Source organism: Pipistrellus kuhlii, unplaced genomic scaffold (genome assembly GCF_014108245.1).
Source record: "Pipistrellus kuhlii isolate mPipKuh1 unplaced genomic scaffold, mPipKuh1.p scaffold_m20_p_49, whole genome shotgun sequence".
Lineage (NCBI taxonomy): Eukaryota > Metazoa > Chordata > Mammalia > Chiroptera > Vespertilionidae > Pipistrellus > Pipistrellus kuhlii.
In genome coordinates, this window is record NW_023425550.1 from 448,311 (window position 1) to 567,587 (window position 119,277).

The 119,277-nt window shown below is 38.7% G+C and overlaps 1 protein-coding gene and 1 pseudogene across 7 annotated transcripts; both read left to right on the forward strand.

Annotated features, from left to right (window-relative positions):
- Positions 1-300: 300 nt before the first annotated feature.
- On the forward strand, positions 301-112,013 carry MTM1 (myotubularin 1). Of its 7 annotated transcripts, none has more exons than XM_036413101.2 (15): positions 307-379; positions 31,144-31,215; positions 34,649-34,721; positions 36,411-36,505; positions 54,249-54,356; positions 58,699-58,800; positions 79,876-79,959; positions 82,118-82,267; positions 87,772-87,960; positions 94,871-95,056; positions 96,870-97,076; positions 98,373-98,465; positions 99,065-99,178; positions 103,365-103,541; positions 110,287-112,013. In XM_036413101.2, exons 2-15 carry the CDS (start codon positions 31,153-31,155, stop codon positions 110,452-110,454), a joined length of 1,809 nt encoding a protein of 602 aa, XP_036268994.1. In that variant the 5' UTR covers positions 307-379; positions 31,144-31,152; the 3' UTR covers positions 110,455-112,013. The 7 variants fall into 7 exon arrangements, with proteins under 7 accessions (XP_036268997.1, XP_036268994.1, XP_036268996.1 ...); XM_036413103.2 differs by having other exon boundaries at positions 110,290-112,013; XM_036413098.1 differs by lacking the exon at positions 307-379 and adding an exon at positions 1,990-2,060.
- LOC118705024 lies at positions 71,889-72,915 on the forward strand (annotated as a pseudogene).
- Positions 112,014-119,277: the final 7,264 nt, after the last annotated feature.

The window sequence follows — 119,277 nt, forward strand, 5'->3', positions numbered from 1 at the left end:
CCTGGGACTACGCTTCCCAGGAGCCTCTGCTTGGAGACTACTCCAAGGGTGGCCCCCAGCATCTTGGCCTGCCCATTCTCAGCACCCTATTTTAAACTACAACTCCCAGTGGCCTCCTCTCGCCAAACCCGTCAAAGAGGGTTTCCCAGCAGCCTCCTGGACGTAGAGCCCCGCCCCTGGGAGAGGCTCCTTAGGCTTCCTGGAGCCCTCCGCCCACCCCGCCCCCATCACGTGACGAATCCTCACCAACCGGCGCGCAGCAAATGACGGAGGGCGGTGGCCAAGGGCGGAGAGGCCACAGGGGGAGGACCCCGAAGGGGGCGGAGCGGGGCCCGGGAGCCTAGCAGCCTGGCAACAGCGGTGGCGCCCGGATCCCAAGGTGGGTGAGCGCTTGCTGCTGGCCTGTCTCCCAGCTGGCTGTTGCGGGGACCCGTGGTGTGATGGGGATGGGAGATTCAGAAGAGGGAAGTTGAGACTCCCCAGGTCGGCAGATCCCTAGGTGCCTCGCAGTGCCCGGGGGGTGGGTGGATTTGCCCTAATGCCTTGGCTGTTCCTACCGGCCAGGGCTGAGGCCAGAGAGTAGCAGGCAGGTGCCACAGGCTTCCAGGTTCTCCTCGTCCAAGGTCCCCGGCCCACCGCAGGCGAAGGTCGGGTCTGGAATCCGGGCCAGAGGACCGGGGGATGGGGGTTGGGGCGTCGTGGCCACTGCCTGGACTTTACTTCCCGGTCCTGAGGCGGCGAGTGGGCCGGGCGGCCGCCCTGTCTCCCTGGCGACGCGCCTCCGCTGGTCCTCACGGAGGTTCTGTGCGTGGGGTGGGTGCCTGCCGCATCCCCCGTGTGTTCTGCGGAATGGCCGCAGCCGGTCATTTGCCGTGAATCCTGGATCTGCGCTCTTTGCCAGCGTTTGTTACTGTCACAAATGGGAGGTTTGTCTTTTTTCAACAGTTAAAGGAAGATCTGAAAGGGAAAGGTTAGTTCCCTGGTAGGCAGTCGGAAGTATGCACAGGCACCGGCAAGCACCCTTTGCCGGGTTGCCTCCCTTAACTGTCTTTTGCTGCGCTCAGGAAGTGAAAACTAATTTTAGTTTTTGCCTAAGCAAAGATGAAATGATCTGCTGCAAAAATATACTATACGCCTTTTATACGCATACGAAGTGTGAGGCGAAGTGGATTGTAACTGGTGTTGAAACAGACGTACTAAACTCTCATAAGAGTGGAATCATGGCATATTAGAATTGACTGGGACCTTGAAGTTCATTTATTTCCTGGATGGGGAAACCTAAGCTCAGAGAGGATAACTAATGTGATACAGACTGCCAGACAACTTAATGGCAAAGCTAATATAAGGCCTCAGGGGGATATCTTGGCTGCTGTCTAGCCTGGGTACTTTTCTTTTTTCTTTTTCTTTTTTTTTAAATCATGGCTCAGTTTTTGTTCCTTGTAAACTATCCACCTTAGAGTTTGAGACTGAGCCAGCGATTTTGCTGTAGCTCAAACTGTTTCGAATTTCCTTCCAAACCAGATTACCAGCCAAATAAGACAAGCTTGTTAATTTACAGACACATATTGTTTTCATCCTACATATATTTGGGGCCTAACTAACTTATTTACCATACTTGATTCTGAATGACTTTTGGCTAGTTCACAAACCAACTCTATCCTTGAGAGATTCCACACCATGGATTAGGTTCAAACCATTGGTGCTGCCAGGGTGTAGCAACCTCCTGACATGTTTGAAAGTGGAGACCATTCATTGGAGGCTCCCAATTCTAGTATAGTTGGTTATTAAATAATTGGTCTCCTTACCTTAATGTTCTAACACATTTATCAAGTTGTCAGTTGTTTCATTCATTCAATCCAGAAGGCCTGTTCACAATGTCCTATACATTGGGAAGAGAGCAGACAGTACCATTTATGAAGTCCCTGCCGTACAAAAGTAATGTGTAGGGAAGTAGACAATAAAAAGAATAAACAATGCTGTATTTTCCAGTGGAGATGAACAATATGAAGAAAAGTAGAACTTTAGAACTCTATGATGTCAACAGGCTGGCATGAATGAGAGTGAGTTGGACATTACTTTGAGTCGGTAGTTTTAGACTAACTACAATAAATGCATTACTGTAAATAAATCAACTAAGTCCAGTACATAAATTTTGAAACAGACATACTATTCCATTACAGTAAATAAATCGAAAAGTAAATCTGTCTGACTCAGATTCTTTGGAGTCCATCATTTCTCCAGACACTCCCTTTTGGATGATAAGTGCACCACAGCCTCATTTTTAATTGAATTTTCCCCCTTCCATGCAAACAGTAAGTGGTTTCAAATACACCAGAGGTAGTTTTCAAGTCCCTTGCTGTATCAGTGGTTACCTCACTCTCGCTTACAGAAGACTCTGTTGAGGTCAGTGTTGGTTGTTGATTTCTTTGCCTGCACCCTGATTTGTACTGGGAACCTACTATCAGAAATGCTTGTCAATCTTCGTATCATGTGGTTTGTAAAGAAACAAGTTCATTTTGAAATTACAAGCATACCTTGGAGAAATTGCAGGTTCTAGACCATCACAGTAAAGTGACTATCACAGTAAAACGAGTGGTCATCTTTTTGCTTGTGGAGGGTTTTGGTTTTGCCTTCAATTTGTTAAAAACACATCTGTGAGGTGCTATAAAGAACAGCATAAGGTATGCCTGTAGCTCTAGTGTGAAGAAGTACTCAGCTTCTTAAGGACAAGAGTGCCAATAAACTGGCATTAGTGATGGCTTACTCTAAAAGTTCGTCTCACAAAAAAAAAAAAAAATTCATCTGTTTAGTTAGTACCTTTTCAGTTCTCTCATGTTCTGTATGTTCAGCGGCTTCAAAACAAGTGTTTTCATTTGTTCAGGTTCTGAAAAATGATAAAAGTCACATAAACTGCTCTAGTAAACTTTGTTCCAAGATAAAAGGAGGATTAACAAAATATAGTTACTTTCAAAATCACCAAAAGAACATGTGGTTCTTGCTCTTATTGAAGGCTCCAAAATGAGAAAAGCAGAGCCTCTTTAAGGCTTACTAGGCGACATTTTGAACTGGTGGCCAAAGGATTTCAAAGGCTAGTGTTTCTTGTTATTTTTAAAGTTGTTTTTTTTTTAATTTTATAAAAGAATAAGTGGTTGTTTTCATTATTCTTTAGTAATCCCCGTCCCTGCTTCTGGCCTCTTTGAAGTTCTGCTTTCTTTATTTTCTAGTTTCTCAGTTCATTTTTCCTTTCTGGCGGATGGGGTGACAGGAGCTGTCATTTGCCTATAAGCTGTTGACTCTGGATTTAAATCCAGGCTCTGGCATTATCTGTGTGAACTTAGGGGATTTACTTACCTCTGTACCTCAGTTTTCTTATCTGTAAAATGAAAATAAAAATTGTAACTTCCTCTAAGGGAAGCTGGGCAGGACTAAGTGATACTCTATGTTAAGTGTTTAGAATAGGCTCTCAAGAAAGTTGAACTACATGGAGCTCCCTTCTTTTCTTTTAAAGAAACAAAGGATTCCAGACATGTTTTAATAAACTTTTGGAAATCTAGTAAACTTGATTTTCTAGACATTTGTCTTCATTTCATTATTGAGTAGAGCATTTAGTTTCATGTGATGTTGGCAGCAGTGATCACAGTTCTTGGCAGTGTAAGTTCCCTTTACTGTTTAGACTCAAATAACTTGAGTCCATATTTTGTTTGTTATTACAAACAAGAATAGAACAAGAGAACCCATTAAATCCCTCTGCTTTGAAAGCGAGAAGGTACCAGGAATCCCAGTTGGAGTTAGTCAACTGGAGATCCAGTTGCCATCATGTAATTGGAGGATGGTTTTTTCATGTTAAATGTTTACAATGTATTTTTTTTTCACAAGAGCACCAGGACAATCTCATCTTTTTGGTTTTAAGAATGTGGGAAGCATGTCTTTAGAAAATTGGCATCCTGCACTACTGCTTTCATTCTGTTTCTAGCTGAGGAACAAGTAGTGGGAAAGAGCCTTGTGTCTGTGTGAGGTGGTAGAAATCTTGAGTTTGAGTTCCATAAACAGGTTCAAGTTCCAGTTTTGCACCACTTAACTCTATGACACGGGACAAGTCATTTCACCTCACTGCTGGTGGCTCTTCTGTTTGTAAGACAGATCTAAGAAAACCTGCCCTACCAAATTTCCAGAGCTATTCAGAGAGTCAAACGTGCAACAGCACCCTTTGAAGACACTGTGGCATTATTGTTATTGCAGTCCTGTGTTATATAAGCCTTCATTATTGGGAGAACTTGTGTTAGAGAGCAGCGTCCTTCCTGTTCTTAGCTCATCTCCCCCATAGCTATAGGTGTGGTCTCTGCCTCACTCTCCCTCTTCTGTCAGCATTGAGATATGCAAGTGTTTTATTGCCTCTCTCAAATGGATCTGAAGCCTTTGGTACACCTCCCAAGTTCCCATTTTCTTTATTACTAAAACGATAGTATTGTAAAGCCTACAATCTCAGGGTGATAGATAGCAAGGCAATCTCTCCATCACAGAATAGTGCCTGCCTTTTTCTGCAGTGTCTCAAAATGGAAGTCTTTCCTTGTTCAAATCACCACCTTATCTTAGATCCTCAATGCAGCTTGAGTCACTGCCAAGTTCCTCTACCCATACTAAACTGGCTGATGGCCTCTTGGTGTTGGGACAAGAAGAAATCCAATAACTCAATCGCTCTCCAGGTCCTCACTGCCTTATTCAAACAGGACTAGGTGCTGAGTACTCCTTTTTTTGGTTACTTGAATTTGTTTCTCAGTATCTTGAAATTACTTCATAAGTAGCTCTTGAAAATTTCATGTACTTACATAAGTTTAGTATTGTGTTCCTCAACTCTTCGTCTTAATATGTAACACCTGTGTAGTTCAGTATTAGCTTTTTTTCAATTTCCAAACTTGTAATTAAGGCGGCTGAGGTTGGAGACTCTGTTCTGGGCAGGTTAAACCTAATATAGCCTTCTTCATGTAGTAGACATTTACCAAACATTCTTTGACTTCCACTGGGCAAGGGGGGCATAGTTTAGAATTGTTTGGATAAGTTCATTTCAAGAAATTCTGTTGTCTAAGGATTATATTCCCTGACTGCAAGATGAAACAACAGAGCTCATGCTTAGCTTTTCTCTCCATGGTCAATTAGCAAATGAACAAGAAAGTTCTTTAAGTCCAGTGCTGAGAGAGGTCTCACACATTGCTTTCCCACCATTTTCTTCCCAGCTTCTGAATGTTTGGACTATTGTCATGAACAGTTTTCAATTAGGTTCGTTTTGGGGGGGTTTGCTTGCTAATATGTTGGGGCTGTGCAGGGGTAAGGGAAGTTAAAGGGTAATAATTTTAAGTAAAGAGAAAGCAACTTGTTTGTAACTCCTCCAGCTTCGATTCCCTTGCTTGCAGACCTTGACAGCACAGCGATGCCCTTTCTTTAGTTTGCAGTCATTGTTACATGTTGTTATCATATCCTTGAGAGTTTTTTGAGAAGGAAACACAGTTTGTTTCCCAGAGCCTTTTGCAATGGAATGGATCACGGTGTCCTGCTTTACCCTTCGTGGGAGCTCTGGAGGCAGAGGTGGGTCCTGAAGGGGGTTCTTAGCATCAGGTAGTGGTGCTTGGAATGTCCTTGCCTGAATTTAATTTCCTTTATGTCCCTAAGATGATTTACGTAAGGACTGAAAAGAACTGGGCCTGTTCTCAGGGTTCATTCCAGGAGGGTTGCAATTGACCTGAGTAGTTTTACTGAAATAAGAAATAATCCTGCACAGCAGTGACCTCTGGCCATGACATGTCAGTATTATTTGTGGGTCATAGTAAGAAGGAAGACTTACACTTGGTTTCAATGAGACCCCAGAAGGGTGTTGCTCTTGACACTGGTTATGTGGAAAGCAGGATATAAGAAACCCCAGTCAAGGGTCCATTTCAAGTTTCTTAGTCCAGAATTGTTCCTTGTACATATCATTGGTTCCCCTCTGAGAGCAAGTTCCTATACCTACCACCCCCACAGGTAGACGGCAATTGGAGTTGGCCCTCACCTCTTTATAATCCTCAATGCAAGGCATAATAACTGATTTTTGAGAGTTGAGGCTAAGTATAACACTGCTGGCCATTTCCTTTCTTCGATGTTATCAACTCTGAATTGGTGTGATCATTCTTCTAGAAGTTCTCATCATTTCATGACACCAAACAGTTTTTCCTTGTTGATAAATAGTACCCGGATGCCCCTGCTCTCCTCAGCTCCTATGAGTTTAGGGTTCATGCAGAATCTTAGCTCCCTGCCAGACCTGCACTACTAGAATCTGCCTTTTAATAAGACCCCACCCAAGTAATCTGTATGCAAATGAAAGTTTGAGAAGCTGGACTAAGTAGCATTTCAAATCCTGGCTTCCCCATTGACCCTCAGCCGCACTGTCCACTAGAAGGATAATTCATGTCACATGTGTAATCAATTTTCCTAGTAGCCACATTAAAAAAGTAAAGAAACAGATGAAATAAATTTTTATAATAGATTTTGTCTTGACCCAGTATATCCAACATATCATTTCATCATGTAATCTATAACAATAAAAGCATAATAAGCTAATTCAACCGGACATCCTTCCGGACCAAGCCAGGGCTGCAGCAGCAGAGGCTGCAGCTGCCTTAGCTATTAGCTGGCCTGCGGCTGTGAGGGAGGGATCAAGGCAGCCGCTGCGGCTGCAAAGGCCTAAACTTGCATAAATTTCATGCATCAGGACTCTAGTGAGATGTCTTCTCCTTCTTCTGTACTAAGTTGTTGAATTCTGGTATGTACTTTCCATTTACTGTACACTTCAATTTGGACTAGCCATATTTCACGTTTTCAGAGCCACATGGCCTAGTGGCTCCAGTGTTGAACTGTACAGTTTGTAGAGATACATTTTTAAAAATATTTTTTATTGATTTCAGAGAGGAAGGGAGAGGGAGAGGGGGAGAGAGATAGAAACATCAACGATGAGAGAGAATCATTGATTGTCTATCTCCTGCATGCCCCACACTGGGGATCAAGCCAACAACCCAGGCATGTGCCCTGATCAGGATTTGAACTGTGACCTTCTGGTTCATAGGTCGACGTTCAACCGCTGAGCCACACTGGCCGGGTGAGAGATAATTTTGACCTTAATGTGCTGGTGTTGTTCGCATATTCGCTGTTAAGGCCACTGAAACCTCTATGAAACCTTGTGTTGATTGGTGTAATCTGGGCCAAGCCCTTTGCGCAGTGCTATGACATATATCTAATTTGACTCTTCACAGCATCCCCACTAAGTACAAGAGAATTCTTTTCTCCATTTCAGTTTGGTAAGCCAGTTTAAGAAGTCACCATTGATATACACGTGAAATGCAAGCATCTTTCTTGGGGGCATCTTCAAAGAACTTGAAGAATTCCTTCTCGGGCTTTTTAGAGAGGGCCAGGATAGAAAACCTAGTGGTTTGTCATGCTGACTGTTTTTTTTATTTTTTATTTTTAAAATGCATTTTATTGATTTTTTTTTTTTAACAGAGAGGGAGAGGGATAGAGAGTTAGAAACAAGGACCAGCTGCCTCCTGCACACCCCCTTGACCGGAATCAAACCTAGGATCTTTCAGTCTGCAGGTCAATGCTCTATCCACTGAGCCAAACCAGCTTTGGCATGCTGACTGTTCTTTAGCATCACCTAGAGCAGTGGTAGGCAACAGTACGATTGAAATTTCTTTTTTTTTTTTTAATATATTTTATTGATTTTTTTTTTGCCCCCTCCCTTCCTCCCACACATCCCCTCCCTCCCCAGAGTTTTGTGTCCATTGGTTGTACTTATATGCATGTATAAAAGTCCTTCGGTTGATCTATTATCTCTCCCAGATCTTCCTCCCCTCCCTGCTGTAATTTGACAGTCTACTTGTTGATATACTGTCTCTATATCTATCTTTTGGTTCATCAGTTTATAATGCTCTTTATTATCCACAAATGAGTGAGGTCATGTGGTGTTTCTCTTTCATTGATTGGCTTATTTCACTCAGCATGATGTTCTCCAATTCCATCCAGGTTGCTGCAAATGATGAGAATTCCTTCTTTTTTATGGCAGCATAGTATTCCATTGTGTAGGTGTACCATAGTTTTTGGATCCAATCATCTGCTGACAGACACTTAGGCTGTTTCCAAATTCTGGCTATTGTAGATTGTGCTGCTATGAACATAGGGGTGCATATATCCTTTCTGATTGGTGTTTCTAGTTTCTTGGGATATATTCCTAGAAGTGGGATTACTGGGTCAAATGGGAGTTCCATTTTCAGTTTTTTGAGGAAACTCCACACTGTTCTCCACAGTGGTTGCACCAGTCTGCATTCCCACCAGCAGTGCACGAGGGTTCCTTTTTCTCCGCAACCTCGCCAACACTTGTCGTTTGTTGATTTGTTGATGTTGGCCATTCTGACAGGTGTGAGATGGTACCGCATTGTTGTTTTGATTTGCATCTCTCGGACAATTAGTGACTTTGAGCATGTTTTCATGTGCCTTTTGGCCTTCCTTCTGTCTTCTTTTGAAAATGTTCTATTTAGGTCCATTGCCCATTTTTTAATTGGATTATTTATCTTCCTTTTATTTAGTTGTATAAGCTGTTTGTAGATGTTGGAGATTAAACCTTTATCAGTGGTATCATTTGCAAATATGTTCTCCCACACTGTGGGCTTCCTTGTTGTTTTGTTGATGGTTTCTTTTGCTGTAAAAAAGCTTTTTATTTTGATGTAGTCCCATTTGTTTATTTTCTCTTTAGCTTCCATTGCCCTAGGGGTAGTATCAGTGAAGAAGTTCTTTTGGCATACGTCTGAGATTTTGCTGCCTGTGGATGCTTCTAGTATTTTTATGGTTTCCCGTCTGATGTTTAAGTCCTGTATCCATTTTGAGTTTATTTTTGTGTACGGTGTAAGTTGGTGATCTAGTTTCATTCTTTTTCATGTGTCTGTCCAATTTTCCCAACACCATTTATTGAAGAAACTGTCTTGACTCCATTGTATATTCATGCCTCCTTTGTCAAATATTAATTGAGCATAGTGATTTGGGTTGATATCTGGGTTCTCGATTCGATTCCATTGATCTATATGTCTGTTCTTGTGCCAGTACCAGGCTGTTTTGATAACAGTGGCTTTGTAATATAGTTTGAAGTCTGGTATTGAGATCCCTCCTACTTTACTCTTCTTTCTCAGGATTGCTGTGGCTATTCGGGGTCTTTTATTGTTCCAAATGAACTTTTGGAGAGTTCTTTCTAGGTCGGTGAAATATGTCGTTGGTATTTTAATGGGGAGTGCATTGAACCTATAGATTGCTTTAGGAAGTATGGACATTTTGATGATGTTGATCCTACCAATCCATGAACATGGTATGTTCTTCCATCTCCTTACATCTTCCTCTATCTCTTTTTTCAGTGTCGTGTAGTTTTCCGCATATAGGTCCTTTACTTCCTTAGTTAAATTTATTCCTAGGTAGCTTAATTTTTTTGGTGCGATGGTAAATGGAATTGCTTTTTTAGTCTCTGTTTCTGCAGTTTCTCTGTTGGTGTATAGAAAAGCCATGGATTTCTTGGCATTAATTTTGTATCCTGCTACATTGCCAAATTCATTTATTAAGTCAATTAGTTTTTTAATGGAGTCTTTTGGGTTTTTTATGTACAATATCATGTCATCTGCAAATAAGGATAACTTTACTTCTTCTTTTCCAATTTGGATGCCTTTTATTTCCTCCTCTTGTCTAATTGCAATGGCTAGTACTTCCAGTACTATGTCAAACAGGAGTGGCAAGAGTGGGCATCCCTGTCTTGTTCCTGTTCTTAGAGGGAATGGTTTTAGTTTTTGCCCATTGAGTATAATGTTGGCTGTGGGTTTATCATATATAGCTTTTATTATGTTGAGGTATGATCCTTGTACTCCCACCTTGTTAAGAGTTTTTATCAGAAAAGGGTGTTGGATTTTATCAAATGCTTTTTCTGCATCAATTGATATGACTATATGATTTTTATCTTTCAATTTGTTTATGTGATGTATCACGTTTATTGATTTGCAGATATTGTACCATCCTTGCATTCCTGGAATAAATCCTACTTGGTCGTGGTGTATGATCTTTGTGATGTTCTTCTGGAGTCGATTTGCTAGAATTTTGTTGAGGATTTTGGCATCTATGTTCATGAGGGATATTGGCCTGTAATTCTCTTTCATTGAGTTGTCTTTATCTGGTTTTGGTATTAGGGTGATGCTGGTTTCATAGAAGGAATTTGGAAGTGTTCCTTCCTCTTGGATTTTTTGGAATAGTCTGAGGAGGATAGTTTTTAGTTCTTCCTTGAATGTTTGGTAAAACTCTCCTGTGAAGCCATCTGGCCCTGGGCTTTTGTTTGCTGGAAGCTTTTTGATGACTGTTTCAATTTCTTCCCAAGTCACTGGTTTATTGAGATTTTTAGATTCTTCCTGATTGAGTTTTGGAAGATTATATTTTTCTAGGAATATGTCCATTTCCTCCAGGTTGTTCAGTTTGTTGGAGTAGAGTTGTTCATAGTATTTTGTAACAATCCGTTGTATTTCGGTGGGGTCTGTTGTTATTTCACCTCTTTCATTTCTGATTTTGTTTATTTGGGTCCTCTCTCTTTGTTTCTTGGTTAGTCTGGCTAGAGGTCCATCTATCTTGTTTATCCTTTCAAAGAACCAGCTCTTGGTTTTGTTGATCTTATGTATTGTTTCTTTGGTCTCTATGTCATTTATCTGTGCTCTGATTTTTGTTATTTCCTTCCTTCTACTTACACTGGGCTTTTCTTGTTGCTCTTTTTCTAACTCTTTGAGTTGTAGAGTTAGATCATTTGTTACACTTTTTTCTAGTTTTTTGCAATAGGCTTGTAAGGATATGCACTTCCCTCTCAAAACTGCTTTTGCTGTGTCCCATAGATTTTGGATTGTTGTGTTTTCATTGTCATTTGTTTCCAGGATGTTTTTAATTTCTTCCTTGATTTCTCTGGTAACCCAGTCCTTGTTTAATAGCATGCTGTTTAGTCTCCATGTGTTTGATTTCTTTGGATTATTTTTATTGTAGTTAATTTCCAGTTTTATGCCATTATGGTCTGAGAAGATGCTTGATATGATTTCTATCTTCTTGAATTTGAAGAGACTTTGCCTATGTCCCAAAATGTGGTCTATCTTTGAGAATGTCCCATGTGCATTTGAGAAGAATGTATATTCTGTGGCTTTGGGGTGGAATGTTCTGAAGATGTCAATTAATTCCATCTGGTCTAGTGAGTCATTTAGGATTGATATTTCTTTGCTGATTTTTTGTTTAGATGATTTGTCGAAGGGTGACAGTGGGGTATTAAAATCTCCTACTATGATTGTATTGCTGTTAATCTCTCCCTTAATGTCCTCTAGCAGTTTTTTTTTTTTTTTTTTATGTATTTGGGTGCTCCCGTATTGGGTGCAAATATATTTACCAGGGTTATTTCTTCTTGTTTGATTGCTCCCTTTAGTATTATGAAGTGGCCTTCATTGTCTCTTGTTATGTCCTTCACTCTGAGATCTAATTTGTCAGATATAAGTATTGCTACACCAGCTTTCTTTTCATTTCCATTTGCCTGGAAAACCTTTTTCCATCCCTTCACCCTCAGTCTGTGTGCATCTCTTTTTCTGAGGTGGGTTTCTTGTAGACAACAGATGTATGGGTCTTGTTTTCTTATCCAATCTGTTACCCTATGTCTTTTGATTGGAGCATTTAAACCATTTACATTTAATGTTATTAATGATAGGTACTCATTTGATGCCATTTTTATTCTATACCCCTGTGTTCCTTCTTCGCTTCCTATTTCTTTATTTTTACAGTAGACCCTTTAGCATTTCTTGCATTGCTGGTTTGGTGGAGATAAATTCCTTTAGTCTTTTTTTGTCTGTGAAGCTCCTGATTTCCCCTTCAATTTTGATTGATAGTCTTGCTGGGTACACTATTCTTGGATTCAGACCCTTTCTTTGCATGACTTTGTATATTTCATCCCATTCCCTTCTGGCCTGATAAGTTTCTGTTGAGAAATCAGTTGTTAGTCTGATGGGGGTTCCTTTATATGTAACTTTCTGTCTGTCTCTGGCTGCTTTTAAGATTCTAACTTTGGCATTGGTGTTTGCCAATTTAATTATAATATGTCTTGGCATCGGTCTTCTGGGATCCATTTTGCTTGGGACTCTGCAAGCATCTTGGATTTGTGTGGGTTTTTTCTTCTCTATCTCAGGAAAATTTTCTGTCATTATTTCTTGAAATACGTTTTCCATATCTACCTCGGTTTTCTTTCCTTCCGGAACCCCTATTATTCGAATATTGTTTTGTTTTGCATTGTCCCAAAGCTCCCGTAGGCTCCCCTCCTGCTTTTTAATTTTTTTTGTAGAAGCTGCTCTAATTGGGTATTTTTTTCCATCTTGTCTTCTAGCTCACTGATGCGATCCTCTGCTTCTTCTAGTTTGCTCTTGATGCTTTCTATTGAGTTCTTCATAGTAGCGATGTCATTTTTCATTTCATCTTGAGTCATCTTCATTTCCTCTTGGGTTTTTCTCATTTCCTCTTGGGTCTTACTCATATTGTCAAATTTGTCTTCCATTCTTTTTAGCCATTTTAAGATCATTACTCTGAATTCTTGCTCTGGTAGGTTGCTTGCCTCTATATCGTTTACTTCCTTTTCTGGTGAAGCCTGCTTTTCTTTCATATGCGGGCTGTTTTTTGGTCTCCCCATGATCTAGGATGTCTGGTTGTGTAGTTCTCTCTCTCCTTTTCGCTGAGGAGTGGGGCAATCCTGTGAGGGCAGGTGTTTGCGCTGCCTGGGATCCGCGTTCTGGGGGTCACAGCTGTTTGGTGGTCGCTGCGGCTGTGGATATTCAGGCCTCTGACACAATCCTATCTTCCTCTCAAGATGGCGAGGTTTCCCCGTCCAAGCCGGTAGGTAGCTCCGGGCAGGTACACAGCCCTCGTGTGTGCTTCCCTGTGAGGGGCACCTCTGTCAGCAGCCCCCCAGCAGTTTCTTCTGGTGTTCACTGTCTCCCAGCTTGCTGATAAACACTCACAGCACAAGACCCTCAGTTGCTCTCTCTTTCTGCTTCGGGAGAGGGCTCAGAATCCACCCATCTATTCTTCCGCCATCTTACCTCCTTAGGATAATCTTTTAAATGACTGAAATTTCTTTTCAGAGTCAAACTTTTTAAACTTAAACTTCTTCTAACTCCACTTCTTCAAAATAGACTTGCCCAGGCCATGGTATTTTGTGGAAGAGCCACACTCAAGGGGCCAAAGAGCTGCATGTGGTTCACAAGCTGCAGTTTGCCGACCATGGACCTAGAGAGCTTTAACAACCTGCTGACCAGGCTCCCCCGACAGACCTTCTGATTTATTTGATGTGGGCGAGATCAGACATCTGCATTTTAAATTGCTTGGATGATTCTGCGTGCTGCTCTGGAGCAGCTATGGTAGGAGCATTCGTGTCTCCAACCTGACCTGCTAATCACCTGGACTTCAGGTTGAAATGCAGATTCACTGTCAGTGGGTCTTCAGCTGTTGGAGAACCCTTCCCTTGGGCTGCTTTGACTCCCACTTTGACTTTGAGCAGCCAGCTCATCAACATCACCTGAGTGTGTAGCCCAAATGACAAGTTCACTGTCAGCCAGGGGGGAGTGTCTGATTCTGTAGGTTTGGTGGTGGGGCCCAAGATCTGTATTTGAGAGGGTGCAATGTTTTCCATATTTCACCAGAAAGTATTATATTTACTTTAGGTTTTGTGTAGGCAAACTTCTGGTGCACACTTTTTTTTTTTTTTTCATAGATGTTGAGTTTTATCAGCCTTCTTTTTCTGCCTTTATGGAGATATGTTTCCCTCCCTGATTTAAACCTGTTAGCATGTGAATTAAAAGGGGTTTTCTAATATAACTTTGCTGAATTAGTCAAATTTGTATTGCGCACATGAACCCAATGTGTTTCTTACTGTTGTATTTGGTTGGTAGCATTTTCTTCAGGATTTCTGTATCTGTCTCTATGAGTGAGAATTTCGCTTTAATTTTCCTTTTTGGTGCTGTCTCTGTCTAGTTTAGTATCATTTTGCTAATCCTGTAAAGTGGGTTGAGAGTACTGGATTCCCTTTTTCCGTTCTCTAGAAGTTTGTATAAGATTGGAGTTATCTGTTACTTGAGTGGTAACACTAGAGCCAGCTGGGCTTAGTACTTTGGTATAGGAAGATTTTAAACTACCAGTTAATATCTGCCATATCTGTAGTTACATTTGGTTTTTCATTCTTAAATATTAATATTATTTATTTATGCTTTCTCTTTTTTTCTTGATTACTCTTTTTTTAAAAAAATATATATTTTATTGATTTTTTACAGAGAGGAAGGGAGAGAGGGATAGAGAGCTAGAAACATCGATGAGAGAGAAACATCGACTAGCCACCTCCTGCATACCCCCCACTGGGGACATGCCTGCAACCAATGTACATGCCCTTGATCCATATCGAACCTGGGACCTTTCAGTCCACAGACCAATGCTCTATCCACTGAACCAAACCAGTTTTGGCTTCTTGATTATCTTAACAATGGCTTTTTTCATTCTTAAATATTAATATTATTTATTTATGCTTTCTCTTTTTTTAATTACTCTTTTAAATATATATATATTATTGATTTTTTAAAGAGAGGAAGGCAGAGAGGGATAGAAAGCTAGAAACATTGGTGAGAGAGAAACATTGACCAGCTGCCGCCTGCATACTCCCCACTGGGGACGTGCCCGCAACCAATGTATATGCCCTTGACCCAAATCGAACCTGGGACCTTTTAGTCCGCAGACCAATGCTCTATCCACTGAGCTAAACCAGTTTTGGCTTCTTGATTACTCTTAACAATGGCTTTTTTCAGTTTTGGTTATGTAGTATGAGGTTTGTCAGCAAGCAAAAATGAATGAACATAATTTTATTCTCATTATTTTGATTAATTTTAGTCATTAAAAACTAAATATGATTTAAAAGTCAAATTTATATCAATGTATATTCTGGGAAGTTTTACTTTCATACCCGTCTCCTGCCAAGCATGCTGTCTACCCCCACCCTACTCAATCAATATCATTAGTTTTTTGTGGTTTTAAAAATACTTTTTTTTATTGATTTCAGAGAAAGGGAGAGAAAAAGAGAGATAGAAACATCAGTGATGAGAGAAAGTCATTGATGGGCTGCCTCCTGCATGCCCCTGATTGGAGATCAAGCCCGACTGGGGATAGAACTGTGATCTCCTGGTTTTATAGGTCTATGCTCAATCACGGAGTCACACTTGCCAGACACTATATCATTAATTTTTAATTCATTCTTCTATGTTTCTTCTTTTGCTAGTTTGAGTAAGCATGTACACATTCACATACACACAACACACACTTATATTTCCTCCTTTTCTTACACTGAAAAAGCATACTACATACACTGATCAGCTTCTTGCTTTTTTTCACTTAAAATACATTCTGGAAATCACTATTTTCTTATTCCTTTTGTCTGGATTTATTCTGCTGTTTTGGATATTTTAAAACATAGTATGTTTATTATTATTTATTTATAGTATACATATTCTAATTTCCATTGTGATTATTTCATTCACCTGTATGTTGCTTAGAAGTCTATTTTTAAATTTACAAATACATTTTCTAGGTATTTTTATTTTTACTTATTATTAGAATTTTTTTAATCCTCACCCGAGGATGAGGATATATTTTTTTCTTGGTTCTAGAGAGAAGGGAGAGGGAGTGGAAGAAAGGGAGGGAGGGAAAGTAATAGAGAAGGAGACATCAATGTGATAGAAATATCAGTTGGTTGCCTCCCCTTTGTACCCTGACTAGGGATCGAAGATACAACCTGGGTATGTGCCTTTACCGGCAATCGAACCTGAGACCCTTCAGTGTGTGGGACAGTGTTCTAACCAACTGAGCCACACCAGCTAGAGCCAAAGGTATTTTTAAAACTGATTTCTAATTTAACTGTAGTAAGGTGAAAGAATGTGGTTTGAATACTAGTAGTCATTTGAGATGTATTGAGGGTAGATTTATATAGTATCTTGTGGTTATTTTTTATTTAGCAGAGTGCTTTTTGTACTTTCCACATTGTCTCATGTATAAGCAGTTGGTGACTCTGTTGCTGAGTAGTATTCCGAAGTGTGGCTGTAACATAATTTGTCCATGTTGATGAACATTTGAGTTTATTCTGGGCTGGGTGTTTTTTTGTGGTGTGTGTGTGTGTGTGTGTGTGTGTGTGTGTGTGTGTATGTGTGTGTGTGTGTGTGTGTGTGTGTGTGTGTGTGTGTGTTTTGCCATTATGAAGAGAGTGCTATAAACATTTGCTTACAGGTCTTTTGTGTGGACTTGAGTGTTTCATTGCTGGGCCATATACTTAGTATATATTTAACTTTACAAGAAACTGTCAACCTATTTCCCAAAGTGCCATTTTGCATTTCACTGCATGGGCCATATCCTCACCAAAACTTTTTATTATCTGTCTTGTTAAATTGCAGCCATTCCAGTGGGTGTGTAATGGTAGTACATTGTGGTTTTAATGTGCCTATTCCTGTGACTAATGATGATGAGTATACCTTCATATATATCTTATTGGCCATTCATATATCTTTGGTAAAGTTTGTGCCTCAATATTTTGCCTGTTTCTTATTGGATTGTTTTGTTATTAAGTTATGAGGTCTTCATACATTTTAGATATAGGCCTTTATCAGATATGTGATTTGCAAGTACTTTTCCCCAAACTGTGCTTTATCCTTTCATTTTCTTAACTGTGCCATTGAAAGAACAAAGGTTTTTTTATTTTGATAAAAATCCAGTTTAGCCCTGGCTAGTGTGGCTCAGTTTGTTGGGCATTGTCCCATGTACCAAAGGGTTGCCGGTTTAGTTCCGGGTCGTAGTACATGTCTAGGTTGCAGGCTTGTTTCCCAGTGGGGGTCGTGCAGGAGGCGGCCAATGAATGTTGCTCTCTCACATGAATGTTTCTCTCTTTCTTTCTTTCTAAAATTCAGTAATCTATTCTTTTTTTAAAAAAAATCCAGTTTATCATTTTTTCCTTTTATGGTTTGTGCTTTTTGTGCTCTCAGAAATCTTTGCCTAACCTAAGTTCCAAAAGATTTTATCCTATGTCTCCCTCTAGGACTTTGCAGTTTTAGCTCATATGTTTAGCTATATAGTGGCAGACAAACCCCATTTAATGCTTTCACTAGAGGCCCAGCACGCAAAATCGTGCGAGTCCCTAGACCTGCTGTGCCGCCACGGGGACAGGAACCCAGACCTGCCGCGCCGTGAGACCCATCAATGCACCTTCTGGTGACCAGTCATTACGGTGTTACGGCCACAGACCTTTTATAATATAGATGCCCATTTGTTTATTGCTAACAATACAATTACAATTTTTATGTTAACCTTGGGTATCATGCAGCCTTACTAATTTTACTAGTTCTAATAGTTTTCTGTAATATTTTTAGGATTTTTTTGACATACATAATCATGTCATTTACAAATACAATTTTACTTCTTCCTTCCAATATGTTATGCCTTTTATTTATTTCTCTTGCTTTATTAAAATTGCTAAGATCTCTGAAAGATATTGAATGCAATGTTGCCACACTTAGTGGGGAAGTATTCCATCTTTCACCATTAATAATGATGTTAGCTATAGGTTTGACATAGGTACCCTTGACTATTCCTAGTCTGCTGAGAGTTTATTTTTTATTATGATTAGATGTTGAATTATGTTTGTAGAATTATGTATGTCTCAGATATCATCTTCAGGAAGATAATATACCTCATGAATAGCCCTGTAGGGTATTTTTTTTTTTCAATCCTCGCCTGAGGATACTTTTTCCTTTTTTTTCTAATGAAAGGGAGGGAGGGGAGGAGAGAGAAAGAGAAACATTGATATGAGAGAGACACATCAATTGGTTGCCTCCCACACCACCTCTGATCAGGACCCAGGATCCAAACTGCAACCCAAGTACGTGCCCTTGACCTGAAATCAAACCTGTGATCCTTAAGTGCACAGGCTAACACTCCAATGCTGTGCCACAATGGCCTGTGTGGGAATTCTTTTAATTCTTCTGTGGAGCACTATATATTGCTCCTTCAAAAGCCATGGAAATTATCAGTGTTAGATTTATATGTGTCACAGTTAGTACTGGAATTTCTTCATCTTCTCTTTCTGTGCCATTCTTTTGACACTGGTTTTGGTTCCTCTTTATCTCCTTGCTTTTTTATTTCTGACTTTTAGATTATTTCTTCCACATCTATGAAAACTTCCTCCCTGTGAACAGTGGCAAGTTCTCTCTGTGTGTGTGTGTGTGTGTGTGTGTGTGTGTGTGTGTGTGTATTTGTTCGTTTCTTTCACCTTCTTCTATAGCAGGGGTGGGTGGCCACTTGTATGTATGGCTGGAATAATAGTTAACTGCCCCAAGCAGGAAGATAAACATTGTCCATACTCTGGGTCACTGCAAGTCTTTCTCTTTCTGAATCTCCAAGGCTTCTAATGAAGCAGTCTCAGAGATTGCTTTTGGACACTCCTCTAACTATGTGGCAAACTGCCTCTTGGGCAGGCTTTTAGTCCTGGTGCTGATCTCTGTGAACCTTCAAGGTCAATCTGCTCTTGTAAATTGTGACTAACTAAGATATATCAAGCTTAGCATTTTCAATAAATGGGAGATCCTATGTAATATTTTTTTTTTAAATATCACTTTCTGCTTTTTACTTCTAGCCCATGCAGAGAAGAAACAGGAAGCTCCAAATCAAAATTATCCAGCCCATTTTTTGAACTCTTCTTTAGAATTGCCTTAGGAGATCATGGTACTTTTAAAAAAATATCCTCAATGGTGTCAAATCTTTGAGTGAGGGCTTGTCTTTTGACTCTAGGCTGAAATAATTTTGAGGCCCATCTATTAAATAAGGAGAGTGAGCATTCATGTTGTTGGAAGCATTTTGTTTAATTTAAAAATTGAGATATGGTAAAATTCACAAGAAGATGTTTTATGTGGCTTTAAAATGTAAAGGCAGCCCTTGCTGGTGTGTCTCAGTTGGTTGAGCATTGTCCTGTTTAATCCTTTAAAAAATATTTTTAAAACATAAAAAACCAAAAGGTTCTTGGTTTGATTCCTTGTCAGAGCACATGTCCAGGTTGTGGGTTAGATCCTGTCCATGGTGTCTACGGGACACAACCAAATGATATCTTTTTCTCACATATATGTTTCTCTCTCTCTCTCTCTCTCTCTCTCTCTCTCTCTCTCTCTCTCTCTCTTTCTCTCTCTCTCCCTCCCTCCCTCCCTCCCTCCCTCCCTCCCTCCCTCCCTCCCTTCCTCCCTCTCTAAAATCAATAAAAGCATATTTTAAAAATATTTTCAAAACTCTAAAGGTAGTTTCAAAAAAAAAAAAAAGAACTGGAAGAATACTGGGAATAGTTGACAGTGTTGCTGGAATACATGCACACCATCTAAAGGGACTACTTTGAAGAATAACTCATCTATTATAGCTACATATATGCTGATGGACATTTTAACAAAGGCCTCATTATATCATAGTTGTGCTTCATGTGTTATTTAGTCTATTTTTGTCTATTAGTAATAAAAATTTTCCTCCTTTAAAAATATAGTTTGAAAAAAACTGTTCTATGATACAAAGTAATATTGCAGTGCACAAACAAAAAGGAATATACTGGTTTAGTGCATGTTTTGTTTTGTTTTTTTGAAAAGTAAACTATTTGTTTACTTATCTTTAAAATTAAGGCTGATGTTCTTTGTGACCATCTGATTTTGTTACATAAAGATAGAATTCAAAAAAATTTTTTTATTCAGTTGTGTAAGCAGAAGGTATAATATCCCCATTTTTATTTTTTATTTAATAAATCTTAATTGTTCAGGTTATTACAATAGTTTCTCCTTTTCCCCTCCATAGCTCCCCTCACTCCCTGCCCTTGCGAGTGGGCCTCCACATCTCTCCCTTCCTCACTTCCCTGAGTTTTCACCTGACAGTCCAGATTCCCCCACAGTTGCCCGGAATTTGGGTTCAGTGCAGTAGGAACTGGGGTTCAGTGCAGTCAGGAGCTTATGACTCCCTTTTGCTAGGGAGAGCTAGCGACAACCTCAGCAGTCAGTCTTTTCTGCACGTACTTACATGTGCATGTGCGAGCTTCCAGACCCCTGCCAGCTGCAGCTTCCCCAAGTCTCCAAGTCTCCTTGTGCCTTTCTCTCTACCTGACAGTCCAGAGTCCCCCTGTATGAGCCTAGGTCCAGGGGTTTTGCCCGGAACTGGGGTTCAGTGCAAATGATGGGGTTCAGTGCAGTTGGGGGCTTCCTTCCCTCTCCTGCCAGAGAGAGCCAGCCAGGCACTCAGCTGCCCTTTTTCTCTGTACACGTGTCTCAGTACTTCACTCCTTTGTAGCTCCTCTGATTCTCCATGTGCTTTCCTCTTTTCCTTAGTTGTAGAATTCCACTCAGCCAGTTTTCCTGTGGTTCTGGATGATGTCCATTCTGTCTTTTAGTTGTAGTTTTGAAATTGTTGTGTGAGGCAGTAGTTTAGGTGTTTACCTATGGTGTCATCTTGGTTTCTCACCTCTAATTTCTACCGTGTTTCCCTGAAAATAAGACATCCTCCGAAAATAAGACCTAGTGCATGGAAAGATAAGACATCCCCTGAAAATAAGACCTAGCACAACTTTGGGAGAAAAAAATTAATATAAGACACTATCTTATTTTCGGGGAAACAGGGTATTTAATATCCCCATTTTTAACTTGATATCTATTAGAGAATTAACGGGTAAGAGTACCAGACTGATTGTGTTTGAATTCTAACATTGACAGTTCTTAGTGGACATGCTTTTTAACCTTAATGTTCCTTGGGGTTGTGTGTTTTCATATGAAGGTAATAATAGTAGTTGCCTTATGAGGTTGTTGGGGGCATTGGATGAGTTCATCTGTGCTTAAAAAACTACCTGGCATATCATAAAGGATTAATAATAAATGGAGCCATGATCATTGATGACCAGGTATTCTATTTTGCCTTAATTGTATAGTATTATTTATATTATTGTATTTATTATTATTTAATTTATACCTATTCATTGTTTTTTATGACTATTTAATTTGACTTACATTTATTAATCCCCCCAACTCAGTTGCTAGCTCCTTGAAGATCTGACTCATTTTTTTAAGAATTTCTCATTGTGGTCCAGAATAGTTGCCCAATATGTATAGTTACTAGCTGATAATTTTTACCTCTTTGGGAACAAAATTAAACAATTATTCATGCTGAGTAAGGAGTGTCTCAGTAGTGATTGGCCTTGTGTCATTTCATTATTTCTTCTAAGAAGTGGTATTAATATTTCAGTGCTGACTTAGTGAATGCTTATAAATGGATTGACAAACTAAATTGTTCTGAATGTAACCACATGATCATTTTGTAGTTTGTTAATTTCTGTAGCTAACCTCTTATCTCTGTTATGAATTGGATTTGTGTTCCCCAGAAAGATATGATGATAGACCCATGCCCCGGTACCTTGGAATGTGACCTTATTTGGAAATAGAGTCATTGTAGATATAACTACTTAAGGTCATACTGGAGGGGATGGGCTCTTAATCTAATATGACCGGTGTCCTTAGAGGAGAACAATATGCAGAGATAAACAGAGAAGAAGGTCATGTGATGACAAATAGAGAGAGAGAAATGCTGCGGTTGCAACCACCAAAAGATGGAAGAGACAGGAAGGACCCTGCCCTTAAGCCTAGGGGAACATGGCCCTACTGACACCCTGATTTCAGGCTTGTAGCCTTTAGAATAGGGAGAGAATGAATTTATTTTGTAAGCCATCAGTTTGTGACACTTTATTACAGCAGTTCCAAGAAACTCAGACAGTGCCCATCCATTCTTTTGCCTTTCCCCCACTTTTCTGTTTGAATTGAGTGTTGACAACCCTGGGTTTTATTTTGCATTTCTTTTCAATGGTTGATGTGCCTACATTTTCATCCATTAGCCATCTCATTATATTGAGAAGATGGCTAATAGATGAAAATGTGCGCAAGTGCGCAAGCACGCACACGAGCACACACGCGCGCGCGCACACACACACACACACACAGACACTCTTATGCCAAGATCAGACAAAGCAATTGGAAAATCTAGCACAAAAACCCATTGCAGTTTTTAAATGTGTGCTGGAAGTAGGAGACATTTACAAGATTGTTCATAACAGCACTGTTTGTAACAGCAAAACCTGGAACCAGTTCAAATAACCACAGAGAAGAGCATGGAAAACAAAGTGTGGAACAATGGACTACTATGCAGCAGTGAAAACGAGTGGAGCACAACTCTACACATTCATATTTATGGCTCTCACAACAAGGCGAAGGGCAGAAAAATGTGTAACAATTCCAGTTATATATAAAAGTTCAAACTCAACATACTATTTAGGGTTATATACTACACATGTGGAAAAGTTATACAGATATGCAAAGGAGTTGTAAACACACACTAATCAGCCCTAGAGAGGGAGGCTGGAGTACCTTTAATGGCTGAAGATTGATGTCTGAAAGTTTATGAGGGTGATACTGTATTCATTTATTCATTGACTAAGTGTTCAAGCTGCTCTGTGCTGCTACCACAGCGTGAAAGAACCCTTGCCCTTAGGAAGCTCAGATATAACAAACCCAAAATGCCAATGGATACACAGAGAATAGCATGACAAGTGAAATATTGGAAATTTGTACAATGTACAGAGAATGAGGGGTGTGTGTGTGTGTGTGTGTGTGTGTGTGTGTGTGTGTGTAAAATCTTCCTTTGTCTTAAGGACCCTATGCCAACAAAACGCTGCTTCTCCTGGAGGAATTGGTCCGAATGGCAGGTTGTCAATCTCCATCCTTTTCTCTTCTCTTTATTTTTCTAAAAACTGCATATCTGCTCTTTAGTTCCTTTCTGTTCCCCCCCTCTAATTCCAGTTGGAGGAATCTTTGTCAGTAATGCTTAGTCTGAGAAGGTCCTTAGTAAGGAGGTGTTTTGAAATGGCACCTTCATTACTATTACAGCTATGACTGTTTGCATATGTTTACTCTTACCATCACCATTTACAGTTAACTTTTGTTTAAGGTACTTTTTTTACTGATAAATGTAAATTGTACTTGTTGGGAAAAGTGTCTAACCGGGGGAAATAGTTAAACAAAATACAGTTTTGTCATGGAGCAGATCAGCTGGTTCATAAATTTGGGAATTGGCAGGCGGGTGGGGAACTTGATCTTGTTTCTATTTTAAAACTTTGTTTACTGGCAGGTATCTGGTGGTTACAAAATCCATTGGCAAATTTAAAGGCCTGTTTAAATGCATATAATATCACTACTTGGTGGCCTTTTTATTTTAAAAAGTTAACCTGATGGTGGTTGCATTTTCTAATCGTTTATTTAGCATACCAACTTCAATTTATGAAGCATTCTAAAGTTACTCTGTTCTGTGCCACAACTTATGCCTCTAAAGCCATTCAGCTGTCTTGAAGATATGCAATTTGTTCTGAGGGGACCAAGTATTAGAGTGAATGGATCAGCTCAAATCCATCACCAACCATGGGAAAAAATGATTCAAAATGCATTCTCCACTGGGTCTGAATTATGTTGTTTTTAGCCAGTGATCTTTAAAACATATAAATAAGTAAAATTAAGTGTATTGCTATCTTGAAAATGAATAATAAATCTTAAAAATGATTCAGAGAGAGTTTCTAAATAGCAAACTATTTAATATTTTATAATTTCCAAATAAGAATAATTAAAACAAACCCCTTTTAGCCCTGAGGTTTGATGTCACTAAGACAAATGAGAAGCTCTGTTGTATATGTTTGGGATGATTATCTACTCGGATAATAAGCAGTTTACTTTGACCGGGGTTTACTGTTTTAGAATAAATACAGTTAGATTTACTCTAAGAAGCCTCTACTGTATTTCTAGATTCCTGGGTTAGAATAGAAGGTAATGAGGCAAGGTCTCCATGTTAAGGATCCCATGGGAAAGTTTCCCTGGGCTAGGACTCGCGTATCTACTTTTTTTGTTGTTGTTGTTGTTTTTTTTAATGGAAGTAGGCATGCTTTGAGGATAAACTGCCTTAAGGCTGTTCAGAGCTTTGACAAGATTATACAGATCATTTTAGAAAATGTGTATGAAGAATTGTTAGGCAGTGTTAGGCATCATATATTTTATGAAGAATCCAGCCAAGTATATTAGTGCCAGTTTGTGGAATGTCTTAGAGTTTATCTAAACATCTATAAGAGGAAGAGACTCTGTGCCTCTGTTTTGCCATCTGCTGTGCCATCATTTTACATGTTCCTCATCACAGCTTCATGCAGTAGATAGTATCATGTCCATTTCACAGATAGGGAACTGCGGTTTACCCAGGGTTACATGACTATTATTATTAATCAGATGACAAAGTTAATATTTGAAACACAAACTGGTCTAAATACAGAATCACCTTCTTTTGTCAACTACATGGCACAGTTTTGCAGCTGATCATAGTGCATTTTTACAAAGTATAAGCTGTGAGTGGTGAGGTTAATAACAATTATTATTTGCTTTGGCTGAGGGAAGTTCACTTTAAAATAATTTATTTTAATAGTTTAAGGCAGAGGGTGACAGCTTGTTTTTGTAAATAAAATCTTACTCTGGAGTATAGCCACATTCTGTCATTTCCGCATTACCTATGGCCACTTCCATGCTATAACAGCATTCATTAGCTACAATAGAGTCTATTATATATGACTCACAAAGCCTAATATATTTACTATGTGCCCTTTTACAGAAAAAGTTTACCAACCCCTGTTTTAAGGAAAATATATAGAAATGAAATAAATTTCTAGTTCTGCAAACCATCATTTGTTTTCATGTGGATTGGGAAAATGTAGAAGTTGAATTGATAGTGTACTAGTCTCAAAATGGTTGGGATGTAAACATTTCTCTTTTTTAAAATATATTTTACTGATTTTTTCAGAGAGAGCGATAGAGAGTTAGAAACATTGATGAGAGAGAATCATCAATCAGCTGCCTCTTGCACACCCCCACTGGGGATGTGCCCACAACCAAGGTACATGCCCTTGACGGGAATCAAACCTGGGACCTTTCAGTCCGCAGGCCGGCACTCTATCCACTGAGCCAAACAAGTTTTGGCAACATTTCTCTTTTGTGCTGAGAGTGGTTTGGTTGAAGACATATCAAAGCATCCGTTTCATTTTCTTGCCTTCTAGATGTCCTACAGTCAGAGCAACTTGAATGCGAAAGTCAGAATAAGTTGATTTAGTAAATTCTGTGTTTCCTGGCACTCTAGGTACAGAACAGAACTTCCTGCTATTAGTTCTCGTAGGGGAGAGGTGATACTCCCCTTAGAGGCCACATTGGAAATGGGGGATGGTGTTTTTGTTTTTAGTGCAATGTATTGTGAAATAAATTATTTCATTATAATTCAGTATCCTTTTTTTTTCCTTTATACTGGTGTTAAGACATTATATCAATTATTTTTTGAAATTGTGTTTAGGTTGATAATATCCATGGTTTTCATTTCAGGCTAGCAAAAACTGGGATTTACAGAAATCTGTTTTATAAGAAAGGGAGCATTGGGGCTTCCGTATGTATTTGGCCTTTGTTTTCAAAACAGACTTCCAAGTAAAGAGAGCTCCTTAGAAGACCTGGAATTCTGGAACCAGAGGTTGCTTATGCATAACTTCTCACTCGCTGGTAGGCTTTAGAAATTTGTTTTCAGACTGGATAGAGTTTCTCTAGCTTTCAGGGGACCCTCCAGAGCAGCAGTCGCCAACCTTTCGGGCCTCACGGACCACCAGTGGTCTGAGGACCACCAGTTGGCCACTGCAGCTCCAGAGAAAGACCATTCTTAAATTTCAGGTTTGGTTCAGTGGATAGAGCATCAGCCTGCAGACTGTAAGGTCCCAAGTTCGATTCCGATCCAGGGCATGTACTTTGGTTGCGGGCACATCCCCAGTAGGATGTGTGCAGGAAGCAGCTGATCGATATTTCTAACTCTCTATCCTTCTCCCTTCCTCTCTGTAAAAAATAAATAAAAAATATATTTTTTAAAAATGTGAACATAGGGTAAGAAAGCACACTGATTAAAAAAATAAAGAGAAGGACTGCATGCCTTTTGTCTCTGTTGTTACATGGAAAGTTCAGTAAAACCACTAATTTAGGCCCATTGATCTCAAATCAGGTGACCATGGAAACTAGAGCTCCCATTGGAGTTTAGATTTTGCTTGCAAAGGCCCTGTGAAGTGGAGGTCACACTTATCTTCTGGTTCTACTGCTTTTAGATTTTTACAAGAGGTTAAAAATGGCCCTCATTTGTTTGAAAGTGTTTATAGTTATGTCTGCTTGCAGGTGTCTTGTGGAGTCTTGTTTTTCATATTCAATGGAGAGTAGAAGAGTTTCTTAATCTGGAAGAAGGGCATGATGCAAGAGGTTTGGGGGCCTTCATTTGAAATGTCTATTTCTTGGGAAGTAGGATGGTAGTGTTCAAGTTCTTTTTCAGTGCCATTGCCTCAAGGAGGCATAAGTCATTGCTGGCATTCTGCTGCCCAGAGCCATCATGCCTTGATTAGGCAAAGATTTGTTCTACCATTTTTTTTAAGCTTGCATGAATTTCTGCCTTAAATAAAACATTGGGCAAGCAGCAGTTATTGCCCAGTTCATGCATTCATTTAGCAAATGCCTATTTGGTACCTACTGGGTGCCAGCTAGTCACTGTTGTAGGCGTTAAAAATAGAGCAGTAAATAAAACAGACCAGAATCCCTATCTAGTGGAGACTTGTCTTCTGGTGGGGGCTTGTATTCTAGTGGGGGTCTGAATTCTGATGGGTGGAGGTAGAGGGTAACAACAGATATCTGAAAGTTGGTAAGTGGTAGGAAGAAGGGATAGAGAGGGGCAGAGAGAAAACAAAGACAGAGGGAGAGGTGGAAGAGAAGAGGGTGGGAAACTAGGGGAGATCACTGAGGTTATTTGTCTTGAATTTAAGGAGAAACACAAGTAAGGCCATGTTGTGACTTAAAGTTTTGACTTATTAAGTAACGCCACCTTTATTTGAAGGAGGTTGGCAGCCCCAAAGATTTCTTGCTTAAATGAATTGTTTTCTTAACTATGATTCTTAGTCTAAAACTCCTTTTCTGCTGAACTCGGGACCAGTCACATCTAACATGTTGTTGTTTTCTTTTGAAAAATAGAGACCATTTGGAAGCTCTTTTCTCTGGGTGGAAAGGACATTGCAGTGTTGGTCAAGAAGCCTAGGCTAGAGCTGGCCCTGCCACTAACTCATGCCAGGGCCTTGCCACACACCCTCTAGGCCAGTGTTTCCCAAAGTGCGGTACGTGTACCCCCAGGGTACGGGAAGAGTTTGGCGTTGCACCGGAGTTTGGTGGGGATATGCACTACACCATGCTTAGCTGCGCCTAATTCTACATTCTCATGAGTATGAGGGGTACTCAGCATTATGAAAATTATAGAAGGGGTACACATATGTCAAAAGTTTGGGAAACACTGCCTAGGCTATCTGCTCATCTCCACAATAGGGAGGTTTGGGCTTAAATCATAACAAAAGTTGTCTTTCAGGATCAAAAATGATAGAAGTCTACCTTTGGTTAGAATCTTGTAATTAGCATATATATAGGGAATTAAGTTTCAATTTCACTTTAAAGTCGCGGTAGCCTCACTTCAATGTTTTTTAAACAAAAAGGATTAAAACTTGAGCTTTAGAGGCTTTGGGCACAATACTCTGTAACCAATAGGGTAGCTGACTTTTGTAAACTTCACTCTAGTTTCTAATTATTATTGAACTGTGTTTAGACCAATGGAGATATTATGAAAGTACAGATGAACTTTCCATGCTTGATAAATTCAAGAAAGCCTAGGGCCTGTGCTCATCCATTTAGTACATTTTCCACAGCCATGTACTGCTCCCCCTGGTGCTAATGAGACATTATTTTCATGTACTTTTTAAAGAGAAACTTTATAGCTGGGACCGGTTTGGCTCAGTGGATAGAGCGTAGGCCTGCGGACTGAAAGGTCCCAGGTTCGATTCCAGGCAAGGGCATGTACCTTGGTTGTGGGCACATCCCCAGTGGGGGAGGGGGGGTTGTGCAAGAGGCAGCTGATCGATGATTCTCTCTCATTAATGTTTCTAACTCTCTATCCCTCTCTCTTCCTCTCTGTGAAAAATCAATAAAATATATTTTAAAAAAGTTTTAATTAAAAAAAAAGAGAGAAGCTTTATAGCTAATTACTACCAGCAATGTATTATCCCAGTAGTCATTAACTTTCTTCCTAGTATTTATATGGTCAGGACTAATTTGTAGAATAAGTTATGGTGTCAGCATTCAATAATTATCCTTTCATAATTGAAAAAGTGATAATAATTTGTTTAACAAATATATCGGGGCACTGTTCTAAGACCTAAGGCCAGACAAGTTAAATAACCTTCCCAAGGTCAAATACTGAGATGCAGCATCAGAATTTGAATGGAGTCAGCTCCAACATCTACGCTTTGCAGCATCACACTGTTCCATCTTCTGTGTGTTTCAGAAATAATTGGAACCTTCAACAAAAAGAGGTTCACTGATGAGCATTTACAGCGAACCTCATCTCAAAACTGACCCATCTTACTTGGGCCCTCGGATTTCTCAGATTTGTACTTGATCTAACTTTTAGTAGCAGTTAATGTAACTCTAAAATGAGCGCTTTACACATAAAGACTTCATATTATATTAATTCACTTATATAAAATGTCCAGGATGGGCAAATCTGTAGAGATAGCAAATTCGTGATAGCCTCGGGGCTGAGAGAATGGGGAGTGATGAGTGACTAATAATAGTACAGGGTTTCTCTTTTGGGGTGATGACAATGTTATAAGGTTTATTGCAGTTATAGTTGCATAACTCTGTGGATATACTAAAAGCCATTAAATTGTACACTTGAAGAGGGTGAGTTGTATAATATTTGAATTATGTCTCAAATATAAGGTAGTTAAAAATAAGGGGAAAATGTGGACTTTCCTCTGTTATATTTAGTTTATTTTAAATTGAAAAATTAAAATGAGTGTTGAAAATAGGAAGATTAATCTTTTATGGTTGATAAACAGGAACAGGAAGGTGAAGACTGAATTGACTATATCACCCAACATTTTCAATTTCTTCTGTTGACTTGACAGTAATAATTTAACTTTTGTTTGAAAACACTGACTTTTTAAATGATTTAAATATTTGATTCCTAAAAAGTGATTTTATATGTTACTGAAGAAAAGTCCCCAAATATATAATCTTGTTTAGTCAATAGAATAATTTTAGAGCATAAACATCTTACTTGCTCTATCTAGTCCATCTCATCCATTCTCCTATCTCAGAATAAAGTATTATTTTGCTAGGATTTGAATTTAAGGTTAGAGAAGCTTTTCAAGGATATTCTGTCAGCATGTAATTCGTTTTAGAGTTATCACTCATTAATCTTTTTAAAAAGTTATTTCTAACTTTATGTTGTGCCACATCTTAGTACGAGTTTTAGATTTTTGAAATTTAGTATCCATTTTTATAAAGAAGTATTGTGCTTTGCCCTAATTGTTTATTTTTATGCCTCAGCAGTAGTTCCCTAGTTTCAGTGCTCAGGGATTTGGTGAACCAATATACCATCTAACCCCATCATGATGTTTCACAATATTGTGTGTTTTGCATATGATCACTCATTCACTAAATAGTTATGAGTGTCAACTGTGTGCCAGGATACAACCATGACCCAGATAGACCCTCAGCCTTGCCTTGGAGAGCTCAATTCTGAGGATGGGGGCTGATATTCCTAATCTTATAAGATTGTCCTCACCTGACCATTTCTCTGCCTCTTCATTCCCGTGGTTTTGCTTATCTGCATCTTGTCATCTCTCTTGGGCCTTCCTTAATGACAGTGATCGACACTGAAAAGCTATCAAATCACTAGTTTTTATGCTAAGGTGTGTTGATATTCTCAATGCTGCATTTTCTTAGCAAGTAGTTACTCATTTAATGAGCCTGGGAAAAAGATTCCACAAATATCAACAGTCACTTTGTTGAATTGAATTCTGTGTACCTCCCTGTGACTTCAGTGTACTTCTGTCACTAACTTTGATTAATAAAATAACTGAAACATTACTTAGATTCCTGTTATAATCTTCACAAGTGTAAATCTTGCATTATAACATTGTATATATTCTGACATGATTCTTTCATTTATGTCTGTCTTGTGATGAATATGCATTATTTAGATTAAGTGAATGAATGCTTTCCTTAGAAAAATACTGATTAAATCAAATCTTACTAATTTGATTTCCATCAAATTCATGCCACTTTAAATTGCCTTAATTTGAATAAAATACAACTCTTTTGTTGTTGTTGTTAATCCTCACCTGAGGATATTTTTTCCCATTGATTTTTAAAGAAAGTGGAAGGGATGGGGAGAGACAGAGAGAAAAATATTGATATGAGAGAGACACGATTGGTTGACTCCCGTACTTGCCCCAACTGGTGCTGGGGATCGAACCTGCTACCAAGGTATATGCCTTTGACCAGAATCGAACCCACAACCCTTCAATCCTTAGGCTAATACTCTAACCATTGAGAAACCTGGCTAGGACAAAAATAGAATTCTTAAAGGGAAAACTACCGTGAGTTCAATTTCTACCCTTTTTATTACTCCACTGCCTCTAAATAATCTTTAAAAATTAAGAAATGTGGAAGTTCGAGGCCTGCTGCACAGTTGCTAAATATTAAATTCTTTTAGGTGACTATTTGAATGCAGTGAATAAAAAGTTCAGAAATCTGTGTGCTATCTTCCTCTGGGCTCCTTCATGCATACATAGCTAGCTACCCTTTCCTGTTCCTCCAAAGTGCCCTGCACCTTTCACAGAGCTTTGTCCTTGACTGGTGCTGTGCTTAGTCCTTTGTGTGTGTCATTCCCACTGGAAACTACAGTGGAAATAGGGCCTGTAAAGTGTAGTACTGTTAGTTCTCAATTACAATATTTAAAAAGCAGGTGTACATATGTCTGAAATTGCATACAATTCCGTTAATATTGAATGTTGTCTTTTTTTGGTAGAGTTCCAGTATGGCTTCTGCATCAACTTCTAAATATAATTCACACTCCTTGGAAAATGAGTCTATTAAGAGGGTAAGTCGTGTTTTCAAATTTATCCGATCTCTTTCTCTGCATTTCTCTTTTCATATTAGGCAGTCATTTTGGATTTATTGAATTATTAATTACATTATTCGTTCACATAATATAAATACTTCAATACACGTGGCTTTATTTATTATCCCACCTTGTTCTAGGAAAAACAGGCTACCTTATATGTTTTACTTGAGTTTGGTTTGTAAATCCTTTCATGCAACTTCATTTTTGAGAATCTCTGTATTGTGAATATTACATTTGAGGTATAGGCAGTCCTTCTCCCTGAAAGGTTTCTGAAAGATATATTGGAAAACCCCCTTGAATATTGGCATTATTTTCTAATTATGATGATAAAATAGTTGCATGACTAAGGCAAATACAATATTAACAGAAAATGATTCAAAGTATTGAGGAGAAAATTATGTAACTAGAGGGAGATTTTGGAACATAAATTGGAAGTAAGGGATCAATTTAAATTAAGCTTTATTCATGGCCCTTTAAGGCTTTTGATACATTTTCTTGATTATCCACCACAAAGGTTATTGACACTCCCAATGGCCATGTAGGGGGATGCAATCAGAAGGGAGAAAACTGATGTCTTTTAATTTGTATTTCCCTGATTACTAATGAGGTTGGTCTTTTAAAAAAGAAGAAAATGTGCTTTTGTTTATTTGAATTTCTTTTGTGAAGTGACTATTCATGTGCTTTGCCTAATTGCCTTTGCAATGTTTGGAGGACTTTTTCTTTTGATTTATAAGTGTTCTTTATATATATTTAACCAACTCTTTATAATATACATTACAAATATTTGCCCTAATTTTGTTTTTGTTTTTTATTGACTATATTTCCTGAACTGTACACTATGTCTCTGTGGCTGGCTTATTTTATAACTGGAAGTTTGTACATCTTATTCCCCTTCACCCTTTTCACCTAATTTATTGTCAACCTTTTAATTATATTTACAGGATTTTGTCTAAAGATAATTATAATATTTTGTTCTTATTTTGAAAGTCACAGGTTTAAAGTTTTTATGTAATCACATCTACCACTCTTTTCCTTTATATTTTCTGCTTTTGGTATCATGTTTATAAGGACCCTTTACTCACTAAGATTACATACATTTTTATTGTATTTTAGTAATGTTATGGTACAAAAATCAGTTCTAAAAACAAAAGTAGCCCTAGCTGGTTTGCCTCAGTGGATAGAACGTCAGCCTGCAGACTAAAGGGTTTCAGGTTCAATTCAGGTCAATGGCACATGCCCTTTTATGGGCTTGATCCCCAGTAGGGGGCATGCAGGAGGCAGCTGAACAATGATTCTCTCTCATCATTGATGTTTCTGTCTCTCCCTGTCCCTTCCTTTCTGAAATCAATAAAAATATATTTTTTAAAAAGTAACTCCAAGAAGGTATAACATTAAAATAAAGTATATCCTATGCTAATTTCATGTTATCCTGTGTTAATCAAACATTTGTTTTCCTTATTTTGTGGTTGAATTATGCTTTTTGTGATATTTCAAAGGCATACTGAATATTAAATTTGCTCATTATACTTGTTTTTAGTTAGTGCGAGGTGGTGTTAAAGGATGATGGTAATTTATTTCCTGTCTTATTATATAAAGTGTGAGGTTTTGCTCTTTATTGAGGAAGGCATTCCTGGCTGGGGACAACTTGTCCTCCTAGTTAAAAATGCTTAGCTTGCAAGCACTAAAACATACTGAAAATTGGCTAAGAATTTTCATTTTGTGCCTGAATAAAAAGATATAACCGCCGAAACCGCTTTGGCTCAGTGGATAGAGTGTCGGCCTGCGGACTGAAAGGTCCTGGGTTTGATTCCGGTCAAGGGCATGTACCTTGGTTGAAAGCACATCTCCAGTAGGGGGTGTGCAAGAGGCAGCTGATCGATGTTTCCCTCGCATCGACGTTTCTAACTCTCTATCTCTCTCTCTTCCTCTCTGTAAAAATCAATAAAATATATATTTTAAAAAAAGATATAACCATTAAAAACCCAGGAAAGCACCCCTCTTTGTTAGCTTGTATATTACCTAAATACACAATCCCCATTTCTCTCAGTTGGTAATACTTTACATAGCCCTTGATAATTCACAAAAGTGTGCTTGTGCATTTTGTTTCACTTAATACATTCATAAAACCTCTTTGAGGTAAGTATTAACTAACTTCACACATGAAATGATTGCAGTGTGACATTTTGGAAAACAACTAGAAAAAAATGAATGAAAAGTAATGCTGAGAAAAACATTTTGCCGAAACAAATTTTAATGATGTGCCTCATATGCCCTAAAGTGGACACAGCCAACCCGTCATTGCTGTGAATACACTAGGGCAGTTGAATAGATTGAGACAGTGTTTCCCAATCTTCTCTCATGATGAGAATCACCTGGTGGAGTTGTTAAAACACAGATTCCTGAATCCCAACTAAGAAGTGCTAAACTAGAATTTTTGAGAACATATAGGTAAAATTGCGTACCTAACTTAGTGCTCTGTATATAAAATCTGTCTTAGAGCACTAGTTAAGTATACAATTTTACCTATATGTTCCCAAAAATTCTAGTTTAGCACTTCTTAGTTGGGATTCAGGAATCTGTGTTTTAACAACTCCACCAGGTGATTCTCATCATGAGAGAAGGTTGGGAAACACTGGATTGAGCGACACCTTACCAGGCATCCGGGTCACAATGGCCAATGATGTCAAATTACACTTAGAACTTTCCTATGGGTTTCAGTGGTTGCTACTTGCCTCCCTGAAGGAGCTGCTGTGGCCTTTGAATAAGGCACAGGCCTGGATATACAGCTGAAGCCAGGACGCCTAGAAACATGGCAAGTATTTGTGTAGATGGGTACCTAAGCCTCTTGTCAGCTCCAAAGTTCAATAACAGCTTTCCTCTTATCAAGTTACCTAAGTGAGGAAGGATCTTAGTAAAATAAGAAACCCAATATGTAATAAAGGTTATTTTCTGGCATTGTAAGAAGAGTCTGTGATTACTATGGCTCAGGTAAGGCCCTATTGAAAGAAGTTTTCATTTCTACTCTTAACAAAAAAGATAAATGACTAAATATTTAATATTTAAAAAAATTGTCACAGTATACATGTATCTATAGAAGACATTCAATATTTACTTTTTCTCATTTTTCTGAATGCTGTTAATAGAGTAGTGCTTGGAAGGGGTGTTTAAAATTACTATTTGTTAAAAGCAAATGCTAATATTATTTGCAGACTAAAAGTTACCACTACTAATGAATTTTGAGGGTATGTTTTAGTTTAAATTTTCTGTGCCAATGTTCTATAATGATAAGTATTTCTCTGATTTTTTTTTCCTTTATAAAAGTGTATTTCTGGTCAGTTGTGTTACAGGTTGCTTGAAAACCTGTGCAAATGTAATGTCATTACTTCTGATGCCACTGTTTCATTTACAGACTTCTAGAGATGGAGTCAATCGGGATCTCAGTGAGGCTGTTCCTCGACTTCCAGGAGAAACTCGCATTACTGGTAAGGATCCTGTAAAGTTGGGATTTGCATAAATTGGTGAGATGTCCAGTAGGATCAGATGGCTTCTATTCTTTATGTTCTTAGAAGTCAAATTTAGACAAATAAGCTAGCTTTGTTTAAGTGTTAATATGGAGAGAACTCTGTGCATTAGTTTCTTGATCAAAGAGTTCTTTCAAGAGCTTTGTGCTCTCCAGGATAATGATATACTTTTCTCTGTATCAAAGACATAATTATTTTGGGGGGGAAATGTGGGTTATCTGTTGAAAGTTACTTATTGGAGTGATAAGCTCTCATGGCTTGAGGTTATAAGGACAAAATGATATTAAGGTTTTCTAGTCTATGATGTATGCTTTAAAATGATCAAGTTAAAGCCTTAAAAATCTCAGTATTCTCTTCTCTGAAATGTAGGAAACCATAATGGTTTAAAATAGCTTTCATTTGCCAGATAACTGAAGTTAGTAATATTGATGTCATAATTTTATTGTTGACTTATTTTTTCTTGACAAATTTATATTAAGAGGAAAGTATCTACTTTGGAAGAACCAGATTATTCTGGTTTAAGAATACAGACACATCTGACAGCTTCTGAGCCAAGGGCTGATTACATTAGGGTCGACTCCCTCTCAGATTCCCATATATTTGGTGATAATATAGTTACCATTGTTTCAGGGAACCTTTGGTGTATTGACTAAGATCTTGATTGTTTAGCTTAAATGGATGGTGCTAATTAGATTAAGGTCATAGATATGGTGCCTTTGTGAATTAGTTAACCATGCAGCAGGAGAAACTATTTCATGTCCACCGACTTGCAAGCATTCCAATTTCTGGATAAAGAGCAAAGCTTACTTTTGGTGATTTCCACATATGAAGTTTTGATGCTCTGTATCAGTGCCAAAACTGGTGTGTAGTAACTGAATTAGCATGAGGTAGCCTTCCTGGGTATTTTTCATTGAGCACCTGAGGAGAAAGGGATTTCAAGCTTGTTTTAAAAAAATAAAAGCCAATAACACATTCAAAGATATCCTTGAAAGATAAGAGAAAGATACATTTTTATAATAAATTAACTCTCCTAATTTAGTTTCTCCTTATGTTTGATCCTACCAAAATTGTACTATTCTCTTGGCCATCTGTTTTATATCACTTAAATGTTTGAGATGTATCTAGCTAAACTCTCATCTGGACTGTTAAAAGAGACCGAGTAGACTATCAAAACCTCTCTACTGCTGACATTCATTTATTAAAAATAGCACAATGTTTGTATGATTAGGGGTTGGCAAACCTCAAACCCCGTCTTATGGTTAGTCCATGAGACGGTCCTACAGAATTGCAATACTCTGGTTGAACTAGCTCAGCAGTTACCTTTATAACCTCTTGAGAGTAGCAGCATCAGTATCCTCATTCACTTCTGCTCTCCAGCCGTTATCCCCTTGCTCCAGGTAGTGATAACATGATGAGCAAGCTCAGAGAAGCACCACTAGTGCCTACAGGTGACGTGTGGCCCCACTCGTTCCCTAACAGCCTCACTGGATGGAGCATGGTAATGTAGAAACATTGCCAATGCTTGCTTTCAAACTTTTCAGTGACTTTTATTGTAGTTATAGCCAAATAGTTTATATTAAATTAGTGCCATTTGTTGTATATCTTGGTATATATTTCCATTATTTTAGGGTCCTTTTTTTATCTTAATAGACAAAGAAGTTATTTACATATGTCCTTTCAATGGCCCCATTAAGGGAAGAGTTTACATCACAAATTATCGTCTTTATTTAAGAAGTTTGGAAACGGTAAGTAGAATCTAAGACCATAAAGATGACCCTAACTGTTAAAGATAATGCTAAACTGTTTCTCTTCTACTTTGCAAGATTGACTGTGGCTCGGATTAACATGGGGGATACATTGCTTCTCAACTCTTAATTTTTGGCTTACGCAAAGCTTATTTTACACTAATACCTATATATGTAGGAATAGAGTGAATTTAAAAAAATAAGTTTTGTCTCTCATAATAATGGGGAGGGATTGGTAACTGTACCCACTTGCTAGTTTGGAGAAGTTACGGTAGGTGGGTGTAGAACAGTGGTTTTTTCGAAGAAGCACAGAGAAAATTCACCTGTGGAGCTTAAAAACACCACAATATCCTAGATTTATTACATCAGAACATCTATTAATAGCTCTTTGGTCCAGGCACAGTTGTAATTTTTTCTAATATATTTTATTGATTTTTTGCAGAGAGGAAGGGAGAGGGAGAGTTAGAAACATCGATGAGAGAGAAACATCGACCAGCTGCCTCTTGCACACCCCCTACCGGGGATGTGCCTGCAACCAATGTACATGCCCTTGACCGGAATCGAACCTGGGACCTTTCAGTCCGCAGACTGACGCTCTACCACTGAGCCAAACTGGTTTCGGCCACAGTTGTAATTTTTAAAACATCATAGAAGATACTGGTATGAGTCCCTTGTTCAGGCCCACCTCTCTAGAACTTTTTAAGTGTTCGATTACAAAGCATCAGGTAGCAGTTTAGAACTAGGCTGACTATGGTGTGGCTTAATGCCACTCTACCTTTTCATTCCAGAGCCACGTAATGTTTACCACAATGTTTTAAGTAATGTTCCATTGGTGGAAAGATGAGATGGAGACAGTGTGCTCCAGAAGGGAAAGAAGGAGTGAATGGCCTCTGTGATGGGTCGCCATTGCTCAGACTGGCCTGAAGGGACAGCTTTACTTTGATGAGATGGACCAAGGGGAAGCGAATAGGTCCAGGGTACATCGAAGAGAGCCCAACAGCAGCTTTTACACAGGAGACAGTGAGACTGTTAGGGGAATCTCACTTTTGTTTTATTGCTTTTACCCTGCAATTTCTTCAGGACAGTTCTAATCTAGATTAGATTGCATCTTTTGATTATTTTTATGTTCAGTATTGTGTCCAAAGTCTGAAAAATTCTGTTTATTACTCCTGCTGCCTTAGTTGTAGGAGTTTACTTCTATAATATTCATAGGGTTCTGAGACTGGATATTTATTTATGTGAATCTATTCAGGCTTCTAAGTAAGACTGGAGCTGAACAAATGTTCCTCATTTTACAAAATGCAAAAGAAGAGTCTGGAAATTAACGGAGCAGTGAGCTAGATGTCAACTCTTGGTAACAATTGGCAGCAATTCTAGAATTAATCATTTAAATATATGACTTTTAAGTAGCAAGAAAAGAAAGAAACCATTGGGAGTATTATTCACATTGTCTTAATTGAATCACGGCCGAATAGTGGCAGTACATTTAGATGGAGTTATAGACTGTATTGAAAGCTTGCTACCAACCAGGAAGGGTGGTCACTCACATCTTGTAGTGTGGGCCCTTTGCCTCCAGTGTTTCTAATGCAGTGCAAATGAGCACATAGAAAGCATGCGTGTCCAATATATAAAAAACACAAAACCAGCCAATGTGCTAGATGGCAGAATTGGAATTGGGAACTATCTTAATCAGCTAGGATTTTGTAGTGAAACTAATAACATGAAGTTTAACATAAATAACATTTACAGTTGTATTAATAAAGATGGAAGAGGGGCCCATTCTTATTTGACCCAGTAATTATACACGATTGATTAAAAAGTTAATAGACCTAAATTATGAACAACAAATACATATCTAAAAGTCAACTGAATTAAAGATCTGAGGAACAGAATAAACTGGTAAATATAATATAATCAGGGGCATAGAATGGGAGGGGATTGATAATTCTCAGGGGGAAAGGGGTGTCTGTGTGGGGGGTACAGGAAGAGACTGAACAAAAATCATATACCTGTGAATGAGGACAGCTGGGATGGGGGGAGGTAAGGGCAGAGTGTGGAGTGGGGATCAGGTAGAGGGGAGCTATGGGGGGGAGGATAAACAATTGTAATAATATGAACAATAAAGATTTATTTAAAAATAAATAAAATAAAACACGAAAATTTTTTTAAAAAAAACTTAATAGACCTATTGGGTGAATTAAGAAAAGTATAATAACGGCGAGACAAAATGAGATGGTAGTCCCATCAGAAGTGCCGTGTTCAAATCCTGATGCCATATTTTAAGAGGAACAGTGACAAACTAGAGATGGTTCAGACAAAGGGAACCAGGCTAGTAACGGTGCTGCAATATGAGCAATGATCAAAATAAATATTAATCTTTCATGTGAAGAGAAGAAGACAAAGGGAGAAATGATAGAGCTACCTTAGAATGAATGAAGTGGCTTCTGTGAAGCACGGATTAAACTGATTCAGTACAGCTCCCAAGGGTCACACTGGGACAGAGTAAAATATTTTATGTTAATACTGTGTAGGGGAGATTCATAAAAAATTTAGAATTAATGCAAGTGTTATAATGCGTTCACCTCTGAGACTTTTGTCTTGAGTCACACATATGCCTGATTCCAGTTTATGCTGTCATTAACGATGAACTGGAAAAATTATTGAAACTGGTGCTATGACAAGATTGTGTTTTCTAAATGATGTAAAGCAAAAACTACCTGTAGAAAAGAGGCCAGAGGAAATACACCAAAAGTTTTAGTACTTGGGGTATTTGGAGAGCAGATGGAATTAGGCATGCTTTGTTTTTTCCCCTTCCACTTGGAAGGAGCATATAGTCCTTCTATAATTGGGAGGACACTTAGCAAGCTTTCTTTTGTTTTCATATGATACTCTAGAATAGGGGTGTCGAACTCAATCAGAGAAGGGGCCAAAATCTAAAATCCAGCCTAAATCGCGGGCCGAATGGTTTACTGAACAGTCATAAACTGTCATTGTGATGGAAACGCAGCGGAGTGCAGTGATGACAGTGCGGTGCGGGCCACATTGCAAGGCCTGGCGGGACGGATTTGGCCCGCGGGCCTTGTGTTTGACACATGTGCTCTAGAAGGTGGGAATTAGTGCTGAATGGGTGAATAAAATGCCCATTTGACACTGACTTCTAATTTTTTTCTTCTTCCACTAAGTTTTACATTAACATTTTGACTGATTGGACACAACATTTAGTCCAGGTATAAAAACAAGCAGCTAGTAGCAGAAAGCATCGTATAAAGAAAGCCACTTACGTGGTTATATAGAAGCCCCAAAAGAGTCATCATAATGTTTCTTAAAGTTATAAAAAACAGCATTAATTGTGGATTCTCTTGCAAAATATGAATTTTTTGTTTGACAAAGAGCTGTCATCTCACTGGCATTTGGAAGTGGACACCTGTTTGTTTCAGGTATGTAAACACTGCTGTGGAAGTGCAGTCTAACTCCGTCAGCTGTCCAAGCACAGTAGTCACTTCCTGAGATTGTCGTGGTGGCCCTCCTTCATGGTCTTCCCCCATCACTCTGGCCTGCACGATGCCTCCAGAGCAACCCTCCTTACACCTAGGCTGATCAGCTTACTTTTCAGCTCCAGAACCTTTGTTGGCACCCTACTGCCCATAGAATAAAATCCACTCTCATTTATATGGCATAAAAATTCCTCCTAGCTTCTCTTGTCTTGGCTCTTACCACATCTCCCATACTGTTCTCAGACTACACAAAGCCTCTTTCTTCCCTTTTCTCAGCCTGAGAAGCCCTCCCATGCCTCTTTACCCTTACATGTGCTGTTCCCACTGTACCTGAATGCCCTTTCAGAAGCCACTATCCATCCTTCAGAACTCACCTCAAAATCATGCCTCTCTTAAGTCTTCTCTAGCTTCCCGTAAAGATATCACTCCCTCTTTGTGTCCCCAGAGCCCTTTTTCTCATATGTTAACACTTATGAAACCTTCCCTGGCCATTTGTCTAAACTTGTAATTCCCCTCCCAAAACTTTCTCTCTCCCTTCCATGTTTATTTGTTTCTCCTGAGCACCTGCCACTATCTCCTATTTTATATATTCCACTGCTTTACCTTGTTCTTTGTCTGAGGACAGGAATGCTTGTCTATCCTCAGCACATAGGACAGAGACTGGCACACAAAGGTACTCAGTCAGGCTGTACTAAATAAAGGAATTCTGTCTTACTTATATTCTGCTTTGTCTGTGGTCCTTTTGGCCCTTTGTGCCTAGCTAGTAGAGTCCAGTGGACAGTAGGTGCTCAGTAAAAGTGGATCCGATGAGTGAATTTGGGAGGGAACAGGCCTCATCACTGTGATTTGACTTCATCTCAAAGATCATAGCCACCTTTTGATCTTGAGGGTGCTCAGGAATTTTTCTTGGTGTTGACCTTGTGAGTCCAGTAGAGGCCACTTTAGGCATGTAATACGTTGTAATCTGGTAGACTACCATGGGAGAGATGCTTCCAGATTTCCTTCTAGGAACACTTTAAGTTCAGGTGCTATAGAGGATGAGAAAGACAAATTGACACTGTGCTTATTCATGTGTTCATATCTTTATTCCAGAAACTTTCATTGAGCCCTGTGGTGAATCTAACATCATGCCAGGTGAATGATGTGGAGATGAGTAATTGTGGTATAACATGGCGAAGTCTGCAGTGGTTGCGTAATGCTATGAGGTTACAAGGGAGAGGATGATTAACTGTGTGATGAGTCATAGAATGCTTTACAGAGGAGGTAATATTTGAACCAAGTCTTGAAGAATGGTATCAATTTCCTGGACAGGAGAGAAAGTGGGGGGAGCATATCAGGTAGAGAGTTTGCATATTACATGTATAGCAATATGAAAAAATACCATATATGGTGAAAATGGCTTGGTGGTCTATTGGAGCTGGAATATAGGGGGTAGAGGGAGGAGTGGAGAATAGAAGGCAATGAAGCTATATGCGTGTTACATGGAGAATGACATATCAGACGTGTATTTCTGGAAGATGAGTCAGGTTGCAGCATGTATGATACAATAGGGAGAGAGAGACTGGAGGCAGGAAGTTATTTTTATTTTTCAGGTTAGCAATAAGAGCCTAATACAGCCATAGTTGCAATAGAAAGGAGGGGACAGTATTGAGAGATTCAGAATTTGCATGGTCGTTAGAGGCGTGAGTTGAAGAAAATATTCGAGTTAAGAATGATTCCTGTGATTTTTTGGCTTGAATGATTGGGACTGCTCCCAGTCATCAAAATAGACATTATAGGAGAATGAATGTGTTGGAGATAAACCCCAGGGAAAATAAGTCTGAATGTGTGGTATAACAGCAGTATAACAACCAGGTGGCAATTGCTCAGAAGCAGTAGGAAACATGACTAAGGTTTCTGAAGTTATTCGCATATCAGTATTGGGAAAAATCATGTACATCCACAAGAGTACTCTCAAAGAGATGTAGGCCGAGGAAAGAACCCTAAGGGACATGAACATTTTTCCATGATGGGAAGAGAAGAACCACTGGAGAAGAGAAAGAAGAGGCAGTAGAAAATCTGAGAGAAGACTTTGGTAGAAGTCAGTAGAAGAGAAAAATCTCAAGAAATAAGGAGTAGAGCATGGTGTGAAATGTTAGAGTTTAGTAAGATAAAGAATGAATAGAGCCCAACCAGTGTGGCTCAGTGGTTGAGCAGGGGTGTGCAGGAGGCAGCTGATCAATGATTCTCTGTCATCATTGATGTTTCTATCTTTCTCCCTCTCTAAAATCAATAAAGAATATTTTTTTAAAATGAACAGTCTGTGGAGGGTGGTCTTTAGGAGGCACTGGGAGCCCAGGTAGAACAGATTTCGTGATTATGTGAATCTGATTAATCTCTCTTGATCCTCTTTCTACCTCCCCATGGAAGATTTGCCAACTCCCTACCCTTCTTTCTATTCATTCTTTGCCCCCTGGCTCCAGTCACTTCTCTATAGATAACACCATATGTTATTAACAAAGCTCTTGAATTTACCAAGACTTTTTCCACACACTCTCATCCCATCTAATAACAGCTGATAGGTAAAGCTTCCCTAGGCACTCCCTCCCCCTTGGCTTTGTTTTCTAGTGCTGACTTTTCTTCTGACCCCAGTTTCTCATTTCTTACTGCTTGCTGGAGTTTCCTTGACTTTCCACCTGGCAGCCCAGATATATGGCCAAACCAAAATTCCTCAGCTCTTTCTCCCTTCCCAGTTCCTTCTTTTGGCATTATGTTTCTCTTGATGGTGTTACTTTTCTTCTAGTCACCCTAGAATCATGTCTCTAATCCTCTCCTCCCTTCTCTGCAGTCTTTGTTACATTTTCCCAGTTCTTTCTAGTCCTGTGTTCCCACCCTAGTCCAAGGTCTTATCACCAGCACCTATCTCCCAGGCTATTGCAATGATTTCTCCTACTCTGTTCTTGTTAGCTCCCTAAGACATTCTCACAACAACCTTATCATTCCTTTGCTCAGAAACTCTCATTGGCTTCTTTCCTTCCTCATTTATGATTCTTTAGGCCAGGTACTTACAGTCCTGCAACCCCTCTCCCCAACTCATCTCTCTAATCCATCGTACATGCTGTAATCTGACTTCGCTTCTTGAAATACACATCTGATGTCATTCTCCATGTAATGTGGATGCAGCCTCATTGTCACCCCTTCTCCACTCCTTCCTCTACCCTCTCTATTCCAGCTCTAGCTGTCATTCAGCCCCAACACACACTCTGGATCAAGCTTGTTCCTTAAACAAGCCCTATACTTTCTCCCCTCTGGATTTTCCTTCAGGATATATTCTCCACCTAGAACATCATTCACCACCACCCCCCCCACGCATTTTGAAAAATGTAACAAAATTTATAAAGGATAACATAACCATCTGAGGATCCAACACCTAGATGAAGAATTCCCATCTTCCCCTCACTTCAGAGATAATCACCATCTGAAGATTGATATTTCTCACTCCTGGTCATTCTACACACTTCTTTTAAAAATAGAATGGAATAGCCCTAGCTGGTTTGGCTCAGTGGATAGAATGTGGATAGGCTGCGGGCTGAAGGGTCTCAGGTTCGATTCTGGTCAAGGGCATGTACCTTGGTTGTGGGCACATCCCCAGTAGGGGGTGTGCAGTAGGCAGCTGATTGATGTTTCTCTCTCATCGATGTTTCTAACACTCTGTCCTTCTCTCTTCCTCTGTGTAAAAAATCAATAAAATATATTTTTCAAAACTAGAATGGAATATAGGGGATGTGAAGAAAGCTAAAGGATTGGAAGCTTTTAAGCCTTCCAAACAAGTAGTTGCCAACCGTTGGCAGTATAATTTGGTTCGAGAATTAGGACTGCTGATGAGATGGGAAAAGTGACATATATATATATATATATATATATATATAGTTTTCATTTTCGGTTGATAACTCAGAAATAATACCTCTTCCTGGATCAAATTCAAGGAAAATTTGTTGTTAGGATTTCCTCTAAAAGATAGGAGCATAATGATTTAATTCATCAGGCAGAGTATCACTCAAAGATTCTTAGATACAAGACCCTCTATAAAGACAGAACACACATTAACTTTTATTTGGTAAAAGCATTTCTGTGTGGGACCAGCAGCATAGCTCTGTTTACTTTGCTTTTTGATGGTTTACCAGTACAGAGGCAGGACTTGGAGAATTGAGATGCTGGATACCTTGTATGCCCATCAGACTCTCTAAAAATTATCAAGTTTTGAAATGAGCTTTGGACAGGCGCTAGGTATCATGCCACCTAAAAGCTGGGCATCTAACAATGTGGCCGCACCTAGGTTCCATGATCTCTAATTGGCTGCAATTTCAGCTGCAAGTCTTGGATACCACCCAGAAGGGAGGCAAAATTTACCTTCCATTGTGGACATTTCAAAGCCAAACCTGTATGTTCTCCAGAGGGAAGACCCAATCAATTCATTAAAGGATGAACAAAGAGGATTCCTGTAGTATTTATCTTTTCAGGAAAATACATTGGAAACTTTTCAAGATTGTTCTTTTTTAAGGTCCTTCTGGTACCTCTTTTCTTTAAAGGAGGTGAAATAATGTTAAAAAAGACTAGAATAATAAAACATCCTAGTATGTCTGTAGGTAATAACATCAGTGGGAACATAGTATCCACACTCTAGGTATTCTTTTAAACTTCAATCTTAAATCATCTTATATTGCTGTTGCAAAATTAATGCTGTTTTCAGTTTATAACAATTCCTGGCAATAACTTATGTCCCTTGTCCCTTGTCACCATACCATCCCAATTTGCCATTCTCCAAACTTGAGACTCTGGGGGCTATTGAGCCCTGCTGTTGAAGGTTATATTTGGATTTAATTATTTCCACTACCAGTTGAGGCATTTTAGGCCACAGAAAGGGTCTCATTGCTGCTTTGGCAATTCTTTTCATCTGGAATTGAATTCTCGTTGCATCCCCCATCATATCAGTGTCTAACCTTCTCCATGTTCCTTAGCTGACCTCATCTCTTGCTGTGTTGAAAAGTTAAAAGCCATCCTCACAAATCTCCTATAAATTTCCCTCTCATCACCTGATGATGTGTGTCTCCACACATCCTTTCCTCCTCTCTTATCTGAGAGAAAGGACCTAGATCTTGTCCAAAGCAAATCCCTCTACTTGAGCCTTAGTGCCCCATTATTCTTTACCTCTTATGTTTGTGGTTTTCATTGGCTCCTCCCCTTCCCCTCATCCCACAGACCTACTCCAGTCTCATTATTTTAAAACACCTTCTTGCATCCCTGCTACTCCCTGATACTGCTATCCTCTTTCTTCCCCTTCTTTGCCAGACTTCTTTTAAAAAATTAGTGCACACGGCTTCCACTTCTGGTCTATTAACTCCTTCTTGTGTTCTGGCTTCTGTTCTTTATTGAAACTATTATTTCACTGCTCAGTTCCAGTGGCCTTGGTTGAGTCCTCAGCTTTTTAACTTCTCTGAAGCTATAGGTATTGTTGATTACTCCTTCCTTACTTTCTATATACATTCTTGGCTCTTCTGCTTCTTTCTGTCTCCTGCCTTTATTGCAATTCATTTATTTTCCTAGAGTTCTGTATATTTCTCTAAAGTTCTGTACTCAGCTTCTTCTTTCTTAGCTGTCATTTGCTTTCCAGTTCTATAGCTCTAGTCCTGATCTTTTATTTTTTTATTCATTGGCTGTTTCAGAGCCTGTTGTGTGCCAAGCACTGTGCCAGGTGGTAGGAAATAGTGGTGTACACAGCAGACATAGTCTCTCTCTCACGAAGCTTTAGTTCTGATGGCATTGACAGACATTAATTACATAATCACACCAATATGTAACAACAAGCTGTAGTAGGTTGCATGGGAATAGTACAGGGTTACAACAGTTTAAGGAGTCTGCAAAATTGTTCTGAGAAAATGATACTTGACCCGTAGTCTGAAGAATGAATAGGAGTTATCTAGATGCTGGGCAGCAGCTGGGTTGGAGAAAATAAGTTGAGAGAACAGCATATGAGCGGCCCTGAGACCAAAGGGATCATGAAAAGATGACAGTGTGGATAGGTGGGGGTCAGAAGAGCAGTGAGAGATGAGCAAGAGAGGTTGATGATGGCCAGATGACCTAGACCTTGTAGACTCTGCTAAGGGTTTGGATGTTTAGAGTTAAGCAATGTGAAGCTTCAGACGTGGTTTAAACAGAGGAATGATAGCATCAAATTTACTTTTTGTAAAAGATCACCCAGGCTGCTGGGTGGAGGGCAGATTATCAGCTGAGTCATAGTAGCTACAAAGAGACCACTGTGCCTTTTCCAGTGGTCCAGAGAAGTTTCTGGTAGAGTTGGAGAGAGGTTAATAGATTGGATATTTATTTAAGAGGGAAACATAAGAGATTGGATTGCGGATAATGGAGAAGGGCGATGACACGGATAATTTTTAGGTTTCCAGCTTTGGTAACTGGAATGCCAGCCATGGAGACAGGAAGATGGAGTTTGGAGAGAGAAATATCACTTGTTTAGTTCTGGACATTTTTAGTTTGAGCGGCCTTTGGGATCTCTTCCAGTTCTGTATTTCCAGTTGCCTCCTAGATATCTGTTCTTGAATAATTTATCATAACCTCAAACCCAGTGTGTCTAGAATTGACAAACATAAGAACATAAGAACCTCCTCTTATGTTATTCACATCTCTTGGTATGATCATCATTGTCCCAGGCACTTGAGTCTAAATCTGAGTCATCTTTGATTCTTCCCCAGACACTCATCTCCTTTTGCTTTCCACTTCAGTCACTCTCCACTTTCAGATCCTCATAGCCTCTCACTTGCACTAAAACATTAGCCTCCAGGATTCCAAGGAATGGATATAGTGCTTTATACCCATTGAGAGACTTAGAGGTACAGAATTTTAGCCCTCTACTTCCATTCATGGAGTGCTCAGTGCTGCTAGTTGAGTATTCATAAACCATCATTCTGTCATTGAATTTCTCTTCTCAAAACACATTCTATGTAACCCAGTCATCTTGATCCAAGCCCTGGAGTACTATTCCCCAAAGAATTAAAATAGCCACCCTATCTTAAACCTGGCCCTGGCCTATGTGTGTGTGTGTGTATGTGTGTGTTTTAAGTATAAAATCCCCATGTTTTTCCTCATAGATAACTGATATCATTGTTACCTGTTCATGGAAGGGTAATCTCCAACTGATATTATTCTTTTTTTTAAGTATCATCTTTAATGTGACCTTCACCACAGAACCTTCATGTGATCCATTTGATAGGAAATCATCTTGCCCTCCTATAACCTCTCATTCCACTTTGGACCTTTTTTTTAATGGTTTTTGGCACTTGCATCCTAGCATTGTGACTATTTGGATACATGTGTCTTATCTCCCTCACTGGGCCTTGAGCTCCCTAAGGGCAATGTCTGCATCTTATTTTCATTTCCATGGTCCCTAGGGAACAGTACAGTTTCTGATACTCAGTATACATCTCAAGAGAGATAGTAAATGAGTGCATCTTTTTAGGTTGCTATATTTACTGCTGAACTATTTTAGATACTTAGAGGTCAGAGGCACAGAATTGTGAGTTAGAATGGACCTTTGAGAATCCTTAAATATTTAATGATATTTAGATAGTGATGACTTAGGTTTCTAGAGAGGGAAGCTAGTTTTTCTATTCCTGGATCTTCCAGTTTAGCTGGCTGGGTTATCTGATTTTGAACCTGTCATTCAGGGAGTACATGGCTTGTAGCCTCATTAGACTGTGGATGCCCTTGGTCAGGAACTGACTGGTTTTCCTCAGTGTTCCGTTTTTTAAAAGCTTTTAAAACTTTTTAAAAATATTTATTGTTGAGAGTATTACAGATGTCTCCTCACCCCCCTCCCTGCCTCCAATTGCCTTCTTCCACCTGGTTCCTGCCCTGCTCCAGGATTCACCAACCTGTTATCTATATCCATGAACCATGTATATATGCATATAAGTTCTTTGGTTAATCTCTTCACTCTGCTCCCCTTTCCTCTGAGATTGCTCAGATTTTTATGGATTTTTAGAGAGAGAGGAAAGGAGAGAAAGAAACATCCATGTGAGACTGAAATATTTATAGGTTGTCTCCTGCACGTCCCTACCAGGGATCCAGCCTGTAACCAGGGCAAGTGCCCTGACCTGGACTCGAACTGGCAACCTTTTAGTGCGCAGGATGATGCCCAACCAACTTAGCCTTACTGGCCAGGGCCTCAGTGTCCCATTTTATGTTTTGCGTTGGGTCAGGACAATCAGAGCTATAAAATTCCCACTGTATTAGTACAGGGATAAAGAATAGAAAAGTCTCATTTCACTTTTAATTCTTCTCCCTTTTTTTGTATTCTTGCTTCTGTGTTGCTATTAGAGTGTCAACCTTTTATTTAATGTCTACTCTATGTATTTAGGAATACAGTTTGAACAGATACTAATAAATCTCAATATAATCTAAGCATAATAACAGGCTGCCTGATAGTATGTTTTAATAACTAGATTGTATTGAGATGTAAATACATTATAATATACAACTATGTATGTACATGGTTACTAAGTAGTGTCTTTTTTATCTAGAGATTTGGATTTCAGTCATGTAGTGAGATGTCTTATTCCATGAACAGCTAAAAAATATGCTTCCTTTTAGGTACAAACAGAAAAACCTGTAGCTATATGCCAAAGCGTACTGAGCCACTATAGTTGTATAGCACAGCTAAGTCTTTCAAATAATAAGGGATTTTTTGCTGTAATAATGACTTACATTGTTTTTTAGCTACCATGTGACAGGCAGCATGCCAGATAATTTATGGCCATTATCTCTAACTAGAAGCCCGGTGCATGAAAATGCATGCACTGGAGGGGGGGTCCTTCAACCCTGCCTGTCCCCTCTCACAGTCTGGGAGCCCTCAGGGGTAGGAGGCAATGTGCCCATCACACCTCTGCTGCTGCCACTGCTGGCAGCACAAGCCTCAGCTGGCCCTGGTTACCTGAGTCTCGGGTGGCCCTAGGTGGCTGGGCAGCCACCATCTGAGGCTTGCCTGCACCTTGGGCCAGCCCTGGGTACCTGGGGGGCTGAGGAGACTGAGGGACACTGGAGGCAGGCATGCTAAGCAGCTGGACCCGCTTGGGGGCGGGCCCAGCCCTGCTGTGTGCCTGCTGCCCCAGTGGGGCTGAGGGGACTGGTCACTGCCATCTTATGGATATGGGTGCCACCATCTTTGAGGGCATGGCAGTCAATTAGCATATTCCCTTCTTATTGGCTGTGGGTGCTGACATCTTTGTGATGGCTGATTAGCATGTTCCATCTTTATTAGGTACAATAATCCCTACTCTACAGGTAAATGTGGCTGAGAGATACAGCAACTTGTTAAAATCATCCAGCTAGCCAGGACCGGTTTGGCTCAGTGGATAGAGCGTCGGCCTGCGGACTGAAAGGTCCCGGTTCGATTCCGGGCAAGGGCATGTACCTTGGTTGCGGGCACATCCCCTGTGGGGGGTGTGCAAGAGACAGCTGGTCGATGTTTCTCTCTCATCGATGTTTCTAACTCTCTGTGCCTCTCAATTCCTCTCTGTGTAAAATCAATAAAATATATTTTTTAAAAAGTAATAATAAAAAAAATAAAATCATCCAGCTAATAAATGTCAAAACTCAGATTTGAACCATTTATGTCCAGCTTAATAACTTGTGCACTTTTCTCTACATCGTAATAACCATATACTTATACTTTTTAAACTTATTATTTTGACATAATTATAAACTTTCAAGAAATTTGAAAAATAGTGCAGAGAATTCTTGTGTACGCATCACCCATCATCTGCAATAACTGTACTGCTTTATCAAAACCAGATAGTTGATTGGCACAATACAGTTACATCAGGTTTTTTTTAAAATCTTTATTGTTCAGATTATTACAGTTGTTCCTCTTTTTCCCCCTTATAGTTCCCCTCCACCAGGTTCCCACTCCACCCCACTCCATGCCCTTACCGCCCCCCCATCCTCATCCATAGGTATATGATTTTTGTCCAGTCTCTTCCCACACCCACACACCCTTTTCCCCCTGAGAATTGTTAGTCCACTCCCTTTCTATGCCCCTGATTTTGTTATATTCCCCAGATTATTCTGTTCATCAGATTTTTTTTATTCACTTCATTTTTAGATTCACTTGTTGATAGATATGTATTTGTTATTTATAATTTTTTTATCTTTACCTTTTTCTTCTTCTTCTTCTTCTTCTTAAAGGATATCTTTCAGCATTTCATATAATACTGGTTTGGCAGTGATGAACTCCTTTACCTTTTTCTTATCTATGAAGATCTTTATCTGACCTTCCATTCTGAATGATAACTTTGCTGGGTAGAGTAATCTTGGTTGTAGGTTCTTGCTATTCATCACTTTGAATATTTCTTGCCACTCCCGTTAGGCCTACATAGTTTCTGTTGAGAAATCAGCTGACAGTCATATGGGTGCTCCCTTGTAGGTAATTAACTGTTTTTCTCTTGCTGCTTTTAATATTCTCTTTGTCTTTTGCTCTCGGCATTTTAATTATGATGTGCCTTGGTGTGGTCCTCATTGAATTCCTTTTGTTTGGGGTTCTCTGTGCTTACTGGATTTATAAGTCTATTTCTTTCACCAGGTGGGGAAAGTTTTCTGTCATTATTTCTTTAAATAGGTTTTAAGTATCTTGCTCTGTCTCTTCTTCTTGCACCCCTATAATTTGGATGTTGGTACGCTTGAAGTTGTCCCACAAGCTCCTTATACTATGTTCATATTTTTTTTATTCTTTTTGCTTTCTGGTTGGGTGTTTTTTGCTTATTTGTATTTCAAATCTTTGACTTGATTCTTGTGATCCTCTAGTCTGCTGTTGGATTTCTGTATATTATTCCTTATTTCAGTCAGTGTATGCTTAATTTCTAGTTGGTCCTTTTTCATATCCTCAAGTGTCTCACTTAATTTTTCTTGAATAACCTTATAACCGTGGTTTTGAACTCTATATCCAGTAGTTTACTTTCCTCCATGTGTTTCATTTGTGACCTGTTTCTTTGTCTCCACATTTTGGCTGCTTCTGTGAGTTAATAGAGTGGCTTTGTGTGCTAGGTGTCCTAGCTAAGCCCAGTGGGTCAGCCTCCCCAGTTACCTGAGGTGGACATTCTTGGTGCGCCCCTTTGTGGGCTGTGTGCACAGTCTTGTTGTGATTAAGCTTTGATTGTTGTTGATATCACTGGGAGGAATTGACCTCCAGGCCAGTTGGCTGTGAGGATCACCTGTTTTACGCTGGGAGAACTTCTATGCTGCAGACACCTTTATGAGGCAAGACTTGTTTCAGTGGAGCTCACTGAGTCAGCCCCCTGAGTGTGTTCCTTATGGATCTGAGGAGTTGTAATCTGGATGGTCCCACTCTGACCCCTGGGTACACTGGTTCTTGAATCTCCAAGGAGGTGCTAATTTAGCCTCTGCCTGAGGCCACCCAGCAGGAGCTACAGAGATATCTGCAGATTCCTCTTCTTTGTTTGGGGTTTGGAGGTGCCCAGATGAGGCCCAGCTGTGAAGCAATGCAAGCTACTGTGGGGCCTTGGGCCTTCTTTTGGATGTTCTGGGTCTCTCTGACTCAGCTGCAGTTTGTTAGCTAATTTTAGACTTCAAAGGACCAGGCCATTCCTATGCAAAAGCCTCTGCACACAACTTGGATGGGGCGGGGTCTCAGGACAGAGCAAACAGCAATGGCTTCCTGTCAGCCCTGCCCTAAAAGGCCCCTAGGTCTCAGTCGCCCTTGGTAATCACTGGAAGCACCACTGAGAGAAAGCTGCCCTCTAGTTTCGCCCGCTGCCAGACAGGCCAGTTTCTCCCCGTATGAGTCTTGGTCCTCAGAGTCTCACCCAGAGCTGAGTTCAGAGCAGTGGAGAGCTTGTGTCTCCCTGCGGATTGAAAAAGCCAGCCACATACTCAGTAGCCAGCCCTTTCCGCACGCACACGCCTCCCTACCTCTGCCTTCCACACCTCCTCTGAGTCTCAGTGTGCTTTTCTCTTTCCTTCCAGTTGTAGAATTTCCACTCAACCAGCCTTCCTGTGGTTCTGGATGATGTCCGTTTTGTCTTTTAGTTGAAGTTTTGAAGTTGTTGTGCGAGGGGGCAAGTTCAGGTGTTTACCTATGCTGCCATCTTGGTTTCTCTCACATCAGTTTTTCATGCCCTCACTTTTTGTATATTTTTACATTTAATTCTGTCACTTTTAATACCAGTTATAAATTTATGTAATTATCATCAACAGTCAATATATAAACCAGTTCCCTCATTCTACCAATTTATAGCCATAGTCTCCTTCCCCGCAACCCCTGACAACCACTTCTCTCTGTCTCTACAATTTTGTCTTCTTAAGAATGTTATAAATGGAATTATACAACATATGACCTTTAGCGATTGGCTTTATTCACTTAGCAGAATGCCCTTAAGATTCATCCAGGTTTCGCATGTATCCACAGTACATTCATCTTTGTAGTTAAGTATCGATAGCATGAATGCACCACTGACTTATTCTTTTTGAATGTCTGGAATACCCATGAACTATATTTTATGAAGAACCACTTAATTTTTTATTTTGTGTTTTAAGGAGAATGATTTAAAGTAAGAGAAAAAACTTAATTTTTATTTGTACCCCTGAAAAGACATCTTTTAAAAAACAAAATTTTAATAAGAACCTTTAAATTATTTTATTATCAAAGTCATCTAACACAGCATTAAAGAAAATATTATATATTAAAAATTGTATAGCTTTTCCCATCTTTGTACATGTGAATATGTATTTTACATTGTTGTAGTCACAGTGTATTTCGTATGCTTCTTTTTTTTTCTATTTAAACTTATTTTTTTTCCATGTACATAATTATTTTAGTAGCTGCATGCTAATTCAATTGAGTTGACTAAATGTAATTTTCTACACCCTGATGTTCACCTCTGGCTCCCTTGAGCATCTTTATGCATACAGCTTTTCCTTCTGGTGTGCCATAAATGTAATATAAGTTCTTAGAAGTGCAGTTGTGGAGTCAAAGTGTAGGATTGTTATGGCTTCTTTGATATGTGTTATGAGACCTCATCTTTAATCTCAACCCTCAAGGGTTGAGATTTTCTAAGCAAGTTACTAAAGGTTTTTAAAGCCTTGATTGCCACATCCAGGAACAGAATACTTCACCTACATCCAGAATGATTCTGAGGATAAAATGAGATGATGCATGTCAAGCCCCTGTTGCAGTACCTGGTACAGACAAGGAATTCTGTATACGGTAGCTGCTGTTACCTTGTTGCAAGGATTGTAGAATGACTTTGCTAACATAATTTTGTGATGCCAGCTGTCTTATGGAACCTTTTCAACCAGCATTGTATACGAAATTATGGAGAAGCATTGCTATACATTCAAGCCCTTCTGCTTTGGGAAATGTACTTATGCCTAAGATAGGCATGACTTCCAGGAGTTTGTTTTCCAGTGGGGGAAAATAAACATTGAAGTTCGTGCTAACAAGATATAGTGAAGCAAGTGGTGTAACAACAGTCTAAATCAAATGTTGTAGAACTTCAGAGTAGGAAGTGGTCAATAGTATGTGATCTAATTAGAAAGGAAGACTTCATGAGAGCTAATGCATGCTGAGTCTAGATTGAAGCCACGGGAAGAATTTTGGTAGTTGGGAAAGATAGATCATCCTAGGCCAGTGGTCGGCAAATTCATTAGTCAACAGAGCCAAATATCAGCAATACAATTGAAATTTCTTTTCAGAGCCCAATTTTTTAAACTTATTCTAATGCCACTTCTTCAAAATAGACTCACAGGCCATTGTATTTTGTGGAAGAGCCACACTCAAGGGGCCAAAGAGCCGCATGTGGCTCACAAGCCACAGTCCTAGGCAAAGGGAACAGCATAAACAAAGTACATAGGCCTGATTGTAGATGAAATATTTGAAGAACAGTAAATGTGTTCACTTTAGTTGGTGTACAGAATGACATGGGATAGAAGCCTGCAAAGACAAGCTGGAAGCAGCATCTTGGACCTTTGAATTGTATACCTAAAAGTTTAATCTTTATTGTGGAGGCAATGCAGAATGGCATATTTGGGGGATGCATTTTGGTTGTTTAGCTGATTATTTTAATGCTTGCTCTTTCATGCGTAGTCTATCATACTTTTATTTATAAAAAATGGTTGTAAATTTGTTTTTGATGTTTTAATTATACTGACAGAAATATTGACATTTATCTTTTTGTCTGTTACAGGATTCTGCTCTTCTTGATGTTCCTTTGGGAGTGATCTCAAGAATTGAAAAAATGGGAGGCGCCACAAGTAGAGGAGAAAATTCCTATGGTCTAGATATTACTTGTAAAGTAAGAGATACAGTACTTTCTTACGTGAAAAAAAAGGCACATTAGTGTTGAATGATAAGTAAAAGTTAATGTGGGTTAAAAAAAAAAATATCAGAGACCTTTGTTTTTCCTTTCCAAAACCAACTATGGGAATAGTCCTATAAAAGTGACCTGCTGTTGCCACCAAGTGTGAGGACCTGAACTGCTCATTTTGTTAGCTTGACTGAGTAGGAAGAAACTTTATAAGTAAAATTTTACACTCTTTAGTTTTGTCCAGCTGTGTTCCTAGTGTCCCTTCATGTGATGTGCTACCAGCTAGATACCTTCATACCGTGAAAGAAAAGAGAAATACAAGAGATTTTGCTCTCTGTTAACAGGATATGTTCTTACCTCTGACAACCGTTCTAACTTTTTCATAAATAGTTTTGAAAGGTAGTAGCCTAACATTTTCTTTTGGCATGGTTAGAGGCCAAGATTTAATAATAATAAAATTTAATCAGTTATAATAGTAATCATCTATTGAGCATCCATGTCACTCCAAACTCATGCTAGGTGGTTTGCATTCAATCCTCAGGGCAAACCTCTGAGATTGACAGTTGTGTCCCATTTTATAGATGGGGAACCTAAGGATAAGAGTTTGGTAACTTAGCTAAGATTAAGATTACCTAACAAATAGCAAAGTTGGGATCCAGATATAGTGAGATAATCACTATGCGAAGAACAAAATAAGCTCTTTGGCAAGAAACTCGTTTCAAGGTATCATCAGAAGACCACACTTTGTAGAAGAATGCCCAATCCTAGAAGGAATTAGAAGGCTTTGGACACCATCTACCCCAGTGGATCTTACACCTAGATATGCATCAGGGTAACCTGAAAAACCACTTTAAAAATGTTGATTTTGGGGTTCTACCCCAAATCATACCTTTAGGCTTTGTGGGCCAATAAAATCTCTGTCATATGTACACCTCTGTGTTTTGTTTTGTTTTTAACCCTTTTAAAACATAAAAAGCATTCTTAGCCTGAAGACCATACAAAGACTCACCCGGGCTGAAGTTTGGTGACTCCTGAGAAGTCCAAGTCCTTTATTCTATGGATGCAGAAATGAGGCCCCTGCTAAGTGTAATTACTTAACTAGGGTTGTCTAAGGAGCTGGTGGAAGAGTGAGAATGAAAACATAAGTCTCCTTTTACTAGTCTCATTCACTGGCTTCTTAAAACCAATATCCCATAGTTTGGTTTGGATTATGAACACAATAGAGTTTTTTTGTCTTTGATTTATAAAAGATGAAGACTAGTACAGCCTATCAGAAACAAAGAATTATGGCATTTTTATATTTGAACTAAAATTCTCCATCACTCCCCACTTTGTCTTGTTGTTTTTTTTAATGCCTCATCTATGATTCCAGATACATATCCTTTGAGGCCTAGAAATATGGGGATTTACTTTTAAGGAAAATGTTTGCATTTTGTATAAAAGGATCCATGGGAGTAGAGTGTTATATTATATTTACTCAAGGGAAATGGGATTGCTATTTTTATGATTTTGAAATAACTTTTATTCTAATAGAGTTTTTAATAAATCCTATTTGTTGCCTTATCAATAGGAAAAACTTGTATTAACTATTAATCACCCAAAATTAATAAGAGAAAGTACATTCTTACCCTTTGACTGTTTATTGTAAAAAAAAAAAAAAAAAAAAAAAAAAAAAAAAGGCTGGAACACTTTACTTCACCAGGCATAATTCTCAAGTGTTACACAAATACTTTGAACAATTATAAAGTCAATGTTTATTAATATTCAATTTATTAAATGAGTTATCAGCTGTTAAAGTAGTATGTACACATTTCGAGGGGCATACCCTATATTTCTTGGAATTAGAATTAAGCTCAAAGACAGTGGCCAAGACCAGAGTTGTGGCACAAACTTTAGCTCAGTTATCTTTCAGGAAACACTAATGCCATGAGAATAAAGTTCCATTTTCATAGTAAGACCTGAAGCTATTAAAGGGGATCTATAGCAGTGGGATAAAAACTCACCCTCCAGCCTCTCATAGGCCAGATGACATCTGTAGTCAGTAACCATCATACAACTGTGTTTCTCTACTGAAGCAAGTTGTCACAACCCCTACATATTTGGTTTTACCAGCTCTGAACATGGGGATTTCTGTTTGCATGTAGCAGCTTTCAAAAGGTAGATATATGTCCCAATGGATGTTGTTTAGCAACAGAAGCAAAGATGGCTCTGAATATGTGAATTATGACCACCCAGGTTGCATAGCCCCTGTTAACAAAAACAAAAACAAAACAAAAAAACAAAGCCAAACCATATCACCAAAAAGCCTTCTGTCTTGTTGCACACCTCATTCTCATTTACTCAGTTTAAAGACAATGTGCTATTTTGAAGTCAGCAGTGATGGTGTTATTTCTTTAGAAATGCGTTCTATAAATGACACCTCAATAGATCAGCCCTTCTGTGTTGTTGCAAAAGGGATGTGTTTACTTCCACTCATTTATTATAATGAGGTTTATTGCATCCCCATGTGACCCAGTTGTTAAAGAGGCTGAGGGTCAAACTACCACATTCTTATGCCACAAGGCTCTTTCCCAGGTGTGCTTCCCTAATGAGGCAGACTCTAAAGGAGACCAAATGGAACTTAACAGTATATGCCCATATTTCTCTTACAAATGTGGTGATCTGCCTTCTGTTAGTCATTTGCCTTTTCCACTTCAATTTTCTAGTTGGCAAGATGAGGTAGTAATTCTTCCTGTCCTTTAATTACATCTGCATCAGATGGGAAAAATAAGTCACTTGAATCACTTTTGCTTTGGCACATTGAAAGTAGTTGCTGGAATTACTGATAGATCAGAATAAATATTTATCCAGAAATGGTCTAATTTCTTGCTGAGTGGTTAAGAGAATGATGCTGCCCAATTATTATCTAATCCAAGGCTGTTAGGAAGAAAGTTCCTCGCAGCTCTTTGAGCCCTGAGACTTCTTATGATATACTTGCATCACATGGCATACTCTTTAAAAGCATACCATCTTATTGAAATGAGTTGTTCTCCTTCTGCTTGACTAGTGTTTGGCATCATGAGCCAACAACTAATATTGCCATTTTCTTGAAATACGTTGTGAATCAGGTTTTGGATTTTATTCAGTTACATGTTTTTAAAAAAAGAAAGTACAGAATCCTGGAGCTGCCAAGGCCCAGTAGATGCTATCTGAATACAGAATAATCTATCGTGGGTCATTCATTAGAGGTCTTAGAGTCTGGTTCTTTATACTTCTTTTGCTGTCATCCACATGTTGGATTATATAAGGCAAGGACTTCGCTGGTCCTTCACATTGAAGATTTAGGAAGCTTTAAAAGTGCTCTTGAGATAATAAATTAAAAACTCTTTGAAAAACATGAAGCTGGTGACATCCAAAAGGGCAGGGACTGGATCTATCTCACTCATGCGTATATGTATCCCCAGAGTCCAGCATAGTGCCTTTTTCTGGTTGATAGTGCATGTAGGATACAATAGAATATTCTTAGTGTCATGATTGATTTATGAGACAACCTAAAAACTCGAGCTTTAAAAATAAGATAGAATGTTATTTTTCTGTATAATATAAATTGATACTTACTGGAGCTTATTCTGTTTAGATTTTATTTAAAGGAAGGTTTTAAAGAGATATGTAATAGAAGCTATCCTTAAAATATGGTTTAATCATTAATTTTTAGCTCCTGGACGTATAGTCACTCCTAATATGGGGCAATATAGAACTCTGTGGTTATATAGAACTCTATAAAAGTAAAATTGTATAGCAAAATGTATCACATTACTTGTAAGAGGGTTTAAAATGCCAATCATTTCCTAATTTTTAAAAATAAGACTTTAAAAACAAAGAGTGAGGGAAAGAGCTTCTGTATTTAAATGACATGTTTGACAATTTTGAGATTATAATTTGATAGCAAACATACATTTGAAAAGTTCTATGAATAAAATACAGTTTTACATTTAAAAATATCCCAGAAACCAGTTAAAGTAGACAGACACAGTAGATGATATGTAAGGCAAGGTTTGATGCGTGTTTTTTTTGTTGTTTGTTTGTTTGTTTTTTTGTAAAATGAATTTTAGCTCTGTCTTCTCTTTAGCACTAGTTGCTTTGATTTTACATTCATGATTACAATGGGAATATTTTCTGGGGTTCTTAAACTAGATATTTCAAAATATCATACAAAGCAATTTTCTTAGTAATATAGATAAATTACCCTTTCAGGTAAGTGAATCTTCTACTCCTTAGTTGAATACAAGATTTTTAGCTAACAAATATGGCTTTATTTGAACTCTGATATGTCAAATTTCCTGCCCCTTAGGACATGAGAAATCTAAGGTTCGCATTGAAGCAAGAAGGCCACAGCAGAAGAGATATGTTTGAGATTCTCACGAGATACGCCTTTCCTCTGGCCCATAGTCTGGTAAATTCCAGGGTTCTTGGGTGTCTCCTCTTTCATATACTGTCTGTGCTGCATTTTCCCATGTTATGTGTATGTGAGGGTATTTCTTAAACAGGATTGAACCATTCCCGGAGGTAGACGGCCTGTGCGGGATGGTTCATCCCAAGTGATTGCATTTCCGGCCTGGAAGTGGATTAGAACTCCGAGTGAGCCTGGAAGCTTGACCTGGAGCAATTTATGCTCTCTCCCATCCCTGAGCATGCTCTGGGTCTTGGCCAGCCCTCTGTAACAGGCATGAAGCTGTGAAGTGGGCCATGGTGGCCATGTGATATGCCACACTGTGAAGTCACGTCCCAAAGGTCTTTTTCCTCAACTTGGGAGCTAAGAATGGATGCAATGTCAGGCTTTGGTGGCACCAGTTATAAAAGGGAACAAGTCCTCTGAGACTACATGTCATTTAAGCAAACCCACTTCTAAAATTCAGATACATTGTACAGGTAATGCAGGCAGTTGCTGAATAAGGCAGGCTCTTTTTTTTAATTAAAAAAAAATTTTGAAGTTGACATAATTGCAGTTGTCCCCTGTGGGGATGACTGGATAAGGAAGGTGACGTGATTAGCTAAAGAACGATATGCATACCCCATGGACCCAGACAGTAGTTCAGTGCAGACTTTATTTTTAAGGAGTGGCACTTTTAATGTCATTTGATAGCATTTAGTGTATATTTGGCAGGATAGACTTGTGTGTTTACTTATAATCTATGACTTTGTCTAAAACAAGATTCAGGATGTGTGTACTTGGAACTTTTCCTTTCTATTCACTAAACTGAATAATCTAATTTTGTTTTGACACATGACTGAAATAAAGCTTCCCATGCATCTTGCTCTTAAAACAATTTTATATTCTGCCTTGGTCTTGCTCGCTCTTTCTTTCTTTCTTTCTTTCTTTCTTTCTTCTTTCTTTTGTCATTATTTGCTTGCATATTCTTACCTCTCTCCTCTTTTGCTTAGTGCTAAACAGACTTGGAAGCAAACAACTTCTAAGGGGTAAACAAGGAAATAATTCTTTAAAAATGAAATACACACACACACACACATATGTGATCAATATGTTGTCAGCTAGACTGAATGTAATGAAAGAAATCATTAAATAGAAGAACTACTTTGTAATGTAGCTCTTCTTCCTATGGCTTTTAGTTAATTGATTTATTTGCATAAATGTATCAGATTTTTTTTTCTAATGAGAAAAAGGCTTCTCTCTTCCCAGATTTCATCAGCAATTGTTGCAGTCAAAGGAATTTCATGGTTGATAAAAAGGACAATTACACAAAGACTAGAAATCTAGAAGGATATGAAATTCTCATCATGAGTCATGTTTTGATTATAGATTCAACTGTAATGCTTAAAACAAATTCAGTGATATCATAGAATTCAATACATTTTCAGCCTTTTCTCGGTTTTTTATTAAATATGTGATTTAAAAGATATTTCAATATTAAATATTTTTAACTATTAGGATAAAAATGTTTATGGTGGTGGGGATTGGTAAGTTATGTACACATATAATACCTTAATAAAAACAAAAGTTTATGGGACCACATATTTGAAATTATTATGAAGGTGAAAATGTAAGTCTAATCCATGAAAATTCAGTTAGGGAAAGTGTTCTGGGTTTTACATATCTGGCCCTAAATTATCAGAAATTTAAAGAATGGCTCACATAAGTTTGAACAAACTGAGGCCCCGGCCCATCTATAAGATCCTGCTCTATTATTCACCCACTTTTTCTGGCATATTCTGCCTCTTTTAGGGTTTACTCCTCTTCAAATGTCAAGTATTGGGCCAGCTTTCCCCTAAACTACTGTCCCATCTCTCACTTCAATTTAGTCTTCTGGAAAGAATAGTCTGTATTTCTAGTTCATTCATTCCTCCAACCCATTCCAGTATCCAGCTTTATTGGAGGTACCTTCTTGGAACTCGTGGCCTTTTACTGGCCAAATATAGTGCCTCACTTCAGTCTTAATTCTGTTTTCTCTCCCCCAGGTATTCAACGATTTTGACCACCCTCTTGCAAGTTTTGGTTTTTGTGTTTCTCTACCATCTTGACTACTCCTTCCCAGTACCCACTGCTTCTGTCTTTTCCTTAAAAGTAAAAATATCATTAGTGGTCCCCTGTCAGCCCTCTTCTCATGTTACTTTCTTTGCCTTAATGGTTTCATTTAGTATCTTATAGCTTAAGCTGCCAAAGCTGTATGGGTGATTTCTAAATCTAGCCCTGACATTGGCCTTGAGTGAATCTAATAAGCCTAACTCTCAAGCATCTTCCTTTGGAAGTTCATGAGGATCACAAGCTCGTTACCTCCCTATCCTCTTTGCAATTTGCCAAACCTGCTTTTGATCCTACATGTCCCTCAATTTGGATGATTCTCAGTTGTTCAGGTTCGAGAACTTGAAGTCAACTCTTCTATTCCTCCCCCGTCTTGCTTCTCATACCCACATCAGTTCCAAATCCCTATAGATTCTACTTATTAGTAACTCTCAAATATTTTTTATCCATTTCTACATATGCTTCCTAATTTATGTCATGCTTCCCAACGGGCTTTCCTTCTTTTAGTTTCTTCTCCTTTCAATTTATCTTCTACAATGCTGCCAGTTTTTTAAAAAACAACAACATATTTTTATTATTGATTTCAGAGAGGAAGGTAGAGGGAGAAAGAGATAGAAACATCAGTGATGAGAGAGAATAATTGATTGGCTGCCCCATACTGGGGATCAAGCCTGCAACTTGGGCATGTGTCCTGATCGGGAATCGAACCATGGCCTCCTTGCTCATAGCCTGGTGCTCAATCACTGAGCCACCCTGGCCTGGCAATGCTGCCAGTTTTGATCATATCACTCTGTGTTCAACACTCCACAATACAAACTTCTCAGTGACTTCCCATGGCTTACACCTACACTCCAACTACATGGGACCACACTATACTTTTCTGGCATACATAGAACTTTCTGGACTTGGAGCCTTTCGTTTTCTGGCCTCTTCTTCTGCAGTCCTCTTGTCTCTTTAATGCCCACCCTCCAACATCTTACTCAATCGCAGGTCCTTTTTCCAAGTCATGTGCATTCACCTGATGGGAATTAATCTCACTATCTCATTTGTTAAACTTGGCAGGTCTTTCTATCACAGCACTTAATCTCAGTTTGCCTTATATAATAATTATGTAGTAATTGCCTGTCCTCCCCGCTATACTGTGAGCTTATCAAGGCAGGGATCAGCCTTTTTTATTTCTCTCTAATCTCAGCATGATGACTTCTGCATGGGAGTTGTATAATGATGGATTTTTTTTTTAATTAATCTTGGGTTTAATAGAAAATGAAGGGGAAATCTATTATAGGGAAACAAATTGGATGAATTTCTAGATGTTGCTGTTATTGGAATGGTTCACAGAGTGATATTTTGCCTTTTTAAAAATTTATTCCAGGAATCTACTTCTTCCTTTAGGAAGTTAATAAAGTGACAAACTGGAGAAAAATGTGAACTGTATAAATGCTGTATTATTATTTACTTCTACCCAGTATACAAATTCTTAGTATTTCAAATGTGAACTGAATTGCTCATTCAAAATTTTGGGAAATTAATTCCCCTGAGTTCTAACCACTAAAAGTCGTTTTTAAAAAGTTAGACTGGGCACCAAAATAATACAAAGTACAGATAAAAACAGACCATGACATGACTTTTGGAATATCAGACCCTGCTATTCAAGTCAACATGTGTAACTGTTTCACAAATCGAGTTCATTTCAAAGTACTGTTATGGGTAGTGTTGGGGAGCAATGATGGCAGGTGAGGATGAATGTACTACAGGATGATTGATACCTAGTACCATTCAGGGATGTGACAGAAGTGATATGACAAGCATGTATGGCCTCACTATAGTACAGTGCACATTTGATGCTGTAAGAGAAATGCAGAGGAAGTCCATTGAGAAGTTTCAGGATTAAGACAGCACATCCAACCCAGATTGAAAAAGACTGCATGGAATTGATAGGCATTGGGGTTGGGCCTTGAAGGATGGTTATCACTTTCAGTGGGTGAAGATGGTGGGAGAAGTAGAATTTAAAGCAGAGGTGATACCCTGACTCTTGATGTAGTAGAGGGAAAGCTAGAAGTGTTGCAAAGTGTTTGAGAGTAGCAAGTGAAGTTTGGCTGGAGTGTGGGGAAGAGGGGAAAATCTGAGGTCATTTAATGGATATCTTTGGTAGAGTAAGGAGTTTGTACTTTGGGAAGTAGCAGAGACCACTGAATGTTTTCAGATAAATATTAGAACCAAATACAACGTCATGAAGAATAAATAGAGAAGAGAGCTCCTAAAGTCAGGAAGGGAAGTCAGAGGGCCAAGAAAGAGGTCCACAGTGCTGGACTAGGACAATGGTCTGAAGATGGCATCTGTATGCAGATTCTCAGTGTTGTTTCTCATTTCACTGCCCATCTGAAAATTTTTATCTAGACCACTGGTGGTCTGTGAGGTCTGAAAGACTGGCAACCGCTGATCTAGATAACCCACCCTGCAGGTTCTTCTCTCATCTCTCTAATCATTCACATTCACTTTGCTGGCTCCTTTCCAACCTTCACTCCCTACAAGCTGCAGAGAGTCAAAGACAGAGTGAAGTTTAAGATGATGATCATGGGTATGAGATGATGTGGAGGGTCAAGGAGAGGAGAGAATCAGGAAGAGTCCTTCAGATTTTATGATTGCAAGCTCTCTGGGGACCGGATTCCTTAACTGGACTACTTGAGATTGGGACCTTTCTTTCTTTGTATCCCCAGTGCCTAGTACAGTGTCTGGCATACATTTGTTGGACTTTTTTGAATCCAGGAAAATAATCTGAGTGGAGGATACAGAAGACAGTTTGTAGGGGTTTAAAGAGAGAGTATGGCCCACCTGGCATGGCTTAGAAATTGATCATCAACTTATGAACCAGGAGGTCATGGTTCGATTCCCGGTCAAGGCACATGCCTGGGTTGCCAGCTTGATCCCAGAATGGGGCGTGCAGGAGGCAGCTGATTGATGATTCTCTCTCATTGAAGTTTCTATCTCCCTCTACCTTCCTCTCTGAAATAAATAAAAAATAAAAATTTAAAAATAAATAAATGAAAAATAAAGAGAGAATAGATAGTTTTATAAAAAGTAATGGTAGCAGCAGAGGGAAGGTGTTTTCCTTAGAGTCTGAGAGAGGTGAATGAATATATTTGTGGACACATCTTTTTAAGGCAACAGAGAGAAGGGATCCTTTCTTGAGCTGTATCCTGGGGAAGGAAGAGGGGGATGGGATTAAGCCCAGTTTGTAGGGCAGTTTTGTAAAGAAGGGACAATTGTTCCTCTGAGACAGGAGGGAAAGGAAAGTTTCCAAACTGCCACAGTGGGGAATGCGAGAGTTTGCCAAAAAGGGATTTCCTGGAAGCGTAATCTAAGCCTGATTGCATTGAACAATACAAAAGGCCCTGCTTGAAAAAATATCACTTTGTTGATATCATTGAAACTGTTCAATTAGCTGCAGATTATCTTAGTGACTTTTATTGGGATTTGAAGTCAGAAGTAAACTTGCTGTTGTATGCATGCAATAGTATCTGGAGGCCAAGAAAGGTGGGTTCCAAATCTAGCTGTGGGGTGAGTAGTGTCTGAGTGGGCTTTTTTCTTTCAGACCACTCCTTTGGCTTTCTCTTGCCTCCTGCCCCATTAGTATTTTCACCACTCAGTGTATTCATGTTGGGATTTAAACTTTTAATTTAACTTGAGCACCTTAACCGCACAGAATCAACCCCAAACCATTAACTTGATTGTTTTTGTATTATGTCAATCCAGTAAGACATGAAAATTGTTTAGATAACATTTTCTATTGCAGCTAAAGAATGTATTTTCTTGCTTTATTCTGGCTTTGCTTTTTAAGATGCATTGTAACTCGATACTAGTTCTGGGTAAGTTTGTATGATAAGACATGTGGCAATGCTTCTGTAATTTTTTTTAATGGTAGGAGCAGAAATTGGGTATGTAGGAACAGAGCCTCATAGTGCTACAGAAAAATAAAAGTCTGGTTGTTGAGGTGGTATGTTCAATGCCAGAGTTTCTCCTTATTGATTTACTAGAGGCCTGGTGCATGAAATTAGTGCATGGGTGCGGTCCTAAGCCTGGCCAACGATTGACAATTGAAGTGCGAGCGTCTGGTGTGGAAGGGCAGATTCCTGCTGACCTCTGGGCCCTGGGAAGCCCCTGGGCCCCCGGACCTCCCTCCCCCTGAACCTCCCTCCACCTGTCACTGTGCCTAAGCCCCCACGTGTATTTGTGGTGAGTGTGGCTAGATGTCGCAGGCCAGGACGCAGTGTGGGCCTCTGGGCTGTCCAGCAGCACTGCTTGGAAACTGGGTAGGCAGTGTGCTCCTGGCTGGCTTCACAGACCAGCTCCTGTGCAAACACACGGGGAGCCCGACTGGCCCCTGTGGTCCTGGTGCCTGCAGCCTGGCTCACCCGGAAAAGGCTGTGTGCGTGCAGGGTGGGCTCCCTGCGGGGACCCAGCACCTGAGTGCAGGGGTGGCGCACGGGGATGGGGGGGGTGCGGGAGAGGGTGCGGCGGGGGGGGGGTGTCCCCCCTGATGTGCGAGCCCTGGCATTCCAGGGAAGGGTAGCAGATGGAGTTAGATTGGGCTCAGCGGATACCCCACATTCTCACCACACTTCTGTCCCCATTACCCCCGCCCCCAGGTAGCTGGTGAGAGGTTTTAGCCCCTGCCCAGGTGCCATGGGAAGTTGGTTGCTGCCTCCTGGTGGTCAGTGCACATCATTGTGAGCCATCAAACTCCCAGTCTCCCAATCAAACTCCTGGTTGAATAACTGCCTGAGGGGACATTTTGCATATTAGGCTTTTCTTATATAGGATTGTTTGCTCATTTTTTACTCAGTCACAGGTAATATAAATATTGGATAAGCTTTTATTTTGTTTTTTTAAAAACCACTGTGAATCCCAATCTATTATTGAATTATGAAGATAATTTACTAGATTGAAACCAGCATTTTAAATGGAATAGAAGAGAAAACACTAGTAGCATAATACATAATATAGATAAATATGGTTTCTTGAAATGTTTCTGTCAGCTATCTGTGTATATATGTATGTCTGGGTCATGGTATAAAGTGCATGGCTCTCAATCATATTCTAGAAATTTTAAAAAGCAGTTTTAGCTAATTGTAGAATGAGTAGAATAAAATGTACTTTAATTAGCATTAATAAAGTCACTTAAATTGATCTTTACAGCTTTAGGCATGCATGGAATTTCTTGAATTTTGTCTAGGTACAGGGCTTGAATTTATGACTGAACTCATGGGATGGAGACTCACATAAAGGAAGTGTAGAGCTAGAAGAAATGGAACCTCGGACCCGGCTGCCAGGTTCTCGGCAGCTACTGATGAGAGAGGCCCAGTGAGGTGACCTGTCTGCAAAGCCCTTTTGGTATGTGGTTCTGAACACATGCCATGGAGTCCAACAGCCTGTGTCTGAATTTGGCTCAGTCATTTACATACTTGGTGACATTGAAAGTCACATAATATTTATGCGCTTTAGTGTTCTTATCTGTAAAATGCTTACAACCGTGCCTGGCATGCAGTAAGTGTCCAGTAAATGTCAGCTGTTCTGTTATTAGCACACCATTTCCCCAGAGGGTACATTTCCCCAACACACTTATTAAAAAAAATGTAAGAGTGAAACATTGATCAGCTACCTCCTGCACACCCCCAAACAAGGATCGAGCCTACAACCTGGGCATGTTCCCTGACAAGCAACCTCTAAGTACACAGAATGATGCTCAACCAACTGAGCCACATTGACTAGGGCCCCAAAAGTAATTATGATCATATGTGAGATACTCGAAGCTCTTTAAAAGAAAGATTCTATATAGCTAAAGATAAGTATTTTTATTAACAAACTAGAGGCCCAGTGCATGAAATTCATGCACTCGGCTGGGGGGGGGAGTCCCTCCGGCCAGCCTGCACCCTCTCACAGTCCAGTAGCCCTTTGGGATGTCAAACTGACAACTTAAGGCCTGCTCCCTGTGGGACATCCTTAGCACTGCTACGGAGGCGGGAGAGGCTCCTGCCATCACCATTGTGCTTACCAGCTGTGAGCCCGGCTTCTGGCCGATCAGCACCCCCCCCTGTGGGAGCGCATTGACCACCAGGGGGCAGGTCCTGCATTGAACATCTGCCCCCTGGTGGTCAATGTGTGTCATAGTGACTGGTCATTCTGCCATTCAATTGATTTATATATTAGCCTCCTATTACATAGTATTATTGGTTGTACTTCAATAAAGGATTGATTGAAAGTCTTAAATTTCAGAGTATTAAATCCAGAAAACATTTTAACTATAAATGTGAAACATGAGCAGCAGTAATATATAATAAACAATCCTTCAGAAATAGTTTTTCATTTTTTTAAATATCCACTTTGATCCTACACAGGCCTACCGCTTTTAGGGTAACACAGCTCATTAAGTTTGTGTTTCTGCACTTAACACTTTTCTGTGCCATTCTAGATTAAGCTTTTGGCATCACACTATTTCCTACTGTTGTTATTCTATGAGCAGTCATATAGTTGCAAAGTTTTTTGGTGTGTGTGTGTGTGTGTGTGTGTGTGTGTGTGTGTGTGAATTTGACCTTAGTATGAGCAGTAGAATTGGCACAGGAGAGAAGACTCCTCTCTGGCTCTGATTTCTAGAGAGAAGCAGCTGGCTTACAAGACCTATTCTGTGGAGACTAGCAGCCTTCCATGACTAGTGGCATAGTGCTTTTTGAGTGTATCCAGGGGTTTATAGTACATCTTTGAAACATCAACATCTTTGAGACTAGGGCCCATCTGCATTTGCAGGTGGTAGTTACTGCTGCCTTGGGTTTTCATAGTCTTTGCTGTTTATTTATTTTGGCCTAGCATTGGTAAGCCACATCAAACCCTGTCATATGGCTTAAGTACTGTACCATTTCTATCTTTTGTCTTCTCTTGATCTACCCCACTTGTGATTGCTTGTAAAACTAATCACATAAAACTTTCTAAAGTGTGTTATGAGGAGTGCATCTTTTTTGATCATTCGAATGAGAGATAAGTGATCCCACAAATAGAGAATAAAGAACACAGGGTACTTTTCCGTGTGACCTCACTTTTTAGTTTAAAAATGGGGACATTTTTACAAATTGTTTTGAGATTTCAAATCGGACTGAAATGTAGTGGGTTCTTACTTTCTAGGCCAATTACAGAATTAGTAGCTAAAAGTAAATAGTTTATTTTTCAGGTGGGAATTGAAATAAAAAGTAACATTGCATACACACACACACACACACACACACACACACACAGCTGATTTTTAGCCTAGATGTAGCCTTGGTAGTGAAGTATGTCTTAGTTCTCTATTTTCTTTATAGCCAGGACATTTTCTTCTTGAATAAACAGTAATCTTGGCTAATTGAGGGTCTAATCATACTACTAAATCTCTTCCCTTCCTGTCTTCTGCGAGACTTGGCCCTCTTCTTTTCATCTCTTTCCTCACTGTTTTCTCCTGCCCAGCCTTTGGATGTACTCAGTTTTTCTCCCTACTCCCCCACCTCCTGGAACAGTGGTCCCAGCTGGACCACCCCCTACATTACCATCCAAGTTCAGAAGTAGGACATTTACTGCTTGCCTACAAATCCTCAGCAGCCACTCACTTCAGAACTCATTGTCCCACTCTTCACTCTCCCACTCTTTTGAAAGGTAAAAGCCAATGTGCTTCTCTTGCTCTGTGCATTCCTGTTTGTAGTAAGTGCTTGGCTTCTGAGTATTTATTCCTCCCTAGCCAGCTCATTAGTGCATTTTATAAAAAAAGGTTTCTGTTTTATTCAGCATTTTTAGGTGTTTTCTGCAGAAGTCTCAGTTAGGGTATCTAGACCCATCATACTTCTAGACACCTCTCCCTGTAGCTTCTGACACCTGAGTCTCCTGGCCTTCCTACATCTCTAGTTTATTTTCTTCTTTTTTAATATTTTTTATTAATTAAGGTATTATATATGTGTCCTTATCTCCCCCCCCAGATTACTGCCCCACCCCCCACTCATACCCTCACCACCCTGGTGTCTGTGTCCATTGGTTAGGTTTATATGCATGCATACAAGTCCTTTGATTGATCTCTTCCCCTTACCCACACCTTCCCCTACCTACCATCTGAGGTTTGATGGTCTGATTGATTCTTCTCTGTCTCCGCATCATTTTGTCCAGTGATTCCTTATTTATAGTAAGGTCTTAGTGTTTGTTGAATGAATATACTAATGTCAATAGAGTGAATGAATGGGAAATCAGCAGCATCCAAGTTATAATAAGAATATTCTGTCTAGAAAGGGCATTTATTCAATAAGCATTTACTTTAAATTTTTTTAAAATAGATATTGTATGTCTATGATGGAAATTTCAGCAAGTATAAACAGATATTGTTATAGACTGAATGTTTGTGTTTACTCCCCCAAAATTATATGTTGGACCCCTAATCCCCAGGTTCAGTGATTCACTAGGAGAACTCATAGGACTCAGCATGTATTCACAAGTGTGAGTTATTTGTAGCAAAAGGAAAAGTCACATGGGGTGAAGTCTGAGGGGAACCAGGCATGAGCTTCCAGAGTCCTCTTCCAGTGGTCTTGCAGGATACACTTAATTACCTGAACAACAAGTTGTGACAACACTCAGTACCCAGGGTTTTCATTATGGGTTGTTCACATAGACACCCTTTGCCTAGTGCATACTAACATTTCAGACTCTCAGAAAGAAAACAGGGGTTCAGCATAAAATACAGTTCAGGTACCATAAACCACGCTTAACAGTTAGGGAATGTTGAGAACTCTCCCAAAATCCCGGTTTCCAGATGCCAGCCAAGGGTCAACCATACAAGCAGGACTTAAGGAGAGCAATCTAAGACCTGCTAGGTTAACTCTTGCCTGAACACTTTCTTTTATAGCTTCTGAGTTTTATATCCAAGTTAGGAAGGTTTTCCTAGCTCAGAGTTATCAAAGAATTCCTCTAATACTTTCATTTCTTATTTAAAATGTAAATGTTTGATCAACTTGGAATTTACTTGGGGTTACTGCATAAGGTATGGATTTAACTCTTTTGTATCTTGTTGTTGTCATATCATTTGTAGACTAATTTACTGATTTAAAATATCACATTTGTCACATAATAAATTCCTCTGCATATTTAGTTAGGCCTGGGGAGCTGATCCTACATATCCCAAAGGAGCACAGTTTTCCTAGGTGACATGGACAGACAAATGTATACAACATAGATTCATACATGCAGGGTGTCAGGGGAGCAAAAAGTACGGTTGGTGTTGAAGGCTTCCTGGAGGAAGCAAATACTGAAAGATGAGTAGGAGGATAGGCCAGGAATAAATGGACATAGCAAATTGCAGAAACAGTATGTGCAAATGAAAAGAGGCCAGACACAGGCTGGACCTGCATATAGGTTGGTATCTGGGGTCAGTGTGCATGTAGGTGTAGAAAAAAGAAATGGTGCTGGAATGGAAGGCTGGGTGAAAATTTGCAGAACCTAACATACCATACCAAGAAACTTTGATTTTTATCTGAAGGTGTAGGGAGCCATTACCATGTTTTAAGCAGAAAAGTGCCATGATTTGATTTATATTTCAAAAACATTACATGGGCTGCAGCATGCAGAGTGGATAGAAGGGGACAGGAGAATATTTCTAAAGATGGTTGTTAGTCACCTAAGTGTGTGATGATTAGGACTTAAATGGGGCAATGGAAAGGGACAGAAGAGAATGGAGTTGAGAAAGATCTAGGTCAGATGAGTAGAATTTGTTGATTGAAGTCATTTGAAAGTACTGAAGGAAATGGGATAATAGGGAAGATTCCAACTTTGATAACCAGGTTGATGGTGGGGCCAGTGGTTGAGATGTGGAATATGGAAAGGGAGTACCAAAAGAGGAAGAGGTGACGAGTTCTATTTTAGATATGCTGTCACATATCCATCTATGGCAGTGGTCTGCAAACTCATTAGTCAACAGAGCCAAATATCAACAGGACAAGGATTGAAATTTCTTTTGAGAGCCAAATTTTTTAAACTTAAACTTCTTCTAATGCCACTTCTTCAAAATAGACTTGCCCAGGCCATAGTATTTTGTGGAAGAGCCACACTCGAAGAGCCAAAGAGCCACATGTGGCTCGTGAGCCGCAGTTTGCCGACCACGAATCTAGGGGACAACTAATTGTAGATATAGATATCTAGAAGATTGGTATCTACAAAGATGTGGAGCTCTGACTTGGAGAGAGCTGCATTTAGTAGGCCTAGATGTGATCATTGGCATTTTCATAAATGTGACCAGAATTACCTGGCGAGAAAATTAGAGTGAGAAGAGAGCGGTACATCGGGCAAACCCTGATAAATGTCAGCCTGAAATGATTATGATTGTGATAGGTGGTAAGGACTGCTATTTTTCCAAAATGTTTTCAAATGACATTTTAAATGTACTTTTGTGGTCCTTTCTTGAATAAATGAATATCTATCTATATATATGTATGAAGGTAGTGGTGACCCAGGAATATTAAATCATTTTCCCCAGGGAAAGTGGTAAAAATAGGACAAGGATAATTATTTATGCAATCAAAGTATAAATGGTAATTTATGTGCTAGTTGAGTTTGACCTATGAGATTTTTGTCCATTTTGGGGATACAGTTATTTTTTATGCAATTATATGAATTAACTTACAGAGTCAAATCATGTGAAATAGGCTGAAATCACTGTCCAGCATGAAGATGTTGCTTGGAATTATAATCTTTGTTAAGTTTTAGTATTTCCTATGATTCTTCTTTAAAATTTTTGATATTTCCTTTCAACTTTAATGAAAGCTTTTTTCCTTATATAAAGATAGTCTTATTTTTCAAGTATAATGTAAAAGATGAAAATGAGGTCATTTTTACCTTGCTACACCCTTTCATGGTACATTGAAGCTTTCTATAAAGACAGATGTCTTCAATTTCAGAAATCAAATTAGAAAAAAATTCTCACTTAAATTCCTATTCAAAGATTGCAAAATTCTATCAGGAGAGAAGTAGTTAGTGAGCGGTCCCCTGAATTTTTAAGGCCAGATATTCAGAGTTGCTATTTATTTTTGGCATAAAAAGGGTCTGCTCTAGAGCTCTATGGCTCGAATGCTGTCAGCATGGTGGTCTCCGCAGGCCCAGCCCAGCTGCTCCTGTCCCTGAACCCGCAGGAGGATGCCAAGTTTCACAAGGAGATAGCTCAGGACCACCAGAGCTCAGCTAAGAAACAGAATCAAGAAAAAGAAAAACTTACTCCTGGGGTAATTTATGTGGGCCACCTACCTCCAGCACTTTACGAAACCCAGATCTGAGCATATTTCTCCCAGTTTGGCACTGTTATGAGATTCAGGCTGTCCAGAAGCAAAAGGACTGGAAATAGCAGAGGCTATGCCTTCATGGAATTTGAATCTGAAAATGTTGCCAAGGTAGTTGCTAAAACAATGAACAACTACCTTTTTGGTGAAAGACTCTTGTAGTGGTATTTTATGTCACCTGAGAAAGTACACGAGGAAGTTTTTAGAGAGTGGCATCTTCCATTTAAGAATCCCCGTCTTATCCAGCAGTGAAATGGTATAATCAGAACCAGACACTTCTTGAAAGGCTGCGGATAGAGGAGCGATTTAAAAATAAAAAATTACTTAGGAAGAGACTAAGAAGGGAATTAATTATTATTTTCCTTCATTGATTTTACATAAAAAGGAGAAAAACAATGCTTTAAACACTGACCTTCAGAAATCCAAAAATAGACAAGCTTTACCTAAGAAGAAGAAGACTTCAGCCATTCCTAAAACTCCTGAGGAGACTGTGGTTAGCCAGGGCCCTACACCACTTTGTACACCAACATTTTTAGATAAACAAAAATTTGAAGTGGCTGAAATGAATGATGATGAAGATAATGAAATCATTTTCAAACATCCCTTATCTGGCATAAAAGAACAAACACAAGAGACTAAAACACCTACCCAGTCAAGGGGGAAAAAAATGAAGAAAAAGCAATCGTGATTCTGAACGTATTATGAATAACTAGAGACCTGGTGCATGAAAATTCATGCACTGGAGTAGGGGGAACCCCTCAGCCCGGCCTATCCCCTCTCACAGTCTGGGAGCCCTCAGGGGCACGCGGCAACCAGCAACCAGGAAAGCAATGCCCCCATCACACCTCTGCTGCTGCCACTGACAGCAGTACAAGCTTCTGCTGGCCCTGGTTACCTGAGCCTCAGGCAGCCCTGGGTGGCTAGGCAGCCGCCATCCAAGGCTTTCCTGTGTCTAGGGCCAGCCCTGTGGGGCTGGGGAGATGAGGGGACTGGGGGCTCCAGAGGCAGGTGCCCCAGTGAGGTTGAGGGGATTGGGAGCCACTATCTTGTGGCTATTGGTGCCACCATCTTGAGGGCATAGCAGCCAATTAGCATTTCCCCCCTTATTGGCTGTGGGTGCCACCACCTTTGTGACTGCATGAAGGTCAGTTAGCATATTCCCTCTTTATTAGATAGGATACTTCTGGAAAATGTGATTTTATTATGAGGGCTGTGTATAGGAAGAAATACGGTTCAAGTCAATAATAAGAGGAATTGGTGCATATATCATTTCTGATTGGTGTTCCTGTTTCTTGGAATATATTCCTAGAAGTGGGATCACTGGGTCAAACGAGAGTTCCATTTTTAGTTTTTTGAGGAAACTCCATACTCTTCTCCATAGTAGCTGCACCAGTCTGCATTCCCACCAGTAATACAATTTACCATAGCTAAGATTTGGAAACAGCCTAAGTGCCCATCAGCAGATGAGTGAATTAAAAAATTGTGGTACATCTACACAATGGAATACTATGCTGCAGTAAAAAAGGAGTTCTTACCATTTGCAACAGCATGGATGGAACTGGAGAGCATTATGCTAAGCGAAATAAGTCAGCCAGAGAAAGAGAAATATCACATGATCTAACTCATTTGTGGAATATAATGATCAACATAAACTGATGAACAAAAACAGATCCAGAGACAGAGAAACATCAGTCAGACCATCAAACCTCAGAGGGAAGGTAGGGGAGGGTGGGGTAAGGGGAAGAGATCAACCAAAGGACTTGTATGCATGCATATAAGCATAACCAATGGACACAGACACCAGGGTGGTGAGGACATGAGTGGGGGGACAATGGGAGCATAAGGACACATGTGTAATACCTTTATCAATAAAGAAAAAAAAATTGGCTGAAACACAAGTGCCCACACCACCCATCAGGAGCCAGGCCCGCCGCCTCTCTGCCCCAGTCTCTTCCAGTTTTCTTCCCAAATTCATACCTGTCTTTAGTGACTCTGTCTGTATAAAGGGTCACCATTAATTGAAGATTTAAATAGTAAACTGCAGTGTTTTTTAAATAAAGAAAATAAAACCTTGGGGGGGGTGAGGAAAGGGGTCTGCTTTTCCTAAAAATCATATCCACCAATGACCATTCCACTGCATGGTGGAAACTCCATTTGAAAGCACTGTTAAATCTACAGGTTTATCAATTTATTGCCCTGAATACTATGAAAATGATTTTCCTCTGTAACTGTATTCCTTTTGGATGATATTTAATTTCTGTAAATCTGTCAAACATCCAGTTCTGAGATAATACATCACATATGTTTGGGGGAAGAGGCTGTCTGGGAGGGGGCTTCATGAGTCTAGGAATTCTAATTTGGTGACAGACAACTCTCCCTCCTCAAAGAAGGGCACTCATGAATTGCTTATCATTTATAGATTCTACTCAATAAAAATAAATCTAATCTAGATGTGCTTTAAGCAAGTTGATGCATCTTTATTTAAAATAATGGCTAATTAAGTGAAAGCCAAAATCTGTTGTTATTTCAGACTATTTCCTCCCCTCCTCCAACAAGACACAACAGTAATAAATGTAGCTAAATTAAAATGACAAGTTACATTCTCTTTGTCAGAGCTGTTTTTATCCCTGGGTTGAATTGGAGATTTATCTCAACTTTGTCCTTTAACATTTTTCAAATATTGCATTGTGATGTTTTTTATACTGGAAAAAATGAACATGGTTGTTGTGGGTTGTTGTTTGTTTTTTAAGTCTCCATGCATGGTATCTCTTAACTAGAAGGAATCTGAATTGGTTAAATGTCCAAATACTAATATAGAACCAAATAAAGGAAGACCCATTCACTTAAAGCTAGGGGTAAGACTTGAGAGTATATGTTTTCTGATTTCAGTTTCCTGATTTAGATATTGTGCTCTAGTTATGTAAGATGTTCATATTGGGGAGGTTGCGTGAAGGGTGCCTAGGATTTCCCTATACATTTCTTTTCAAATTCTTGTAAATTTACAATTATTTCAAATAATTTTTTAACAATATATATTTTTTATTGATTTCAGAGAGGAAGGGAGAGGGAAAAAAGGATAGAAACAACACTGATGAGAGAGAATCATTGATTGACTGCCTCCTGCACCCACACTGAGGATCAAGCCTGTAATATGAACAATGTGCCCTGCCTGGGAATCAGACCACAACCTCCTGGTTCATAGGTAGATGCTCAACCACTGAACCATGCCAGCTGAGCTAAAATAATTTTTAAAAAGTAAAGCATACCCGCCGGGACCGGTTTGGCTCAATGGATAGAGCGTCGGCTTGGGGACTGAAGGGTCCCGGGTTCGATTCCAGTCGAGGGCATGTACCTTGGTTGCGGGCATATCCCCAGTGGGGGGTGTGCAGGAGGCAGCTGATCGATGACTCTCTCTCATCGATGTTTCTAACTCTCTATCTCTCTCCCTTCCTCTCTGTACAAAATCAATAAAATATATTTAAAAAAAAAAAAAAGTAAAGCATACCCTCCCCTGTAATACCTTGACCACACAGAACCCTTAGACTGTCCTACTAAGTGTTCTGGTGTATTCCACATGAACCTTTAGGATCAGGGAGATCACCCCCTAGAGATTGTGGTTCAGAGGGGGTGAGGTGGGGCACAGGCATTGACTGATACCTTGGGAAACTGCTCAACCAGTGAATCTGAGGGAGAGCCCAGGTGAAGGACCAGGCCCTAGAAGAAAGCCATGAGGCCTTCCAGAACCATCAACTGGAAGCTAACACTTTTCTACTCTGAGGTCTCACTAAAGCTGGGACTGAACCATTTTTGAGTTGTGAATAGGCCATAAAATGAAACTGATGTTGGTTGGGTTCATGGAATGGACTTCATTATCAGTCTTCTAGAACCAGTTCTGTACATGGGACTTCGATTTCCCAAAGAAAGCCTCCAAACTCACCCAAGGTTACTTAAGGATAATGTCAATCTGCTAACAAAGCACTAAAAGACTCAGCGCCTTACAAATGTATTATCTGTAAGAGGAAGAAAAAGAGACAGTTAAAAATCTTGACATGTAATCCATTCTTTTAGGTTTTAACAGTTTTCAGTCAGGAACTTTAATTAGACTTATAACAAGTTACCACTTGTAAGGAATTTTGTACTTGTTAATAATGAGGTACAGAGGAATAGGATTTGTTATTCTTGCTTTAGTGGCTATTAGTTTTTATTTTTTAAAATAATTCACATTTTTGTTACTCTATTTGAGAGCTTATGTTTTAAAATTCTTGCTTTGTTCTCTTATTTAAATCTTAAAGGGAGAAAAGATAAAAATTAAAATGTCTGGGAAGTTCTGATATGTTTAACTTTTTAAAATTGTGGTCCTTTTAGATTGCTTCAGTAGAGCCAAGTAATTTATAAACAACTTAGTTTTTTAAAGAAAAATACAATGTGAACACTAACAAGTAATGCTTTTTAAAAATATATTTTTCTTGTATTTGTAAGTTAATTTATTTGGGTGGTTAGAATGTTGGTTTAAGCTCTTGGACTTTTCCACCAGAAGCTCCACTTCAATATTAGATGTGTTGCTGTATATTTCATGACAAGAAACACATGGAATTTTCCTGAAATATTTGAAGTCTAAGTCTGACTCTTAGCATCAAAATTGGCGTAGGAGCTGTTTCCATCATAGAGTTCTCATAGTCACGTTTCAGGGATAAAGAATGCCAGTTCCTTGACTCATCCTATATATCTGGACGTCACTCAGAACGGGAAGTGTCATTCTATAACAATTTCTTGAGAAAGGCTACCTGATATGTTGCTACATGAGGACATTGTAGCATTCTCATATTAATGACAATTTTTAAAATATCACTTGTATTCAGAGTTCTCTTAAATCAAACATATTAAAGAAAATATGGAGATGATTTTTGTTTGGGATATATAGCCTTTATCTTCTGATAGTAACAGTCTGGTAAACTTATATTACACTTACCAGTGATTTTGATGTAAGATAAAAGAGCATATTTGAAGAAAAAGGGAGTTGCTTTATTATTAATGATTGAGAAATAGTAATTTACATTGAAAATGCTGCTGGTTAAATGCTCAAATTTACATTGAAAATGCTTCTGACAAGTCAAAAAGTATTGCATTAATACACATGATGATTTTTCTGGAGAGAAAGCTTTATCTTACCTTTGAGTTAGCAATTTTATTCTTCGTTTTTAAAAGGCCAATGTATTCACTTGAGCTTTATGGGAAAGATGCAAATAACTAAAACCAACCAAACAAACAAAACTAACAAAACCATGTTGAGATCAGGAACTTATTTCAAAAAAGCATATCCTAGGTTTTCTTCTGAAGCAAGTGACAGTACAGCATTATATCTCAAACCATCTGTTATCCACAGTATGTCAACAACATTGCAACATTAAGTATTTACCTGTGCCATGTCCTGACCAGTGTAGTATCTGGCGCTCAGATGTCACAAAGAGAATACTTAGATACGTTCTATAGATTCTGTTTTTGGATAAAGAAATTCACTATACATAGTGCTCTTTTCACCAAAAGTCCCATTATCTTGTTTTTCCCAGTGGTACTGAATAATTAAGTATTGCTGTGGATGCAATGTTAAGGTAATGCCTCGAATAATTGCTTAGCTATATCAGCACCATTACTAATGTGTTTTCGACATGCTATCTATCACACAATACTCAGCACTTAGGCCTAGCACTGCCTGAGTTAAGACCTGCTGAGGGTGCCATGTCCTTTGGAAATTTCAAGAAGACAGTCTGGAGAGCATGTTCTTGACTAGTTTTCATTTCAAACCTTTTGCTACTTAAATACAGTAAACTGTTACTGCTAAGTGATATTTTCCCAGAAATTTTCTGTAATGCATGGGAGGGATTGCTTGCATTCAAGGTTGTGGACTATAACAGAAAATGGGTGGGAAGGAAGATACATGGAGGAAAAGTGCCCAGACTTGGTTCCCTTAGAGAACGTAGTTGTTCAGGGTCTATATAAGGCTTCACATTTTCATTCGGTCAATAAATATGTACTAGTGTCCTGCCTACAGTGGGCCAGACACTGTTCCAATTACTTGGGGTACAGGATGTGAACATAAATGTCTACCTTCATGGAACCCATGTTTTAGGGGAGGGGACGATAGAGGTCCAAAAGTAAAGAAATAAGTAATTATATTATAATATATCAAATGGTCATAAAGCGTAGGGGGAAATAACAGGGGTACAGTTGTAGAGGTAGCATATTTATTTTCTACAGGGTGTCGGAGAGTCTCATTGATTAAGGTTACATTTGAACAGTGATGTGAAAAAAGTAGCAGGGGGGGACCCATGAAGATAAAGGATTTCAAAGGCAGCTGGAACAGCAGGCACAAAAGCCCAGAGGTTGGTAAGAGCCTGATGCTTTACAAGGGCATCACTGGAAGCCAGTGTGGCTAGAGAAGGGGGAGCATAAAAACGTGTCAGGGGATGTGGTCAGGTGGTGGACAGCCATATAAACCATTGAAAGGACTTACACTTTAACTCCAAGCAAGATAGAAAGCCAACTCTTACTCTGACTTTAGAAGTAAAGATTAAAGCAAGGGATCAGTTAGAACACGTGTGTCAAACACAAGGCCCGCGGGCCAAATCCGTCCCGCCAGGCCTTGCAATGTGGCCCGCACCGCGCTGTCATCGCTGCACTCCGCTGCGTTTCCATCACAATGACAGTTTATGACTGTTCAGTAAACCATTCGGCCCGAGATTTAGGCTGGATTTTAGATTTTGGCCCCTTCTCTGATTGAGTTTGACACCCCTAAGTTAGAAGGTTATTACAATGATCCATGTGGACAGTGGTGGAGGTTGAAACCAGGGTGGTTAACAAGGAGTTGATGAGGCTAATAGGTTTTTGGCTCAATCAACTAGAAGGATGGGGCTGTCATCTGCTGAAATGAGGAGGTTGTGGGAGGAGCAGGATTACATGTGTTAACCCAAAGTCTTCCAGATGCCTTTTAGGCAGTCTGGAGTTGTGGAGTGGGAACCTGGATAGCTAAGTCTGGGAATCAGAGTAGTGGCTGGAGAGTGATAGATATTTAGGAATTGCTTACGGTGTGGATAGTATTAGAAGCCATGAAACTCATCAATATGGACTCCTCAAGAGTGAGCCTAAGTAGAAAAGAGATGAGCGATCTGAATCCTGGTATTTCATAGACATCAGGGCTTTGATTCAGAATTCACAGAGAACATTTAATTAAGAATTTCCCTAATGTCCTGTCTTTTAAAAAATAATAAACATGTCATTGTTCCCTTTTGAGCTGGTTGCACTTTTTAATAATCATTCTTAAATTTCATTTCACATTTTTGGTGACTTATCTGATTGATGTCTAATACTATTTAAAATTAGTAGGCATTTTCTTGGTCTGAAAAATCTGGTTTTTGTGGAACATCATTTAAAAATAATAATTAAGAGAGATGTCCATGGCCATAAAAATTAAGGTCTCAAAAGTAATTACTGAAGACAAAAGGTAGTATAATTTGAGTATGATTTTTTCACTATTATTTATTTATTGGAAGTTTCAGGTTTGGCTGTGATTTTATAGTAGGCAAATCTGGTGAAAAAGGAAGTAGTATTAATAGATAATTTGTTTCTTCACACTGAACTTTAAATTCTTTTTGTTTACCTTTTCTAGCCAATATTTGCATTTTTAAATGAAGAAAAGTTTAACGTGGATGGATGGATGGTTTATAATCCAGTTGAAGAATACAGAAGGCAGGTAAGCTAATAGGTACTGTGGCATGTAGTGAATCTGAGTCAGGCATGGTGACAATATGTCACCAGGCATGCTATTTGAGGATCAATAACATCCTTGCCAAAGATGTTTTTAATGTCAGTGGTATAATATAGCTTATTCTGTCTATTTATCCCATTGCCATATTCAAGTTGCATTGAAGGCTGGCTGGCTAAGTTCTGTTTCTTTCCCTTACATGAAGAATATCAGTTATATGTTGGTCATGAAATAAAGCAAATACTTGTAGTCTAAAATAGTCAAACCTCTAATAGCTTCCTATTTAGGAGTTGATGTCGCTATATATTTGTATATTTGGGAGCCTAACTATTAATGACAGGTTTCAATTATATACATTCTGGTTTGTAGATTCAAATTAATTAGAACTATTTTCCTATAATAACGTCTTTTCCCAGAAAGCTTTGATGAATATATGTTAGAATTTCCCTTTAATGCTTTCTTATGTAAATATCACTTACATGCATATTTATTTGCTGTAGTAAAGGCAAGAGGCTTGGAATAATGTTGGATGTTCAGGAACAAAGGTCTCTTGTGGCATGTTTGTGAAGAAGATCCTGTGCATGTTATGTAACAAGAGCCAAAATAGACCACTAGTATAACCAAATCTATAGCACAGCTAGGAATTTGTGATGGAAGTTTTCATAATTATCATTCTAAAAGTTCTTAAAATAATTGGAAAATTTTGTTGAATGACCTTTGAGAATCAATTCAAGCCAGTTGTGTTACATGTAGAGGCAGTGAAGGTAAAGTAAAATGCAGAACTCTAGACTTGAGACAAAAACATCTAGCCACCACCTCTACTAAGGACCTCATTTGATTTCCATTTAGTCTTGATCAGTGGTGTGTGTATTCATAAGCAGATCCAATGCTCAAAAATGGTGGTATGGGAGTTTATCTCTAGAGCACACATATGAGGAAGTATGTGCTAATGCTTCTAGAAATCAGCTTTAGACTATTCTTTTCAAAGTCTGTGTATACCTCTCATTTTAGTAACCTTTGTTCTGGATCGGTTATTGAGGCAGAAGAAGAACTATTCAAACATTTTGCATGGTTTGGAGATCTCTGTAGTATTAAGTATAAAACATTTGTGCCTTATTTTAAGAGTGTTATTGACAATATTAAGACATTTTAAGATCAAAGCTTCTAGATTGAAACAAAACAGTTCCTGTTTTTAAGATTGCATGCATATATGAACTGTTGAAGGTATTTTGTTCCAGACTGCCATTTCATTCCATCTTTTTTTCTTATAACTTTCTGATGGGACTTGTAACTTTCTAATTGGACTCAGCATCAGACTCACCTGTTTGGTCCGTGGTCTATAGGACCAGACCTAAAGAAAAGGTACAATGTCTGTCCCCAAACCAAGCACCCACATAGCTTACTTTTGTGTCTGTATTTGTGTATTTGTGAGTATGGGGAGAGAATATTCCACCACCTCTGGCTCTTGTTCACAATAGATAAAATTTGATGGGTAGATGATAGGGTGGGAAGTATCTTCCATAGCTCCCTGTGCAGTCTGTGTAGACTGCAAATTACTATGTTTCTCACACAACCTATATGCCAATCACCAATCCAAAACAACCTGATTGAAAAAACTCTTAGGAGGTGGCGAAATGAGCCTCCCCAAGAGGGGTTTTCATTTACTTCCCCTCTGCGACTTTCTTCATACACTTAGCCTCTTTCTACTGTGGAGCAAACTGAAACATTTACTATGTCTTGAGTAGGGAAAGGGAGTTGCCTGATCTCTTTTCTATCCTCAATCAGACACAGAGTACAGGATATACTTTTTCTAGGTTGGGGGGATACATGGGTAGGGAATGAACTTGCATTTATCTTTATTTTACTAGTAGTAAAGAATAGTTTGACATGAAATAAAGGAAGAGCTCAAAATCAAGAGAATCTTTATTTACCAATGACAGTTTAGAACTTTGGAAACCACCAGTGTTTGTCTTGTGTTCTTATGTTGTCTGGATTATTGATTTGGCTCCCTTATTATAAATCAGTAGACTGTCATTACACTGTGGTCAAAGATGCATTTGCAAATTCTGAATGAAGAAAGGAGACTCAAGGCTAATGCAGAGATGAAATCATGCAGTACTTACTTGGACTTCCTTTTTTCCTGCAGGGCTTGCCCAATCACCACTGGAGAATAACTTTTATTAATAAGTGCTATGAACTGTGTGACACTTACCCTCCTCTCTTGGTGGTTCCATTTCGTGCCACAGATGAAGATCTAAAGAGAGTTGCAACTTTCAGATCCCGAAATCGAATTCCAGTGAGTATGCAATTAATGTTGTTTTTTCAGAGTGCCTTTTATTCCACAAGAACAATAGTGAAGTAATTCAGAGAAACATTCTAGGATTTCAATCCAACAAGTAATTGTCAAGTGCCTTTTGAGTGCAGAACACCAGGCTAATGGGGAAAATAAGAAAGACAACACCTGCCTTCCAAGAGCTCACAATAAATAATGGGGAATAAACACAAGTAATTCTTATTCAAGGGAGGGTACAAATACTACTATCATATGTAAACCAAGTGCTAGATGGATGGAAAGACAGTAGGACAGGGTCTTTGTGGTTTTCATCTTTGTAGTACAATACCTGATATATGATAGGCTCTTGATAAATGTCAGCTGGGCCATGCTGGAAACAAGGTACTATCTTATGTTACAGAGCATTTAAGTATAGGTTTTTATGTATACTCACCTTTATTAGGATGTGCTTATCCTCAATATATTTGCAAGTTGCCTTAGTATCATTTGCAAACTGGATCCAAGTACAGATTACTTCAAACTGTATACTTATAGTATTATGGGACCTAGTTCCCAAAGTTTCCTTTGCTTCTTAAATATATTTTTAACTATTTATTGTTTAAAGTATTACATATAGCATTCCATGTGTCTCCTTTTTTCCTCATTGGCCACTCCTAACCCCCAGAACATGCCCTCATCCCTGCTTCTGAAATATGTATGTACAAGTCGCACTGTCTTCTGTGTACATAAATTTTATTGACTAAAATTTTAGAGAATGTTTTCTCTTCTGTTAATTTTCAGGGCTTGTCATAATAGTAAGTACATTGTTTTGTTTTGGTTTAAAGACAAGGTTGAAGAAATTAAGGTTTAATGCCAAGTCTAGATAATTTTATCCTTAAAAGGACATTTGTGTGAAATGTTTGTATACTGTCAAAAAATAATTGCAACTTTTAAAATTCACTTGGTTCTCTAGTTATGAGTATCTGTTCATATCTTCATTATATATATTGTACCTGAAAGTATGTTTTTAGCTCATTTTGTTAGAGCACGGTGCTAAGGAAGCTAGTTACAAGTTCACTACTCTTGTTCTCTATTTGGACATATTTTTCTGTACCATAGCCACAAACTCCATATTTACCCTGGCGTTCTGTCTTGCTAATATATGCCTTTTCCACAGGAGAACTGGATTAAGGTAGCGTGAATTGTTTTTATTCACTCCTTTATTCAGTTAATGTTTATTGAGCATCTACTGTAACAAAGGGGTGTGTGTGTGTGTGTGTGTGTGTGTGTGTGTGCGTGTGTGTGTGTATATGTGCGTGCACGCGTGCATGCACTTACGTGTATATAAATGTTTCATGGGATTTGGAGCAGGAGAGGAAATGAACCAATTGTGCCCAGTCCCTTATGCTCAGGCTACCATCTTAATCCAATAGTTTCCACTATTCTATATGAATGAGAACCCACTTTAGAGCAAATAGAATGCTTAACTTTTTGTTGAACCATTTTATGGGTACTTCTTACTTTGTGATGGCCACCAATTGGCATTTATTTTTCCTAATAAAACTGAGGCTAAGCTGTCTATTATTCCTATATCTTTATAGATTACTAGGCTTAATAATATTTAATAGTACATAATATACTCTTTCTGGTGTACTTTCTGACCCCTGACTCTTGAGTAACCCAGAAAACATACTTGCTTTCAATTATAAATCATTAATACTTGATATTTAGTTTTTAAGCCCATATAAAAATAAAAAAAGAATAGATGGGAAAGCAGTCTTGAAATTAGAAAAAAAAAAACTTATAAAATATCACTGATTAATAAAATAATCCACATGTGTTAATGTTCCCAATAATGGATACATACTCCTTTATCCTCAAACATGTTTATTTTATTGTTATGAAAGTCTTTAACATAAGTAAAACATATTTTATTTATTTTTTTTAAATATATTTTATTGATTTTTGTACAGAGAGGAAGGGAGAGAGATAGAGACTTAGAAACATCGATGAGAGATAGACATCGATCAGCTGCCTCTTGCACACCCCCTACTGGGGATTTGCCCGCAACCAAGGTACATGCCCTTGACCAGAATTGAACCCGGGACCTTTCAGTCCCCAAGCCAACGCTCTATCCATTGAGCCAAACCAGTCTTGGCCATATTTTATTTTAGATATTTTAGAAAATACTGATGAGCAAAAAAGAGTCTGATGTCTTATAAGAATCAGAGTTAACATTGTGGTATATGTCCTCCCAGCCTTCCTTCTATGTATGCATATTTTTATTAGAAAAAAATAAAATAATTCTGTAATCTGTCTGAATCTTTTTCTACAAAGCATTATCCTGTAAATAAGTTTCCACACTGATAAATATCTACTGGTAGACTAGTATATAAATAGATTCTAGAGGCCCAGTGCATGAAATTTGTACATGGGCGTGGGGTGTCCCTCAGCCCAGCCTGCATCCCCTGTAATCTGGGACCCCTCGAGGGATTGGGTCTAAATGGGCAGTCATATATCCCTCACCCAATCCAGGACTGCTGGCTCCCAACTGCTTGCCTGCCTGCCTGATTGCCCCTAACTGCTTCTGCCTGACAGTCTGATCACCCCCTAACAACTCCCCTGCCACCCTTATCGATGCCTAAATGCTCCCCTGCTGGCCTGATTTCCTCTAACTGCCCTCCCCTACTGGCCTGGTTTCCCCTAACTGCCCTCCCCTGCCGGCCTGGTCACCCCTAACTGTCCTTCCCTGTAGGCCTGGTCACCCCCAACTGCCCTCCCCTGCTGACCTAGTCTCCCCCAACTGCGCTCCCCTGCAGGCCTGGTCCCTCCCAACTGCCCTCACCTGCTGGCCTAATCGCCCACATCTGCCCACCCCTGCTGGCCATTTTGTGGCAGCCATCTTTTGTCCACATGGGGGCGGCCATCTTGTGTGTTGGCATGATGGTCAATTTGCATATTTCCTCTTTATTAAATAGAATACCACGCATTTAATAAGTTTTCTATTATAAGTCATCAAGGTTCTTAATTATTAATATTTTGCTATTTTAAACAGTACCATGATAAACATCTTTTGGTGGCTAACTCTTTGAGTGTATCCTTAATTATTTATGTCTATTACTTTAAGAAGAATAACCCATTATGGTACCATATACTTTAAAAATACTCATAGTAGTTGATATTGTGAAATTAGCATTGTTTGTACCAGGATGATACAGCAAGCAGCCTTTTTAAAGTTAGTTGAGATCCCAAAAGAAAACGAAAGTAAGAGGTGAAACAATTCATAAGAGTAGCATTTCTTAATATATCATGGTGATTCTAGTCTTAAATCTCCCAAGCAGAGAGAATAAGGGTGAAAGAGAAGAGGGCATTGGTGGTACAGAACAGTTTCTTGCATTTTACCTCATTTAAATTTAAAACTTGATGAGAGTCATTTTCAAATAATAAATCTCTTTTATCTGTAGTGATTTGCTATTTAAAACAGATCTCATATCAAATCAACACTTTACACAATATTGTATGTCAATTGTATTTCTATTAATCTGAAAATTCAATTCAGTTATAAATAAACTAGAGGCCCAGTGCACAAAATTCTTGTATGGGGGAGTGTCCCTCAGCCCAGCCTGCACCCTCTTCAATCTGGGACCCCACAAGGGATGTCTGACTGCCTGTTTAGATTGGACCTAAACAGACAGTCGGACATCCCTCTCACAATCCAGGACTGCTGGCTCCCAACTGCTCACCTACCTCCCTTCTGATTGCCCTTTAACTGCCTTTGCCTGCCAGCCTGATCACCCCCTAATCACTCCTCTGCCAGCCTGATTGATGCCTAAATGTTCCCCTGCCAGCCTGATTGCCCCTAACTGCCCTCCCCTGCAGGCCTGGTCACCCCTAACTGCCCTCCCCTGCAGGCTTGATCTCCCGCAACTGCCCTCCCTTGAAGGCTTGGTCCCTCCCAACTGTCCTCCCATACTGGCCATCTTGTGGGGGCCATCTTGTATCCTCATGGGGGCAGCCATCTTTGACTACATGGGGCAGCCATCTTGTGTGTTGGAGTGATGGTCAATTTGCATATTACTCTTTTATTAGATAGGATACATAAAAGTGATCTCATGTCTTTTATCTCTCTTTCAGAAAAGGCTATAGGAAGTAGGTGGGGTAGGTCGCCTCTCCACACTGTAGATTACAAAATGGAGGTTGAGTAAGGGCCAGTGCTTTTTCCCAGGGCCACACAATTCTGACTCTTAGGGGCCACAATGATGTTTTTAACTGGTCTCTGGCATGGCACAAAAATTCAATGAATGAGTATTCATGTTATCATCATTCTCACCAGCCCATTGTCATTATTATGCACATCAGTTTTTATGAATATCAATGCTTGTCATTTGCTTTCCTGGAGTGGGTGACTTCAAAAGACAAGAGTATTTGGCCTTGTATTAAGTGAGCTCAAGTTGTTGTTTCTTTAGCTCTTGTGTCTGCTTTTTATAGTTTTCCATATCTGACTTTACTGGCTGCTAGCCTGCCTCTAGATTCTTACTCAAGCTAGCCAACCCCCTGCACTGCACTGAGTACTTTACCTGCAGTCATTCTTCCTTCATCCTCACAGCAGCAACATGGGATAAGATTACTCCCCATTTGATGAAAGAGGAAAGAGAAGCAACAGAGGCTATGAGCTCAGTATGCAGGTTAGAGCCACCCTCAGTGCCCATGCTGTTACCCAACACTCTCACCTCCTGTGGCTCCCTTTGTGTGCTTTTTTTTATATATAGCTTTTTTGAGGTGTACACCAAACAATTCACCCATTTAAAGTGGACAGTTTTATAGCTTTTGGTGTATTACATTATTAGCTACCTTTTACAGTTACTTTTGGTTCTGTGCTATGACCTGGGAAACCAGGCATCAAATGTGCTAGGTGTGTGCATAAAATTAGAGAAGACTGAGTATGAGTGAAGGCTGGAAAAGCTCTCCTAAGAGCTGGGTATCCATTCTTCATTGCAGAGACTCTGGCAGCTCTTTTGGCTGTCCTGGCATCTTTTTTGCTTCCCTTGGGTTATATCCGCCCCTCATATTATTCTAGAATTGAGACTGTTGGGAAAATGGCCTGCAGATGTGATTTGTTATTATAGAAACATGTTATATCAGAGGTGATTTCCTTTACCTCTCACTTTTTGCTAAAGTTGTTTCTTTGTGATGATAAATCCAGTGCAAGCTACAGAACTGAAATAATATCAGAAGCTTTCTACTTCCTTTAAGTGGTTTAACATTTTTTTAGTCAAGCATGCAACTTCTATTAGCTGTGGTGCTAATTAAAAAGGACTAGTAAGGCAATTTGATTATTCTAATCGTCTCTTAATAGAGACATTGCTAAATGTGTTTTTCTGGGCACACACAGTGAAATCATAGGTGAATAAATATTCCATTTCAGCAAAAGCAAATTCACTTTATCATGATTGTTAGTAGTTTATTTTTATAGTTTTATTTGTTTTGAGATTTGTTTTAATAGCTCAAAATTTCTGTACTAACTATAGGTGCTGTCATGGATTCATCCAGAAAACAAGACAGTCATTGTGCGTTGCAGTCAGCCTCTTGTCGGTATGAGTGGTAAACGAAATAAAGATGATGAAAAATATCTTGACGTCATCAGGGAGACTAACAGACAAATTTCTAAACTCACAATTTATGATGCAAGACCCAGTGTCAACGCAGTGGCCAACAAGGTGAGTATATTTAATGACATATAGAAACATCTTATATACAGTATATGGTGTTTCACATGAATGTTTTGCCATATCATGACAACATGTGGGATTAAATTAATAGTTAAACTTAGTTTAAATATGAAAACTAGATCACTGAGTTAGAGAGTTTTAATCACAAAATATATCTTAAAAGTTGAATATATTACAATCAAATGAAAACATTCTCTAGGTAAATTAAGCAAACCTGGAACTGTAATGAACTTGGGTTTTTATCAGAATCTTAGGCAAAAGTTACAATCTCTTTGGAGCTGTTAGGCTGTTGTTAATGGTTATTCCCAATGTCTATGCTGCTGAGGCATCTGCGAGGAGTTGTAGGAAGCTGTAATTGTAAAATCCTAAATGTGTTGCTTTATCAAAACAGTCTCTTCATTATATTCATCAGTGTGTATTCTCATTTATGTAAAATAATTCAAGAAATGAATAGATATATGTATGTGAAGTTTATAATCTCACACACACAATGTTATTATCAAAGAAATCTGTTTTAATTGTCTTCATAGCATTCTTAAGCAGAAAATTCCAGGTGCCCCTGAAGTTGACTGGGATTGTCACTGTGAACATCAGTGACTACATAGCATTGCCTTCCGGACATCTCGGGAGGCTGCTGCAAGGTGTAAGGCTGTTTGCCCGACACTAAATGGCCCCAGATTATGCTATGCTTTTTATGTTTGATTTTTTCCTTCCTGTTTTGTTGTTCTCCCATTACTGCCAGCCATCACAAGTGCTCACAGTGGGCTGCCCCTGCATTGCTAATCCTCATTCCACCTTTGAGATTTCCTGCTTCTCATCAGCTGTAGGCTTCAATTTCATCCATCATCTTGAATACTTTGCTTATCATAAGGTCATCTATCTGACATTTTCAATTATTCAGAGCACACACACACACACACATAAAAGAACCTGAAAGCAAAACAAGTCCCTGAGCAGCTCAGACAGTTGCAGCAGTTTCCTTAGTGGGCCTATGGCATCTGTCGGCACATGCATCTGTGAAAAGGCATGTGTGTGGGGCTCCACTTACATGGTTGTGCATCTTTCACACTGACTCCCGGAGGGGGCCTCTCTGCCCCTTGCATGCTCTTGGACCAGCTGTTTGTTACTACAGGTGGTATTTGTTTGGGGAATTAATATGATCTTGAAATTATATGTAAACTAATCAGGAGTATAATCATTAAGTAAATTAGGAATTATAAAAGTAAAATATTTTGGAAATAAAGTCTAAATACAAATGTCTTCTTGTATTATCCTTAACTTTATATATTGATTTTCCTGGAATGCAGACTTGAATACATGTAGAAAATGCAATATTTTCATGTATACATTTAGCCTGAAACAGATATAGCATTAAAATGAGGTATTTAGAAAGAATATTTTAAAATATTAAAATGCATGCATTAGCCGAAACCGGTTTGGCTCAGTGGTAGAGCGTCCGTCTGCAGACCGAAAGGTACCAGGTTCGATTCCAGTCAAGGGCATGTACCTTGGTTGCGGGCACATCCCCTGTAGGGGGTGTGCAAGAGGCAGCTGGTCGGTGTTTCTCTCTCATCAACGTTTCTAGCTCTCTATCTCTCTCCCTTCCTCTCTGTAAAAAATCAATAAAATATATTATAAAATAAAATAAAATGCATACATTATATAAAGTCCATTGTTATAGCAGTGGAATTATTGAATGTCTTTTTAACACTCGGGAGATATGCCTGTGTTTCTAGTCCCCTTAGGAATGAAGGGAAGGAAAAATACCGAGGCTTTAAAGATCACTGCATCATTCTTAAAAAAAAAACAAAAAACAAAACACACACACACACACACACACACACGCACACACTCAGGTCCCCCTCCTCTCTTCGCTGTGTCTCTCTCCTAGTCATCTATATCCATAGCAACAGGCCCTTGGACCTGTATGTCAGCATACTAGGCAGTCTGGGTTGTTGCTTTTTTGCTTTGAAAAAAAGAACACTGAAAAAAATATTTCAGAACTGACCAGAGATGGAGAATTTGCACTTTTAAGAACTTAGTTTGTGCCTGACTAATTGATTTTACCCTTCTGACTTCTATTCTATTTGGACCTAATCATTCCTCTCTTGTGGATATTTAGATATTCACAACCCCAGATGTAACAAGCAACATCACACCATTTTCAATTAAACAAGCAAACAAACAAAACCCAGGGGTAGATAAGATCAAGCATCAAGCTGCTTTAATTTTTCAGCAGCACACTGTGATTAATTATAGTGGAACTGTATTAATGTCTGTTTTTGCCAGAAAATTTGGCAATGAGTATTAAGTATATACATTATATATTTTATGTGTGTGGGGGCTCGGCAAAAAACAAACATTAATGTCAAAGTAAAATATACTTTCTTACTTAGAGTCTGTGGAGACTGAGGCACCTAGTTTATACATAGGTCCCCAGGTTTGAAGTTCAAATGGTAGCCTTATTTGTATTGCAAGAGAACTTCTCTGTAACTAACCCTAGAAAAAATCCAGGATGTGTTGGCTCTTCTATCTGGAGCTACAAGTTTATATTCCTTCTATTGTTATAAATAAAAAGGAAAGGGTGCCGAAACCAGTTTGGCTCAGTGGATAGAGCGTTATCCTGAAGACTGAAGGGTCCCAGGTTCTATTCCGGTCAAGAGCATGTACCTTGGTTGCAGGCACATCCCCAGGAGGGGGTGTGCAAGAGGCAGCGGATCGATGTTTCTCTCTCATCAATGTTTCTAACTCTCTATCCCTCTCCCTTCCTCTCTGTAAAAATCAATAATATATATAAAAAATAAAAGGAAAGAGACATAAAGTAGCGATGGCACATTTTTCTGGTGCCTTCATTTTTGCTCTTCATTTCCAAGCATGCTTCCCAGTCCTCTTCCTGCAGGCACTATGAAGTTAGTATAATGTTGCTTTGATGATATTTTTTTTTTTCTGGTGAGTTCACACATTCAGATGTTTTTATAGTGTTAATTAGCATCCTTTCATTTCAGCTTATAGAACGTTGTTTTCTTAACAAGTCTCTGAATTATTTAACTTTTTCTTAAAGAGCCAGAGGCCACGTATTCCATGGCATTTAAAAACATTAAGGAGAATGCAGCCAGATCTCTAAACAGAATTATAGCATTTCTTCTCGTCCATGTGGAAAACGGGCATCTTCACCATGCTGTGAAGGTGAACCAGTGACTGCCCTAGCAGTTTATACTTGTAGGTGCTACAGTAGGTATCATAGTAGCACTCCTCTTGACACAGTTTGTGCTTTGAGGGCCCACTATGTGCAGTGCTCTGTTCTTGGTGTTTTCATAGCAGACAGTCATGGTGCCCTAGAAAGGGTTCAGGTATTGAAGTCAGTCGACTTAAATTGTGATTACCTGTGTGACTTTGGGGATAAATAGCATTTCTTCTGATTTGCAAAATGGGAATGGTAATAACTATATTATAGCATTGCCATAAGAGTTAAATAAAATCATGCAAAGCAAGAATCACAGTATCTGGGACATCATATAGGCTCATTAAACACTGGCTGGTGTTAGCTTTTCCTGAGTATGGCTTCTTTTAATCCTGTGAGACATAGGTAGCATTATCCTGTATTCTACAGGAGAGGACATTGAGGCTCAGAGAGGTTAAGGTCCTTTCCCTAGATCACACAGCAAGGAAGGGCTGAAGCTGAGCTATCAATCTAGTTCTGTCTGACTCGAAAGGCTGTTGATTTCCTCTGGCCCGTGTGTCTCATGTGAGTGGTACTACAAAGTCAGTGCCTCACCCTGAAAAGTACTTTTATAAAACTGATGGAGAACAAGATCTATTTAGAACCTGTTCTTGCCTTTCCAATTCTGCAAGAAGAGCTAGTAATTCTAGAACATTTGGAAAGTGATTTTTTTTCCTCACAAATACACGTCTTCCCAAAATTGCCAGCCTGCCATCCCTTTTCTAGCTCAAAGTGTGACTAATGTTATTGGAGTTCAGTGTTGGATAGGAAGGCGAGTCCCGTCAGTCATTTATGTAACTTGCAAGATTTGAGGTTGAGATTTGGAGGCTCAGTAACTTTTCAAATATTTGTGTGAGTTACTGATGAAATAGAAAACACAAAATCGCTGACATTTCTTGTAGCAATATTTTTTCTGATATATCTCCTTGGGAAAGGGAAACAATAGAAAAAAATAAACAAATGAGACTACAGAAATTAAAAAGGTTTGCACAGCAAATGAACCATCAACAAAACAAAAACACAACTCATTAAATGGGAGAAGATATTTGCCAAAGATATACTCTGATAAGGAATTAATATCCAAAATTTATTTCTTTTAAAAAAAATTCATACAATTCAACATCAAAAAAACAAACATGCATGAAATTCGTGCATGGGGGATGTCCCTCAGCCCAGCCTGCACCCTCTCCAATCTGGGACCCCTCGAGGGATGTCTGACTGCCTATTTAGGCCCAACAGGCAGTCAGACATCCCTCTCACAATCCAGGACTGCTGGCTCCCAACTGCTCACCTGCCTGCCTTCCTGATTGCTCTTAAGTGCTTCTGCCTACCAACCTGATCACCCCCTAACCACTCCCATGCCAGCCTGATTGATGCCTAACTGCTCCCCTGCCAACCTGGTCACCCCTAACTGCCTTCCCCTGCAGGCCTGGTCACCCCTAACTACCCTTTCCTGCAAGCTCAGTTGCTCCCAACTTCCCTCCTCTGAAGATCTGGTCCCCCCCAACTGTTCTCCCCTCCTGGCCTGATTGCCCACAACTGTCCTCCCTTACAGGCCTAGTGCCTCCCAACTGCCCTCACCTGTTGGCCTGATAACCCACAGCTGCCCTCCATTGCAGGCCTGGTCCCTCCCAACTGCCCTTCCCTGCTGACCATCTTATGGTGGCCATCTTGTGTCCACGTAGCTGGAGACAGTGGGATGCTTGGGGGCAGCCATCTTGTGTGTTGGTGTGACAGTCAATTTGCATATTACTCCTATTAGATAGGATAGAGGCCTGGTGCACAGATGGGGGTTGGCTGGTTTGCCCTGAAGGTTGTCCTGATCAGGGTAGGGGTTCCCTTGAAGCATGGGGTGGCCTAGGTGAGGGGCCTGTGGTGGTTTTAAGGCCAGTTATGCCTCCCTCAGCAATCCAAGTGGAGGCCCTGGTATCTGGGATTTATTTATCTTTTATAATTGAAACTTTGTAGCCTTGAGTACAGGCCAGAGCAGGCCAGGGCGGGTGGAAAGCTTGGCTTCCTCCATTACCAGGGGCAACCCAAGCCTCCTGCTCTCTCCAGTTCTGTGGCTACCGTCATATTTGTTGGGTTAATTTGCATACTCGCTTCTGATTGGCTAGTGGGCGTGGCTTGTGGGCATAGCAGAGGTATGGTCAATTTGTATGTTTCTCTTTTATTAGATAGGATGGGCAGAGGATCTAAATAGACAGTTCTCCAAAGAGGCCAATAGACATGAAAAAATGTTCAACATCACTAATCATCAGAGAAATGCAAATTAGAATAACAATGGGATGTCACCTCACACCTGTCAAAATGGTTATCATCAATAAATCAGCAAACAAGTGTTGGCAAGGATGTGGAGAAAAGAGAACCCTCATGCACTGTTAGTGAGAGTGCAGACTGGTGCAGCCACTGTGTAAAGCAGTATGGAGGGTCTCCAAAAAATTAAAAATGGAACTGCCTCATGACCCAATTTTATACTTCTGGATATATATCTGAAGAAACCCAAAACATTAATTTGAAAGAATATGTGCATCCCAGTGTTCATTGACCATTGTTTACAATCGCCAAGATATGGAAATAACCCAGCTGGCCATCAATAAATGAGTGGATAAAAATATTGTGGCACATATATACAGTGGAATATTACTCGGCCATAAAATAGAATAAAATTGTACCATCGGCTACAGCATGGATGGGCATAGAGAGAGTATTATGCTAACAGATGTAAGTCTATCAGAGAAAGACAGATACAATATGATTTCACTTATATGTGGAATCTAAAGAATAAAATAAATAAAATTGAAACAGACTAATAGACACAGAGAACAAACTGATGGTTGCCAGAGGGAAGGGAGGATGTAGGGATTGTGTGAAAAAGGAAAAGGGATTAAGAAGCACAAATTGGTAATTACAAAATAGTCACAGGGATGTAAAGTACAATGTAGGCAATATAGTCAATAATCCTATCTAATAAAGAGGGAATATTGACCATCAAGCCATCATAGAGATGGTGGTGCCCACAGCCACTAAGGAGAGAATATGCTAAATGACTGCCACACCCTCAAAGATAGTAGCATCCACAGCCACAACATTGTGGTGCCCAGTCCCCTCAGCCCCGCCAGGTGCGCCGCACAGCCAGGCCTGCCTCCAGGCAGGTCCGGCTGCTCTGCATGCCTGCCTCTGGAGTTTCCCAGTCCCCTCAGCCCCCCAGCCACGTAGAGCTGGCCTGAAGTGTAAGCAAGCCTCAGATGGTGGCTGCCCAGCTGACTAGGGCTGCCTGAGGTTCAGGTAACCAGGGCCTGCCGAGGCTCGTGCTGCCGGCAGTGGCAGTAGTAGAGGTGTGATGGGAGCGTTGCCTTCCCCTGATTGCTGAGTCACCTCTTGCCCTTGAAGGCTCCTGGACTGTGAGGGGGGCAGGCCAGGCTGAGGGACACCCCCCCTCCAGTGCATGAATTTTCATGCACCGGGCCTCTCGTATTGTAATAACTATGTATGGTGCCAGGTGAATACTAGAAATATTGAGGGGAACACTTTGTAAAGTATATGATTATCCATTATGCTGTTTACTTGAAAAAACTAATAAAAATATTATTGAATATAAACTATAATTAAAAATAAATTAGAAAAAAAGAAATAGAAAACACAACTGACTGACTATGTGTATATCTTGTTTCTTAGGCAACAGGAGGAGGATATGAAAGTGATGATGCATATCATAACACCGAGCTTTTCTTCTTGGACATTCATAACATTCATGTTATGCGGGAATCTTTAAAAAAAGTCAAAGACATTGTTTATCCTAATGTGGAAGAATCTCACTGGTTATCCAGTTTGGAGTCGACTCATTGGTTAGAACATATCAAGGCAAGTATATTTGTAAAAAATAAGTGATTGTTTAGTGAAACAAGAATTTTTAATCCTTAAATTTTAAAATATTAAACAGTGAAAGAAGAAATATTTATAATATAGGGTTCTGCATTTGACAGTATTGTATGGTATTTCCTTATCATTTGCTTACCTAAATTAAAGATTTGACAACATCACCTCCACAATATTTTTTGCGTCTTTAGAGATGTCATTTTTCATCTCATTAAATAATAAGTAGTTGAGTCTTTCACTCAGGTTTATTTAGAAGTAGCCAGTTTAACCACTACTTGGTATGACCCTCAAGGGCCTACAGAGAGATTGTTTGTATTGAAACCAATATCAAGCTGACTAATTTTAAATAATAAATTTTGTGGTTTATTATATTCAATCTTTTCTCTGCATAAAGACTTCAGAAACCTTCAGTCTTTAAAAGTAAAAGTACTTGAAGCTATCTAAGGGAGCTAACACTTTTAGAAGCTGCCGTTTAGTTCTATAAACAAGCAAAAAGCCTACTTTATTTTTTCCATAGAAAGTGTATATTTTAATTGTTTTTGTTCATACATGTTGTTTCAACTTTCAATAATAAAATTCAATCAATTAGATTCCTTGATCATAAAAATTTGCTTCACACATTTTTATGTCACCAAAGTCCACAGGCATACAAAACATTAGAGATTTGACTCTGCATGCCTACTTTAAATATGTGAATTATTAAAATAGTTTTCTAGTGAAATTTTATTTTCCAGCTCAATAAGAATCGTGTTTTTATCTCACCTGTCATTCATTATTTTCTTAATTTATCATCCTTAAAAATAAATTGCAAAAATATTGCTTGTGACAGCTAACTGCAATGTGGCATCCTGGATTATAAAAATGACATTAGGTAAAAAATAAGAAAATCTGAATAAAATATGTACTTTATTTAAAAATAAGTTAATAAGTTTATTAACATGTTACAGTATCAACATTGATTTATTATTTGTGACAAAAAGACCACACTATTATATTATGTCAATATTAGGAAATTGGATCAAGTATATGCTAAAAGGTGATTTTCATTGCATCAGGCCTTTAAAGTCTAGACTGGACCTATTGGACCACTGATTTTTCTAATATGATCACTGTTATCAGTTTAATTGTGTTTCTCCCAAAATTCATATGTTGGAAGTCCTGACCTCTAATACCTTAGAGTGTGACCTTATTTGGAATTCGGGTCATTACAGATATGATTAGATAAGATGCAGTTATAATTGAGTAGCATGGCCCCTGAATCCAGTAAGACCAAAGTCCTGTGAAAAGCAGAAATTTGGACAGAGACACACGCACAGGGAGAACACCATCTGAAGATTGGAATTAAACTACCACACGCCAAGGAGCCTAATAAAAACTAGGAAAGGGGCCTGGAACAGGTTACCCCTGAAACCTTCAGAGGGACCATGGCCCTGCCAAGAGCTTTATCTTAGGTTCCTCTGGGAGATAATAATGCCTGCCTGTTTTTTAAGCCCCGGTCTGTGGTACTTTGTTATGACAGCCCCAGCCAACTAATACAGTTGCATATATGATAGGAATTTGAAATGCAGTTTGACTATTTGTGTTAGTTTGTTTTAATTCCAAGTTGCATTTGAATGCAGTTTCTGTAGAAGAACAACACAGATCTCACAGCTCCTCATTTTCCATTTTTCAGGACTCTTTCTGTTCTAGACATTAATAATATTTTAAAATAGGACTTTTTCTAGGGTTAAAAACTATCATTTCAAATTGAAGCCATACTTTGCAGCTACCTACTGACTTGCATGTGTTTCTTTGCCAGCTTATTTTGACAGGAGCCATTCAAGTAGCAGACAAAGTTTCTTCAGGGAGGAGCTCTGTGCTCGTGCACTGCAGTGATGGATGGGACAGGACTGCCCAGCTGACGTCCTTGGCCATGCTGATGTTGGACAGCTTCTATCGGAGCATCGAAGGGTTTGAGATATTGGTACAAAAAGAATGGATAAGTTTTGGACATAAATTTGCATCTGTAAGTAAACAATAAAACTGTTTTTTAAATGTCAGGTCACTGCCATTTGGCATTTAAAAACTAGTTGTTAAAATCATATTTTCATTCTTAAAAAGAAAAATCTGAGGAGTGTAATAAACAACATTTACAGGTTTGAAAATGGGTGATGCCTTAGGCTAGAAAGTCTCTTCAGGAGACATGTTTATCCATTTGCACCATTAAGTTTCAATTGAAAGTAATACAAAGAGTCTGCATGGAAATGTTTAAATTGAAATACCAGAAAAGAAAGAAAATAGAATGACAATTCTTTTTCAACTAATATTATAGCTATTAGAGTCAAATATATTTTATAGAAATACTAGACTTTCAGCCTTAACCAGTTTGGCTCAGTGGATAGAGCATCGGCCTGTGGACTCAAGGGTCCCAGGTTCGATTCCGGTAAAGGGCATGTAGCTTGGTTGCAGGCACATCCCCAGTAGGGGATGTGCAGGAGGCAGCTGATGGATGTTTCTCTCTCATTGATGTTTCTAACTCTATCTCCCTCTCCCTCCTCTCTGTAAAAAAAAATCAATAAAAATATATTAAAAAAAGAAAAAAGAAATACTAGACTTCCAGTTAAGGCTTTTGTTATTATTTTTCTCTGATGCACATTTTTTAAATCGAGAGGAGTTATAATATTAAAATTGCTGTTATCAGGTCTTGTTTCTAGACACCCTTTGAATAAGCATTTTTCACAAGCTCCCCAAGTTATACTCAGAAACACTGCTATGTAACCTTTTATCCTTAACCCAAATTTCATAAGTAGTATGAATAACATTTTTTCGTAAAAAGAATCATTGTTTAGAAGATGAGTAAATGGTTAGGTTTTTGTCTTGTTTTTAAGAGAGAAAAAAACTTACTTTTAATTATTATAATCACACCCTTTTCTGTATGGTTTTAAGTCCTGAAATTTTAGGACTGGTCCCTTAGCAACAGGTAACATACTCTGCAGGATAATCCAATCCAGTCTACCTGCAGCTGCCCAGGACTTGGACAAAATTCTAATCGGATGACAGAGTTCTAAAACTCACATATGATGATACTTTGCCAATTTGTATTGCTATTTTATGAAAGTTTGTATACTTAATTTTCATTATCTCAAAATCGTATACTATTTTCAATATTCCCAAGGAAAATATACTATTAACTCTCTGAGAGATTTGGAATTTGGAAAGGAGATAGCTGAGTTCTATTATCACATTTTGTAAGTTATGTGCTTCCTTGGTTTTGTACCTATAAATTAATCTTCATCAAATCATCTCCATCAATTTATTTCAGAGAATAGGTCATGGTGATAAAAATCATGCAGATGCCGACCGATCTCCTATTTTTCTCCAGTTTATTGATTGTGTATGGCAAATGTCAAAACAGGTAAGGGATATATAAGATAAAAATGCATTCAATTTAATGTTTAAATATTTTGATATATGGAATTTGCATCCAAATAAAACAGCAGGAAAAAAAAAAAGCTGCAACCAGTTTGGCTATGTGCGAATAATTGTTAAAGCCGGGTAATGGACACATGAATTTCCCTTTTTTATTCTCACTACTATTTATATGTCTGGGATTTTCCATAATAAAGTTTAAAATTCAATATTTAGGTGTATTAACTGTACTAATGAAGGAACAGTGGAATTGACAATACCAATTTATCTTTTCCGTTCATGTCCATGTATACTGGCATCTGATAATTTATAATACCTTAAATAATTAAACATCTGATATATTCTATACACTCAGGAGAACTCAGAAAATCAACTTGTTTTCCTCTTTATTCCTTTACTTGACTCTTATTTAAACTCTTCAGTCCTCTGCAAATCACCAATAAATGAGAATGGGCATATGCAGATTGCAGCCTCTGAGGTCCTTCCTGGAAGGCAAAGTGTAGTAAAGTTTATGAATCTCTTTTCAGTTTTATAAAAGGTCAGTCTGAGTTTTCATGCTCTGTTTGATTGCTTGTTTTTGTCTAGTTCCCTACAGCTTTTGAATTCAATGAACGATTTTTGATGACAATTTTGGATCATCTGTATAGTTGCCGGTTTGGTACTTTCTTATACAACTGTGAATCCGCTAGAGAAAGACAGGTGAGTGAAAAATGGTAATCTTTTTAGTTACATGTGTCTAGTGAGCCATGAAATACAAAGAATTTGGTAACTTGGTTTATGGTAAGTGCAAAGTTTCTCATTTTTTTTACCTCAAGCATGGATGTTTTCAGTTCAACCAGGGTTTGTTGAGTATCTGGTATTTAATGTATGGGGTAAGACATTGATTTTGCCTTCAGGGAATGGAATAACTTTATAGATATGCAAGATCTCCTTCCCAAAAAGCCATGAAAATATCAGTAAAGGGAATTTTTTAAAGGGCATAAACCCACAAGAGCAGGAAAAATGAGAAAGGATACATAATAGCAAACTTTTGGAAGCTGGAAAGCTATTAGTTAAGTGGTAAATAACTTAGTTTGAAAATACCATATCTCAAACCAGCATCAGGGAAGTCAAGAACCAGTCCATTTTACAAGGCAGGAACTCCAGATGACTCAGGGGTTATGGGACAAAGGTATACCATGTGTGTAGGATAAAGGGGGAAGAATAAGATAACCTGGAAATCTGTTTAGAATAAACAGTTAGCTTCCCTAGGTCCCTCTGCCACTCTGTGGAGCTAAGGACTCTGAGATTACTTTGTGAGAGGGTATGAGTGGGTTTCTGGTCCAGGACCAGAGTCATCAGTGATGTGAATGGAGATGAGCTGACTTGTGAGAGCCCCAGCTCACTTCCTCTACTGACTCCCAGCATTATGGCAGCAGCCCTTATTTTCCAGGTGGGAGCATGAAAGAAGTTTCTCTGTTGGAAAGATTGGCATTATTGGTAGAGGTATAAAATGGTGCAGCAACTGTGGAAAACAGTCTGGTGAACCCTCAGAAAACTAAATATAGAATTTGCATATCACCTAGCAATTCCATTCCTAAGTATATACCCAAGAGAAATGAAGATAGGGGTTGAAACAAAAAGTTGTGCACAAATGTTCATAGTAACACAACTCATAATAGCTAAAAGGTGGCAACAACCCTAATATCTATCAGCTGATGAGTAAATAAACACACAATCGAATCTTATTAAGTCCAAAATGGGAATGAAGTTTGGATCCATGCTACAACATGGATGAACCTTGACAACATTATGCTAAGTTAACAGAGCCAGATATTAAAAGGCCACGTTATATGATTCTATTTATATGAAATATCCAGAAAGTATATCTGTAGTTGACAGGGGCTAGAGGGCGGGGAGAATGGGGGAAATGACTGATTAATGGGTATGGAGTTTCCAGTTGGGATGATGAAAATTCCTTGGAACTTGGTAGAAGTGATGATTGTATAACATTGTGAATGTACTTAAAGCCACTCAGTTGTTGACTTTCAAATGGTGACTTTTGTGGTATGTGAACTCAACCTCAATTAAAATAAAAAAAAAGAATCTCTGTGGAAACTTGATTAACTCATGAAGAGATAATCCATGAAGAGATAACAACACCTCACATTGAAGCTCAACTTGACGAATCTCATGATCTCAGAGCTTCTAGTCAATTCTTTTTTCCTCCACTCTTACATAATACTAGTAGCAGACAACCAAGATACAGAGAGAAAGCAGCTTGGAGAAAATAGCTACCTACAATGTAGGGAAGGGGTAACATAGATAAGAAGCTAGCATTTACTATCCTGAGAAAGAGAATATATATATAAATGTAGGAACCCATGAAATAATAACAGGATATTATTTGGAAAGGACATTTAGACATCAGAAAATAACTTGAAGTAAAAACATACTATCAACAGAAATTAAAAACTCAGAAGAAGAATTGGAAGATAAAGTTGAAATCTCCCAGAAAATAGAATGCAAAGGGAGCAAATGGACACAAGGAAACTAGATCAGTCCTAGAGTTCCAATATCCAAATAATAGGACTTCTACAAAGAGAAAATATCAAAAGCAGAGAGCAGGAAATTACTGAAATAACTTGAAAATATTTCCCAGAATTGAAATACATGGGCTAACACATTGAAAAGCTTTCTAAGTGCACGAGCAGAGTGGACAAAAATAGACCCGAAATAAGGTACATCTTTGTGAAGTTTCAGAACCCCGGGGACTAAAGAAAATAAAGGATAAGCTTCCAAAAAGAAAAAAAAATAAGTTATTTGCAAAGCAAACAAACAGAAATCAGGAAGACTGAATTCAACAGCAGTATTGGAAGCTAGAAGTCTGTGGCACATTGACTTCCGAAGGTTTTTTGTTTGTTTTAATATTTTAATTGATTTTTAGAGGGAGAAAGAGAAACATTGATGAGAGAGTGGAACCTTGATTGGCTGCCTCCTGCACACTCCCTAATAGACATTGAGCCCACAACCCAGGCATATGCCCTGACCAAGAATTGAACCAGCAACCTTTTGGTGCATGGGAGATGTCCAACCAACTGAGCCACACTGGCCAGGGCAGCTTTCAGAAATTTAAAGGAGAATGGTTTCAATCTAGAATTCTATAGCCAGCAAACTTAACCAAATGTTAAAGTAGACCAAAGATATTCCTAGAAATGCATGGCAACAAGAAAGATTTGCCTCCTGCACCACACCTTTTATATGGAAGCTACTAGGATATGTGCTCCAGGCAAATAAGGAAGAATACTGCATGGAATTCAGGAAGCAGAAGCTCCAGTACAGGGAGAGTCAAGAAAGGATCCTCAGGACAAAACAAAGAGATCCAAGATGACAGCTAGATACAAGGTGTAGGGGCACCTAGTGCCACTTTCTCTCCCCTAAAGATGAAACTGGAAGCTCCAGGTGTGTAGCATCTTGGCAGAAGTTTGAAACTGGAGTGGAAATTTGGGGTTGAATTAATGATGAGTGCCAAGAAAAGTAAACAGAATAGACAGTTGTTAAATAGAGGGAAAACAAAAAATATGTTCAGGAAAAGAAATCACAGAATGAGTGACTATCACTATGTGGCTTACCTAGCAATAGCACTTCCTTTGTTATAGGAATCTAAACACTAAACATCAGTGTGATCAAAGCCAGCTATATATTGGGAGTATGAGGCAGGATGTAAAGTGTGTGTGTGTGGCAAGATGGAGGGGACACATTCTCAGTGTGTCCGTGTTATAATTAATGTCTATAACTGGATAGCCAATGGGTAGCAAGAAAAGCATGACATTTAGATTTGGAGGTAGATACCAAATAATTAAATCAATTGATTTTAAAAATCAAACACTGTTGCTTCTAGAAAAGGGGACAATAGGCTACTTTGTGTTTTCATAACAAGTTTTGTTGAATGATTTGGTTTTTTAAACTATGTGCATATCTAAAAACAAAAGCAAGCATGCAAATAAATACAATGCAATATACATGTGCTATCAGAAACATAAGATAAAGTTTTAGGTGGATTCCAACAAAGGCCAATTACACTGCCATTATTATCATTCACATTAATCTAGTATATATGTTAAAGAAATTTCTTCAGTCTCTTATTTCAAGTTGTTCTTTTTAGCTTCCAGTTTTAGCTTATTGGCCCTTTCTTATTGTATGATTAATAGTAAGAGTTCTAAATTCTAGCTTTGGTAATTTTAATGCTTGCATTTTTCCAAAGCTTTGGTTTTTCTTTAGTTTATGGTCAAAATCTATAATAAAAAAATGAAAATGTGAATATCTGTATGAGATGATGGATACCAGACTACTAGTAAAAAGTGAAGATTCAGTGAAGTTACCCAGGTTTTTGTGTGTTTTTTTTTCAAATATCCTAATGTTAGCATGATGTAGGCTAAACATTTGGGTCATTGATTAAAATAACTTTATATCTAGATGCCTACTGTCAAGTGGATACAGGTTAAGATTTCATAGTTCTAACAAATACAGAAATTAAAAAGGTCAGTGGGTTCTTATGAGTATTTTTCTTTCTGCTTAATTAAAAAAAAATACTGCCCATCTGTTCATAAATGTTTTACCTAGCCAATAATAGTCTTCTTAGGTCAGTGAATTGCATTTAATATTATAGCATCCTGCATCTCTATCTTCTGGCAGAAATAGTGGCTCTCAAGCTAGGCCATTATCTATACAAATATCGGTAAGTGGCTTTGAAGTACTCACTGGCCCATGAGGCTTTTTGAGCTATTATGGGGATTATGTAAATGTTTGATTCTAGTTGGTACTCAGCTGTATTGCTAGAGGCTGTAAAATGTTTTGTGTGCTTGTGTGTGTTTACTTAGGCTTTATACTTTCTCTTTCTCTATAGAAAGTTACAGAAAGAACCGCTTCTTTGTGGTCACTGATAAACAGTAATAAAGACACATTCAAAAATCCCTTCTATACTAAAGAAATCAATCGAGTTTTATATCCAGTTGCCAGTATGCGTCATTTGGAACTTTGGGTGAATTACTACATTAGATGGAACCCCAGAATCAAACAACAGGTAAATGAACCAACGTTAAAAGATAGTCATGTCGATTGATTACTTCTAGACTTTAATAATGTTACTTTTTGTGTGTGTTTTTAATATTATCAGGGGAAATTATAAGACTAATAAGTCACACTTTCTTTTAAACTCAATTTTTATTAAAAATTGTTTTTATTTTATTTTTTGGCTTAAAACAACACATTTATTATCTTCTAGTTCTGGAGGCCAGAAATCCGAAATCAATATCACTGGGCCACACTTCCTCTGGAGAATTTAGGAAAGGATTTGTTCCTTACTAAAGCATTTATTTTGTTTTTGTTTTTTGTTTTTTTTGTTTGTTTGTTTTGTTTTTTTAATAATCAAGTGATCAGCAATGAATATTCTCTTCATTTCATAAAGCATTTATTTTGACTGGGTTAAACTTACATTCTTTGTCAATGGGAATAATAATTTTTTTCACTAAAATGTAAACTAATTTAAAGCTCTGGAAAATTTCTATTTTTTTAAATTTTATTTTTATTGATTGATGAGAGAGAGAGAGAGAGAGAGAGAGAGAGAGAGAGAGAGAGAGAGATCAATTTGTTGTTTATGCATTTATGCATTCACTGGTTGATTCTTGTATGTGCCCTGACCAGAGATCAAGCCTTGGTATATCAGGACGATACTCTAATCCACTGACCTACCCAACCCAGGGCAAAATTTTCTGATTTTTGATAGTCAATGATTTCCTTTAATCACTGGAAATTTTGATATATCATAGGAAAGAAAACATTTCCTACTCTCTGGTTCAGGAGTATGTACTAGGTCAACTGACATCAGAGTGCTTTGTCCTGAGGGTCTTTACTTCTGAAATAAAGATAATTGCTCTGTCAATGGATGGTACACTCAATTGGCCATTTACCATTCAAAAATAGAAACAATGCTTTTTGCTGGAAAACATGCCACATTTTATTAAAGACACACTCAGGCTTTCCATTTTCCCACCTGGACTTCATCAGAAATCAGAAGGAAAATACAGCCTGTTTGTAAAAGCTCGGAAGCACCTCTATTTAGTGATTTGTTCCAAGTGCTATAAATATTCAGTATTTGTGATTGCTCTTTGTAAAGATTTGCACATTTTCCTGCAGTTTGGATGGTTGACTACCTGTCCTCGCAGGCCAGTCTTGCATAAGTGTTAGCTTTAATCCTGCTAGAAATCTTCCGACAACAGCAGGGACCCAGTGCTACAGTCTGTCTCTGAGATTGTTTATTCCACTCAGGCAGCTGGCTCCACGCCATTCTGTGCTCTCTCTCCTCATTGGGGAAATGCCCAGTTCAAGCAGGCACTCTCATTGCAAGGTCTGTGCTGCATGCATGAAAGGTTCTTGCAATTTATTAATGGTTGAAATGTGTAATCTTTTGGAAAGTGACAGATTCCAGGGCTGGAGAACATTCACTTGTTTAGGTTGGGATTTGAGAAGCATGTTTAGGACATTTATTTAGTGGTAGCTCTATTGAGTGGAATATCAAGTAAAGAGGAAATGGGACTTTTTCCCAGTGTTTTAACTGCTGTTACAGAGGACATGTTCCTTTTCTAATTAAAAGAGATTATATAGATGAGCACTGTTTTTCCTATGCATTAAGCCTTTTCTGTGTTTATTGTGGCTTTTTTAAAAAGCACAATTTCTGTATAGATTATATAATCTTCCCTCACCCATTTTTACTTAGAGAAATTCTTGAAGTTCAAGGAATTCATTTCCCAATATATAAAGGTAATATATAATAAGGGACATCAGTAGGATAACTTGCTGTAATGTATCTATTCCTCTGTTCTCGAAGAGCTTGGCAAAATAGAACTGGGCTAGATACAGAGTATTCCTTGGTAGAGGTTTTGTTTTATTCTGAGACAGTAATTGGTCTATATTATAATCTGTGAAATTTACTCAAAAAAGAATATAACTTATCCTTTCAATATAGATTTTTCCACACATATCTTTCTGTGCTTCGACACTTTGGATTTTCATCCCCCAAATACTGAGTGTTTGCATGCATCAGGCACAGAGGGGGACACAGAGATTAAGAAGAGGTGGTTTCATATACAAGGAGCTCCCAGGCTGGTGGGAGCACCCAGGAACATAAGCCTATTATTATTATGCTAAAGGAGAAATATTATAATAAATGTGTAAATTAAGTGTTTAGGTTACTTGAATGATTTTATGTAGGACATTATATCATATAGAAACAGAATAAAATTTGATCATATAGGACTTTTAAAATTATATAACATAAACCTAAAAGAATATACTTCACCACTTAAAAGTTAATTTGTTATTCAGTTGTGTGTCCCAGTTGGTATAAAACAATTTCTGGCCCAGCCATGGTGGCACAGTAGTTGAGTGTCGACCAGGAGGTCATGGTTCTATTTCTATTCCTGGTCAGGGCCCATGCTGGGTTACAGACTTGATCTCTAGTGTGTGGCATGCAGAAGGTAGCTGATTAATGATTCTGTCTCATCATTGATGTTTCTATCTCTCTCTCCATCTCCCTTCCTCTCTGAAATCAATAAAAATATATTTAAAAATAAAAATAAAACAATTTCTGGGTACCTATAATATTCACAGCACTACGGTATGCTATAGTACTTTCAGAGCCAAAAACATATACAGCCCCTCCCTATAATGAGCTGTTCACCTAGAAGAAGACAGGGTTAATGTGCTTTTAAAATCAAAAGCCACCAACCCTTGCTACCACATAAAAACTTAGCAGAGTTGATGGAAAAACCAGTACTTACATTTGACAAGATTTCAATAAGCAAATTTGGTCTTTTATTTAATACAAGGAAATTACTCATGTCGAAAGCAGAAGTATAAATTAGTCACATTATAAACTTAAATGGGAACCTTCAGCTGCTGGTAAACCTCATTATATTTGGGGAACCACTGCACCTCCTGTAGCTATCTACTAGGATTGCACTGGGCAAGTTCACATTTTGCATAGTGGTAACTCAAGGATGAGAATAAGGACAGCCAGATATTAATAGGCTGACCTGTATGGTGTGTAAGTCATTTCTGATAGAAAAGTGAAAAGGAATATTAATAAAAACATCATTTGAAGCCTAAAATACTTCCATGCCTAAATGATTGCCTATCTTCTCTTCGGTGCTGAGCTGGCACACTCTTTACTTCATAATTCATTTCCCTAGTAAAAAGTTGAGATGTAGTATTCAAAGTCACTTGAGTTTAAATTTTATTTTTCATTATTTTGTCTTTTTGTATGCTATCACAATTGAATACTTAAATTTATATCCTCTAAATGATTTTTGTTTGCCTGTAGGCTAATGACTTCTATAGATTTTGTTCCAATTACAAAACTGAATTATCTTTTTATTTCTAATAGTTTCTTTTTCCCATCTTCTCTCTCAAGTTTTGTAATTACACAACCTTGTCATCAGCAAAAATGTGTTTTTTTAACTCTGATTTATTTTTCTTGTCTAACTGTCCTTATTGGTACAATAACAAACTGATAGTCATAATAGTCATGTGGAACAGGGAAATTTTTAAAATAGCTAATGTAATTTTTAAGGAGATATTAAGCAAGAACTTATCCTGCTATTTATCAAGACTTATTTGAAACAGAATAGCACCCAGAAACAGAACACACGCAAGTGGAGACTTGATAGGGTAAGAAGGTAGTATCATAATGCATAGGGGGGCAAATGGATTGGATGGTAAATGATGCTGCCCTAGCAAATCACACTTAACCAAATCTCCTGATGTTCCCCAAACCTACTCCTCCTTCTGTCTTCCCCTTTCAGTTCTCAGTAACTCCATCCTAGTCATTCTGGCCAGAGACCTTAGAGTCTTTCTCTCTCATACTCCACATCCAGTCTGTCAGGAGAGCCTGCTGGGCCCAGCCTTCAAAATCTGTATGGCCTCTGAGCATTTCTCATCAGTTCCCACCATGCCCTGGGCCATGTGTTGCTGGACTCCCTGATTTCTACCCTTGCTTGCTTCTATTCTGTTCTCAAGTAGCAGCCAAGGTAGTCCTTGTAAAATATACACCAGATCCCACCACTCCTCTACTCAACACCATCCAGGTAGCTCCTTATCTCACTCCAAGTCAAAGCTAACATCCTTATGATGACTTCTGAGGCCTTATATGACCCCTGCCTTACCCCTTCCTTCTCTAACCCCCTCACCTGCTCACCAACAATTCTCTCACACACTCTGCTTCAGCCACACTGGGCTCCTTGCTTATCCTCAGACACTCTAATATCCACCTACATCCTTCCCTGTTCTCCCTTAACCCTCCCCCCAGGAGACACTTCAGTGAAGCTCCCCAGACCACACTGTCTATAGGGTACCTGGCATCCCGCTGATCCCCATCCCTCTCACCCTGCCCTACGTCTTTCCCACAGTATTCATCACCTTTTGATGTTCTATGTAAGTCACAGGATCATTGTTTTTTGCTATTTATCTGTCTCCCTCTGCTGGAAGAGAAAAACCATTTTTAAAAAATGGATCCCAAGCATCTAGAATAGTGTCTAGACCTCAATGTAATGAATAAAGAGAAAAATAAGCAAAGGAGATTAACATGCACTGCACAGCCCTTATTATATAGGCCTGGGTGGTGATTACATTATTGCCAACATATGTAAAAATTTGTTGAGCTCAACATTTTAAGATTTGTGCACATTAATGTGTAATTTTTATCTCAGTAAAAAAAAGTTTTAAAAATTAACGTTCAGGGGAGAACCATCATGTTCCAGCATGACCTCTCACCTTATACAGCCATCAATGCACTGTTTATCAATCAAAGTTTTTGGCATTGTAGCAAAGCAGACTGTATTGACTGCCTTCACTCTCACAACAACCCTGTGAGGTCCGTGTCGTTTTTATTTCCACTTGATAGATGGGAAGTGGAGACATCCAGAAGGTCAAGTCACACAGCTGTTAAGAGGCAGACCCAAGATTCACATTAAGGCTAGTGGGTATCAGAGCCACTGCTTTCAGTCATGTATTTATTAGCAATAGCACATGAAAAGATGTAAGAGCAGAGCAATGCCATAGAAAACTACCGTGTTGCCAAAACCAGTTTGGCTCAGTGGATAGAGCATCAGCCTGCAGACTGAAAGGTCCCAGGTTCAATTCTGGTCAAGGGCATGTACCTTGGTTACGGGCATATCCCCAGTAGGGGGTGTGCAAGAGGCAGCTGGTCAATGATTCTCTCTCATTGATATTTCTAACTTTCTGTCCCTCTCTCTTCCTCTCTATAAAAAATAAATATCGAATAAAATATATTTAAAAAGAAAAAGAAAACTACCGTATTACTCTCCTCAAATTGGCAAACAAACACTCTTCTATTCCCAAGTTCTAGTGAGGATGTGGAGCAACAGGAACTACCAAACTCACTAGCAGGCACCTAAGTTCCATATCACTACCTCAGAGAGCCATTTGGCAGCATCTAGTGACGTTAGAGAGACCATACCTTCCATCCTCTCCAGCAGTTCCATACCTGATCAAATTCCTTCATTCCTTCATTTCTTCATTCCATACCTGATCAAATTCCTTCATTTGCACATGTGCACAAAGAGATACATCCAAGGATAGTAGAGTATTGTATGTAGTAGTCAGGACCACTGAAAATTGCCAGCTACCCATTCATGTGGGAATGGATAGATGAACTGGTTTATTCATTCAGTGGAATTCAAAAATGAAATTCAGAAACACAATGTCAGGTCAAAATGTCAATTGATAACTAGCTACAGAATACCACCTTTGATGTGAATTTTAAAAAAATAGAAAAATCCAATGTTTCTGGATATTCACTTACAGGAAAAGTGTCACAGTTCTCCACCTACCAACTTGACAAGAGTTGTTGCCTCTGGGTGCAAAAAGGCAGTAGGCCTGGGGATGGTCAGCATAGGAGACAGGAGCTGTGTCTGGGTTGAAAAACTTCAAAAAGATGATGATGCAAATGGAAGGAAATGTGTACATTGTTATTTCTTGGTGGCATTTTATTATTTTTTTAATAAATCTTTATTGTTCAGATTATTACAATTGTTTCTCCTCCCCCCCCCCGCCCCATAGCTCCCCTCCACCTGGTCCCCACTCCACCCTCTGCCCTTACCTCCCCCCAACCCCGCACTGTCCTTATCCATAGGTATATGATTTTTGTCCAGTCCCTTCCAGTACCTCCCCCCCTTAGACACCTTACCCCTGATAATTATCAATCCCCTCCAGTTCTATGCCCCTGATTCTATTATATTCACAGTTTATTCTGTTCCTCAGATTTTTAATTCACTTGACTTTTAGATTCAATTGTTGATAGATATGTATTTGTTGTTCATAATTTTTATCTTTACTTTTTTCTTTTCCCCCCTCTTTTTAAAGAGCACCTCTTAGCATTTCATATAATACTGATTTTTGTGGTGATATACTCCTTTAGCTTTTTCTGATCTGTGAAGCTTTTTATCTGCCCTTCAATTCTGAATGATAACTTTGCTGGGTAGAGTAATCTTGGTTGTAGGTTCTTGCTATTCATCACTTTGAATATTTCTTGCCATTCCCATCTGGCCTTCATAGTTTCTGTTGAGAAATCAGCTGATAATCTTATTCTTGGTACATTTCTATATTTTTAAATTAAGCTGTATGGAAGGAAAGTATGCCTCAGTTAGAGACTTATTCAAAAAGCAAGACATGTAGCAGATATGTGTGGAGCAGGTGAAATTTTGTGACGAGGCAGGCGCAAAGCAGTAACTCAGGCTCATGCTTCTTTCCAGCAGCCAAATCCAGTGGAGCAGCGTTACATGGAGCTCCTGGCATTGCGTGACGAATACATAAAGCGGCTGGAGGAGTTGCAGCTCGCCAACTCTGCCAAGCTTTCTGACCCCTCGACTTCCCCTTCCAGCCCTTCACAGATGCTGCCCCACGTGCAAACACACTTCTAAGAGGGAGCCTTGCCCCGTGCTGTGTTCGAGCTCTGAATAAAAGAAATGGTTGACTTTCATTTGGGGCCTCTGTACAAAGTAGATTAAAATATTTGCCCCCATGTAGAACTTGAACTAACAATTTTACTCTTGAATATGTGCCTTCTAGATTACATATTACAAGAAAACTATAGTGTCTACACGGCAGTCAGAAGAAAGGAGCCCAGACGGGGTTTGGGGAAAATACTGATACCTTTCAAAAGAACTTTTTGAAAAATATAAAGCTTACATTTAATTTGCCTCTTTAGAAATGCTATGTATACAGTATGTAATTTGTGGGCTTAATTGCAACAACATTATTTTAAACTAAAGGGGATAAACGTTTTGTGAAATGGATTTTCCTCAGGTTGCTTAAAAGCATTGCTTCAGATTATCAAAAATAAATGCAGATGTGAAAGGTGTGTTACTGCCAAAACCAAATTGAGCTCAACTTCTGAGGCATTATCCAAAAGCAAGGTATTTCAATAATTGCCAAATTTTATACCATCATAAGTGGTGACTTAAGGAGAACTAGCTGTGTAGATGAAAGTTTGGAATATGAAGTGTTTTCCCCTAATTTTCAAGAGAAGCATATTTTTATATTTAAAAAAAAAACACAACTGATGGGGCCCAGTTAAATATGATTTGATTTTTTAAAACTTTACTGGTTCTATTTTCTAAGTTTTCCCTTGAGCTTGCCTAAAATTCTGACTCGTTTTCAGGTTGTGGGAAACCACTTAGATAGCACTGTGCAAGGATGTCGGGTGTCATATGCTGCTGAGGTAAATGCTTTCGCAAATGTTGCTCTAGTCAAACCAGCTTATCTGCCAAAGCGTAGGGTTGACCATCTTGGGTGTTTGAGCTATTGCTAAAGCATCATTTTTTTAAAAAAAAAAATAATAAAAGCTGCAGATGTATATTTGTTGAGCGTATTCTTGAAAGTATTGTGTTTATTGATTTCTATTCAAATGGTGTTGGGTGCCCCTTCTCCCAAGCGTGCATAAAAACTGATTCTACACATTTTTACTTGAAGTACCTGGCAGTTTGCTTTTTCAGGTTTTTGTGTTTGTTTGTTTTTTTCTGTAGTATTAAGTGAAATTTCAAATGTGGTTCTATTTGATATCTGAACTAATTAATTTAGTAAGTGTATTTGTAAAAGTTAAGGCTAGAGCGAAAGCAATTAATGTGTTTTGCAATGATCTGTAAAGGATTATTTATAGATAATATGGTTATGTTTTCAATGAATAAGAGAGATTAAATATATCTTTGTAAATTATTTTATGTCATAGTTTAATTGATCTATCAAAGAAGACATCTCAAAAACAGTAGTATAATGTATAAATTTTGTATGTATAAGAAATTTTATTAGACATTCTCTTCTTTTTTTAAACGCTGTAAATATTTCATAAATTAACAGTGTCACTCCATAAAAAGAAAAAAAAAGCTGATACTAATAGCTTAAAGGATTTTGTGAAATTTCATGAAACATTTTTCATGGCAATGATGACTACAGACCTGCTGTAATAAATATATTAACTCAACATAGTACTCCGTTTTCAGGGATGTAACTGTATATGTGTCTTAAGTGTGTGTGGTGTCATCTTCTTTTCCTGGCTGAACTTCACATGCTCTTTGTCTTAATAGCATCCTTGTAGGGCTCTCCCCAAATCCCAACAATACTGGACATTAAGTGCATTAACAATGCATATTTTAATAATCAAAGTAAGGACAGTTTTCACAAACGTGCTGGAGTTCATACCACAAGACTTCAGACCTGAGATGGAGAAAAAAGCCATTGATATTAAGAGAGAATAAAGCACTGGTTGAAATAAGGCATATCAGATGTCTCTTTAGGTGAGAATTTTTTAAATTCTTCAAGTGGTGCTGCCAATAGAAACTACATTGTTTATATGTATCTGAAGAATGCTAGTTATAGCAGGAAACTAAAATTAACCATTATTTTAAAATCTGAGTAGGACTCTTAAAAGATTAAGTATCTTTTAAAACTATGAATATTTGAAATGTTTTGTGAGGTTCTTCCTTAGACATTGCTGTGTTTAATCCTCACTACAACCTCATGCACTACATGGTATGCTATTATCCCTACTTATCAGCTGAGAAGGCCATTGCTCCAGGGGATACTGACATGCCAGAAGTCCCACAGCATCAAAAAAAAATGTATACAGGAATTAAATTGAATTCTCCCTCTCTCAAGTTCCCACTGACTACCTTAGTTCTGCCTTCTGGAATGAAAGAAAACAATCTCTCTTTTTGGGACAGCCCTCCAAATAATTTGGAATCATATATACTTTTGGTAATATAACCGTCTCTTCTTAATATAGTCAAAGTACTTTTTGGTCTATTTCTGATAACACAACAAAGTTTATCCTTATGCTTTTTTTAAAGCAATGATACTCAGAAGTTTCATAATAAGCTGTCAAGTGTCTTACCACCTACAACCCTCTCTACAGAATGCAGATTTGTGGTGTCAGTCACCCAGATAGCTCTGTGGCATTTGGGGGCATTAGGCAGAAACAGGACTATATAAAGTGAACATTCTTAAAATACAGGAATTTTATTAGAGTCTACACACCTATGACTGAAATTTCATGAACATAGCTATTGGTAACCATAAAGCAAAAGCAGGAGATACCCAAAGGAAATAAGAACTGTATACAGTATGCAGTCCACCAACAAGAACAAGGATTAGCACACTTACAGAAAAAATTTCCATGGTTGTAGATTGCAGCTGGATTTTGTAGGTTCACAGAATCATCAAATGTACGATGCTGAAATACCAACATCCATTGGTAGATTTATAACTTTTAAATAATTATCAACAAAGTATTTTTGTATTAAACCTATTTGGAAGAGGAAAGATCAGCAAAACAAAGTATTCTCATTTCCTTATGAAGCTTAAATTTAGACATGGCTTATTCCTTATTTTCAATTATTTGTCCTTTAAAAGCAAAGGCAGTAATATATCCACGTAGGATAGCTACAGGTTCACATGACTGTGAAGGCTTAACAGTTAATTTTTCTAGTAGCTTTGGAGAGCATGACTTATTCATTTATAGTGTTTAATACGTATGTGCTTCTAAAATTGTTTCACAGTGCATTCCACATAAATTATAAAAGAAAATAGTTCACCTCATTTTAAGAGCTTTAAAAGCACTAGAGGAGCCCTGAGACGTGTGGAGACCTGGATTCCTGTCTGGGCTCTGAACTACTTCTTGGATGGAAGGTGTGAGGCCTGGAAGGGGCCTAAGTGTCCATCTGTTCAGCAAGGGTATGGGATGCACATTCTGGAAGGTTCTTACACCCCAAAAACAACCCTTCTCATAAATGTATTTTAATCACTTGTGCACATACAATATTTATGGCACAAGATGGCATTTGCTTTGTATATTAGTTTTCTGTTTCTGCTGTAAGAAATCATCACAAACTTAGTGGTGATTTATTAAAACACATTTAGCATTATACAGTTCTGGAGGTCGAAATATGACTTACAGGAACCAGTCATGGAGCTCCGTAGGGGGCATGTTAAAGAACTTCTATTTTCTGTACTTTAGGAGCCATTAGAGGGTTGTGGGCATGAGGGATAGGATAATATATGAGTCACTCTGGCAGTCATTTGGAGGGTGCAAAGCAGGATGATAAAACAGGACAGGCCAGTTTGAGGCTAGACTAGATGACTAGATGTGGAAGACAGCCTGGAGTACAGATGAAAAAAGATGCAGATTGAAAAATAGTAAGAGTTGGTGAGTGAGTGGAAGGAAGAGGTGAGAAAGTCAAAGATGATAAGGAAGTTTTGGTTAAGGTAATTGGGTGGCAAGCGGTATTTCCAGAAAGGGCATATCAATGCGGGAACAAGTGGGGGCAGTGCTGAAGACAGTTTGGGACTTGCTGAATATAAGAAGACAGGAATCTAAGATGTGGTTGAGGATAAAGACCTAAAGCTCACAAAATAAGTCGGGGATAAAAACAAATTTGGAGATAAAAACATGGAGTGGATGATATTGCCCATGCAAATGAGTGAAAAAAAGGTGACGAGCCCCAACTCAGATTTTAAGGGGCAGTTTGAGGAAAAGGAGACCTGGAATGAGATGAAGAAAGAAGGTCCAAGAAATATATATAGAAACAAACAGTTGCACTATGAGAGGTAATAGAGTGAGCAAGTGCTTAGTCTGAGAGAGCTAGTGAAAAATGTCCATTTAATTTGGACAGTTAGGAGGTCCCTGGGGAACATATATGAGAGCTATTCATGGGGCAGAAGCCAAATAACAGTGAGTTAAAAGCTGCGGTACCCCCCCCCCCCCCAAAAAAAAGGTCACTGGCCCGGACTCTAGCTCAGACAGCTAGCTACAAGGCAGCACAAATTCAGGGGGGGTTTTTTTGTTTGTTTGTTTTAATATATATGTTTTTTGTTTTTATTGATTTCAGAGAGGAAGGGAGAAGGAAAGATAGAAACATCAATGATGAGAGAGAATCGTTGATTGGCTGCCTCCTGCACACTCTCTACTAGTGATCAAGTCTGAAACCCAGGCATGTGCCCTAACTGGGAATGAAACTGTGACTTCCTGGTTCTTGGGTCAATGCTCATCCACTGAGCCACACCAGGTGGGTACACAAGCTCAGTTTTTGGAAACTAGCTTTGACACAAGGCCTTAGTTAGCACCACCAAGGAGCAAGAAAGTGTTACAGCTTGTTCCAGATCCCAGGATAAAGGGCCATGTTATAATGAAGAGAGAATAAGAAACTGAGGAGGAATAGCCCCACCTCTTGCTGTCATTCATTCGACAAATACCTATAGAACTCTATCAGCCTAAATGTTACTCAATTATGGAAGTTTCCCCCCATGGCCCTCCGCTTAATACCGTCTTTGGTCTCAGTATCCTATGCTCCCCTGGCACTCTATATATCCCCTATCATTCCATTTGCCATAATTTGTTGAAATTATGTGTTGAATGTTTTTCTTTCTCATTACACTATAAGCTGTGTGAAAGCAGGGACCATTTCTGTCTTATTCTTGGCTGTAGTGCCCAACAAGGTACATGGTCTATGATAGGTATTTATTGAAATGCATGAATGACTAAATGAAAGAATAAATAGGTAGACAAGTGTATGCTGCTCTTTCTAGCGCAGGGGTGGGGAACATCTGGCCCATGGGCTATATTAGGCCCCAAAAATCATTTGGTCTGGCACTCCCAGGGCAACCGCAGATGGGACTCAAAATTAAATAAATCTAGAAGCTTTTTTCATAGCAACATAAAATTTATATTAAGTGAATTATATTAAACGAATGGTGTTATAAATATCCAAATGGCCCTTGGCAGAAAAAAAAAAAGATTCTCCATCCCTGTTCTAGTGGGTTGACTATAAAAAAAAAAAAAAAAAAGGAGGGAAATTGCATGATGTATATTGGGAGAGAAGACCAAGAAAATTGGCTTTTTTGAAGGAATAGACAAGTATTAGCATATGGGGAGGAAGGAGCCAGAGGAGAGAGATTCACAATAGAGGAAGAGAGCTGTTGCCTGACAGAACAAGATCTCAGAGTGGCATGAGCCCAGGAATATAGGCTGATAAGGATTGGCCTTGAGCAACACAAGTGACTTCTCTTCCTCAACAGTGGAGAAAAGGATGGTGGGTACAGATGAAGAAACACTTCATGGAGAGGTGTGGTAACAGAATAATGGCTCCCCAATGATGTCCACATCCTAGTCTCCAGACCCTGGGAATATGTGATGTTATATAGCAAAGGGTAATCTTGCAGATAGAATTAAGGATATTAATAAGGTGACCTTGATATGGGGAGATCGCCTTGAATTGACAATGTGATCACGAGGGTCTTTAAAAGTGGAAGAGAGAGGCAGAAGAATCAGTGTCGGAGCAGTACTATGTGAGAAGGATTCACCACGCCATTGCTGACTTTAAAGATGAAAAAAATGAGCTGTGGGCCAAGGAATGTTGTGGCTTCCAGAAGCTGGAAAAGACAAGAAATGGCTCCCTCTAAAATCTCCAGAAAGAACACAGCCATCTGGCTTCTTGATTTCAGCCCAGTGGGACCTGTGTTAGACATTTGACCTAGAGAATGTTATAGAATATGTTGTTCAAGCCACTGAGTTTGTGGTAATTTGTTATATCAGCAATAGGAAACTAATGCACTGGGGACAGATAATTTGAGGGAGTCCATGCCTGATTAACCCAATTTTCTTATACACACACACCCAATATCAGAGGGCTGTAAGATATTTCAAATTAGCCTGAAGCAGAGAAGAGGGAAGAAAATAAAAACAACCCTGAGAAGTGGTAATTAATAGCGAGCTTTCTGGTGTATAGTTCAAATTCATTTCACCTCAGCAGGTCAAAAAGTCCTCAGGCACCAGTCTTGTGGCGCCCCCTGGTGCTTGCTTGAAACAAATTCAAATGCTCTAGACTAGAGTAACATACTTTCATTCTAGAGTTCTACAGTTTCTCACAAATAATTTTGCTCATGATAACAAACAGCAAAGACAGAAAGCCCTCAGTGAAAACGAATAGAAACAACAGACAGCAGGAAAAGACTTGTAAGACTTCAAATTATTGAGATTATCAGATACATGCAGTGGTGTGCTGAGTTGACTCATACAGACTCAAGAAAACCAAGCATCTCTCTCCAACTTCGTATTTATCAGAGATTTCAAGATAGTAGTTTGAAATTGGCCAATGTGGGAGTTTTTATACCACAGAAATCAGAACATTTTATAAACCAGGGCTTTTTTTCTTCAGAGAGCTGATGATTAAAACTTTACCAGCATACCACTGGTTGTAAAATTATCATTCATATTATCTTTAAACAAATAAAATTTAGCCTAAACCGGTTTGGCTCAGTGGATAGAGCGTCGGCCTGTGGACTGAAAGGTCCCAGGTTCAATTCCGGTCAAGGGCATGTACCTCGGTTGCGGGCACATCCCCAGTGGGAGGTGTGCAGGAGGCAACTGATCGATGTTTCTCTCTCATCGACGTTTCTAACTCTCTATCCCTCTCAATTCCTCTCTGTATAAAATATATTAAAATAATAAAATAAAATAATAAAAATAAAAGCTTTAAAAAATATGCTGAAAAGAAGTTTTAAAAAAAGAAAAGAAATAAAATTTAGGAGGCCTTGGGTTTAGCAATGAAGTTTTATATACAACATTGAAAGCATTACCCATGAAAGAAAGAAATGGACAAAAAGGACCACATAAAAGTTAAAAACTTCTGCTCTGTGAAACACACTGCTAGCAGAAGGAAAAAACAAGCCACATACAGGGAGAAAATATTTGGAAAACACATAGCTGATGAAGGACTGTTGTCCAAAATATACAAAGAACCCAAAACTCAACAATAACAAAGCAAAGCACCAATTAAAACGTGGACAAAAGATGTGATTTTAAGGAACATATACGGATGACATTTAAGGTCCCTCCATGTATTTTCATGTAAGCATATGAAAAGATGTTCAACATTATATGTGGTTAGGGAATTGCAAATTAAAATGAGACAACACTACACACATAGTAGTGTGGCTAAAATGCAGACAACACAAAACAGTAATAAGGATGTGGAGCAATAGGAATTCTCATTCATTGCTGGTGGAAATACAGAATGATATAGCATTTTGAAAGACAGTTTGGCATTCCCCAAAACTAAACATACCATCCAGTGAAAGTGCTCCTTGGTATTTTTCCAAAGGAATTAAAAAGTTATGTCCACACTAAAACCTGCACATGGATGTTTATAGCAGCTTTATTGATAATTTCCACAGCTTGGGAGCAACCATGATGTCCTTCAGTAAGTAAATGAATAAATATACTGTGACCTATCCAGAGAATGAAATATTCTTCAGTGATAAAAAGAAATGAGCTATCAAGCCATTAAAATACATGGACGGACCTTAAATGCACATTGCCAATGTGATATGCTATATACTATATGATTTTAATTATTTGTCATAAGACAGTAAAAAGATCTGTAGTTGCCAGGGGATGTGGGGAGAAAGGGATGAATAGGCAGAGCACAGAGGAATTTTAGGGCAGTGAAAATACTCTATGATATAACAATGATAAATACATGTCATTACACATGTGTTAAAACCCATAGAATGTACAAACCAAAGAATGAACACTAATATACCAGTAAATTACATATTTCACTTAATAATGTGTCACTATAGGCTTATCTATTGTAACTGGTTTACTGCACTAATACAAGATGTTGATGATAAGGGAGACTGAAGGACCGTGAGAGGGTATATAGGAACTCTATATTTTCCACTTGATTTTTCTAAAAACCTAAAACTGCTCCAAAACAACAATAACAAAGAAAGTGTATTATTTTTTTAAAGGCATCCCAGGTAATGTTGTTCACCTAGTCCAGCACCAAGTATTTAGAAACTACTGTTTTAAGCAATAGGTGCATTTTGGTCAAAATACGTCCTTAAATGGATGCAATTAAAACAATTCATCACTGACTATAAAGTCTGCTTCCCTTGGAAGGTGTTTTTGTTGTATTGAGAATTTGGACAACTGCATGCTTAAAATAAAAGGCTTTCTTTCTTTGCCTCTACACCTGTAGGAGCAGAGCCTGACGGGATCTTGTAGGAGGAATTCAATCATGAAATGGGATGTAGATTGAAAATAGGATAAACTTGAATACCTTAGTGTCCTCCAACATAGCAAGCCCATGAGTCTCTACATTGGTTTTCCATTGATTGCTTTTCAGTTCCAAATCCACCCATCTTTAACTGTTCAATGATGATGGAGGTGGGCTTTGTAAATATTTCCC

Coding starts and splice junctions, on each gene's coding strand:
- MTM1 (XM_036413098.1), top strand. Junction 31,216..34,648: donor AAAATGAGTCTATTAAGAGG/GTAAGTCGTGTT, acceptor TTTCATTTACAG/ACTTCTAGAGATGGAGTCAA. Junction 87,961..94,870: donor TCAACGCAGTGGCCAACAAG/GTGAGTATATTT, acceptor CTTGTTTCTTAG/GCAACAGGAGGAGGATATGA.